This window comes from Babylonia areolata, chromosome 19 (genome assembly GCF_041734735.1).
Source record: "Babylonia areolata isolate BAREFJ2019XMU chromosome 19, ASM4173473v1, whole genome shotgun sequence".
In the NCBI taxonomy this organism is placed as follows: Eukaryota; Metazoa; Mollusca; class Gastropoda; order Neogastropoda; family Buccinidae; genus Babylonia; species Babylonia areolata.
Genome location: NC_134894.1, coordinates 29,156,307 through 29,300,485, shown reverse-complemented (window position 1 = coordinate 29,300,485; position 144,179 = coordinate 29,156,307). Strand labels below are relative to the sequence as shown.

The 144,179-nt window shown below is 38.5% G+C and overlaps 7 protein-coding genes across 17 annotated transcripts in view; 4 read left to right on the top strand and 3 right to left on the bottom strand.

Moving 5' to 3' along the window:
- The window catches only part of LOC143293600 (pituitary tumor-transforming gene 1 protein-interacting protein-like), a 10,118-nt gene extending 4,050 nt beyond the window's left edge, over positions 1-6,068 (top strand). The window contains exons 4-6 of the mRNA XM_076604674.1: positions 157-265; positions 1,980-2,092; positions 2,735-6,068. Coding sequence (XP_076460789.1) covers positions 157-265; positions 1,980-2,092; positions 2,735-2,775 — 263 coding nt within the window. The 3' untranslated portion in view covers positions 2,776-6,068. The remainder of the gene's footprint in view (positions 1-156; positions 266-1,979; positions 2,093-2,734) is intronic.
- Positions 6,069-11,587: 5,519 nt separating this feature from the next.
- Positions 11,588-30,342, top strand: LOC143293596 (uncharacterized). Its single transcript, XM_076604667.1, has 10 exons — positions 11,588-11,789; positions 13,223-13,329; positions 13,804-13,949; positions 14,422-14,583; positions 17,309-17,439; positions 17,806-17,908; positions 18,750-18,881; positions 20,061-20,146; positions 20,875-20,961; positions 21,872-30,342. Coding segments are annotated over exons 1-10 (1,047 nt in total). The 5' UTR covers positions 11,588-11,787; the 3' UTR covers positions 21,963-30,342.
- A 116-nt stretch (positions 30,343-30,458) lies between these two features.
- Positions 30,459-38,067, bottom strand: LOC143293597 (putative tRNA(His) guanylyltransferase). 2 transcript variants are annotated; one of them, XM_076604668.1, is made up of 7 exons: positions 37,981-38,067; positions 37,248-37,397; positions 35,947-36,123; positions 35,104-35,273; positions 34,513-34,601; positions 32,622-32,729; positions 30,459-31,830 (listed from the first exon to the last, which is right to left on the bottom strand). In XM_076604668.1, exons 1-7 carry the CDS (start codon positions 38,046-38,048, stop codon positions 31,666-31,668), a joined length of 927 nt encoding a protein of 308 aa, XP_076460783.1. In that variant the 5' UTR covers positions 38,049-38,067; the 3' UTR covers positions 30,459-31,665. The 2 variants fall into 2 exon arrangements, with proteins under 2 accessions (XP_076460783.1, XP_076460784.1); XM_076604669.1 differs by having other exon boundaries at positions 30,460-31,830; positions 37,884-38,015.
- LOC143293599 (ras-related protein Rab-24-like) lies at positions 38,064-52,274 on the top strand. Of its 3 annotated transcripts, none has more exons than XM_076604670.1 (8): positions 38,064-38,204; positions 39,149-39,294; positions 40,130-40,198; positions 42,449-42,595; positions 44,249-44,348; positions 47,764-47,814; positions 48,334-48,393; positions 49,954-52,274. In XM_076604670.1, exons 2-8 carry the CDS (start codon positions 39,172-39,174, stop codon positions 50,013-50,015), a joined length of 612 nt encoding a protein of 203 aa, XP_076460785.1. In that variant the 5' UTR covers positions 38,064-38,204; positions 39,149-39,171; the 3' UTR covers positions 50,016-52,274. The 3 variants fall into 3 exon arrangements, with proteins under 3 accessions (XP_076460785.1, XP_076460787.1, XP_076460786.1); XM_076604672.1 differs by having other exon boundaries at positions 38,069-38,204; positions 39,152-39,294; XM_076604671.1 differs by having other exon boundaries at positions 38,071-38,208.
- Positions 52,275-56,343: 4,069 nt separating this feature from the next.
- On the bottom strand, positions 56,344-90,437 carry LOC143293595 (protein hu-li tai shao-like). Of its 6 annotated transcripts, XM_076604661.1 has the most exons (19): positions 90,325-90,437; positions 82,581-82,689; positions 81,598-81,843; positions 80,618-80,766; positions 77,717-77,947; positions 76,449-76,592; positions 74,621-74,719; positions 73,935-74,105; positions 73,159-73,301; positions 72,013-72,142; positions 71,297-71,413; positions 70,678-70,770; positions 70,066-70,252; positions 68,884-68,979; positions 67,028-67,138; positions 66,004-66,069; positions 64,552-64,611; positions 62,426-62,523; positions 56,344-61,643 (listed from the first exon to the last, which is right to left on the bottom strand). In XM_076604661.1, the coding sequence occupies exons 2-19, from the start codon at positions 82,642-82,644 to the stop codon at positions 61,530-61,532; spliced, it is 2,319 nt and encodes a 772-aa protein (XP_076460776.1). In that variant the 5' UTR covers positions 82,645-82,689; positions 90,325-90,437; the 3' UTR covers positions 56,344-61,529. The 6 variants fall into 6 exon arrangements, with proteins under 6 accessions (XP_076460776.1, XP_076460777.1, XP_076460778.1 ...); XM_076604662.1 differs by lacking the exon at positions 64,552-64,611; XM_076604663.1 differs by lacking the exon at positions 67,028-67,138.
- A 3,408-nt stretch (positions 90,438-93,845) lies between these two features.
- LOC143293594 (mitochondrial proton/calcium exchanger protein-like) lies at positions 93,846-119,350 on the top strand. Of its 2 annotated transcripts, XM_076604658.1 has the most exons (15): positions 93,846-94,052; positions 95,510-95,573; positions 96,107-96,662; positions 97,711-97,854; positions 99,933-100,070; positions 100,303-100,506; positions 101,054-101,317; positions 102,554-102,706; positions 103,372-103,489; positions 104,297-104,505; positions 105,163-105,180; positions 108,386-108,547; positions 109,372-109,478; positions 110,297-110,438; positions 112,676-119,350. In XM_076604658.1, exons 1-15 carry the CDS (start codon positions 94,001-94,003, stop codon positions 112,799-112,801), a joined length of 2,457 nt encoding a protein of 818 aa, XP_076460773.1. In that variant the 5' UTR covers positions 93,846-94,000; the 3' UTR covers positions 112,802-119,350. The 2 variants fall into 2 exon arrangements, with proteins under 2 accessions (XP_076460773.1, XP_076460775.1); XM_076604660.1 differs by lacking the exon at positions 105,163-105,180.
- Positions 119,351-121,404: 2,054 nt separating this feature from the next.
- Positions 121,405-144,179, bottom strand: part of LOC143293593 (delta-1-pyrroline-5-carboxylate synthase-like) — a 24,394-nt gene continuing 1,619 nt past the window's right edge. Inside the window, exons 2-16 of one of the 2 annotated variants that reach the window (XM_076604656.1) lie at positions 141,559-141,859; positions 140,306-140,452; positions 139,748-139,765; positions 136,014-136,124; positions 135,161-135,313; positions 134,333-134,554; positions 132,632-132,794; positions 131,875-132,018; positions 129,884-130,101; positions 128,840-128,977; positions 127,422-127,617; positions 126,654-126,775; positions 125,305-125,491; positions 123,793-123,888; positions 121,405-122,262 (exon numbers count right to left, since the gene is read on the bottom strand). In XM_076604656.1, coding sequence (XP_076460771.1) covers positions 122,102-122,262; positions 123,793-123,888; positions 125,305-125,491; positions 126,654-126,775; positions 127,422-127,617; positions 128,840-128,977; positions 129,884-130,101; positions 131,875-132,018; positions 132,632-132,794; positions 134,333-134,554; positions 135,161-135,313; positions 136,014-136,124; positions 139,748-139,765; positions 140,306-140,452; positions 141,559-141,846 — 2,364 coding nt within the window. In that variant the 5' untranslated portion in view covers positions 141,847-141,859 and the 3' untranslated portion in view covers positions 121,405-122,101. The remainder of the gene's footprint in view (positions 122,263-123,792; positions 123,889-125,304; positions 125,492-126,653; positions 126,776-127,421; positions 127,618-128,839; positions 128,978-129,883; positions 130,102-131,874; positions 132,019-132,631; positions 132,795-134,332; positions 134,555-135,160; positions 135,314-136,013; positions 136,125-139,747; positions 139,766-140,305; positions 140,453-141,558; positions 141,860-144,179) is intronic. The other variant, XM_076604657.1, reaches the window with a different exon arrangement.

Below are 144,179 nucleotides of genomic sequence, written 5' to 3'. Positions count from 1 at the left end.
TTGATTTTTGTTTTTTAGTCTGTAAATGTAGGTGATGATTATTAGGCTTTAGACAAAGTAGAATACCATGATTTGCAGTTGTTTCTGTGATCATCAGAAAACAAAAATTCATGAAAATGATGAGACTTGAATAAAGCAGGGTATGTTGTTTTGCAGTGAACTTTGAGGCACTGATCATTGGTGTCAGCACAGTGGGCGGCATCATTATCCTCACCATCACCTGTTGCTGTGTGTACTGTTGCTGCTGCAGGAAAGGCCGCAGGAAGTGAGTAACAGCTGCATGATGTTAGTGGAGGACAGTGCTTGCACCTCCCGATATGACTGGTGAATGAAGTTGGAGTTGATCTGTTCACCTTTTGTAGCATTGATCGTTGATCATCCCTCCAACTATTTACGTTTCCAGGCAGTGTTTCTAGTTTTGTGATAAGACTACATATGAAGGAAGATAATTCAAGTCAGTGTGTCACTACTGTAACTGCATGGTATTTTTTGTAAAAGCCTTTGAGAGATTTGAAAGGACTATCTATATTAATGTATTTTATTATTATTATTATGGTGATGATGATCATCATCATCAGCATTAATACTTTTCTTCATTGTCTTGTTATTTATACTTCCCAATGTAGTTTATCTCAGACTGTACTAACATTTGACATTTCTGCTCCCATCCAGCTAATCAGCAAGTTTCACAGTTGAATCTTAAAACAGTTACATCTATCAAGCAAGGTTAAAAAACAGATAACAAGAACTTTTTGTTTTTAATCTGGCTTGCACAAATATTGAAACCAAAACAGATAAAGTGACCAACAAAATCATAACAGCTTGCACCTGTATGCATAAAACAATGATAATGAACAAAGAAGGGCATACAAACAACAAATTAATATAATACATTATCTTCATTTTGTGAACAGTCAAAAGGTATTTGAGGAAATGGACTGTGCTGCCTTTGTTTAGCTAAAGATAATGTGGAAAGGGAAAAGTACCATCAACCTGTGTCATACCTTTTTTCCTAGATTTGACGTGCTTTAATGTATTTTATAGTTTTATGCCATCATAAATATGAGTTATATGTGAAGAAAAGAAATGCCCATAGCTATAGAAAAAGACAAACATATTCAATAACATGACCAAGCTATATATTTGTATCAAAGAAAGGTAGGGTATGACACATTTCTGCTCTTGATTTCAGGGTTTTGATTTGTATTTGGAAACTGTAATGGATGTTGTTGGACAGTGCCTTCAAAATAAATAAAAGTAAGTACAACATAAGACAAGAAAAATGCAGTAACTCAATTTCAAACAAATGCTGTTAAGCGCAGTAGTCAGCCTGTACACAGGTAAACAAAGGCGCAGCACAAGAGAAAAAAACACTTTTATTTTGGAAACTGGTTGTGCATTCTTGTTTATCATGAGATAAAAGAAGTTTTTAAAAATTTAAAAGAACACAAATACAAAACACAGGTGTGTGCCATTGTGTAAGTTTTTATATCAACACTTCCAATGCATAATTCCTGTTCTTTGGTGGTGGTGGTGATGATATTCAGCCTTAAATTAAATATTCAGTTAAACGTTTTCCCTGTAAGCATCCTGTAGATTTTCTGAAATATGGAGGATAATTTTTCCCTGGGGAAAAAACAAAGTGGTGGAAGACATGCCATGATTTGATTTGATCTGGTCACAGACATGCATTAAAGGAGGCAGTACCACAGTATAGTTTTTTGCTGCCACCATAAGTTTCTTCTTGGTTGGAAAAACACAATATGTAAAGGTGTATGGTGTATTGCTATCTGTTATTGTTTTTAGATTTCTAAAAATAAAATGAAGATTATATTGTTTATAACTTGTCATCTGTTTCATGTGTTTATTTTTGCCAGAACATTGGTGAAAAGAGAAAAAGAGTGCCAAATGATTCATTCACCATCTTTGTGGAGCTCCCTCTTATCCTTATTATAACCAAAATTTATATCTGTCAACAGGTATGAGAAAGAAGATGCTCGTTACAATGCTCAGAAGATGGAACGCAAGGCCAAAAGTGATGAGCGTCGTTCTGAGAGAAAGGAGCGGCTGGATGAGATCAGGCGAAAATATGGTCAGTTAACAAATATACAGAGATGTATACAAATGAAATAAAAGCAAAATATAACAAAGTGTTCCAGAGGTGAAAAAAAATAGTGCTAGTAACTACGACAGGATCTGTCTGGGACATAATGTAAATCTCGGATGATATTGTGCCTGAGCTGGAAATGTCAAGATTGTGTAAGTCTTCTTACGTCATAGTCGGTGCTAAGTATCAATGATATTTCATTGTCATGTTTCAGGAAAGTTGCTCTAGCTAAAAGTCACTGAAGTCCTGATTCATACTAGAAGCTCTGTTTCTTTGTTCTGCAAGTTTTTGTGTGTGTGTGTCCACAGTTTATTGCTATATGTGTGGATTTCTGTGTGTGTGTGTATATATATATATATATATGTGTGTGTGTGTGTGTGTGTGTATGTAAGTTAAGACAGTATGTAATACCTAACAGTTATGCAACAACAACACAAATTTATAGATTGATCGATAGATAGACAGACGAACAGACAGACAGGTAGACAGATAGGCAGACAGACAGACAGACAAATACAATCTTGCAGAACTAGTAGTTGTTCATTTGAGATTTTTATTGAATTGAAAAGTTTTTGAATGTGCCCTTTCAAGGCATCTTACGGTGCTATACTTTCTCATTTGTTTCAGGTCTTATGAAGGATGAACCATACCAGCGATTTGATTCTTGAGAAGATGGCAGTCATTTGACCCCCCACTCATGTGGCTGCCCTCCTCTCCGCTGGCATGCTTTTTCTCTTGATTTTTTTCTGTCAGGAATCATGGACTTTTGTTTCTCAGTGTTTGTTGTCATTGGTGTCTTCAGTCATAGCCAAGTGGTTGGTTTGTTTTTTTGTTTTGAAATCAGGAGTTGTTGTTGTTGTGTGTTTTTTTGTTGTTGTTGTTTTTTCCTTTTCCTTATAAATTTGAAAACAAAGAAATTGTTTCCCTTTTTAGAAGTTGTTTTGGATTTGTTTGATTCTGTCATGTTTTATCTTTTGCTGTATGATTTTTTTTTTAACATTTTGATATTACTATTGCTGATGGTTGAGTGGTTGACACACAGTTGTCACAAACTTGTTCATATGCTTCATATCATTCTTATGGCTGAAATGATTTGAAAAAATCAAAATTAAACAAGTGACGATAAAACAAATCACCAGTTTCAAGTATTCATGTATTGTCATTCACATCCGTCATCAGTGTCTGTATGAAATGTTTTGACCTTGAAAGACGTCACGTTTGAATGCTATTGACTCGGCTAACTTGCTGATTGACAAACTCATAAACTGACCAACTGTAACTGAAAAAAGTTGTGCAATTTCTCCCAAAGATTATCGGTGGTCATTGATGAAGTTTGAGCAGTTTATCCCAAAAGTGATTGTCGCTGATAAAGGTTGTGCAATTTCTCTCAAAGATAAATGACTGTCACTGAGAAAGGAATGTGAAGAAATCTGTGGTTTTGTGCAGTATTGTTGGTTGTTTGGATTTGTTATTTTGCACATGAATATATACACACCAGTGTAAGTGACAGTGCACGAAGTGTTCAGATGCTTTATCTCTGATGCAGCTACAGTTTATGTAGTATGTAGCAGTTGAGGAGAATGGAAGTGTGCGCATTTGAATTTCTGGGTGTCTGCATGCTTGTAAACATGCATGTATGTGCGTGCGCATGCTTGTGCAAAAAGATTTTTATGCAACAGTTAACTATATTTTCTTATTTGATTATGAATGTGATTACTTATCGATATCAAAATAATGTTGATAGTATATGAATTATTTGCAATGTTTTTGCTATTTTTGATCATGTTGAAGAATGATGAATAATACTCATATATTCTTGCATTGTTAGAAATTGTTCAATAGCAATAAATATGGTAATGTAATCTTATTGAAGAACAGGGCAGTATTAACAGTTTACATACAAGATTTTTTTCATTTTTCTATTCTTATGTTTCCAGTGGAGACATTCCATATAAGAGTTTATGAGTGCATTAATTTTTATCTGATGATGTGATTTTTGCTCACATATGCATTGCAAATATACTTGCACTAACTGATTTCACCGTTCGAAATACATCCCCATAATTATGATCATTTTTTATTTTGAAATCATTGATGCACTGCTGATTCAGATGATTATCAGTGAATAGTGTAATTGCCTTTTTTTTCCTCCCAGATTGCCTTTAAATTCAAATACTTGAAAAGAAGTACGTACAATGTTAGTTAAAATATCTTTTCTACCATGTGAACATCAAGTTTTTTTGTACTTGGCTTTTCACTTTGCTTCTACAATGTTTTTTTTTTTACTCTTGCCAGTGTCTTGTAAAATTGACAATAAAAAATGTGATCAAAAAAGAGATCAGTGGAATGTGAACATTAGATAAACATGAGCACAGCCATACAGGAACTGAGATCATGCAACCAACAATCATAAGAAATTTGTTGTAAAGGAATATCTGCCAAGAGATCTCCATATGAATGACTTCAGGTTCCAGAGAGAGAAAAAATTGCACACAAAATATATTTTAGATCGGTATTCATAGTCATGAATGGTCTTACATAGACATGAACAACAAATTAGAAATGTCACACACATACATAAACAGTGTGAACATTTTTCTTTAATGCTGTCTTCATCTCTTTTTTTTATTACCTGAACTTTAATCTGTGTTCCAGTCCTTATGTCATGATCAGCAAATAATGCAATTGACTAAAATATCGTGTTTGGTCCTCCATCTTTCATAATTTGGTATCGGCTCTTTGATGGCAATGGAGATGCTTAATTTCATGACTAACTGTGCCTCAAGTGATTATTTGTTATTAGATGTCAATATCAGAATTGTGTGTGAAAAAGGTATGAATGTGCAAAGTGATTATTTGTTATTAGATGTCAATATCAAGAATTGTGCGTGAAAAAGATATGAATGTGCCTCTTTTTGATAAGATATTTAAGACATTAACATGTGCCTTTTCTGTTTTAACCACAAAATACACAGGGTAGTTTTGCTGCCAAGCAAATTTTGTAGTTATTGTTACAACTGTTTGGCAATCTTACACGCAAGATTTGCATTTAAACCTCAGACTCACATTCAACAGTTGGATGACCTAACAGACAAGATTCACATTTAACCGTCAGACACATAACTTTTTTTAAATTCTTATTCTCAAATCTCTACTGACAGTGATATTTGTCTGCAGTTTTCTCATTTGTCTCGATCTATATCATCAAAAGACAATGTTTTGATATTTCTTTCTTTGAACAGGAAATAAAGCAGTTGTTAACAATGGCAGGGCCAGTATATTGGTCATCTTTTTCATAAATATATTCACAAAATTGAAACATTTGCTGTTCGCCTGTTCCATAGACATCTGTCAGTCAGATTGATGTGGCATGCACTGCTGTTGGACTGTTCATCTTCCATTTTTTTCCCCCAATAGGTTAAGTATTATTCTGCTTGGCAGTAATCTTTTGATTTGTGTTTTGAATTGTGAGGTTTAGCTATGCTATAATGTGTGGTGTTGAATTACAATCTGTGTGTAAAAAATGTATGTATAATCGCAGAATCTTTTCATTTTATTTGATTCTTTATTTTATTGAATTTTGGGCGTAAATCATGACTGCTCTTGACAGTATCATCTTCAAGGGCAGATGCTCAGGTGCAAATCAAAATCTAGTGTATACATGTATGTATAAAGTTGTCTTCTATATGTTATGAACAGACTCGTATTTCAAGGAGGTTTCGGTGCAATGATTACTTAAAGTATCAAAATAATGTTTTCTTTTTTTCTTTTTTTAAAATAGATATGAAATTAGCCGTTGTTGATCATAAAAATGAAGAGATTTGATTTGTCTTTAGAATGTTATTTTTCTCAATATGGTTTTGGAAATAATATGTATTTATACATGGTTCTGGGTTTGCTTATTTCTTTGGGAATACAAATGAACTTTTACATCCTTGGATAAATAAGTGTCTGCATCATTGGCATGTGTGTTTTGTGATAACAGACCTATGTATGAAAGTAAAAAATAAATAAATAAATAATAAAAGAAGCTATTAATATAAGCATACTATCATAAAAGCATATAAAATTTCACTCAAATGTATAAAGAAATGGGAAGCACCTATTCTTGTTGTCATCTGTCTATATTCCAAGAGAGAAAATTTGCCAGCAAAGCTTGCAAGGAAATTTGCACAGCTATAATATTTATGTATAAAACCATGGGTAGATTAATCCCAATTCTGCACTTTCAGTGAAAATAGAGCCAGTCTCTATCTCTAACATCCTTTTTTTTTCTTTCTTTTTTTTTTCTTTTTTTGTGGTGGATACAGATAGACATGTGGACACATAGAGTGGCCGGTATTTTGCAGACCAGCATCACATAAACATACACTGGAATGTGCTTCAGCAGAAAGAAAATGTGGTCTGTGTACTACTCATATTTAAACACATTGAGCTATATTGCCTTCCCATAGCTGTTGTCACACCAGCTACCCCTCGCTCTCCTCCATCACTTACTTTTTTTGTCCATGAGCACAATGTAACTTTGATAATAATGGAACAACAACAACAGCTACACACACATGCACATGCATGCGCGCGCTCAAGTTCTCTTTCTTATTGCAGGGAGCTAAATTTATCCCACATCTGTGATAATGATGATAATGACCTTTGATCTAACTGCATTACTGCTGTGGCATTTTGCTGTGATTCTCTCATTAAATTTTGTGGGCAACTGTTGTAATTTCTGACTCGCTTGTGTAAACAAAGTGAGTATGTTCGGTTGTGTGTGTGTGTGTGTGTGTGTGTCCATGGTAAACTTTAACATTGACATTTTCTCTGCAAATACTTTGTCAGTTGACACCAAATTAGGCATAAAAATAGGAAAAATTCAGTTCTTTCCAGTCATCTTGTTTAAAACAATATTGCACCTTTGGAATGGGCACAATTTTTTTTTTTAAATGAAGCCTAATTATATGCAAACTGCATTTACTGTTATATTTATATTTTTTGTATTCTCTAAACTTGGCACTTTGATCTGATATTCTGACCCAACAACAAAAGCAGTCATTATTATCATTTTTTGTTCAAACAGGATCTTCTTTTGCTAAGCATGGAAGTTTTATTTATTTTGCAAACGTTTTTGTGCAGAGATGTGAGGAAGGGAAATTACTCTGTAATTAATGCTAGGGGACTTAATTTGCTTTAAACTGATCTTTCTCATCTTAAACATTACATTTTGAAATTATATTCAGTACATAAAAAGCTTGGATTTTTTTTTAAGTGAATCACAAGTGACTCTTGAAGGCCTTGCCTCTCTCTTTTTTTTTCTTCTTTTTTTTTTCAGAAGGGAATTCTGCAGACGATGCAGCTCAGCAAATATGCTGTTCTCTTCAAAGGCAGCAACAACAGTTCTGAAGCATGCAACTGCAGAAATGTGAATCTGAAGCACTCCACTTTGAGTGTTTCACTGACAAGTGCTGAACCAGTCATACACATACAAGATCCCTGTCCCTGGCCCTTTACACACACACACTGACTTAAACCATTTATTTTCAAATTAACTTTTTGTTGTACTGACAGTTCTGAAGAGTACATCTGCAGAAATCTGAATCTGAAGCACTCCACCTTGAGTGTTTCACTGCCAAGTGCTGAACCAGTCATACACATACAAGACACACACACACACACACACACACACACCACACACACATGAATTATTTTCAATCCACTTTTCAAATCCCATGCAAATACTGGATATCAGAAGAAAGAGGATTTCAAACAATTTGATTTGCTGTCAGACCAGACAAGTAAATCACTGATGAATCGAGTATTGTAACATACTGTTCACACACATGCACACGCGTGCCCCCCCACCCCCCTGCTCCCACACACACACACATTTGCTTCAAGTTGATCTAAAGTCTTGCGAAGGCGTAAAAACTTTTTTTTATCTTTAACATGAAATTTCATCATAATATCACACAAGAAACATTGCACAATCAATCAGAGGTCAATCGGAAACAAAATCATACAAATTTACCAAGGGGGATGGGGGGGGTCTGTGTTTTTCCATCACTTTATTTTCAGTCAGTGAAATAATGAAGGCTCTGCACTCGATATGTAAACAGTTGCCGATAGTTCCGTTTGTAGACAGTGTAAAGGTCTAGCGGATCGATCAGGAAATAAAGAAAACGGATGAAACACATGTAAATGTCCTTCATTTTGTTTCATGTTGACCTCCAATTGATTATGGAGCGTTTCTTTGATGATCAGGTTCAGGTTCAGGTTAGGGGCGATGCCAAGCGGCTTTGTATGCCCCATTGGTTTTCATTTTGTTTTTTGTTATTTTTTTTGGTCAGGAACTCCCAAGCCCAGGCTCACCTTTGACCATCAAAGTCAAACCTTGTTTTCTTTATGATATCATGGTCATCAATAAGCTTTTTAAGGGCATTCATGTTAGGTGCTCGTTTGATTTCTGGGGTTAGTCCATTCTAATTGTTAGTTACTCTGTAACTAAAAACATATTTTCTAATGTTGCTACTTTAATGTTGCTTCTGAATTTTGTCTGTACTGTTACAAGTGACAATGTTTGTGGATTAATAAAGAAACATGCTTTGTCAATGTCATCAAAATTATTATATTTTATACGCTTGTATCAAGTCCCCTCATACCCTTCTTGCTTTCAGGGAAGGGAGCTTAAGATATTTTAGCCTTTCTTGGACTAATTTTGTTGCTCGTCTTTGTACACCTTCGATTGACGCTTTGATTTTAGGAACCAAACCGTGTTTGCATATTCTAATATAGGTCTTACTAATGCTTTATATAGTCTTAGAAATGTACTGCTGTCCGGAAATGTGAAGGTACGCTTGATTATACCAATTCTCTGATTTGCCCTATTTATTATGCATGCAATATGCTTGTCAAAGAGTAGGTTTTTATCAAAAATTTTACCAAAGTCATTTTCTTCTTCACATTTTTCAACATTAAACTCTTTATCACCAATTTTCATTAAGTAGTCATGTTCAGGGTTTTTGCTGCCAATATGGAGCACTTTGCACTTTGTAGCATTAAAGTATAGGTTCCATGTGTCTGTCCATCCCACTAGTGAATCTATGTCCCTTTGCAGTATTTGGTATACTAAAGGGGACGTATATATTTTAGTGTCAGCAAATATTTTACACATGCTTTTTACTGATTGTGGAAGATCATTTATAAATACAGTAAAAAGAATAGGTCTCAGTATGCTGCCTTGGGGGATTCCACTCAGGACATGCGCACCACTTGATTGAGATCTATCAGCTTTTACTTTCTGTGATCTGTTCCTAAGAAAATCTTCTATCCAGTGATGTATTTTACCTGTGATTCCATAGGATTCTAATCTTATCTATGTGTCACAGAATCAAAAGCTTTTTTAAAATCAATGTATAATACATCAGTTTTATCACCATTATCAAGTAATCTTGTGAAATCTTCCATTACTTCAAGTAACTGAGTTACTCATGATCTACTCTTTCGAAAACCATGCAGACATTTAGCATATAAATTACTTGTCGTCATATGTTCACTGATAGCATCCCTTACAAAAATCTCAAGAATTTTGCAGGTAACACAAGTCATACTAACTGGTCTGTAGTTACCTGGGTCAGTTCTTGTACCTTTTTTAAATATTGGTGTCACTATGGCTGTTTTCCAGTCATTGGGTATAGTCGCATTTTGTATGGACTTTTTGAATAGGGTACAGAGGGGAACTGACAGTTGTAGGGGGATGAGGTGGTGAAGAGTTGTTGAGTCATGCACCCATGTAGACTCGTACCACACTCACGTCCAATTCTCCATTCAAATTTTTATTCAATTTCAAACCAAAACTTAAACAAAAACAAACAAAAAAAGCTCAGAAAAAAAAACCCTCAGGACTAAGATGTTCCCATAGGCACTTGTGCCCGCTGCCTGTCAGCTTTACACACTCATTCTGCTGGTGAACCCCAGTCTCTCCCCTTCCACAAAGCACCTGCTTGCTCTGTGATGTTGTCTCTCTGGTGGTTGGAGCCAAAGTGACCGAGAGCTCTAAGAAGATGTCCAAGGTACTATTTTCATCCTTCCTCAACACACTGTAGTACCCTCAGATTCAGTCCCAGCAATACTATTATTCACAAAATAATAAATTGTTTTGAAACTCTAACCTGAAGCAAAAAAAAAAAAAATTAATCTTGCCAACTAGGCCAAGTTAGGTTGGTATACAAGAAGAAAGAAAGATATTCCTACAGTTCTAATGGCGGGAAAATTAACAAAGGACGCTTACAACCTCTCATTAATTAGTTCTAGACATTCCGAAACATTATTCTACTTTGGTCGCCAAAAGCTCAGAGGTGGTCGAAGGGAGATAACCTAGCCCTTCCACTCAGTTCAGCATAGTCGGAAACAAACATCCTGCTGCATATGAGGGGCCAATTTATTGTCCTCTCACACTCGCTCAGCGCTTTAAGCACTCTTGACGGAACACTATCATGGCCTTGAGCCCTGTTTGGGTTCAATTTATAAAGTTTCACCTTAACTGATTTTGGCGTGATAGTTACTGTCTCAGTCAACACACTCTTAGATCTTGAAATATGGGCAACATCACGTAAATTGGTCACGTCTTCTTTAGTAAAGACATTGAAAAAAAAAAAAAAAAAAAGTTATTTAACACTTCTGTCTTATCTTTACCACTGACTGCCATATTTCCATCATCTCAGTAATCAATGGATAAATGCCAACTTTAGACTTGGTCTTAGACCACATAGTTCCAAAAACCTTTCGGATTTTTCTTACATTCCATGGATTTTTTTTCTTTTTTTTTTTCTATCAAATTCTCTTTTGTCCTTTCTGATTTTTCGGTAACCCATATTTCTTGATCATCTGTATTTTGGGTACTCTTCCATTTTTTGTTTCTAGAAACCCTTTGTATAAGTTATGTTTTTTCTTAATAACTTTAATTCTTTTGGATGTCATCCACATTGGTTTCTGTCTTTCATCTTTGTTTTTAATTTGGGAATGTTGCTTTCCATACCAGTACATATCATCTTCTTTATTAATTCCCAGCACTGTTCCACACTGATGATGATGTGATAAGTTTTGCGTTGAAAACACTGGGTGATTTTACGTCCAGATCAGACTTTACGATTAACATGAAGCAGATAGACTCCATTGTTAAACGTTTAATGGAGAACAGACTTATTTTTAACCTATGCACGCAGACATTACTCACACACACACACACATTCACCCACGTCGCTGGCTTTCGTTTATGTTAAAAATAAATTGTTTCGAATAAAAACATCGGATCATTAAATGAAGCAATGCTTTCTAAGTGGCTGAAGCACTTGGTACATGCACACTGTGAAATAAACGATCGCATCGACGGAAGAGGAACGCAAGATGCATGCACGTGCAAAGCTTATGTCCCTTTACTCGTTTCTGTTTCGTGACGTGTACTGGGGGGGGTAACTGATTATTTTTGGAGGACACGCACCGACTACGACTACCGGCTTGACGCAGCTGACAGCCGAAAGGGGCGGTTTTGGATTATATAACTTCCAAGATCACGCTGGCCGGACACAGATGCATGACGGTCAGTGCAGACTGGATTTGCAGTTGAAGAGCTCTGGCCAAAACATTGATTTGGCGCGAGTTTTCATTCAGCACAGGCGCACGTTTTCGTGATGTAAGTATACATATGGCAAGCACTCGTTTTTAATTAAAGTGCCTTCGTCAGTTGCACGGTTTTACAGTTGTTTTTGTTTGTTTGTTTTGATTTTTATTTCCCCTACACTCGCTCTTTCTCTATCTATCGCTCTCTCTCGCAACCCCCCTCACCCTCTCTCTCCTCCACGAAAATGATTTGTCATTGTGGTTGCTTTTTTTCCCGTCAAATATCACGTTAAATAAAAAGACGTAAAACTGAAACAGAGAGAGAGAGAGAGTATGGTACCCAAACTTGTCAGTTATTGAGTTTGTATTGCAGTGTTGTTGTTTTTGTGTTTGTTTGTTGTTGTTTTAATATATTGCTGAGTCATTCAGATAAACCCTTTGAACAGTATGTTGCAAATATCTGGTAAGAAACCTCTTTAATTTGAAAACTAACTAAATATTCTGGATCACTCTGAAAGTCTTTCACAAGCAGTTATTTTCTTGGTTTTTGTATTTGGTTGGTCATTAGAATTTTTACAAAATCTCACATTTTTCCATCTCTCATAAGGAAATACTGTAAGCTTGTCCCTATTCACTGTGTATAGCACACATACCACTATGGAATAATTTGATTTGCAAATGTTTTGAAAATGCATATTTATTAGTAATGCACCAACAAAAGTTGTTATTTAAAATATTGTTTTAATAACTGATTGATAACTTAGAAAATTAGTTTCTGTATTGTATGTATTAGGAAAACAATACATGGTGAGTACATTCCATCAGTTCATTTTGCCTTGATAAAATATTACTTACATTAAGTTAATCATTATGAGTTTAAAAAGTTGTTCTGCCAATGTTTCCACTGGACTCATGGGCATATTTTACTGCAGAAAAAATTATATGTTTGAAATGTATCTTTCCAAATGACATTGTCTGCATCTGCTCTGAGCAGATTGATCTAAATTTTATATGGCGCATGTGATTGTGTGTGTGTGTGTGTGTGTGTGTGTGTGTGTGTGTGTAATATTCCTGCACTTGATGTTTTTATGTGCATGCTCTGAGTCTGATACAATATTTAATATGTCTTTCTCTCTTGGCCTCTGTGTGTGTGTTTTTGTGCGGCCGCATGGGCACAATTTTGTGTATGTGTATATATATGTGTGTGTGTGTGTACATACATGGAGTTGGGTGTGTCCATATAAATAATGACAACTGAATTCAATCAGAAGTAGCACAGAACAAAGAATGATTATCACAGTTTTGTTCACAATGATTTATATATACATATGTATATGTATGTGTGTGTGTGTGTGTGTTTGGTCCTGCAAAAAAGCTATCAAAGTGCCCCATACTTCACAGTCCTCAGCCAGTTTGCTAGTGTCACCAGCAATCAGTCAATCATACACAAAACAAACAAAACCGCCAAATGCACTAGCTGTGATGTGTTCATTTTGTGTTGTGCAGGTTTCCTTCAACCTTCTCCGCTTCTTTCCATGATGAAGACAGAGTGCAGAAAATGCTGTACAGGCCTCTTGGTGGAACTGGCCTGAATGTGTCTGTTCTGAGCTTTGGTGAGAACTGATGTTTGTTTTCAGCAGCAACTGCATGTCTCTTGAGTGAAATGAACGCTGGTATTTTTTGGACATTTATTCACATAATTTTGAAACAATAAACACAACAGACTGTTGTTGCTATGAAAAAATTTGTTATTATCTTTGTTTATTATTTGTGTGTGTGTGTGTGCACACGTTTGTGTGTTTGTGTGTGCGTGAGTGTATATACGTGTGGGGGTGGGGGTGGGGTGGGGGGGGGTGTTTATGGGTGGGTGTGTAGTTTTCTGTATGTGTTTGTGTGTGTGTGTGTTGCAGTTTGTAGGGAAGTGGAGGGGATGTGAGAGTGGTTCAAGGAATTAAGAAATCTACACAAAAAAAATGTTATCATCAGCTTTTCTTTCTGTTACCTATTTACTGATATTAGCCTTGATTTTCCTTTTTCATTGAGACACTTTAGCTTTGCTCAGTGCTTTACTGTATTAAATGAAACAGGTGCATCTTCACTTGGGAGTGTCTTTCGGCAAACAGACGACAGTGAATGCCTGCAGGTTGTGAAAGAAGCATTGAAGAGTGGTATCAACTACATTGATACAGCTCCCTGGTATGGACATGGCAAATCTGAGACTGTTCTTGGCAAGGTGAGACTTTTTTTTTTTTTTTTTGTTTTTTGCTTGCTTGCCGTATTGAAATTTTTGAATGCCAACAGGAATTGTTGATTTCATATCATTTCTGTAGAGAGGTGATGTTGCATACATTATTTGAAACACATAAATTTGCATTTTATCATATATGTAACTTTGCATTTTCTTGTATATGTATTTTGATTGATGTCTGTTTTCATTCGTTTGTTTCAAAAAGTGTACCAGTTCTCCTGAGTTCCCAAACTGCAGAGATCCATAAATCCTCTATATGTCAAACTGAGGTACTTCAAACAAGAAAAAAAAAGTTGCCGAAAGAGTATAATGATTTATTTCATGATGTTTGCATTCATTCAGACCTTTTATGCTTCTGATTTGCAGGCTTTAAAGGTAGTCATTCATCTATTGAATAATTTATTAGATGAATTTTATGTTTGCATCCAGTCAAACCTTTGACTCTTGTGATTTGCAGGCTTTACAAGATATTCCCAGGTCATGCTACTATATTGCTACCAAGGTTGGTCGTTATCTTCCAGACATCGACAAAATGATTGACTTCTCAGCAGAACGCACACTCCGCAGCATTGACGAGAGTCTGGATAGGTTGGGACTGGACTGCATTGACATTATCCAGGCATGGAAATTGGAACAGTTTGCATTTTCTTTGTCAGTCTGTGTGTGTGCATGTGTGTGTGTGTGTGAATGATGTTTGAAATACGTGAATCAGTGTATAGCTTAAATTATTATTGCAAACCTTTTTATTTCTAATTTTTTTTTTTTTTTTGTTGTTGTTTTGTATTTTTCAGTTCATATTTTTGGTGGGTACTTGTGAAACCCCAACTCCCAGAAAAAGAGGGCGCTAGTCAGGGGGGCAAAGGGGAGGTTACCTACTTCCGGGAGGTTATCGGCCGTAGCTACTTTCGTTTTTTCCACATAGGTGGATAGTAGTTTGCATAGGACAGGAATGTCAGACCCCTGCTGGGGTCAGCACTAGTAAGTATGTTATTTAAACGTAATTTTAGATAGAAAATTTTCTCTATCATGCTTATGTATTTTTATTAGCAAGTGTTGTTTGATATTGATTTTTGTTGGATTTTTTGTTGTTGTTGTTGTTTTTCCAATTCAAAAAGGTCAGCATTTTACAAAGCAGTGAACGTGGAAAGCAATAGAAAAAAAATGTACAAAAACTGCTCCTTACTGGGATTAAGCTTGGTGCCAGTATACATGAATTCAAATGAGAAGCAAATACAATAAGCAAAGAAAGATAGAAAAGAAAACAGGAAAAAAACAACAACAAAAACACCCACGTACATAAGAACAAAGATAAACAAGAGACTAGCGGACAGTTAGACCAAACATAGGTTGGATATTATCATGAAATGTTGTCATTTATTCGTAAAGATCTTTGCAAAATATTAAGGACTCCATATGTTCACAATAAGTCAATATTCTATCCAATTCTTACTCAAGAACATTAATGAGAATGGAAAACCCTACAATTATATTTAACTTTGATTTTATATACTTTTTTTTAATATCAAGTAGTCACATCACCTGGAATATCAAGTAATCATGTCATTGATTGGTGGTTTAACTGAAGTAACACAAGCACACACAAACATGCTTATGTACACACACACACACACACACACATATGCCATGACACACATGCACACACCTCGTTACAGTTTCAGTCTTGCCTGAAGCAGAGTTGAATGACCTGCTGGCTAAAAGCGATTAAGGTCAGGTTATTCAGGTCTTCCTGCGGTGAAGGCTGCATTGTTCAAGCGTTTGAGTTTTTGTTAGTATTCATTATGTAACAAATCCATTGTTCTTCATCTTATCTTTTATCTGTTAACTGCTAACACACACTGTCCATATATTTCATAACTTTTTGCCGGGCCTGCTTCCTTATCGCAGGGAATGTGATGTAATGTTTGATAAACAGCAAGTGTGTCATCATGTTGTCTCAAGGACATTTTTTTGATAACTGTGAACAGTGGGTCTTTTAAACAAGTTAACTTAAGTTCGGAAGTTCTGGTGAAGAAGTTATGATAATATCATATAAGTTTTGTAGATTTTTTGTTTTACTCAGCTAGGTTGACATAAACTTGCAGTTTGGGCTATCAGCAAAGTGAGAGCTGTATGATCAATGGTTTCTCCACCACAGTGGGAAGTCATTTTCAACTTTTATCAGGGACCACGACTCGCAAATTAGGAGGCATGATTTCACTGGCTCTTTGTGCTGCAACCTTGGGAGCTAGCTGGCATTTGGAAACTATCCCAATGCCCAAAACCCTCTTGGCCAAGAGAGTGGGGATGTAACTTGGGCTAGACACTCTCCTTTATGATCAAATTCTAGCCCAGATAGGTGGGACAGTGCCGTCTCTGTTGTTCTGATGGTCATATTTGGACATGACTGACTAATACACAGTCAACAAAAAGAGTGTCCAACAGCATCAATAGCAACTATTTATCATCAGATTAAAGTAAATCACCCCCGCCCCCCGCCCCCAAACACACACATGAGTCTGCATACCTGCACACACGCATGCACACTTACACATCCACACACACACATACACACACACACACACACACACACACATGCAAGTGCACACAGCCTTAGTTTTGAGCCTAACCTCTGTCTTAACATCTATCAATTATAATTTCTTTGTCTCTCTCTCTCTCAGACATATACATGGGGTGTGAGCAACATGGAGAAATGCTATCAGAAACACAACATTGTGCCCACACACCCGCAAGGTCACTGAAATGGTGCCAGATCATCAGAGGTGCCCCAACAGTCTTGAGACCATGTGATGAAAGAAGCTGTATCTTCTTCTTTTCCTGCGTTCACTCGTATGCACACGAGTGGGCTTTTACGTGTATGACCGTTTTTACCCCCGCCATGTAGGCAGCCATACTCCGTTTTCGGGGGTGTGCATGCTGGGTATGTTCTTGTTTCCATAACCCACCGAACGCTGACATGGATTACAGGATCTTTAACGTGCGTATTTGATCTTCTGCTTGCATATACACATGAAGGGGGTTGAGGCACTAGCAGGCATGCACATATGTTGACCTGGGAGATTGTAAAAATCTCCACCCTTTACTCACCAGGCACCGTCACCGTGATTCGAACCCGGGACCCTCAGATTGACAGTCCAACCACTCGGCTATTAAGCCCGTCAGAAGCTGTATCAATAAAGTGGTGCTTGCAGACAACGAAAAACAAAAACAAAAATCTACCCACCCCCATTCTCCCCATCCTCAACTCTTGTTCTCGTAACAGTCAAGAAACAAAAACAAACCAGCAAACACTGGCCTCAGGATTCACAGAACATTGGTTGTGTCAGGTGCATGACATGGAGTTTGCTGACAATCTGGACATCATCATCAACGAAACGTTGCCCGCTCTGCAGAAAGCCAAGAACGCAGGAAAGGTGCGCTTCATTGGCATTACAGGTTACCCGCTGGAAAACTTCAGGTGAGTTTGGCGGGTTACTTTTGTGTCTGCACATGGACGGTGGTGGGCTTTGTGAGAAAGTGTGTGCGTGTGTGTGTGTGTTAATGAATTGTACTTGAATTTTTTTAAGTTTCTACACATATGTTCCAAGCTGCCCATTTAAAATCTTAAGATAGTGCTTAAAATTGATAATGATAATACTTGGCATTTGTAAAGTGTAATTCTTTCAGAAGAAGCTTATTGCGCATGTACTCACACACACACACACACATGCACACACACACACGCACACACACACTAACAACCACCTGCCACCATACAAATGCCCACATCAGCTCATAAACTTTGTGGCCTGAAACACAGTCAATAATCAATGTTGGATTTCAGGACTGTGTTGGAGAAAACAACAGTGAAAGTGGACACCATTCTAACGTACTGCCATGCTTCCATGAACGACAACTCTCTGACTGAGTACTTGCCATATTTCCAGGTCTGATCAATATGGCTTCATTTCACACACGTGTGCACACACATGCAGGCACATGCACATGCACACATACACACACACACATACACACACACACACACACACGTGACAACTCGCTGATTGAGCACCTGTTGGATTTTCTAGTCTGATCAATATGGCTTCATTTCACACATATGTGTGTGCACAGACAGACTCACTCTCTTTCTCTCTCACTCATGAATGACAGTTTACTGACAGTACTTGCAATATTTCCAGGTCTGTTCAGTATGGTTTCATTTCACACACACGCATGCACACACTTCTGCACACTAACACACACACACACAAATGTGCTCATGTACAGGCACCCATGCACGCACGCACGCACACATGCATACACACACACACACACGAGTGACAACTTGCTGACTGAGTACTTGCCATATTTCCAGGCTGATCAGTATGGCTTCAGTGCACAAACACACACATACACATGCATGCATGCCTGATTGTGCACGTGCGCGCACACACGCACACACACACACACCACATTCATAAACATGCATACACATTCTTTTGTGCATGTACAAACGCACATGTATGTAAATGCCTTCTCACATGCACACACACACACACACACACACACACACACTCACACTCACACTCACTCACTCACACTTTTTTTCTCCTTCCTGTCATATTTGTGAACATATACAGTTCGAGTGTTCTCATACATACACGCACAACACAGAAAAACACGCGTACAGTTTTTTGCCCTGTCTTAAACCACATTAGTCAAACAGACATTAAGTCGATGACCAATCAACACACACTGAAGCCTGAAGAGTTGTTTCAACCAAACCAGAGTAAAGGTGTGGGTGTGATCAACGCCTCCCCCATCAGCATGGGTCTGCTGTCGGACCGTGGCCCCCCTGCCTGGCACGTGGCCACGCCGGACATCAAACAGGTGTGCGCTGATGCCGCCAGCTACTGCAAGGTCAGTTCACATGGTTTTTGAGATTTTTAAAATATTTTTTATATTGATAATGGACATTTGTATGGACTGCAAGGTCAGTTCACATGGTTTTTGAGATTTAAAAAAATTTTTTTTTTTTTTATTGATAATGGACATTTATATAGACTGCAAGTTCAGTTCACATGGTTTTTGAGATTTTTAAAATATTTTTCATATTGATAATGGATATTTATATAGACAGCAAGGTCAGTTCACATGGTTTTTGAGATTTTTAAAATATTTTTTATATTGATAATGGACTGCAAGGTCAGTTCAAATGGTTTTTGAGATTTTTAAAATATTTTTTTATATTGATAATGATAGTGGACATTTATATAGCTTGTTTCTCAAAAAAATACTGCTCAAAGCGCTTTACATTTAGTTCCCCACTCCCTGCCTCCTCTGTCAACACTACCCCCTAGCCCCCCTGCCCCTCCCCGATACACACACGGAAGCACGTGCCAGAATAAACTCATGCAACTGAACATTGGAAACCACCCACCCATGACGTCCTCAAGAAAACAAGAAAACGTATCCCTGCACCATGCACTCAGGCACATACATACACATGAATGCACGGATACTTGCTGGCACCCTGCCACACACATAGCAAATGACTTCTTCACAATAAAGTATGCATTAAAAACCAGATGTAAGTATGATTATTATTGTTACTTATATGGTGCCTATCCTGGGTCAGAGACCAAGTTCTAAACGCTGTGTAATCCCTGCTATGTACTGCAGGGTCAGTTGACATATTTTTTGATATTTTTACATTAAAAAAAAAAAAAAAGGATTATTAGTGATACTTATATGGTGCCTATCGTGGGTCAGAGACCAAGCTCAGTTATGATAGTTGTAGTAGATCATCTACATATTGTCTTATCTGTCAGTGTTAACAATAATTGTTCTATATATTACTGTCAGGATAAAAAAAAATTGCATGCATCTCTGAACAGTTCATTATATAGTTTACTATTAGTGAAACATGACTTTTTTGTAATGATCATATACAAAATTTTGCAAAATAAGTGCTTGAAAATGCTCGTGCTCCGCCCAAACTTCAAGTAAGTTGGTTTGTGGCAAAAATTTGTTGTAAATTCCATTTTAATACACAGTGTGTGCGTGTGTGTATCTTTGTGTGTGTGTGTGTGTGTGCAGTCGAAAGGTGTGGACATTTCCCGTCTGGCCATGGAGTTCACACTGAGCCAGAAGGACATCCCCACCACTCTGGTCAGCACTGCCAGGTCAGTGTCCTTTTTATGTTTATTGCTATTTTGTTTTTTGGGGGTTTTTTTTGTTTTTGTTTTTTTAAGTTGCGTGGCAGAATGTGTTAGGCGTTGGACACCAGTGTTCATCAGTGATGAGGGTTGGAGACCACAGTTCAGCAAGGTGCTGGCACTTTACTATGATCTTCCTCTCTCCACCCTAGGGTGAATGGGTACCTGGCATCAGTTGGGGAGGCTTAAAATGGCTGAAGGAGATGATTTGGCTCTGCTTTCCTAAGCCAAGCCCAAGACACAGTGCATATGATTTCACTGACCCATTGGCTGTAAATGCAAAAGGACCTTCAACCTTTTAAGATGTCATCTGTATGCATTTTTTTTCCAGAAAATAGAGATGCCTTGTATCAGATACATCTTTCAGGCCCGCACACTGTGTCATATGAATGTACTAAACTTTTGTTTTATTGAGACATTGATATCCAGAATCAAATGAAACAATTGTTTTGTTGTTACTCAAATTCTGTTTACAATTCTTGTTAAAATTGAACACATTTCTACATGCAGACACACCCCATCCTCTATTCAGTGTTTGCAGTTGTGTACATTACAACAGGACTTAAGACTTTCTTCTTGTCCTGTCAGATTCGTTATATTTCTACGACAACATTTTCAAATAAAATACTGTTTTGAGCAAGTGAAACTTGTTGAATTGCATGATATTATTTGGCCATGGCTTTCTTCTTTTCCAGCCTGAAGAACCTGCAGAAAAACATTGATTCTGTGCACACACCCCTGACCAGTGAGGAAAAGGCTGTGCAGCAGGAGGTGATGGAAAAGTAAGGGAATTTGGTGTGCAGTGGTTGTCTTTTATGCTGCTGAGAAGAAGAAGAAGAAGAGGAAAGGTGTTTCAAAAGTGCTGAATCTTATCCTGAGACAAATCAAAGCACATACACGCCAGTCATTCCCTCAGATACTAAGCTCATGTTCAGAAGAACTAGAAATAAAACTTCTGAATACATGTCAATAGAAATCTAGAGAGAATGTGGACTGGGAAGAGGGAGGGGATGGAGGAGCTATTCTGGAAAGAGGTTTAACAAGGCTAAAGAGGGAGCTCATTGCAAGTGAGACAAACAAACAGCGGTGGCCAGCCCTGGAGTGTTTCATTCTGGGAAGGCATATTTTTTATGGTTGGAAAGAGGCAGCATAAAAGCAAATATAAAAAGAAAGAAAACACAATTTGAGTCCGTAAACTCTGTCAACAATCCTTTTTGTCAACTTTGTAAGGTTACTTTATATATAAGGAGTACATCGTTGTATTTGTGAATGTTGGTTTTAAAGAAACAGATGTCCTTCCTTGGCCAATTTGATTGTTTTGAAGAATCATATTTTTAAAATTGACTGCTTGCAAAATTCAGTTTTCTACATCCTGCTTTATGTGGTGTATGATGAAGTCATGTTAATTACTATTGTTCTCCTTCGCTGTGCTAGCATATGATGTCAAGTTAATTGTTATTTTGTTGGTGTTCTTTGTCTTGCTAGCATTGCATTATATCATATCAAGTCAATTCAAATTAAATCATATTGTGTTGCTTATAGCCCAGTCAACTTGCAAAGGGACCACTTCTGGACTGAATACTCATCAGCTCTTAATACCAGTCGCTGCTTCTGGTAATTGTTTTCTTCTAAATCAACCGTTGCTATTTTTTTCTACTTATGTGACTATTCTTTTGCATATTATTGTTGCAGATTCATGAAACCTCTGAACAATAAAAACTGGGAAGGCGTGGAGGTGGCTGAGTACAGACAAAAGCTGAAAGTACTGAAGGGAGACAATTGAGTGGAGAATAACCTCATGCATTGTTTTGGAAGCAGAGCAAAGTGGTATATGTATATCTGTATTACCAAGGGAGGTAATTCTTTTCATTTTACTGTGGGTATGCTTGATGGTAAATGGTGAAGGAATATTGTGACTTAAAAGAAATGTTTCTAAACATTGTATAGCTTATTTTACATGCAAATAAAAGAATTATTTTAGACTGATATTATTTGCTAGTTAAAGATAGAAAACCTTTTCATTTCACCATGGGCATGCTTGATGAAAACTAGTGAAGAAATATTGTGACTTTCAAGATATTGTTTCTTAACTTTGCACGGCATTTTTACGTGCAAACCTATTTTGGACTGAAACTGTTTGCTGGTTGAAGTTTGAAGACCATCCATCCTTGAGTGTTTCAAAATGGCACTCTCTTCTGTAGGGTATCTTTGTAATGGTGACTTGTGATATGCTGTGTTTGTCCATAGATCAGTATTGTGTGCCATACAGGTTTTTATCACATTACCCGAGTGAAAAGAGAAGAAACTTGTTTTTAAGAACAGGACTAGGTGTCGAACACAAGGTGCAATAACACTCAGAGACAGAGTACAGTTTGAACATGATAGTGGTAACAGACCTACGAGTACATATTGTTTTGAACTAGTGTAGTCTAACAAATGTTTGACAATCTGTATGTATGATGGTCAGTTGTTTCTATTTATTACCTTCAGAACAGCAGAGAAGGCAACTGCTGTCCTGACTATCTGGGCTAGAATTTGATTGTAGTGGAGAGTGTCTTGTCCAAGTTACAATCCCACTTTCTTGGCCAAGAGGGCACGAGGACATTGTGATAGTCCCCTAATGAGTTCCAATTGCAGTGGATAAATCATTGACCTTACAGCTCTCTTTTCGCTGTTGGCCCATTATATCAATCTCTAAGCTGAGCGAGCTGGGCCAGTTTGAATAGCCTAATCACATTGTTGATAATCTAATTAGTCATCAAATTTTATCGTTGACAATCTAAGTATTCTTGTTTTTGTTTTGTTTTTTTAGGGGCAGTATGTACATATGCAACTACCATCTTTAAACACCTGTACTTTAATGCTTTTAAAATATGAATCTGTATGTTCCTTACAGAATATAATTTAAAATCACTGATGTCATGATGATGTGTATGTATGTGTGAGCGTACATGGGCATAATGCATGTATGCTGGTGTGTGTTTCTTCATTTGATACAGAAATATGAAGCCAGTATTTGTTAATCCACATGAGAAGAACAGGGATATGAAGTGATGGGAAAAGAAGGAGAGCTAGAGCAAGAGAAAAAAACAAAACAAAAACAATTGCAATGCTTGATCTTTTGGTCAGAGAAGTGATAAGCTATTTTTCAGTTAGGACAATGGTTTCGTTAACCGTAGTATTACTGCCAGCCAGCAATTTTTGTGATGTTTGTCCTTCATTTCAGTTTCTCAGTTTGAGCCTGAAGAGACTCAGGCTTTGGTACACAACTGACAGACTTGAAGAAATCTGGTGAGCAGTCCTTCAGTGTGGCACACCAGTGACTGTTCACAGAATTAAGGGAGAAGAAATTCTTCAGTATCTGGTTTCCACACTTAACTGTATTAACCCCCACCCCCCCACCCCCACCCGCCTAGCCTCTCCACTATCCCCCGTGTTACCAGTTTCAACAACTTACTCTCTAGTCCTTGTTCCACTTTTAAGTACCTTCATTCTCACCAGTCTACCTTGTCTTTGTCTCCCAATTTGTTTATTTTTACTTTTCACCATTACAAAGGGTCATTATGACAGAAAATCAGTGATGTTATCAAGTCACAGACGTTAATGATTAGGGGAAATAGAGACAATGTATGATTTGTGTGTGTCATGATGTTCATTAACCAATACCCGGTGTCCAAGTAATGCTGACATTTTGATTTTCTTCTACTCGTTAGTATGAGGTTTTGGAGCAAGAACTGCTGTTTTTGTGAAAATGTTAGTCGTGCAAAGAACTCTGAATGTAGTTGTATTATGAATTGACTGTTTCATCAGTGGAGATAATCTGAATTTTAACAGTGCTGAACAGTGTTCAGTGTTGATGGTATCCTGTATCATTTGTTAATTGTGAGTGGGGTGATTTGTGACAGTAAGTGCTGGAGGAAGGAAGGGGGGGGGGGAGAAGAAAGGGGAAAGAAGAAGGAAGAAAAAGGAAAACGTTGATGATGAAAAAAAAAAGTTCCTGTTTCAACAGATTCAGATGATCATTTAACAGATGACAGGGAGGGATGGTTCAGGCTGTTTGCTGTCACTTGATCATCTGCATCTGTTGAAATGGGAACCTTTTTTTTTTCATAAACAAAAGTGTGTTTGTGCCAGAGGGACAAAAGGGGAGGTTACCTACTTCCGGGAGGTTATCGGCCGTAGTACTTTCATTTTCTCCGCATAGGCGGATAGTAGTTTGCACAGGACAGGAATGTCACCCCTGCCGGAGTCTGCACTAGTTGGGTCACGGTAAGTATGTTATTTAAACGTAATTTTAGATAGAAAATTTCCTTTTGTTCTTTATTTTCAGTATAGTTGGTGTTGGCAGAAAGTGATGTCTAAGTTTGAATTGTCTTCCACCTCTTCATCATCATCATCGTCATCATCATCATCACATCCCTCAACTTGAGAGTCATCGGGGAGACATGAGGGCTGAAAAAATAGATTACCTCCTTCACGCTGTTCTGTTGACAGCCTCTTAACTCACTCAGTACGGCCAGTCCTCTCTTCTCCTCTACACAGACCCCTTGGAAGTCCAGTGGGTGTCTGAATGACCCAACCTTTAGCTTCCGTCGCCAGAATTGTGGTATTCTTTGTCAACATTCACCTCTTCAGTATAAGAGCGTTCCGCTTGCAATATTTTGATGATGGTAACTGGGGTGAAACGCTGTTAACGTCGTCTCTTTCGCCGTTCGTATGGAGAGAGTTAACGTCAAAAAAAAAAGAGAGAGAGAGAACAACATTCTTGCTTCAGATAAACCAGTTACACCAGTCTTCCTAAAGCTATGGCACTTTTCTTTCCTTCTGTTTACAGTGCCACATTGATGTGATGTCACTGAAGGTCAATGGTCATAACTGATTATAAAACCAGCTTCAGTGTTACTGATGTTTTTTTTTTTGTCTTCCTCATCTGCCATGTCTTTGTACTATTACTAACAGGGTTTTTGATCATGTCTTCCACGGACACTGTCAAGGTGTTATATATATCACTCTTGGTGAAATTAGATCAGTGTGGCTTGAACACAAAGCCGTGTGCATTTCAGTGATGTAACTGATTTTGCTGAACAAAGGCAATGTGATTCCAGAAGGAAGAAGTGAAGATGAAGAATGGTGGCTGACATCCTGACCTGTGTAAGCTTGGTTTTAATTCATTGAGGTGGCAGCCCTTCAGTGATGAGCATACTTGTCTGCGGTAGTCATGGGATTAAGGGACTGATATTGCCTAGCTGATTTGTGTATTGTCATGTGTCATGACATAGGACTGATATTGCCTAGCTGATTTGTGTATTGTCATGTCATGGGACTGATATTGCTTAGCTGGTTTGTGTATTTTCATGTGTCATCATATGGGACTGATATTGCCCAGCTGGTTTGTGTATTATCATGTGTCATGACATAGGACTGATATTGCCCAGCTGGTTTGTGTATTGTCATGTGTCATGACATAGGACTGATATTGCCCAGCTGGTTTGTGTATTATCATGTGTCATGACATAGGACTGATATTGCCCAGCTGGTTTGTGTATTGTCATGTGTCATGACATAGGACTGATATTGCCCAGCTGGTTTGTGTATAATCATGTGTCATGACATATGACTGATATTACCCAGCTGGTTTGTGTATTATCATGTGTCATGACATAGGACTGATGTTGCCTAGCTGGTTTGTGTATTATCATGTGTCATGACATAGGACAGATGTTGTCTAGCTGGTTTGTGTATTATCATGTCATGACATAGGACTGATGTTGCCTAGCTGGTTTGTGTATTATTGTGTCTGTCACAGGATTGATATTGCCTAACTGCTTTGTGTATTGTTATGTGTCATGACATAGGACTGATATTGCCTAGCTGGTTTGTGTATTGTCATGTCATGGGACTGATATTGCTTAGCTGATTTGTGTATTGTCATGTGTCATGTCATAATGAATGGTTTATATGGCTTCTGTTGTAATTCTTTCTCTTGTTTTTTCTTTTTTTTTGTTTGTTTGTTTTGTTTTTTTGTTTGGTTGGTTCTTCTCATACGTATATTTGCAAATTTGTCAAAAGTGAAACGGATCCCAAAAAGCAAATCAAAACAGTTGTTATCAGCCTCCCCCTACCCTTCTTTCTTCAAGTGCTTTTTGACATCGAAACAGAAGTTACACAGTGGTTTTTGTTGGGTTTTTTTTTGTTTTTTGTTTTTTTTTACCTGCTTGCATCTGAAGGTTGTGACAAACTGCTGTGCCAAAAAAAAAAAAAAAAAAAAAAAAAACTGTGACTATTACTACCGTATTTTGTTATTTCTTTACTTTCTTTTGTTATTTTTTATTCTTTAAACCATTAACTTGAAGTCAGGGGGGAAAAAGTTCCTTTTTATTTTTTTCTTGTCTAGAGACATTTTAATATTTTCTCTTCTCTCATGTTCTTCCATCCCAGCTCCCCATCCCTCACAATTACTTTACTGCCGGCATTCTATTTTTGGTGTCATATACTGTACCATGTCAAACTGATGCAAACTAGGCCTATTGGTTTGCTCTGCTTGGCCAAATTTCGCGCGGCTAACAGTGAAAAGACGGCCCTGCTGGCATTCTATTTTTTGTTCATATTGTTTTCTTTGTACCTTTTATTGTCTTGTCTTCACAGCAAGGTCATGAAAAGTGCTGACCAACATCATCTTGAACTTGTTTCTTTAGCCCTCCCTCCCCCACCTCTCTCCGCACCCCCCCCCCCCCACCATTATCATCAACAGTTCTGTTTTACATATCTTGCACAGTTTTACTGTAGAATTCAAACCATTATCCATATGAGTAATCACAGTGCACTCTATGATTGAAGTTGTTTTTGTTTATGTGTTTTGGAGAATCTGAATGGGAAAAAATGTTGTTTTTGTTTTTTTTTTGGGGGGGGGTTCTAAACATGTACTGGAACTGAGGAGCCAGGAGTCTTGCAGACTGAATCATCACAATCAGTGGGCATTGTTGAAGTCTTCCTCATTGTTTTTATTTGACGCAAGCAAATTGGCAAGTCATCAATGATCAGCTTTACTGTAAGTATGCTTTTTTACCCTTCTTTTTAAAATATCTTTTCTCATGGATAGGAATATTCCTGTATTATACAGGTTTCTGTGTTGGCATTTTGGTGATTTTTTTGTGTTTTGTTGCTTAATTTACCTTGTTTCAGTATTTGGGCGTGCATTTTGGTGAAGTGGCTCCTGTGCCATGGCCGCAAATGTTTCAGTGTTTCAAAAATCAGTCACTCTCACCCAGGTTATCTGATTATGCTGTAATGAAAAATTATCAGCAGTTAAATCTATATATCTATCTCACTGTCTCTCACTCTCTCTCTCTCTTTATCTCTCTCTATATATATTTGTGTATGATGCAGCATACGAAAACCCAGCTAAAGTCGTAGCCAGCTATTCTTAGATATGTGCAAAAATATTGTCATTAAAATCAAATAATGAAAATCAAGATTTTTACAAATTTCGCATCTTTGAATGAAGTCTTATCTCTGCTGTCGGTAAGTATTTTACCATAAAACTGCCTGAAACTGTAGTATTTTTAATGTTTTCAGGTGCATGCGCTGTTGGCATTGCTGCACACATTTGTCACATAAATTGCAATGTTCAATGCATTTGACTCCAGGCTTTTCTGAAATTATGTCAGCAGATGATATGGCAATACGCTTTATGATGACAGCAGTTTGTAAACATTATTTTGATCTGGGATCTAAAGCGGAAGTTAACAAAAAATTCATCAGCATTACGGAAAATATTTTTTGTTCAAACACAAATGCAGCCTTTGTATCTCATTTGAACATTCACTGTCACCAATGACAGCTCTTTCATGGCATGACGTCACTCCTCCACTCGCCATTCTTGACTTTGTTTAATTACAGAAAGAAAATATGAAATTTCCCATGCTTTTTTCATATGGAAATTCTGAATCTTTTGAAACCACATACATATTCAAGTCAATTTTTTATTCTGAGGTTACAAGCCGGTAAATGTTTTTTTCATGAGCCGATTTCTCCATTTGTTCTGTTCGAACACACCAACATTGTAAAAATTATAGAATAAAACTATGACAGATAGTTCTGTTCGAGCACACCAACATTGTAAAAATTATAGAAAAAACTATGACAGATAGTTCTGTTCGAGCACACCAACACTGTAAAAATTATAGAAAAAAAACTGACAGATAGTTCTGTTTGAGCACACCAACACTGTAAAAATTATAGAAAAAAACTATGACAGATAGTTCTGTTCACGCACACCAACACTGTAAAAATTATAGAAAAAAATCTATGACAGATAGTTCTGTTCGAGCACACCAACACTGTAAAAAAACTATGACAGGTAGTTCTGTTTTTGTATGTTAATCTGTGATTTTTAAACCTTCTGAAATTAAATAAATGTCAAAGATGATAAATTCTGTGTGTATGTGTATGTTTAAATTTAGGTCCTGTAACCTTTTACTGCCATAGGGACAGTGAATTCATTTTCACCATGTGTAGGGCTGAGCATAGAAGGGCTAGGCCCAATCCTTTTCTTTAGTGTCACTTCATTGTAGTTTTCCTTCAAACTGCAAACACAAACATTATGATATTGTGTGCTTGGTTTATACCAGTGTGGTGTTTTCAGTTTTTTTTATACTGGCTCTGACAGAAAACCCTAACACAGAGATAAACAGTTTCCACAGAACATTCTCCACGTGATTTTCTGTGCATTATTTCCATCGTCTGTATTTGAGCTGTTTTCTGTTGATATTAATTCCATTGCCTTTTTTTGGGTTGTTTTATGTTGGTATCATTTTCTCTTTTGTCTTTTTATCTCCACCCTCAGTTGTTCATGTATTATCTATTGTCTTCCTTGGGTGTGTTTATGTTAGGAATGGTCCTGAGTGGTTGGATAGGCTGAAAGCAACAAATATACGATGCAGAGTTGGATTTCTGATGTCAGTATGTTGTTTATTATGGTGAATGAAATGAAAATCATGTCTGTTGTGACAACATGAACTTTACATCCTTGTACTCCAGCATTCTTTAAAATTGTTTCTGTTTATCATCATCTTTTTTTTTTTCTTTTTTTTTTCATTTTAACTTTTATTCAGACAATGGTTTGCAAGTGTATTTTTCATTTGAACATTGGGAAGTAAAAATAAAAAACTGCTTGGATATTGCCACATCATTTCAAAAAACATGAAGATGTGTGTCTGAGATAAATTGCGATATTCTCTAGCAATGAGCTTGAACTAGATCTTGTGATTCTGGAAGGTGGGTACTTTCGTTACATGTGAAATGCTGGGTATTTTACTTTGCTAAACTTTTTAAAATCAGTGACGAAACTGTTTTGTAAATATTATTTTCTTTTATCAACAGGGTAGAAAAGGTAGGATTAAAAAAAAGAAGACTTTATTCAGTATGTTAGGATGAGTTGATTTTTTTTTCACCAATCATTAAATGTGACATTTAAACACTGATTTGCAAGAGTACAGCATGCTCACATTCCTAGTTTACACGACGCGTTGTCATTTACACATTGTCCACTTTGTTTTGAGGACAGTATTTTCTGTTGATAAACTCTCCCGATTTAGAGGGGTATATACTGCTTGTATTTCAAACTAGTGTTTAGAATTAGTAGTCAAGAAGTTGTATGCTCTTAAACTGAAAGTGATCTTTTGAGATATACACTAGTGGTACATTTGTTCATGCTTTATTGGACTGTATCATGTCTTCGACCATTGGTATCTCAAAGTATGTCTTGTTTTGAGGTTTCTGAGTTTTTTTCCTGCTCACAATTAATATACTTTTCTGTTCAATCAAAGTACTACAGTATAGATTTGTCCATAAACGCTGATGTGATAAGCTGCATCTTGTTTTGAGCTTTTTGTTTGTTTTTTCTTACAACACTGAAGGTATTTTTCTTTTCAATCAAAAAACTGCTGTGTAAGTTCATACATAAATGCTGGCATGATAATATCTACTACACTTGTATTTCAGTTCTGATTTTGCTGAGACAGTATTCATTATACATAAGTTCTTTGTTTTCTTCTCTTTTGTAATTCCACATCTTAGTCTTTTTATTTTCAACATTTGAATTTTCATTTTCATTATGTTTGCTGTTTGGTTTTGGACATTAAATCAATTTACAATGTTTCCTGTTTTTTTGCAAATTTTACTGCAAAGAAGAAAGTTTTGTCTTTTACACACACAAATGAAAAGGCTCTCTCTCTTTCTCTCTCTCTCTCTCTCACACACACATTTTTTTCCCAGTGTCCTTGCATTGGAGGAGATATGCATAAAAATCATTCAACAATAACAGAGTTAAAATCATAGTGTCAGACTTTGTAAACGAATTCCACAAAAAAAGGGCAAACTTTTCTGTTTCAATATGTTCCTCAATGTCAAATCTGTGTGCCCCCTCTCACATTTGACTCGCATCAACTCAACAAATGTACATCACTATTATTATTATCATCATTAAAGTCAACATTTGACAACATACCTGATCACAATAAGTGCACACAATCACACTGAACAGCAACACATTCATCCTTCAAACTTATTACTTAAAAATTTTCAACGTTCAACTCAGCATTGTTAACTTTCGCATTTGTACCAAATCAAACTTAAATTGCAAATAACACCAACAATATCAATATTCACACTAAGGACGAAAAGAAGAGCTGGATCTGAGTTGGGGATAAATTTATGGAGTAGAAATAGAGAAGAATTTGTATGAAGGCGGCAATGCCTCCTTGAGAAACTGAAACTTTTGACACACTGAGACACTGGTCAGTGTTCTACTGACATATTTGTATTTTGTATTTGTATTTCTTTCTATCACAACAGATTTCTCTGTGGGAAATTCAGGCTGCTCTCCCCAGGGAGAGCGCGTCGCTACACTGCAGCACCACCCATTTTTTTGTATTTTTTCCTGCGTGCAGTTTTATTTGTTTCTCCTATCGAAGTGGATTTTTCTACAGAATTTTGCCAGGAACAACCCTTTTGTTGCCGTGGGTTCTTTTACGTGCACTAGGTACATGCAGCACACGGGACCTCGGTTTATTGTCTCATCCAGTATGTGTCAATGTTTGTCTTGAACTGATAACTTATGTCCTGGTAAACTTGTCCTGCTAAGTACCCAACCTTTCTCCTGTTTGGCAGTGCTTCTTTCACTCTGACATTATTTGTGTTGATTTTATTGTGTCCTACTTTCACTTTGACATTTACAATGTTAATTGATGCAATAATTCAGTATTTACAGGATGTTGGTTGCACTGTTTAACATACACGCTCGCACACACTCACTCACAAGCGTGCATGTACAACACACACACACACACACACACACACACACACACTCACATCTAATATCACTTAAAGTGAAAAGACGATATGCACTCCCAAATGAATAGCATCTAGTCAACTGAACATGTACACACATACTGTGGCCCCAAATACACACTTTCACATGACCTGTGTTATTTCTTGGGCCCAAGTATATGGGGGTAATTGTCCCAAAACTGCTGACCAATGAGATCGGTGTGGAGAATAACTGAGGAATGATCTGCTTTGGTGTTGGAAGTGGCACCCTCAGGTACTGTCTGTGATTCACAAGCTGTTCCTTCTGCTGGCGGAGAATTTGTCTGTGGAGAAAAGTTTACACATAAATTCTTCATTAAAGATTTCAACATAAAAGTTTACACATCAATTCATCATTTAAGATTTCAACATAAAAGTTTACACAACTCTAAGTCAAAGATTTCATCTCACAGCATTCTTTTTCTCTTTTTAGACAATCCTTTCCACACACGCACATACACACACACACACACAGAGTCTCAACTTTGTCTCTCTGCACTATCGGAACGTATACCTTATAAATATTCTTTTGTGTCACCTGCTACATATCAAATTCAGTTTTTTGTTGTTACTATTTTTCTTTGCAGGTGGGAGGTTATTATGTTATTTTATTTCTATCTGGAAACAAAAGCATACATCATACAGAAATATTGGTGCATTCTATCACCACAAAAAACAAACACACTACATTTGTAAGCAGAAAACTTATGATACACTGGTACGTTTAACCACCCCATGAAAAAACTCACACCATTTGTACACAGAAAAATGAAGATATACTGGCACATTTTATCGCAACCCCACCCCACCCACCCTCTCAAGAGAAGCACACTTATTTGTAAGCAGAAAACTGAAATCAAGAATCTGTTCTTAACATGACAAAATTTAGTTCTTTGTTGACTGCCAACATTGGGACTACAACATACAAACCGGACTACAGCAGACAAATATCCAGGTGTGGCTGTGTGTGGGGGACATGGTAGTAATGCCACTGAAATGGCGCAGATGACGGGGAAGCACACACACACACACACATGACAAAATAGGAAGAGGCTAGAGAGGAATCAGTGCTTACTGTGGGCCTGATGAGAATGGTGCCTTTGCGATACAGGGCTGGCAGGTTGTTGTAGTTGGTGTTGAACTCAGAGAAGAGTAGTTCATTCTTGTCACTGGATAATGTGCCCTGCAATAAGCCGGCAATCAATACTAAATCATCAGAGAAGTGTGAACAGAACACATGACATTATGAGCATCATCTTCAGCACTATTCCTGACTGTATTTATATCCAAGGATCATAGGGAATAAAATGCCAAATAGAGCATGATTAAATTAACATCATCAAAGTAAATACCTTCCATATTGTAGTTTTCTTACAGGCTCTGCTGCTGCTGCTGATGATGATGAAATGTATGTATGTGTGTGTGTGTGTGTGTGATATTCTATATCTATTATCTTTCTGTGCTTATTACATGTGTATGATATGACTCCACATAGGCGGATAGTAGTTTACACAGGACAGGAATGTCAGACCCCTGCCGGAGTCTGCACTAGTGGGTCACGGTTAAGTATGTGTAATTAAATGAGAAGTTTACATCAAATTAGCATCTGAGCATCTTATGTCTTACCTTTCCCGTACGTCGTGGGTGTGCTCAATCTTAAAGCCACTTCCATTAAATTTCATGACTTTGTTTATAATGTATCATACTACATATCAACTGAAAATTATTTTGTTTTATTAATAAACAAAGAAATAAACATACAGTAAACGTCCCAGTGTGTCGTGGGTGTGTGCACACCCAGACTCACAAAGAATAAATTTTGCATGCTGTACGTCATGGGTATGGAGCCACCCACACTTGCAAAAAATGCTTTGCACAACACACGTTGTTCATGTGATGTCACTCACACCTGCTAGAGATGGGGCAGATCAGGGGGTTGGGGGAAGGAGGGGGGGGGGGGGGGTCGTTGGTATGAAAGTGCTTCTTGCCCACCGTTCGGAATTGGTGCCACAAAGATCAGGCCAGATTCAGTTGTGCATGATATACTTGTTCAAGTCTGCAGTTTTACTCTGAAGTTTAACTCATTTCAAAAATGGATATTTATTGTACTCGATAAAAGAACTTATTTAAATACAATTTAGAATGAATTGTTTTTCTTGTAAAAAAAAAAAAGATCATCAGAACTGATTGGTACCGGCTATTTCTATCTAGTTAGAAAAACCTTTCATTATTATCAGTCATGGGGACAGACGTAAAGAGTGTGGCTTTTTTTCTTTCTTCGATTTTGTCGTCAAATGCATCATCATTAGCGTCACAACACTTGGTGTCCAGACGACATCATACCTAAGTTTCACACCCTTCCTCCTCCCCCATTTTCTTTCCGGATTTGCACATACCTCAGAATGGCCTCTGGCTGGGGGTTTTCTGCGGCAGTCACGACGACTAAAAGTTCAGTTTGAAATTTTTTTTATTGTTTATAATGAAATGGAAAAGCCCATTTACGTTAAATTCTCACATCCCCGCACTTGGTCAAGTGCTTGAGTAAATGCATGCATGCAACTGGAAACTGGACATGAAAGTTTGCTGAAGGAAACGTCAAATTTGTTTTACGGGCTGATGTGGGTTACTGACAGCACACCCATGACGTACGGCGAGGAGTCATTTCTTCATAGAAAGCATGGGTGTCTGTACACCTACGACATACGGCAACGGATCAGTTCCTATACAGAAACCATGGGTTGCTGCACACCCACGACATACAGCGAGGATTCTTTCCTTCATAGAAAGCATGGGTGTCTATACTCCCACGACGTACGGCTCGCAAAATTCTAGGCGACGTACCGGAAAGGTTCATGTATCCATACAGAATGACTGTGATTTCCGTACACTGTTTATGTATAGCATATAACCTCCAGTGATTTTCCCTTTATGGAGACAATAAAGTTGCGTATTCTCTATCATCCCACCTTGAGACGTTCCTGTGCCTGTGCTGGTGACATTCCTTTCTCCTGAACCAATTTCCAGAAACAGGTGTTGTACATGTTGTTGATGTGACCTGCAACATGTCAGTGTTCTGTAGCATATCAATAGTGTTTGCTTCTTGTTGCTTTTTTAAGTTGAAAATAAATAAATTAAAAAGAAAGAACAGCAGCTATATTTACATTTCTCTACAGTGTAAGCCTATCATTTTCAACTATCAGTATTCTAGTGAAATAACTTTCAGTTAGATTGATAAAACAGAATGTGTTGCCAATGTGTGTGTGTGGACTGATACATCACACAGAGAGAGAGATTGTATGTGGAAATGTGTGTGTGTGTGTGTGTGTACATGAGTGTATGCATGCATGTACATGGTGTGTGCATACTGGTGTGTGCATGTGTGTGTACATGCCACCTTGTGTGCATGTTTGTGTGTGTGTACAAGCATGTGTGTGTGTATAAGCATGTGTGTGCTTACCAATTTCTGTAAAGCCCCTAGAGCCCTGAGCCCTATGTACAGAACAAATTCACATTATTATCATCATTATCATTAGCATTAGCACTATTATTTATCTTACAGTCAGCCTGTCTCCAGCTGAGATAGTCCCTAAGGTTGAGGTCTGAGGGGTAGAGCACCACCCTGGCATCAAAGGACGGTGGGTACAACAGGTCCTGCGTACCAAAGTAGTGTGGCCACTGCATTGTGAAGGCCGAGGTGAACAGGCTCAACGCGTTGGTCATTATCTTGCTGGAGGAAAGCAACAAAAAAGCTGATGTGTTGACAAAATATAGCCATGAGGATAGCTGGAGACCCCCAAAGAAAAAAAAGACAGAAGCTCAAGAGGTTGTAGCATTTCAGAATCTTAAAATAGGCAAATTGTGCATAAGCTTGTATGAGGCCACCTGAAACTAAAAGGGTTCTTGCCTTTCAAAATCTCAAAATAGATCTATATGAAAATGAAGCTTTTGTGAGGCCCCCTAAGCTTGTGGAAATGTACATAAGCATGTATGTGTGTATGAGTGCTCACACACATGACATACACACGCACACACACACACTCACACACACACACACACAACTTAGACATAAACTCTGACTGCTGTACATGTTCTTTCCTCTCATTCATTTGAAGTACAGTACAATACATAAAACGACAAACGTTTCTTGTCAATTTTATCTATGATGTTTCTAATTTATTTGCATCCAAACTTTATCATTCCAAATGTCGCCAAACGATTTCAAGCCAAATCTCCAAATACTGTTTTGAACAGTTGAACATCCACTGCAAACCTGAAACCAGTGACAGGTTTTTCAAACAGTGGACTGCTTTATCTACACACACACACACACACACACACACAAACCTTTGCATGCACACATAATTAAGATGAAAGAAATAATGCTAACAAAGGTGCCTTACCTCCCTCTCCTATTGTAGATCTTTGTGTTCTTGTGGAAAACAAAACTGTACTCATCACTCTGCCCATAGGCTATGACAATGTCTTTGAAATCATCCATCACAATCTGTGCTGCCTTTGTCATCAGGTTCAGCCCTCTGTTGTCATTGGGCTTCTGGTAATTGTGGCGGTCAGAAAAGCTGTAAGAATGTAATACATGTAATATTAACAGTCATGTACTCAACCAAGCTTATTCTATTTACATCTTTGAAGAACTTTTTTTCATTGTAGTTTGTACATAATCTCCCTTATCATTCATTTTGAAAATGCACATGTCTGACCGTATCATTACAGAAATAATCAAATAACAACAGACACTAATACCAAATTTAACTAGCACATTTTCTGTAAGTATATACTATATAATACACACAATAAATATTATTTAAAGCTTCACAAAAAGTAATTGGTATGAAAGAAAAAAAAAGAAAGAATAAAAAGAAACTATTACTCTTCACAAAGAACTTAGTGTATTCGGTAGAATACTACTTTGAATACATTTAGATGTACTTACATATATTAATCGAAAACTGACATGTTATATAGAAGAAAAAAAAAAGCGAAAGAAAACAGAAGGAAAAAAAAGGTTTTTGGTTTTTTTGACCAATGAAGAAGGCGTGTGAAAGCACCAAAAACAAAAACAAAACAAAAAACACCACGTTCTGGTGCTCCATGACCTGCATGCAACTGAGGCCACACAAAAAAAAAAAGAAAGAAAAAAAAAAGATTGATTCTAAGTTTGGTACACATGATTGTATGATTTATGATATGATATGATATATTATCTATCAAATGATGTACGGATTCCTTCCATATTATTGTCTTTTTTCTCTTTTTTTCTTTTTTTTTTTAACAAGCCCAAAATCCGTAAATGAAAAGTTGTATTTATTCCATAAATGCTACTGATTACAATGACATATAGTTATTATGGAGTGCCAAGTATTGGTTTGATTATTTCCATGTTTAGTTGATTGTGTAATTTATATACAAAATAAAACGGTGGTTGACCCAAGAAAGTCCGGGTAAAAAAATAAAATAAAATAAAATAAAATAAAAACTATTACTCTTCAAGACTTGTATTAAAGAATTACTGTCTTCTGATATTTTTTGTGCCAACTTAAAACCTTTCTTGATAAAACAAAGTTCACCATAAACACACAAAAAGGGGGATAAATCACTGTGTTTAAGTTTAAACTTATATATTATCTATAATATTTTAATTAATAATGAAATTTGAGTACTGTTACACAGCTCACAACCTTACCGATGAAATGCTTTGCCATCAATGCGCACAACAACCCAGCAGTTGGGCATGAGACGATCTTCAGTCTCGAACTGACGAACATACTCAAACTTGCTCTTTGCCATCCCTCTTCTCACAGCAAACTGACGCTTTGGAATACAGAGGACTTTTCTGGCACAGAAGTACATAAAAATAAAATAGATAACATAAGAAATAAATGATTTATCAATGCTATTCTATGAATAAATAATTTCATTGGTCACAAAAAAGTCAGCAAACACTGCACATCTCTAAAGTCAAGAGGCTCTGTGCTACATATCTACAAGAATTATACAAAATATATTTGTCAGAATGATGACTTTTTCCCCCAACACTTTCTTTTAACAATGGTTTTGCTAATCAGTGAGTATTCCAAACCCTTTATCAGCTTGTGATTATCTTGTTGCATGAGATAATCTAAACAGTAAATGACATAGACTGATAAATTTCAAAGTCTGAAAAATGTGCCGAGCACAGAGACAGTGAGACTTTCAAGCTGACACAATGATATCCGTGCGCACACACACACACACACACACACACACAACTCAATCTGACACAGTACACACACACACACACACACACACACACACACACACACACACACCAAAGGCTTACCAAGACTCTGGACAGCAATAAATAAAACACACTCGCTCAAGAGAAAGGCAAAAACAGACAGACTAGAAAACAATATGAAAATAAGATGATTACACACTTCGCAATCTTCAGCAACATGTGTCTTCCTTCAACGTGCACTAGTACACATCCGGTAAGGGACGTCATTCTGAATACATTGTCCCACAAGCAGTTTCACTCAGGCTCGTAAAATGAGAACGTCGGTCTGAATCTCATAATTCGGTTCCTTCGACGCCTTGCACCGTTCTGAGAGAAGAACTGTTGGCTGTAAGACACGACAAAAGAATATTTATCACATTGAAGGTTGGTAAGTTTATTTAATAACTTGTATTAACGTGCGCATTATCTGGGACGTGATCTCACTTCCACGGTCTCAGTCTCACAAATGCTTCAAGGAAACTTCAATGAAGCCTTTGTTGAAGGACATAATTTCATGCTACAGTTACTTTCTTTAAAAAAAAAAAAAAAAAAAAAAAAAGAGAGGAAACAGTCTATTTAGACAATGTTATAAAAAGAATTTATTATTTAAAAAAAAAACAACAACCAAAAACAAACCCAAGCTCATCACATTTTTATGACGAATGTCGGCCAGCTGATGAATTTGTAGCCTTTGCCATTGTTCGTGTAGTTTTTATCTCTTGACACTGTTCTATATTTGATAAATGGTTGGGAATGTTCACTTCACTCCTCACTTTAGATTAGCAACACTGTGAAGGTGTGATGAAGTGGCAGCTTTGTCAGTTTGCGATGGAGTGTATTGTTGCAGTGAGTGTGACACATGCACGAGTGTCATCAGTAGCAGCAGCATGATTGCTGTTAATTTCTGAAACTAAGAAGCAGACAATTCATTAATTACCAACACCAGTCACCAGTCAGACATATATATCTATTATTCTATAGCTTTATTGTGTATGTATGTGCAGGTTGTGGCTGCTCAGTCTCATGTGGATGACTTCCTAGTCAAGGTTATTGAAACTGCACAAGTGTATACTGTCAAGTTTTTGTTCTGTCACTCACGCAGATCACACAGAGACTCTGTTCTGTTTAGTTTCATTCTCATATATAATTTCTGAAGTTGAGATAATGGGAGGAAGGAAGCAGTTGTAGAATCAGGGTGAGATGTTGCTGGCATGAAGGGGGTGGAAGATAAGAATCTGCATGTGTTTTGTGCACATCTCTGTTTGGCCACATACGTACACACAACATTCCTGAGACATTTTAAATATTTTGTTTCTCTCTTGTTTCAGAAGTATTCCAATCAAGCCCGAAAATGACCAGCAGCAGAGTTGATGCAAAAATAGTGTTGCTAGGGAAATCTTACGCTGGAAAGACTTGCCTTGTGGAGCGCTATCTTCAGAACCGATTCCTGGGAGAGGCTGTACCATATCAGAATGTATGTGACAGTATTAGGTTGTTCTCTCCTTCATTTGAGTTTTTAACACAATAATGGTGTTGCACCATTGGCTTGGGAATTAGATGCTTTTGTATGTGTGTGTCAACCTATTCTATTAAAGTCCTAAAATTGAAATATCAGCACACTGTTTTGTGGTTTTCCTCCCTTCGCAGGTTGCTTGGTTGACTAATTTTTATCAGAATTACAGTGCACACATATATGACTTATGTGTGGCATCTGTTTGTGTGACTCACTGTGTTTTTGTGCATCAGTGTGCTTTGTTACAGAGTGCCAGAGAGAGGAGGGAGGGAGAAACAATTTTAAAATCATAATCCAGATGTGAAATAAAAGTATCCTTTTTATGTGTGAATTACTGATGCAATTATACATCTCGCATCAAATCAAGTAATTAGGAATAAAACAAACCAACCAAAACACTCCATATGTGAAATTACTCAATTTACTGCCTTCATCAAATGTACAAGCTGTTGTAGACCTTTTCTAGCTTTGTAAAATGATCATGATACAAAATTTTCAAACTCTCTCCATGTCAATGTGTGTGTATACATGTGTGTTCAGTATTTGTGTTTTTGAGGTGTGTGTGTGTGCACGCACTTTTCCTGTAATCAGTTGCCTTTGAAGTGCTCTTTCTGTATGTATCAGATGTGTCAAACAAAGACTTTTCTTACATAAAACTAAATGCCAGGCCAAAGCATTCTGAAAATAGCTCTGATGATTGTATGTTGTGCATGCATGTTGTGTGAGTCACTCTGTGCGTGCGTGTATGTGTGTGTGTGTGACTGACTGATGATTTACATTTCTTCCTTGGATGCAGACCATTGGTGCTGCTTATGGTGCCAAGAATATCACTGTTGATGGACGCTCAATGGTGCTTGGTATCTGGGTAAGTAAAAAGCTCATACCATTCTTTCCTTGGATAATAGATGATTTAGAATTAAAACATATTTTTAAAAGGAATTATTGGTAGAAATATAGGATTTAATATAATTTCTGGCAAGTGAACAACAGCAACAACAATGATATTGATAAATGTTATGATATGTAAACTAAAAGCTAGTCATTGATTGTGAAATAAAAAAGATGTTACTGTTGTGTTTGAGAAATGCTGATGAATGGTTCTCATTGGGTTCTCTTTATAATAGTTTATTGGCTGGAAAATGATGTTACTACTGGTAAATGGATGTATATGTATATGATTGTTATATAGTAATGTTTAGCTGTTAGTATTACAAAAGGAAAAGATGATTGCTATGGTTCAGAATTGAGAGGACGGACATCAGTTCCGCTGTTCTAGGAAATTCACATAAAATCATAATCACATATTAAGCTGTTTGATGCAGTGGCTTGAGAGCAATTTTTTTATGAACAAATTCAACAAGTGAACCCGAGGCCTAAAGAGCATTAGCATTTGAACAAAATAACACACTGTTTTTGTATCACTGTACTCCTTGCAAATGTGCAAACTAATTTTTTATTGAAGAAAGGTTAAGAACTGCTACAGTTTTAAGGGAAAGTGCAGCTACATTATTTTTTTCTGGCATGTGTGTGTACATGCAATAGCAGATTTGTGTGTATGCATCATTGTGTGTGTGTGTGTGAGTATGTATGTGATGGGCGCAATAGCCGAGTGGTTAAAGTGTTGGACTTTCAGTAGGAGGGCCCTGGGTTCAAATCTCGGTAACATCAACTGGTGGGTAAAGGGTGGAGATTTTTCTGACCTCCCAGGTCAACATGTGCAGACCAGCTTGTTCCTGAATCCCCTTTGTGTGTACGCAAGCAGAAGATAAAATATGCACGTTAGAGATTCTGTAATCCATGTCAGCGTTTGATGGATCGTGGAAACAAGAACATACCCATCATGCACACTCCCAAAAATGGAGTATGGCTGCCTGCATGGTGGGTAAAAACGGTCAAACACGTAAAAGCCCACTTGTGTATATACAAGTGAACATGGGATTTGCAGCTCACGGACGAAAAATAAGAAGTATGTGTATGTGCATGTATGTTCCGTAAATTGTCTGTGACATGCGCTATGATACCCGGACTAACAGAAGACATGCTCTTTCACCAGCTAATAAACATGTTGTAGTTAAAACACAGAAATGAAACAAATAAATAAAAGAAAATATGAGAACTTCAAAATGGCAGATGAATAAAAAATGAAAAATAAATAAATGGTTAATTAAAATGATTTGATAAAGATGTAAAAAATAAAGTATTAGATGGCTACAGATGTGGAGAATGACTAACTGATATTGGCCCTTTTGAAATGTTTTTAGAAGAATTAGACAACAACTTGCCTTTTAATTGATTCATAACACCTGTAGTTTAAAATTCAAATTAAATTTGTACGACATTAAAACAAAGGTGACTGCTGAGTCTTTAAAACTTACAAATGGAAAAAAAATATATTGTAAAAAAAAAAACCAACACACAACTAAAACAACAACAGCAACAAAAGCAATACAGTTTCCAGCCACATCACATCTGTCAGCAGAGCCTGCATCCATGCTCTATTTTTGACATGATACACTGACTGTGTCAAACTGGTGCAAGTTAAAGCCAGTGGGGTCTGAAGCAGTTCTAAGACACCACCAGTCCTAACTGTGATATCTGACAGCTTCAGAAAATGTGACCCACCCACCTGTGCCCCTCCCCTTCCACACCCTTCTGGTCCATAGCCCCTACCCCTTCCTCACCCCAGCCCTCTTTTTTTTTTTCTTTTTTTTTTCTTTTTTTTTTTAAACTCAAGACCCCAGCCACATGCATTTTCAGAAATAGGACACCAGTAGGTAATTTATTGGTAGTGTTCACAAGCCACACAGATAGGTATATTTTGCAGTATGGCAGTTTTGTCTTCTTTTTTTTTTATTGGACATACAGCATGCTTTTAACAATAAATATATGCTTAGTTTTCCAAGCTTAGTTTTCCAATGTCCTTAGAGTGAATATACCTGTGTACAGGACAGTTACCAGCTGACTGGATGCCATGTAGGTTTATGCTCTGTCTTGCCTCAAGCCTGCTTTTGACTCTTTTAGGGTGGTTTCCGCTTTGCTTGGGTTTATTCTGTGGCTCACTCTTTCTCCCATTTTCCATTTTCGGAATTTCCTGTTTCTTGTTTTCCTCCCTCAGGACACAGCAGGCAGTGAACGCTATGAAGCGATGAGTCGCATTTACTATCGTGGGGCCAGGGCGGCTATTCTGTGCTTTGACCTGACTGACAAGTCCAGTTTTGATCGTGTGCGATTCTGGATCGGCGAACTGCGCCAGCATCAAGAGGTGAGTTGGATTCTTTGCAGTTTGGTTTGTTGCATGATTTTTTAAATTATTTTGTTATCTGTAGATCTTGTATCTGGTGGTTTATAGTTTGATTTCTAAATCAAATGATGAGTTGTGTATTGATATTGTTGCAAGTCCTGATACTGATCAAAGGACACTTTAACTCACTCGGGACGACAAGTTTTCTCCCTTGCTTTTCCCCACAGACAGCCCATTTGTAAGGGTTTGGAGAAAAATTACAAAAAATACAAAATACTGTGTAAGAAAATGAAACTTTCAGAACTGGTTTATTACGTGTTGAGCTATTACATATAAAAAAAAATCAAATTTCTCATCTTATTTTTACAGTTTTGCCATATGTAGAAAATACTGCCAATTTTTCACCCCGAATCACCATACCCATGCTCGCTTTCTGCATTAAATTCGCTTTCTTCTTCGTCATGATCCACCTCTTCAATGTCCGACCCTTCAGTTTGTAGCATTTCAAGTACTTCGGCAACCCTAAAACGTTGCCGTCACTGCCTTGTTCTCTTCACAACATTCTGAGAAGAGCCCGCTTTGCTAACAGGCTGGCACGCGAGCAGATGACCGGTCAGTGACTTTGTCAGCGTGTGTGCAAGACAGGCCACACATCCCAGGCTGACCAGTCATACTGTTCGATTGTGGAGTGACCCAGAATAGCGCACTCTGCTTGGCTAATCACAAAATCACGTGTACAGCACATGATGGAATTTTACTTTCGGAGAATGCTATTCCATTCCTTCGTCAGGATCCAAATACGTTTAGTGTAGGAATGCGTGAGCATTCCTTCGTCCGGAGAGAGTTAAAGGAGATGTGTTCAGAATATAAGTACCCCAGTGATGATTACCCTGAGGGTAAACTTGGATCAGTGAGGCTGAAATACTGTGCTGATTGAAGTCCAAAGTGGCATTAGATAATTGTCATTGATTACGCTGCAAAGTACAGTGCTCAGTGACAGTAGGGCAGTGACTGAATTAGTTCATCTGGGTTTAGAGTAAAACCTTGTTCGATAATATCATTCTGATTCAAGAAAACAAATAGCATTTGTACTGGAATCGTATGTACTACTATTGTAATGTAAAGTTAAATACAAATGTGCACCCTTGAAACAAGACTAAGAGCATTTATACTGTATCATATTTATGTACTGCTATTTTAATGTGAAGTTGAATATGAATGTGCTCCCTTGAAATGGATGAAAAAGGTGGATGGGTGGAAATTGAATGAAGAAAGGATTTTAAATAAATGAAAGATGGAGGAAATAAAGTTTCAGACATATTCCAGAACTCGACAAATGCTGACACAGAACATGCATATCCCCATTTGATCTGAATGTGTGTAGTTCTGTACACACAAAGGGAATTAAGGTACTAGCGGGTTTGTACACATGTTTGATCTGGAAGTATGAAAATCATTTTCCACCCTTAATCCTGTAACAAGAATTGAACCCAGGACCAAAGGTTGAAAGACAGATGCTATACCCATTTGGCTGTTGCACCTGTGATATACACAAAGATAACAATAAGAAGAGTGATAATGGTAATAGTAATAAGAAGAAGCATGATGATATAAATGAATGATATTAATGATGATATTGATAATAATAATTCATTATATGATATGGTTGGGCAGGACTGTAAGCTCTATTTGTGTGCCACCAAGTATGATCTGATTGAGGACCAGCCTGAACGGAGGGCAGTGCCTGCATCAGCGATAAGGTCATTAGCTCAGGGTATGTTGGTGTGTGTGTGTGTATGTGTGTCTGTGCAGGCATATGTGTTCAGGTTACTTCCCTGAAAGTTTAACCCTCTTGCATTCTTAACACCCCAGACTGCCCAGCAGAAAAAGAGCCCCTGCTGTCCACAAGGCCCCACACAGTCATATACATGGGTGGGAACTTTCCATCCCGCATTAACCCTGCCCCACTTAACTCTCACTGACACACTCAATGAGAGGCACATAAGGGTGTGCCTGAAACAGTATCTGGTGCTAAGAAATGAATGAATGGTACCACTGTGTAGTAAGAGACTTTGAGCTGGCTGTGTGCTGTTTCACTTACAGCTTGTTTGTGGGAAGATGGCAGCGTTGGGTGTAGTAGATCACTAGATTAATTTCTTGATTATTGTGAAGCAAGTTTGATGTAATTCTAAATGAAATTGAGCAGTTCGAAAATGAACAGGATGTGGAATCTGATATTAAAATAGAGGTTGATAATAATTAATACAGAATGTGGGGTGAAGTTAGAGATCCTGAAGATGATGTGCCATAAGCTACACTGCAGCAGTCATGGTGACTGGCGACATGTGGTCCTGAGGTGAAGAAATTTATACAGGATGTTGGCCCAAAACACAGAATGGCAGATGATTTAAAGTTGTAGATTAACTTACTCTGGATGATGGGCCCCAATCAAGGCGATTAACTTACTCTGGACGATGGGCCCCAATCAAGGCCATACTGTTTGCAACTGTTCAGGCGGAGTCCGATCAGGGCTTAAGATAGTTTTGAATATTTGGAGTGGCACCTAATTTGCATAGTGATTGTATTTAGCTAAGAATATCTTCACTGACCTTTCCACCCTTCACTGCAACCAGTAAGTGCAGAGTGCCTGGCTGTGCTCACGAACAGGAGAGTTATTTTTTAGGTGACTGGTTCATGTGAACAGTGCATGTCAACAATGGCGTCTGACCCAGTTTCTGCTTTGTCACAAGGCAGACAACAGAATTAGACAGAGTGGCTCTATTGCCCAGTATTGGGGCTATATGATGTTCTGATTTCAATCTGTTTCAAACTCTGTGTGCTTTCCTGGATTTCTTTTCAAGTCATCAGTGTGTGCAAATTTAGATTCACCTAAATATTGATTAAATATCGATTCATGTCATTGGATGATAGCATAAGAAGGGAGGAAGTTTTATATTTTTGTCCCCAACTAACTTGTTATGTTACTGATCAGTTCGGAAGTTTTCAGTTCATAAACTCTACCATTTGTTGTTGGTGGTGGTGATTTTATTTTTTATCCATACAAATGGTCCCTCTGTGGGGAAAGTAAGGGGTGCTAACTGGCTGTACAAAGTTAATCTGTGTAAAATATATACAATGCAAATACTGTACAAGTAAAATCAGACTGATGGAACACTTAGAACACTCTCACAGATTTACTGTCAAAAGATTTATTTTTTATGTTCTTTGTGAAAATTCAGTGGTTTTTGTCATTTCTGGTATGTGAAATTTGTTACATACCTGTGCTGTGGATGCTATGTGGATGATTGGGAATCACAGCAGGTAGGGCAATTCTTTTACATTACAACTAACAAAGTGTGATTTTTTACAGTAGAACATGTCAGCATGCTAACTTCATGTTGTCACCACAAAAAGACCTGATTACGTTGGACAGTCACATTGTTGAACACAAAACAGACAAACCACATACAAATCAGAGTACAATCACATATGCATGTGCATGCCAAAAATCTTTCTTCTTTTGCCTACATGAGCATGTTTATCAAATGAACTGTGTTTTGGTAAAATGCCTTAACCCTTTCGACAGTTCAGGCGCCAATTGGCAACTTCCTAGTTGAACGCTTCAGGCACCGGTCAGCAGCTTGTACGCTTAACACCTCAGGCGCTGATTGGCAACTTGTGAACTAGAGTTACCAACCTCGCTCGTTCTTCTTTTCGGGAAACCACACAAGTTCAAAATGTTCACCACATGTTTCTGGAACGTCTATTCTACGTTTGAGTTGCAAGTTGACGCACATAATCGAATATTTCTGATTTTATTTAGCAGCTTTCTCCGGTAGAAGCATGTCCAGCACTTCAGGAAACAAACGAAAGGGTGTTTACAACACCGTGGAGGCATTGCAACATTTAGACAATAATTCACCCACTGGAGTGCCGATTGCTGACAGTGACAGTGGAGAAGAATTCGCCAGACCGATCAAGAATGATTGACAAGTAACACAAAGACATTTAATAATGTACAAAGACAGTTGTGAAAGGAGTCATGAAACCTTCCAGTTTTGCAACATACAGTGTATGTGGTGTTGGTGTTTCCACATAGGATGTGGTGTTTTTTGTTGTTTTTTTTGCTATATCAAATTGACACAAATACATTATTTAGTAATGTACAAAACCATTTGTGAAAGGAATTATGAAACATTCGGTGTGTGTGGTGGTGGTGTTTTCCCTATTGGAATTGCTGATGATACTCTGTGTGTGTGTGTGTGTATTCTTCTCAACTCTGCACATAGGTGTGTACACATTTTATTACATTGTCTTATGTCTATGTTTCCAGTTGTATTTCTCAGTCTGTGTGTTCACTTTCCACTTGAAATGGTGTATCTTATGTTTAAAACAACTAGGAATATGTGAAAACCACTCAAAAGTATGTACTTTTTCGTTTTCATCAAATGATTTCAAAATTCAGTCAATGTGTTCTTACAAATAAATGCTTATCATAATTTGCATTTTTTGGCCTTTGAAATGAGCTATGAATAAAGAAGATTGAATGAGTAGAAGTGAAGTTATGGCAGGTTAAAGTGGGTTGGTGATGACAGTTTTCCCTCTCCTGCACAGCTGGTTTAGACAAGTGTACTGCTGCTCAGCTGGTTTGTACAGTGAGCTAGCTCTGCATTTCTGGCAATGAAAGGATTAATAAGAATATCACTAGGGTAATTTGCTGCCAGTGTTGCAAATGCAAAAGGGTTAAACACAGGTGTACAGCATGTTGCTTGCAGCAGGAAGCATATTTGATTTTCAGAAAATATGATTATTGTGCTTATATTTGCATATGTTAAGGTGTTATTAATGTTTTCTTTATTTAGTGGACATGCGTGTGTGTGTCTGTGTGTGTGCAGTGCACAAAGCAAAAGAATTTTACATGTGTTGTGGTGCCTGCTCATTTATGTATTACCATATGTATGCATGTGTATGTTTGTGTGTGTGTGTGTGTGTGAGAGAGAGAGATGATTTCTGTTGGTTTTATTTTCAAATTCTGTTTGGAAAAACTATTATCTTGTTTTGCATTTGTATGCAGTCTCATTTTGTGATTGCGCGCGTGCACGCTCGCGTGTGTGTGTGTGTGTATGTGTTTATAGTATAGAGAACAGTATGTTTGTATGTTAGTTTTTTAAAACAATTTATTTCCACAGATTGTATGGCTGAGGTTTTTGAAACGTCAAGTAAAACTGGAAAAGGCATAGGTAAGTAGAAATATACCTCACTTTTTTGCTTCTTTTTTATGTTATGAGAGGCAGTCAGTAATGGTAAATTGGTATATAAAAATGAATAAAGCTCAGAGGATGTGAAAATTTGATTTTATTGGACTTCAAGGCAGTTCTATTTTCATACTTTCATCATTTCTTTTCAATGCAGTCAAAATCCAAGATTCTAAAGCAGTTATGAGATACCACTGTTACTATTATTGATATGTTCACACAAGTGTGTGCACACACACACACACAACATTTATGAAGTTCACTGTGAAAGACAGCTCATGTAGACTTGCAGTCACATTGCCATTATTTACACATGTATGCATACGGAACAGCTAAGAATTCAGCAACTACAACATTAGTTTTGTATTGTGCAGATATGCTTTGATACTGTGAAATGTAAAAAAAAAAAAAAATTTAAATGTTGTTGATGTTTTTTTTTTGTTTGTTTTTTTAGTCTTGATAACTGACCTTGTTCAATATTTCTGACTTCTTTTTTGCTTTCAGATGAACTGTTCCAAAAAATTGCACTGGATTACCTGAAGGAAAAGGTTGCTGAGGAGGAGAGTGAGTAACAAGTTGTTTTTATTTTTTGTCATACTTTCATGTGTACTTTTCTTTGCCTGTGGTAAGCTTTCTCAGGAGCCACAAACAACTCGGGCATAAAACTTGCCACTAGAATGAATGTGATGAATATGTGATAAAAACTTATTTCTCTGCAACTAGTCAGATCATAAGATTTGCATGTACAACAACAAAACTGTTGCAAGATTGAAATAGTTGTATTGTATTACTTTTTGTCACAACATTTTTCCTTGTGTGAAATTCAGGCTGCTTTTTTTTTTTTTTTTTTTTGTCTGTCTGGAAGGGTATTTGTTTTTCTATTAAATTTGATTTGACTACAGAATTTGTGCCTAGGACATCCTTTTTCTTGCTGCTGGTTCTCCTCCGTGCATGCTGTTGAACCTTGGTTGATTGTCTTATCTGTAAGACTAGCACTCAGACCACCACTCAAGCTCTAGTGGAGGGGGGAGTAAAAATTCTGGTCTGCATATGGGAATCAAACCCATGGGCACTCACTTCCTACTATGGTGCATTATCGCTAGGCCACAGCTCCCCCAATACGAGCTGTAGATGAAGATTTGTCAGATCGGGCGTTCCCTCTACACCCATACCCATGCCAGTCCCTGCTCCAGAAGTTTTTTGAACAACACTGACACATGACAGACATCCCATCAGTCTGTCCCTATGTTTGAATAGTGCACCGTTTTTCAAAATGTGCAAGTCATGCACAGAACTGATGTAGGTTTAGTCTTGTGTCATAAACAGCAGTTAATCTTGTAAAAATCATAATAAAGATTTGAGGAATTAGTTGTTTTGCTTTAGGTTGACAATTCCTTAAAGACAACACTTTAAATCTGTGCAGATTGTTGTTGTTGTTTGCTTTTGTGATTGTGTTTCCAAGTTTTTGTTCTCTTGTGTGATGTAGATGTTTGACAGCCTATTGTGGGACACCTTTAGCTCACTAAGAAACCTCTGTAAGTTATAAGCTAAGTGTGATTTGGAAATTTTACAGGTGATTGTAGCATTTATCAGTTAGGTTGATAGTTTATTAAAGCTATAAGATTGTTTTATTAAACATGGACTTTTGTCATGTAGTCTTGTTGACCGAGCATTTATTGTGATTATTTTTTCAGTCAGTTTCAGTACTTGAATTTGGAAGTTTTGTGTATTGCAAAAACATTATCCAAATGCTTGACCAAAAAAACAAGAACGCCAGAGAATCAACAGACAGACAGAAAATACGAAAAAAAACTTAGCCGTATGGAGAGCACAGGAACAGGAGTCATAATGGTTGCCGGAAAAAGAGGGCGCTAGCCAGCTGGACAAAGGGGAGGTTACCTACTTCTGGGAGGTTATCGGCTGTAGTTTCGTTTTCTCCACATAGGCGGATAGTAGTTTGCACGGGACAGGAATGTCAGACCCCTGCTAGAGTCTGGGCAGGAATGTCAGACCCCTGCCGGAGTCTGCACTAGTTGGGTCACGGTAAGTATGTTATTTAAACGTAATTTTAGATAGAAAATTTCCTTTTCCTTACAATTTTGTGTGTGTATTGTTTTGTTTCAGGAGAAGCTGAAGCACTGAAGATTGCTGAGATTGGCAGAAAGGCGCACTGTCCGTGCAGTTAATGGCCTTTCCACAGGGCTGCGTGGGTACATGGTTGTGATAATCCAGAGAGAGAGAAAGAAGAGAGAAAGATGGATTATGATGCATTTGCAAGCCTGTTTGGTTGATCAGAAGAACTTCAAAGAAAGTGCAAATCATGTTCATGGTAATGAACTTGAGGTTATTTTTGATATGTGGTATGTTTGTGCGTGTGAAAGTAGAAGTATTGATTTTCTTCAATATTTGCATGTGTGTGGGTTTGTTTGTTTTTTCAATTTTTCTTTAATATTGTGTTAATGTGTATGTATGACTATGAGGAAGAGAGAGAAAAAGTAGAAGTATTATTTTACTGTAGTTTTCTGTGTCTGTGTGAAAGTAGTAGTATTTTTCTTTAATATTGTGTGTGTGACTGTGAGAGAGAGAGAAAGTGTGTGAAAGTAATATTATTTTTCTTTAATATTGTGGGTGTGACTGTGAGAGAGACAGAGAAAAAGGAGAAGTATTATTTTACTTTAGTGTTTGTATGTGTGTGTGAGCTGAAAGTAGTATTATTTTTCTTCAATATTTGTGTGTGTATGTTTGTGCATGTGTGTGTGTGTGTGAAAGAAATATTTTTCTTCAATATTTGTGTGTGTGAAAGTATTGTTATTTTTCTTTAATATTTGTGTGTGTGTATGACAGTGTAAGTATCTAATAATTTTGGAACAGGAAAGATACTGTTTGACTGATCCTTTTTTTGATGACCAAAGAAAGAGAGAGAGAGAGAAAGAAATAGTTTTACCAGTTAGCATCCATGAATTGAAGAAGGCTTGATCTGTAATTTACAGGCCAGCTGGGCATGTTTAGTCAGAACACCTAGCACAGTACTTATAGTTTGTGGTCTTCAAACTGTGCCTTTCTGTTCATGCTGCTCCTCAATCAGGTCATACTTGGTGGCACACGGCTAGAGATATCTCTGATATGTATAGCTTGCAGCATTTGGTGATGTGATGAATAAGGAGACAGAAACCACTGTGAGAAGTCATTGGTTTGAGCCATATCGAACACCTGACGTTTTCCACCCGAGGTGCTTGGCGAGAGACATACTGTGGGCGACTCTTTCTTCCTCAGTAGTTTTCAAGTCATACTTTATAATTTCCAACCTATAAGGCACAGCTTTTTATGTCTATTGTTTTAGCACTTATTTTATCCCTGTGGCTTATGAGATGTTTGAAATTTGATTTGACCGCTACTCCGTGCCAGCTTGTACTCTTGATATTTCATGCTGAGCACTTGACAACACCTTGATCACATTTGACTACACACCTCTGCTTTCACTCAGCATTAGTCTAGCATCACATCGAGGCAGTTTTGTGGTCATGTTAGGTGCAGCTTACTGAATGTATATGGCTTAAAACGTATTGTCATTGTTGTTTTTAGACAGAATCAGGGATGCGCCTTATGTATTATTGTGCCTTACAGGTTGGAAATTTTAGTAAAATTAATAGAAAAACCAAGCCAAAGTCAGTTTTGAATCATATGGAGTTGAGCTGGGGTAAAAATGGTCAACATATAAAAGCCCCCTCATTCTTATTTTCGCGTGAACATGAGAGTTGCAGCCGGTGAATGCAGAAGAAGAATCATAAGTGGTGCAACTGGCTTTTCACGTTCTGTCGCTGTGGTGGTTGATGCTCAGTTATTGTGTGTGTGTGTGTGTACTAATGTTTAATGTATGAATGCCATGGGTTTATTTTCACTTGCTTCTTTTTTTGACTGTTCTTTCTCAGTGAGTGGTTTTAAAGCAAGTTACACAACAATTGAAGAAAGCACATACTTATTACTGTATTATTGTGTAAATGTTCCTTATTCTTCTCATTGTCATTATTTTTTTATTTCCACTGTTTTCACAGTTAGCGAGGTTGTCTGGTAGAAACTGCTGTGACGTGGATTTCAAAGTTTTCACCTCATTGCTTACTGCGTTTCTTTAGAACTGTGTGTCCATGTTGAGCGTCTGAGAGAAAAAAAACCAACACTTTGGGGTTTAAACGATGAGAGAGTGAGCGGTAGAATGAATAATGGCAGAATTGTGTAGTGCTGAAGGCAGCAGATGGCAGATTGTCTGAGCACCTAGATCAGGCCTGAGGGCACCTTATACCATGCCAGACACAAAAATCAGGTCAGTAGAGCTAGCCCATACCTTGTTAGATTTTGGCCTGTTCAATATACTTCTCAAACAGGAAATACACAGAGGAACTCCCCATATCTGAAACTTGGGAGTCAATAGTGAAGGTAAAAAAAAAATATAATAAAATGGGGAAATTGTTGTTTTTGAGTTGTACCCAGCGTCTTTTAGGAATTCTGGTGTTTCCCAGCTGTTTGTACAGGCCTGTCTGTGAAGGAAACTTGTTTTGATTCTCACACCCAGTGCTCATGTCTCTCCTTGGGTGGATCTTGTCACACACATGGCAGATCATTCAACAGGCAACTGAATTCTTGTTGTCAGTGAACATTCAACAGGCAACTGAATTCTTTTTGTTAGCAGAACATTCAGTCGGTAACTGATTTTTTTTTTTTTTTTTTTTTTTTTTTTTTTTTTTTTTTTTTTGGTCTGACATTCAATAGGAAATCTGAATTCTTTATGTTCTCTAATGGGTTGGGTTTTTTGGGGGTTTTTTTGTTGTTGTTGTTTTCTATCTACTTGAATGGATTTGTGTAAGCTTGGTTACTGGGCTTGCAGATTTTTTTTGGGGGGTGGGGTGGGGGGGGTTGTGAAAAACTTTTGAAACTATTCTCCGAATTCTTTATGTTCTCTAATGGGTTGGGTTGTTTTTTTTGTTGTTGTTGTTGGTTTTTATCTACTTGAATGGATTTGTGTAAGCTTGGTTACTGGGCTTGCAGATTTTTTTTGGGGGGGGTGGGGGGGGGGGGGTTGTGAAAAACTTTTGAAACTATTCTCCTTTTCAGTATTTCTTCTTTTCAAAATGATTTCTTCACAGTACTGTGCCATCAGACTGGTTTTGGAGTTACTTTCATGCCATGCAGTGCTATTTCCAGGTGAGGGAATGGCAGAATGTCTGCTGAGTATAATCTGCATTGTATGCGCAGAGTGTTCATCTCAGTCTGGAAAATGATGTACTGTAGATTTGTAAAGTCATGGTGGCTTTTCTTCTGCCAGTTTCCATCATATTTTGCCTGCCTCATGTTCAGTTAACTAACATTACACCTGTGTAAATATTTATTGACTGCAACTGGTCAGCTATTATTTCATCCAATAGATCAGTTTAAGTTCCTGAGAGTTGATATATTTTAATTTTCTGTGCACTTAATCAAAGTAAAGACTACATTTGGTTTGTATTCAGCTTGACACAAGTAAGTGGACAAACAGAACAACAAGCTGTAGATGGGAACGATGAGAATAATCAAAGAAAAAGGGTATGTGTTGGTGTCTGTGAAAAGAAGCAAGCGCTTTGTAATTTTTTTTTATTCGTTGATGTATTTTACTTAATTTTTATTAGCCATTTTAAAGTTCAGAAATTCCTCTTTTTTTACCTTGGACCCGAAGTCAGATGAGCAGCTGTGTTCTGTCTCCCACCTCTTCCTCACCGACTTCTGTTCAGACTGAATCATGTGATTGAACATATCTGCAAGTGAGAGATTTATTGTGTACATTTTTGTGTGTGTGTTTGTGTGTGGAGGGACTGAGACTGAGAAGGGTGTGTGTGTTGGGGGGGTGGGGGGTGCAGGGAGGGCTTTGGAGTCATTTGTAGAAAAGTAATTTTATTTATTTATTTTTTAAGACGTGCTTTCAATTGAAAATTAGTCATGTATTTTCTTTTTTGTGTGTGTACGTGGGAGGGGGATGGGGGGGGGGTTGCAGACAGGGTGGTAATGAGCAGAAGGGGTGAGGGATGGGGCATTGATTTTGGAATTATAAACGTAAAGGTCGTTTCGTTTCAATTTTTGGTAAAGTCAGAGACAGCAGCATCACTCAGCAGATCCCCATAGCTGCAGTGCCGTCTTTCAACAAAGCATAATTACACACAGCTGTGTGGTTTTTGCAGGTTTTGTAATGTTTGAGTATATGTTTGCAGCATCATGAGTGTGTGTGTGTGAAGCATTTTCAACATAATTTTTTGTTTACATGTATTGAAATATGATGGCATGTTTGTAGCCAGAAAAAGATTCAGATATGTTTGAATAGATTGCTTGAAGTGCTTGCAGATATTTTTGTGTAATGCAACATGAACGCATGTTTGCTTCCTCAGACATACACGTTTTCTGTTTGTTTTGTGAAGCAGTTAGGTTGTAGGCGCTTGGAGTGAAGTACAGTATTGAACGCTGCTGTACGGTTAAATAAAATCAGAACTTGCTTTGCACATTTTTAAGCTCCAAATCATATTTTAGCATCTGATTTTAACTAAATGCATTCACAATATGGAAATGATTATTGTAACCGATTTCAGTGTTACCAGTTGTACTTGATCTGGTTTGTTTTTGTTTTTTTTGTACAACACTGCTTACAGTGTATATTACTGAGCATCTTTGTGCTATGTTATTTCATTGTGTATTTCTCACTGACGTTACTCAGAAATATGATTTGATGCTATCATTTGCGTACTTAAGCAATGGTCTCTGAAATTCTGCAAGTGATAATGGTTACACCATTCCACAATAGTTTTTTTCTGAACAGTAAAATTGTCATATTTGAGGATGTCATTAAAAAATTTGCCTCCCCCCACCCCCTTAATCGAAGTACTGTATCTGTCTTAAATTGTGTTCAGTGTATGTGTCAACAGAAGGATCTGACAAATAACTCAGTAATTTGATTGAACTTATATCTGAGTTTGAGTCTATGGCCTTGCCAGTTCATCTGTGTGAATGCTCAGCACTAAGGATTGCAGCTTGTGCAGATTTCCTCACCTTGCTCAATGTTAGTGCTGTCGGACGGGGGGTTTTTGTTTGTAAGATTTGACTGGTATATAATCTACTTTTTTTTTTTTAATCGGTAAGTAATAGAAAGGAAAATTTTGTTGACCACTGATGAATTACTGCATCTCCAAATCTTCAAGGTTATTTATTTAAGGTATCAGTTCTAAAATCACGGTCTCCAGTCATGGAAAAGTGTTTAATGCTAGTCCAGAAGTGAAACATCTTTTTAGCCCATACCTGAAAACACTTGAACTTAGTAGACGATTTCACATTTTTAGTCCAAGAATTGTGTATGTTTGTAATTCTTTTTAACTCACTTCCCATGCTTGATATCTGGTCAAGCCTACAAATGGCTTGCAAATGCATTTAAAAAATATATTTATTTAAAAAAACCTAAAAAAGTCTTGACCTGGTGACCATTGCAGATGTTAATGATGAATGTGCCATGCTCCGACATTTTTTTTTTTTTTTAAGAATGTCACATGAAGGATATAAGAACTGAGCAGACGTACCCGGAGGACAGGGTTGGATCATGTTGCAGTGATTGATGAGTATTACAGGACGGTTCAAATGCAGAATTAGTGGCCGTGATGCAGTTTTTAAATAATGTATGTTACTAGGCCATTACCAATGCAGAATTAGTGGCTGTGACACAAGTCATTCATACTGCATGTTACAGGGCCGTTACCAATGGCACATTATCTTAATGGCAGGGCTTGGCTCAATATGTCACATTACCACTTTCATTTCTCTTGTGTATACATTGTCCTGGTCTGTGATGTTCTCGTGTCAAATTGTGTACTCGTGACTGTCGCAGTTAACTTATATAGCCTATGTTTACATATATCCTTTAGTTTTGTTTTAATGGAGTGACTTGTTCTGTCAGTGTATGAAAATGTACATCACAACAGAAGTTGGTTAAAGATGAGAGTGTATAATATTTGCAGTAATGTACTCCTTGTCCTAAACAAAAAAAGGGGGGGAGAGAGCGGTTTGTGTGGGGTTATTGCACTGACTAGGATGGCTATATATTTGTTGACGCACTCTTTGAAATTCATGTTTAACAAATTAAATGTTTAATCTTCCCTTCTCGAGTTTTGATTGAGTATTGTCATGGGTATGAAAAAATAAAATGTCTGGTGCTCTGTGCTTCCAATGCTGATACATTCTAGTGACATGCAGTGCCACTTCATTTAATGTCAACAGTCACTGGCTAAATAATCTCACAAGGACAGCATTTTAAACACATTTCAGACAACAAATCGTAAAATACTTTGACTTCAAATTATGTTGTGAGCAGAATATACTGCAGTGGTGAAACAAGACAAGTTGGCAGATGAATCGAATCAAATCAATTCAAATCTTAAGCCAACAGCCCAGCTGACGGCAACGGGCCATTTCTGGGCTGGTTGGCAGACGAGCATACGCAAGAGGCAACACACATTCATGTCATTTTCTTTATTGACACAGCTTTACAGACTGGACTAAAAGCTAAAACAGAACTCAAATCGAATGTATCAAAATTTTCAAGCACATCTGATTTGAAATAATAATTATATTAATAATCAATTTGATAAAAACGGTAACAGTAACCATGTGCTCTGTAATACTTTAAAAAAATAGTATAGTCTACTCCAAGCAGTCCTGCCATAACAGTGCTAACAACCACTGATGTAAAACAATAAATCATTGCACAAAAACCAGAATCATGTCTGTCTAAGTAACATTCGCGTAGTCACAACCATCCACACTGGCACTCTTGATGCGTCTGGGCGAAAACCAAGACACTTGGAAAGCAATCCTTCACCACCCCAGCATTTTACAACATGCTAAAGATTGAATCCTCAACATGAAAACTGCCATTCTTTTTCAAAACCAACAGCTCAAAAGTAGCCATACTTTTTCCTTTTTTTTTTTTCTTTTTTTTTTTTAATATAAGATTTGTTCTGCTACTATTTCACAATAATTACCAAAGTTGAATCCATCAGTCTTACAAATCTATCTCTTCAGCCTTTTTTTCTGCTCTGCTTCTCACTCAAAGTATCACCACTACTATTTTAGCTCCCAATCTTCATGACAGACTAGATGTGGCCCATAAATATACAGTGCTACATGGTGGGGGTGCACTGTTACCAATACTTCTAGATCTCCATCTTTTCCATGACATTTCACAGAAAGAAAGAAAGAACACAATCACTGACTTTAAGGAGGCTATGAAGCCTGTTAATACTTTACACACCTGCCCTGGCACAAAAAAGACATACACATCTACAGGACAGAAATGTGGTTTGGGGTTGGTTTTTTTGTTTGTTTTTTGTTTGTTTGTTTGTTTGTTTTTAACATTTAGAGGCCACACCTAGAAAACGTATACTGAACTGTAAAATTGTTTAGCTAAAGCAATGCAATAAATCAACAGAGCAAAATAAATTATTTACAGCAAACATACAAACATCAACTCAAAAATTTGACTTCAATAAAATGTATCAACACATCCAACATTCATACACAACATGCAGTCTCACATGATCACACTATCATGGCATTAACAAACAAACAAAAAAATAACGCTTGTTGACCATTTCATGTAAAATGTAGCAAATAAAACCAAGATAGGTTTCAAGCTAGACAGCCAGATTAAAAGCAACACAATTCTTGACAGACACAAGTTTCAGAGAACAAATGGATTCAAACCCTCACTCTCCCTTGTTGCAATGAAATGAGGCAATGCTACGGTCAACTTCACCCTCCATCAAAAAAAACGTGACCTTTCTTTCAGAATGGCAGTCATTTCATGAAAACAGGAATGTTTGGAAGCCACCGTCTCCAGAAAGCCCATGCTGAAACTGTTGACCCTGAGGATCTGAAATTTTGGCTCAGCTCACTTAATTAATCAATCCACTACTTTTCGCTGGACAAAAAAACATATGGGCTGAAGTTCACCTGAAGGGCTGTCCCATTTTTAGCATCTGCCAGATCCTCTTTTTATGTGGCATTTACATGAAAACTGCTGCAAAGCACAACTATCATCTCTTTCACAGTACCTATTGGTTTAGTCTCCTATTGCAATGCCTTTGAAGGAATACAAATGTATCAATATCCTCTTCTAACACCACCATGTATGTTTAAAAACAGCAGGGCAATACTGCTCACAACAAATAAACCTACAGGACAATCTTTTTTTCAGGTCCACTCACGCAACCCATGAGGAAAAGCTGCAAGAGGCCTGCAGAAATTGGAGCAAATATACACACATACACTGGACTTGTAGTTTATCACATGTCAGCCAACATGATCGCACAGGCTGTGAATGTCCATGATAGTCATGAGAACAGCAATAAGGTCTGATCTGGACTTCACAAGGATTCAATTCTTTCTGAAGAACTCAAGTTCCAGAGTAAAAAAAAAAAAAAAGAAAAAAGACCTGAAGGCAAACAAGAGGGAACACAAAAAATCTCCCAGTACAAAACCACCAGAACTCTCTCAGAACTGGAGACACTTTCTTTTCTTTCAAGTTTAGCATCACTGTACAAAGGAATTGCAGGCAACTAAACAACAAACAAAAGTTTTCAACAAAACAGCCTGCCCTTCAAACAGGATGGAAATGGTGATTAGTATTTACAAGGAAGGAGGTTAAGACCCATTAACAGTAACAAAAAGAGAACCAACACTCAAGTGAAACACACTGCACCTCAAGGTTGAAGCAACTCTCACAGACAAAATATGAGCAAATTCTGACTTGATCACTACAGGCAAAAGAGAGGAGGAGCAGAAAACAACAAGCATAAAATGTGTAAAGATTTGAGCTGCTAGTAACCTATTTTAAGCTGGTGAACCAAAAACCAAAATATTCAGCATAAAATAAACAACAACAACAAACGTAATACTGACAAACATTTTTCCCTTAAAAAAAACAAAAAACAACAACATGAAAACTAAAATTAGGTGTTAAAAAAACCGGGACAACAAAGTTGTTACAGCAATCGAGTGTTTAACTCCTTTGTGGTCCACTTGGGTCGAGTTCATCAACCATTAGTAATACAAACACAAGTTCATAGCTTCTATCTTGATCATTAAAAAAACACTTAGTAAAAAATAAATAAATAAATATAAAAAATATGAGTAAACCCTTCAAAATGATATGCTTACTTTCACTAGCTGGCAGTGTTGCAACAGGCTGACACCTTCTGTGACTTTTACAGCAAAATGGAATAGAGTGTGTGGAAAATCGTGACTTTATAAATGACGTGCGTGCTAAATAGAAATAGAAAAAGGTGTTGGGATTACAAGAAATCACAAGTTCATTCATGCAATTGAAAAAACAGTGTGTTCAATGCATATGTGGAGTGAGAGACTAATAAAAACCATCCAGTCAACAGATTGAATAATTAAGTCAAAAAATCAAAAACTTACACAGGATAACAAAACCACAAATCGCCTCACTCAAAACAAAACAAGGAACAAAACAACCAAAGCTTTCGGACTACCGGGTACAAACAATATCGTGAGCATTGTCTGTAGCACTGATGAGCTATGAATGGCAACACCACTGTGGCAGGAACAAAACAAAGCATGTCTTGCCACAAAAACACAACAAAATACTTATGGCAATGTCAGCTATCAGATTCACAGGAACAACTGTTTCAGTCCCAAGCAGAATAAAAGATATGATCAAAAGAAAGAAAAAAAAAATGTATATGTGTATGTAACTTGAAAATGATACAGGTTGGGCTTCTGTGCTACATTAAGCAAAAAATATCCTGCTGCCATTAAAAAAAAAAGGGGGGGGGGGAAGAAGAAGAGAGGAAAAGTGACAGAATAACCAAAGTTTACACCATAGCCGGGTGACAGCATATGCAATCACAACATGGACACAGGCACAATATTCACAACACCATGTGACACAAGTTATCACTCTCTCCACTTTTTTCATCATATGCAAACATCAACAGTGAAACAAAGCAGGAACAAAAATTACAACTATTATACATTTCCTTTCTGCTTAATATATATATCCATTGCACAAGTGTATTTTCCAAATGTCATCACTCCCAGTCCTTGTGTAAATAGTTAATATTTTAAGAGGGGAGGGGGACTAGCTCTTCCGCTTAACACCATCACTGAAAATCCTTTAAAAAAAAAACAAAAAAACATCTTGCCACTTCCATATTAAACGTGTCACAACTACTTTTCAACTGCCAGACAACCATCTATGTTTTACAGTAACTACACAGCATACAAAATCTTACCTTCAAGTACAGTCAAGGCAGGTATATATTCAAGCTTTTATTTTCAGAAAAAGGGGAAATATAAACTAAACCTGAATTCACAACTATGCTCTTTTTAAAAAGCTTGACAAAGAATAGCATTCGATAATGTCATCAATATGAATTTGTGTGTGATAAAATGAATGGTCACCTATTTTCAGCTGAAGCAAAAAAAAATATATATATAAAAAATCTTCACAGTCCAAAATTGGTTCTTCCAACACAAAACTCCATGGTGAAAATCACACAAACAGTAGATCCTTTCACCTGCATGAATGAACTAGCATCCATCACTGTGCACAAGAACAGAGACTGGACTTGCCTCCACAGGATGCCAAACACAACTGGACTACACAAAGCAGCAAGATCAACCCAAAGATAATCTGGAAGCACCAAAAAAGCAAATGGCAGAAGATTGGAGTAGTGCACAACAACAACAAAAAAAAAAAAGCACCACCCATCACAGGGGATGGTGTGATGATGGTGACTGCAGTATTCACAGATTCCAGCTGCACCGTAACAAGCACACATACATCAAAATACATGCCAATGAAGCGATGATTCCCCTGGTCCATTCACAGTCATATAGGACAACATGGCGAACAAGAAAACACAAAATGCTCTGTTTCTTTTTTCTTTAAACATAAAAACAGGACGGGGGGGCAGATGCAATACTGAAAATGAACACACACAAAAAAGGTGTACAAGCTCATAAACAGACCAGATTTTTCATGAAGAATTTCATTTCAAAGTGCCCATGCATCTCGAGCCATGGGTCTCTCTGCCTTTGCCAGGTCAGCTGTTCTCTTGCCCACACAGCCAGATCAGCTGTCTTCCAGCACACAGGTTCACTGGGATCCACTCGGGATATGAGCACAAACAAATCCCCAGCCTCCTTTCTCCCGCTCTCTTTCTCCTTTAATTTTTTTCCATTTAAAAGAAAGAAAGGAGCAGTTTAAAAATTCAATACAGCAAACATGTCTTGCAGACAATCTGAAAAATCATCCGATAAGTCCCTTGCACAAAAACACACACTCATCTCTCCCTTGGTTATTCCGTGTGCTTTTGTGTAAGTGGTGAACATAAACACCAAGGCATTCTTGATTAACACAGCAGAACATAGCATAGATTCCAGGAGGAAAAAAGTCTTCTCTTTTTTTTTTAAGCTGACAACAGGACAGAGGTCCTCTGATAAACATGAAGCCAAGTGATTAGGAAAAATGACATAGCAGGATAGCGATACACAGAGACGTACATCTGAGGAAAAAAAGAAGTAAAATGTACTATGTGACCGTCTCTCCTAAGACAGTTCCAGCACAGGGTGTCAGCAAGAACTGGGTGTTGGGGGGTAAGGGAGAGGGGCGACTAAATGGTGCTGTCTTTGCTGTCCTTCTTCTTCTTGGAGAACGAGGGCATGCGGAACTTCTTTTTCTTCTTCTTCTCCTTGACAGGTGATGGGGCCTCCTTGGTTGGTGAGCCCTGCACATTGGGACAACATAATGTATCATATGTGATGTGGTTTTGGGGGCAAAGATTTATTCCCCCAATGTTTAAAAGAAATTTTAAAAAAAGGCGTATATGATTTTTGCACACTGAAGGCTAAGAGACAGATTGTGAGAGCGAGCGAGAGAGAGTTAGCATGCATGTGTGCGTGCAATTATGTGTGTGTGTGCACGTGCGTGTGTGCATGAAAGTCCATGTCTAAGTGAGTGAGTAAAAATATTGACTGCATGCTTGACAAGCTCCGGATTTTGGTAAATTTCTTTTTTTTTCTTGGGACCAGTGCAATTTCTTGCACAGTATGCTTCACTGAGGCACTTTTTCACAATCATGAAATAGAAAAACTTGTAGTTGTAAAGAGCCAAGTGAGCAGTTAGACAACAATGAAATTTACCAGTGAAATTTATCAAGATAACTGCTGATGGTGTAAATTTGTCAGCTGGCCAAGTGGGAGGTCATACATAATCATTCTCTCTCTCTCTACTGAACAATAGCTTCTCATTTTTGTTTTGTTCCGTTAAAATTTAATTTTGTTCAAAAAGATTTTGTGGTGGTATTTATTTGCTTACTCCATAAAGGGCCATGGCCCAATGAATAATTCATGTGCGTTCACTCTGCCCTGCTCTGTTGAAATATGCATGCAATGTAAGTGGGTGAACTGCATGTGATGAAAGATGTTTATCATAAATTAACCCCTTCAAACAAATCTGTGGACTTCTGTTGAACTGATAATTGTTGTCAACTGTCTTTCCCTCTCTCACCTCCTTGCTGCTATGTTCCTCCAGTGTTTCTCCACCACTGGCACTGTCCATGGGGTCCGACTTGGTAGGGGAACCAGGCTTGTCCCCATCACCCTCACCTGAAAACACATTTGGCTTTCGTAAGAAAAAGCTGATTTGGTTTTATTTTGTTTTTTTAAAGAAAAAAAAGAAAAGAAAAGGCTGCACATATACTCACCCAGGTTTCCTTTCACAAACACAAACATACACACATGCACACAAACTTAATGGATATCATCTGACTTGTAATCATCCACTAAGACGAAACTAAGAAATAAAGAAAACTTTAAAATCTGTCTGGACGGGTGCAGATTCACTGTAAACATTGAGCTTACAAACATGGCTAAAAATACTAAAATATTTTTGTGTGTATCGAGAACATATAGAGAAATGATTTTATTTTGCTAAGAACTAAAATCATAGATATGTCGAGAACATATAGAGATCACTGTTATTTTAATATACAAATTATAAGAACCTTTTTCATATGGACACCATGCACAAAAACCATCAATGATTTGTTTGTCAATGGAGTGCACAAATTTCTTTTGGTCAATTATGAATTTATACTTTTCACGGCAGTTCTAAAGTAATAACCACTCGCACAGAGACAGAGAGAGACAGAGACAGAGACACAGACAGAGAGAGAGAGAGAGAGAGAGAGAGAGAGAGTGTGTGCGCATAATCCACATGTACCACAAAGACTATACCACGCAGACTTGCATACGTAGTGCAGGCATGCGTATGTGTGTGTGTGTGTGTGTGAGAGAGAGAGAGAAAGAGAGAGAGAAAGAGAAAGAGAGAGGGAGAGAGAGATGGTGTACTAACTAATGCCAACATAATGCCAATATAATTCATGATAAATAAACAATTTGATCAGACATGCACTGATGCAGAAAGTTTTGTAGAGCAATACCCCTCTTCCTTTCAGTAACCCATCCCTCATGTGCCCTCTAACACTGTATGAAACACTGCCTGGACAGACTCAAGTCCAGCCACTCCAGAGTAAATATATAAAACAAGACAGGTTGTCCCACACTCAAACACGGAATTACTGCAGGTCACTGCCCTTGTTCCATCAATGCTTGAATAACCAACTTAATCTGATCCAAAACACACAGTAATCATTCTCAACAAATAATCAGTCTTGCAAGATTTGATCCCCAGAGAAATCAAGTCAGAAACTTTTATAAAATACAAGAAAAAGAAAAGAAAAAAGAAAACTTGCCCTGAAAAGAATGCAAAACCTGCCATGAAAAAGATAGAAAATCTGCCCATGTCCAGATTCAATCCTGTAATATCCCCAAAATATCAGCTTTTAAACTCCCTCAGGTTCCTGAGCATCAATGACACACTCCACAAAATAACTCTACAAACCTTAGTTCATACTCAAGACTTAAAAAATTCATTACACTCCAACTTCAGTCATGACAAAGAGAAGTGTTTTGAAGGTTTGTGAATTTGATAAACAAACCCAAAAAAAGTATCAGCTTGTTTTATGTTCAGTTTACAATTTACTGTGTTCACAGCGACTGTGTAGACATATTAAACCAAACCAACTAACTAATGATGATGACAGCAACAACAAAATGATAAAGAAACTAGAATAAATAAATAAACAAAATAAACAGTATTTATCAAGCTGAATTCTCTAACAAGAAACTCACTGCATGCACGCACGCACACACACACACACACACACACACACACACACACAAACACACACACTCTCATACATACACACATACCACAACTATTGCAATATAGTGGCAATCATTTTTTAATGTACAGAAACATATCCACAAAATTTTCAATAGAAAAACAATAAAGATTAAAACAATACATAAAAATCATATATTTTCTAAAAGTAATACGAAAATAAAACAAAAAATACCTTAGCGGATGGGAGAGGAAAACACTGGATGGGACAGGTGTGAGGATGGGGAGCTTGGGGGGTGGGGGTAGGGGGGTTGAAGACAGACAGAGGGATGCCCCCTCCCCAACACACACACACACACACACACACACACAAATGAAACCTTTCTTTTAAAGAAGTATCTCCTCTGTAGACCTCACTTATCTTCTGCAAAACCTTTGGTGACACTCACCTCTCGATCGTCTGTCCGACTGAGATCGCACCACACCTTTTCTCTCCATCTCTCTTATGACTAGAGACAGGCAGAAAGAGCAGAGCATGCAACAACACCACATCTCTACAAGCAACTCACACAATGCTAAAAGATCAACATGCCAGTTATATGACTAACATTCAGCTACCTAGTACTTCACTACACACACACACATACACTCAAACATGCAAGTGCAAGGGTAGAATTCCTGGCCCCATTTACAATCAACTATCAGAAACTTGTTCTTTGTGCTGAAATACTGTTCTTAAACATTTCACAAGAAAAGAAAAAATGAATCACCCCTCACCCCCACAACGCTCAAATATTATCCTTCAACTGTCAACCAAAGAAAAGTCTTTGGCATCTGATACCATTTCTTTGTGAAAATTTTTTTTCTTCTCTTTTTTTTTCTTTTTTATGTGCTGCAGCACTGACGTAAAAAGGCCAAGAACTCTCGTCACAACATTCAGAAGGTGATTACGTAACAAAAGAAAGTGCACTTATATAAAAAAAAAACAAATATTTCTTACCAACGCAAATCAGTAAACACCCTCAAGCCAGCTTTGAAATGGTTAAAATAATGTCAGCTCTCTGAAGATGTATCAAACGCATGACATTCTCACATTTTTTCCCCTTTAAGATCCAAACACTGGGCTGTGATGTGTGATGACGTTTAGAATGTTCAATTAGGCTGACAATGAAAACAATGCTGAAAATCAACCAGACCTAGATGATGATCAAAATTTTCAATGAGAGCAGGATAGTCACAGAGCATCTGAAGTGCCCATCACCAGTCAATGGCAGAATACATGGTGATTATGATTTTTAATGCAAAATGCATGCTAAGTATCAGTTGACAGGTGCATGCAGACATGGTATAGGTGCTATTAAAGTCAACGGTTGGCTAGAAGCATTACAGTTATATTCAGAAAAATGAAAGTCAACTTCCATTTTTCATAAGTGTTTCACACTTGACATAAGAATGGTTTTGTTAAGGTCTGTTTCAAAGGTTTCTGCAAAAGCAGGTGATCTCTTATTATGAAATCAGTCACAATTTTGGTGAACACAATTTTCTAAAATACATTAACAGAGCATCTAACTCTTGTGCTGTTGAGCAGAGAGCAGCAGTGAAAAAGTTTTCTTCTGTCAGAGCAAATGAAGAAGTTAATAGGCCAACATCTCCCACCTCAACAAATTTACTATGACAGGCTTGCTCCAGTGAATCTAAAACCCAACACCTTGCAAAATCTACATACATTTTTTTCCAAAGAATTATTCTGCTTCCATATTTCTATCAGTCTGGCAGACTATTCATTCCAGTTTTATGAAAAAAAAAATCAAACATTTAACCCACAAAAAAAGCACACGCTTTGATTTTGTTGCACATTTGTTATACAGTGCCTAGTACATTGGCAGTCGGTGATCACTTACGCTCTCTATTTTTTTGTGGATATCTTTCAGATTCTGATCGACGGACGGGTGCAGATGGGGCAGGCTCTGTGAACATGACAACATGAACAGCATGCCACAAACATTTCACAACACCCATATATCACAGCAATAAAGTACATTTTTCACACACAGTAAACATCACAAAAAGTGCCATGCACACAAAAAACAACCTACAAATACTCCACATGTTCATGGTAACAGCAAGCAACTGTCACAAGAAAGCAAGGCACATGCACAAATAGATATACAATTTTAAAAAGGAGCGCTTCAAAATAAAAGTACATAACTTCTAAAAGGAGCACTTCAAAATAAATGGAAAAACAGAGCCAAATGAATTTTTTCTACACAGCACATGAACATAACACAACCTGCAAGTTTTCTTGTGCTTTTCAAGCAATATCTGGTGAGATACACTTGTATTCGCTTTTTATGAAAATAATGAAAAAAACTCTGACCACCAACAACTCAACACAATATTAACATCGGGCAAAATAAAGATGTATAAAGATGTATTGAACTTGAAAATAACAGAACATTTCATTCTAAAACAGAAAAAAAAAGTTTTAAACTTTTTTACCCCTTTAATACAGTTTTCCAGGTTTCAAATTTAAAACAAGCTATTGTAGAGTCACTATATTCTAAAATGCTAATCAGCAGACTTTCATTCACAAAACTCATGTCCCTCCCACAATCAGGAATGACACCGGATCTCTCTCTCATCCACTTCCATACCCTCCCCACTGCGCTTAAAACCCCATCCCCTTCCAAAGTGTTTGAGGCTGATGTACAATATACTCTCTCTCTCTCTCTCGAACACACGCAGTCACACATACACACAGTCACACACACAGTCACACATACACACTCTCTCACAAATACTGTTATCTATCGATCCATTTCTACTTAATGCATAAATTTATCCTGTTTACAAATAGTGTGTTAGCATATAATACATAAGAGGAGAGGAAACAAAAATGCTGTGTGTTTCATCAGCCCTGATTACCTTTGGGTGAGGTGGGTGGTGGCAGACTTTTGTCAAGTTCCGACTCACCCCCACCATTCACAACAGATTCTGTGTTAGTCGTATCCTGGGTAGTGTTTGCTGTAGTGTTTTCTACAACATACAACGTGCACAAAGCTCTTACAAAAAAAGAAAACATGCATACAGACACCATTTTATACACAAAAGGATAACAATTATCTCAGTTCCTGAAGGATCCACCTGTCTGTACACGCCTGTTAAGTACACAAAATATGGATACAAAACAATTAGACCCATGGCTGAATACCTGTCTTTTTTTTAAAGTATATGTAGTTAAACATTCTTTTTTAAAAGAACTACACATTCCAACTGTAAAAAGCATCACATTCCAGCTCGGAAAAGTAAGAAGAAAAAGCCTCCCTGTTAAGTGTTACAGAAAGAAAAGAAAGAAAGAAAGTGTTCCAGATGACAAAGCTTGATTCTCAACTCCACTTCCCTATCAAAAGCTATCAAAGAAAAAGTTATGATAAACTGTGTGTTCAACTTTGTAAAAACTGCACTGTAAGTGGTTTTGAGTCATCAATAATTTTTTTTCCTGCCAACTTACAGCCACCAAATCTGTGCCCAATTATGAATCCCAAATTGCTTGCACACTGTTTAATCAGTGAACTTCCATGTTATCAGACAGAAATTATTTCTGAAACTTATATGTAATGAAGCTGACCAGCGCTTAAACAGCATTACCAACTCATTCCCACTGCTTTTTTTTCTCCATTTTTTGCTTCATACCAATCATAGCTATTTTTTGTTGTGGTTGAATTTAAACTGATAAGTAGAAATTAGTTAAATCAGCAGATGAATACAATGATTCGGAATGAATATAGTCCTTGTATGAACTATTTTTCCCGATAGGATTTCATGATTCTTGTTTTATTATTTACTTGTTTTATCATTTACAGAGTAGTTTAAAAAAACAATTATCTATGACAAAGCAAACAAATTCATGTGTATCCATGACAAAGCAAACAAATTCATGTGTATAACCTAAAAAATATCTTGCAAAAATGTGCTTGCATAATAAGTGGTTGTCAAAAATGTACCTTAGAAGTTTAGATCTCATTGGTAGTCTGAATCCTTCTTTACAACAGTTTTGTTTCCGTATCAATTTACCAAAGACAAAAATACAGACTATTCAATATTAGTTAAAATGCTGGTCATCTGGAATTGTTAGTGTTTCAGACTGGTTAACAAATACATGACCCATGTTCATCTTCATCCATAAGATACACAAGGATAAACATAGTGAACATTCAAACTACCAAACAAAAATTCCTCTCCGTAATAACATTTATTCCCCTTCTGATGTATAAATTCCCCTTCTGATGTATAAACCCCAACACTGTGCGGACAGATTTCCTAAACCATATCGATAATTATTACTCTCCAAAGCATCACAACATCGTCATGGAAACAACATCTGTGAGAGAGGCATGCCATATCCAAATACGATTAATTAAGAACATGTGTGCAAACAACATCCAGATAAGATTACATCAAAAGGGAAGGAAACACAACAGTCACAAAAAACATCAATAAGCAAGAAAGAGACAAGCCAAGCTTACACAGACTGTACTTAACAACATACATGAATTTAGTCACAACATCCAGAATCAAAGTGACCAGCAGAAAGAGGAAAAACTCACAACACAAAAACAAAAATCAACTGGAGAGAAAGAGAGACATTCCAAGCTTACACAGACTGTTGACAACACACGTAAACACACAAACAACATCCAGATCACAAAGTGACCAGCAGAAAGGGAGGAGGGGTGTCCTTCTAGAAGCCAGTAGAGAGAGAGGGCCAGCCCTGGGCCTACCTTCAGTGTCCTCCTGCACGTCTTCCCGGGACAGCTGGATGTTCTGCATGCGCTCCTCTGTGGATATCAGCCGACCCTCCGGCCCAGGCACATCTTCTGCAATTGCACATTCACACCACAAAGTCACAAACTTTAAGTGGTACAGTAATGCCCCTGACAAGGAAGCAAGTGTCCACTGCCTTGAATCCCATTCAGACCAGGATTTTTACTCACTCCCTCCACTAAATTCTTAGTGGTGGTCTGGGTGCCAGGTTTCAGATGAGATGAAAAACAGACATCCCATGTGCAACATGCTCTTAGCCCACATAAAAGAACCCATGGCAACAAAAGGCTTGTCCCTGGCAAAAAAAAATCTATAGAAAAATCCACTGTGACAGTAAAACAGACACACATGAGGACAGAAAAGGGGAAAAAGTATGGGTAGAACTGCACTGAGGTGCTGCTCTTTCCCAGGAGAGAGCAACCTGAATTTCACAAAGAAAAATCTGCTGCGACAAAAAGTAACACAATATGCAAGAGCAGTTTCATCGATTATTTTTGTTTTAAATCATTAATAGAAGAGCAAACATTTCAACTGCAACCAGCTCAAAATGAGCAGACTGTGGCCACACCTTGGAACAGGCTGACACAGTACAGCGTATGATACAAAAAAAAATTTTATATGGAAATCTTCATGAAATAATTGCATGGTCATGCTGCTCATCCGCCAAGATAGAGCATTGGACCTGAATTTGTCTTTGTACTGTGTTAGCCACAAAAAACAGGCTGGAGCAAACACTTAAGCCATTATTTGCCATGGATTGACACAGTACAGTAATTTTCACCATGCTATAAATATCTGCAAATCTCTCTCCCCTTCTTCAGTCAGAAACATTTTTTCACACATGAGGGCTTGCTCAACTTCAAAATGGTCACATTTTGATATAGTTTCAGATTTTACGATGATCGAAAGTGTGATAACTCATCTATATACAATACTCCACATCTACTCAAAAAACAAAAATTTAAAAAGAAAAGAGCAGGCGCTTGATTTTTGCATCATCCTAATGCAATGGTCTGGCCTGATACAAATAGTCCGCATGGTTAACAGAACATTCATTGCGTCAGAATCATTTCTCAGCTACAGAAAAAAAAACCGAAAAAAAAAACCCCACCACCATCAGTCAGTCTGTATCTCCTTACCAGCCTCTTCCTCCCCCTTCTCTCGTTGCTCAACCTCCTGCTTGTAGGCCTTGACCTCGTCCTCGCTCATGTTGTCAAAGGGGTTGGCAGAGTAGTAGGAGCGGTACACCACAGCATTGTGCTGATGATCCCGCTGGATGATGCCCTTGGACGCAGCTCCCACCACAATGGTCTGGTCACCCGCCTCCTGAACATGTCCAACTCATACTGTAGTTATCATACAGCCTGACTTGAGAAAGCCTCCATATTGACAAAGTTAGAAGGAAAAAAACCAAAACAAAACAAAAAAACATTGTTTTCTGTTGTTTTCTTTACACGTTCCTTGTAACAGCATTTGTTAGCTTTATTTTCTGTGCTTGTACAGAAAACAATGACATCAATTCAGACTTCCCTCTCACCAATCAACAGTTTTTCTTCCCCCCAGCAATCATTTCCCATTCAATTTCATTGTTCTCCCTGACAGAAGGACAGTTACCAAGATCTATTAAAGACTAGTTTTCCACAAAAGTAGCCCTCACCAACCATTCCTTGTTTTGTTTTTTCCCCCCCAATACTGAAGCTAGCCTTACATAAAATAAAACCTGATATGAAAATTCACAAAGTCAGACTTGCCTTCTTCTTGGCTGCTTCATCCCACGAAATTCCTTCCAGGATCTTGGATGTGGGGCCAGCGGTAACCTTCTCCTCATAGTAATCTTTGCGAATCTGAAGCACCAATCCATCACAATTACAGTCTTCTTCTCACTGGTTTACTGTCTATTCACTGCAATGTGATTTAGACATGTGAGCAGTGTTTCATTTCAGCACACCCACACCTACACTGTGTGTGGAGAATGGAATGGGTGAGGGACTGGACATGTTGAGGGGTGGGGGGTGGGGGTACTGACAATCATATCTTTCCATACATATCGTTCAATTCAGTTCGAGCCACAGATGAATACTACATATTATGCGTGTCCATGGAGGGTAAAGTGTAAACTTGACAAAAATGGAACGAAAACAGAGACCTAGTATTGTTCAGAAAAGAAGAAAACAATATTCCTTTACAAGCCAAACATTTTGCTTTTTTTTTTTTTAAATGGGCACAATTAATCTAAATATCCTGACACACCACATAAAGAATGACAATGAACAGAGTGAGATCAAGAAAAATAGGGAAGCATGAAGCAAGAAAAGACCAAGACTGCTGGTAATATAAACCCACTGTCATGAGAATGCCTTGCTTACTTACACTCTTCTGTTTTTCCTTGAATTCCTTTGGGTTAATACCCTGTGGAGCAAACTGGTTTGGGTTTTCTACTTTGATGGCCGTGGACTTGGTCATAGATGAATCCCCATCTTGTACCCACTGCAACAGGGTGAAAATGTGATCTTCATCTAACGAGTAAAAGGAATATTGTGGTTTTTTAAATCAGATTTAAACTGTGCTCTTTATGGAAGTAATACAAATATTGTATTTCTAACTTCAGAGTGCAACTGTGCTCTTTTATTCAGATGAACATTTGGGTACTGTATTTCTAACTTCTATCACAAAAAAAATTGTGTCCAAATAATCCCCAACAAGCATTACAAAAAATAAATAAATAAATAAAAAATAAATCACTGTTACTGCACAAAGAAACTTATGCTCTTTATCTATCATCTCTCCAGTAACATACCACCCACCCCCTCTTCTTATAAAAGACAGAAAACCATTAAAGTTCATAAAAATAAATGTCTTTTCAATTTGATTTTCAATTGTTCGTATCTTGTTATGTATTATCCCCCCCCCCCCCCAAATATTCCTTGTGACCCAGGTGCAATTGGTAATAAAGACATATTCTATTCTATCAGTAACAATAGCAATCAAATTAAAAATGGTGTCAAAGAATGATAATCAAAATCATAAGCCCCAAAACAAAAACCATATCAAGCCTGTGTGACTCTCCTTTACCAAGTGCCACAAACCTTGGTGATTTTCTTGGGAGTGGTGGTTCCAATCTCCTCAATCTCCTGTTTCTTGTACGTGTTGGGGGAGGTTAACCACCCTGCCTTATACGCCTGCTTCTGTCTCTCCAGGGCCGTCTTGATCGGAGAACTGAAACACCCCTTTGTCTGTCAATAATTCTGAAAGGAACACGCAAAGTGAAATAAAATACAGCTTGGTGTACATACTCTCAGTGAAACAACAACAAAAAGAACAAAAATCAACATTTGTGACAACAATGAAACCAACCGCCCACCAACCCACCCTACCCCAAGAATGAAGAAAAGGAAATGAACACAGTTGCTTTCTGTGAATTCAAGTATCAAGAATGTCAGCATTGCATTTTCATTTTTGCATCCATTTTCTGCAGCTCACAAAATAAAACATCATTCTCGAAACTCATCATCAGTGAAACAGATACATTTAATAATTTCAGCATTTTATTTTCAGGCCCCGACCTGACCTATCTTACATCTCTTCCTCAAATTAATTAAATCTTTAAATGTTTTGTTCGCTCTGTGTGTTTGTGTCTTGCGGATGTGTGTGGTGCCAAAATACATTCATGTGTCTGTGCTAACTGATGTAATGAGTACTCCTAACTATGCTACCTCCAACACATTCTTAACTAGCTCAAAAGGGGAATGTTTTTTGTTTTTTAACAAGGTTTTAAACACTTCTATCCATAAACATCACTTAAAACTGAAGGGTGAGGCCAACACAGCAAAAAATGACTCACTCTGACACAGTATCAACAATGAACAATAATAGAACACAGCAGGAAAGCTATTTCAGTTTTCAGATATTTAGGCAGCACCATGGCCGAATCAGGTGCCAGACTTCTGATCCAGTTTCTACCAGTGATCAGGGTTCAAGGCCTCATTTCCTCATGGTGATGTGTCCTTAGGAAAGCACTTTACTCTGATTTTTTCACTTCACCTAGGTTCAATAGGTACCATAACATTGGGCAGGGAAGGTTAAAAACCGCGTCAGGAAAGGGTAAGGACTAACCTTCCTATGCTAAACCCTAGAAATTGTTAATCTGAATTCAATGTCCTGATGGCCATAAAAAGGCTATGGGACATGTTACCTAACACAAAGGAAGCAAGTGGGAGTGAGTTATTCCTTACACATATTTAGAGTGCTCATAGTCGCCGTCAAAGATGTAGGTGAAAGAGCTGGATGCAGGGGGCACCTCTACGTCACTGTTGGTCTTCTCCTTCTTCTCCTGCTTCATCAGCGGCTGTTTGTATATGTGGCCTGTTCTGTAACCCTGCAGTGCAACAATCATAACTATCAGAAGATGTAAAAGCATGACACAAATGTACACACACAAATTCAGGAACAAACTCAAGACACCCATGCTTTGTTACCATGCTTGCATATAAAGCAGTACCTCCTCATTAACTCTCAACCAGTGATTAAACCTTTTCTTCACAAAATCACCATAACAAGTTAGATGAAAATTGGATGTAAGATACAAAATCAATCAAGTTTTTTTTTCAATTTTGACAAATAATGACCTTGACCCTTCTTATCTACACCAACCACCCTGCCAACCAAGTTCAGATCCTATGCCTCATGCAGTTTCTAGGAAAAGAATATTTGTTAGATACACAAATGCGCACATACTCACAAACCAAGTTGGTTGATAATGTGGACTCACAATGTTTTCACACACAGTCAAAATCTCACTGCTTTGTAAAATGATGACCTATTAAAATCAAATAAAAATGTTTTTAAAAAAAACATAAGTAAATAAATAAAATAAACGACAAACCGACAGCCTGCAGTATCATGTTTGCTTCTCATATGAACTTCTGCATACTGGAACCAGGCTCAATCCTAATAAGAATCTCACCCTCTCCCCACCCCCTTCCCCCTCCCAGGACAATCAGGTACTCACGGAGTTGTCCAGTGTGCGCATGAGGGCCTCCCACTCCAGCTCGCCACACTTGTACTTGCGGCCTGAGGTGTCCGTGCCCCCGCCACCCTGGCTCCCCACCTTGAACGTCTTCTCCTGGGTCTCCTCGTCCACCAGGATCAGGTTGTCCAACCCCACCGGCATTGCTTTCATCTGATACAGTCAGTCACTCCACTGGGTCTTTTATACAGTGAAATGTGGAGCACTTCAGACCTTTACTGTTTAAAACTCTTTGCTGCCATAGGCAACTTTCGTTATCTAGACAATACACCGTTCTAAGTGTGATTGTGTCGCTATGAATAGGTTGAGTGGAACTTAAGTGGACTCTGTGTGTGTGTGAGGGGGGGAGCAGGTTGTGTCTGTGTGTGTGTGTGTGTGTGCGTGCGTGAGTGGTGGGGGGAGGGGGGCAGGTGGGGGTGTGTGTGGATTTGTGTGTGTGTAACTGTGTTTATGTGTGTGTGTGTGGATGGGGATAAAGGTGTGTGAGATATTTGATGTCAGAGCACAATTTGCACTTGTATAAACAGAATCCCAATTTCACATTCTGACTAATAATTCCTTTAAATTCCATTTCAGTCAAATCCCATGCATCTGTAAGCCATAAATTACTAAGTTATTGAGCAGCAAACATAAAAATTAATTAAGGATAAGCATGCATTCCATCATACCTGTGTCTCCACTGCAGCCATGACATTGAAACTGTAGTGGAAGGCTTCCTCTATTGTCTCACCACAAGCCACCACACCATGATTGCGGAGAAACATGACCTGAACAAAACCAGTTGACAACTGCATAAGTAACTGTCATGTCACAAAAATAAATATTGTCAAATCAAACTTATGACCAGCAAATAATGTGACATGTCTGTTTTTCTGAAAAATAATTTCTCAGTTATCAACAGCCCTGTATTAACCCTTTCGCTGCCAGGAAAATAAGATTTAGTGAAATCTATTTGCCAGGGTTTTTTCACAAAAAAACGGGTATAATATTTTTTTAAATTCTGTGCTCTTTGTTATTTGAGAAAGACCCATAAAAGTATATATTTTCTGAAAGGTAAATGAATAAAGAATGCGAAGCACATAATGTTTTCTCATTTTATATAATTTAGTGACATCAGTGTTTTGTTTTTTGTCACATTTTCAACTTGTTCATTACAAACATTAGGTAATTTTCACTAAAATATCATATTTTCTGGACAAATGGATATCTGCACACACAAAATCATACTACAACAACCACAATTTTTTTTTTTTTTTTAAAGAGATACACAATGCATTGTGACTTCTCCAAGTGATAATATGGATGTGAGGCCACGCCCCCTCAGTCTCCACCCCCCTCCTCTTCACCCCTCTCACATGATCACTTTATCCAGTGCTCATCAGACCGTGTTGGCTGAGTGCCAAGAAAATCGCTCACACTGTGTCCTGCTAGTTTTGTCCCGGTTAGTTTCTGCCGTCTGCTATGCCTGTATAGCCTGCATCACTCACTGATAGTCATATCTTGGCCACTCTCTTGACTGTTCCCTTTATTTTCTATCAAATCGTCCTACAAATGTTCATCACTGTCTTCTTCGAATTTACGCTCAAATTCTTTCTGAGCATCAGTTAAAGAAAGCAATCTTGGTTGATAAAGTTCGCCACTATCGCATGTCTCAAGCACGGCGTCAGTCCGACATTTTGTTGAGTGAGCGAGGAAAGGAGCCAGGCAAAACACTGCGACAGTGACCCAACCAAAACGTTCAAATAAAGGACCGCCTCATGACACAGACGGTGTTTCTGGCTATAAATAGAATCTAGAAAGATTCCCCAAGGTAAAGCGACCAGAATTTTTGTCAACGAACTGAATGCAAACCAGGGAAAAGTCAGAATATTTTGATGACGAGTTATCTCGTCATTGTGGCAGCGAAGCGTACATGCTTGTGATGATGAGTTATCTCATCATATAGGCAGCCAAGGGGTTAAGCAGTCAAGATATGCTTTTCACTGTTACTAGCACTGGCGTTAAACACAATGCTTTCCAGTAACAGTAAATGCTCTTTTTTTTCACAAGGTGGGTGAGAGACATAAGAGAAAGAAAGAAAAAAAACCCCAATGCACACAAACAAAATATTAATAAACCAAGTAGAAATGAAGATGAGAAAAAGAAAAACTATGAGTATACACTACTTCTGACTGTGTATACATATATCTATGCAGATATAATAAAATATTACTTTGTAGCAACTTTTCTACTTCTTTTAATATGTCTCTTAAGCAAGATAAAATCTTCAAAGAAAACCAGTCAAACACATCTTAAGATGACCAACACAGACATCAAAAGTTAAAAAATCAATAAAACCAGATCACATTGATTCAAAACCAACCAACCTTTAAAAGCAGTATCAAAGACAGTGCAAAATCTAATACAACCTTCTCTGTACTTTCATAAAAAATACATCACAAAGTTAACGTTTTATAATGATCACGACATCGGGTTACACTTCACTCACTCACTCACTTTGTTCATGGGTCCAAGATTTCTAGCAAGCTGGTCTCTCTCTTCCTGGTCCACCAGAATGCCGCGATAGTCATGGTAACTGATTTTACCGCAGATTAAAGCTTCTTGAGACATGGGCAGCAAACCACACTTGGAAGCTGACACCTGACAAGTAAACAGATGACAGCTATTACATGATCACAATTACCATTCCGTCCACGTGATATAAAACAAAAAAAGTACAAAAGATCAGATGATTTATGACATAAAAGAAGAAGTGATGAGAGAAGCAAAGCTTTAATGACCGGGAGTGATTCTTGCCGATTTATAAAAAGATAAAACAGGAAAAATACACTGATGTGCCTTGTTATTCATTTGTAACATAGAAGTGCCAATTAAAATTTAAAAAAAGGGTAGGTTTTTGTTCTTTTTGGCCAGGAAAACATTCAATGGCAATTTTCATACTTGGAAATATGAGTCATAAAGATAAACATAATGGCAGCTCTTAACAATTTTCCAACAGCCTGTTTACTGCATGACAAGTACTTGAAGACCACTACCATTGAAGAGTGACACACACTGCAGAGTGCTTGAGTGTAGTAGTCCTTGAATCAAAAGACAAGGGGCAGTTGAGAAGGAGCACTTGTCACATCAGAGATTGGTGGGGAAGTAAGCAATGGGAGAAGTAATGAGGTCAGTGGAGCATTTCAGTCCTGATTTCATAGTCCTATTCGTGATGCAAGTCAAAAACCAAAGCCCTCTCAGTAGTTCTTACTGACATAGAGTGTCCTTAAAGCTAAATACACTGTCACAAGCATAAATAACAAAAAAATTTAAATCACACACACACACACACACACACACACAAGCTATGACTTTATCATATTTCGAACAAAACACAGACATGTGGTTGAATGTACAAAAACAGCACTGCAGAACACAGCTTTCCAACCAAACACACACACACACACAACAGCTCTGTTGGAAATTTCCAACCATATACACACACATTCAAAACAACCCTGTAGAAAGGAACTTTCCAACCACACACATGCACAAAACAGCCCAGTAGGACACAACTTTCCACAAACAAAACATGTTAGCCGAACTCTGAAAGATGAGTGTAACGTAGTCCTGTAAGGAAATTCCTTTCTAAACAAAAACACACACACACTCTCTCTCTCTCACAGTAAAAAAAAAAAAAAAGAAAAAAAAAGAGCTACGTACACAAGACAACTCCCTCAAAGAACAAAACAGAACAGCTCCAAAAAGACCAACAGTGTACACACAGCGACAGCAGCAGGCGTGTGCAGGTGGATGATGCAGCGGATGTCGGGGCGGGCCTGGTGGATGGCCGAGTGCAGGGTGAAGCCTGCCTTGCTAATGCCCAGCCCTGTGGACCCAGTGTCAACCACCTCCCCCCGCACGTCCACCTTGGCCAGGGTGCTGGCTGTGATCTCAGAGTACAGCATGCCAAAAGGGTTCAACAGGAACTGCTCCTGCTCCTGGCTCAAACGAACCTGAAACACACACACACACGCACACACAGCTACGGTTAAGGTTTTAAGGGTCCCATTACCTTTTGCAGGCATCATGGCGGTGAATTCTGATCCACTGTGTCCAGGGCTCAGCATGATGAGGGTGGTGGACAACACACACACAGTTAAGGTAAAGGGTCCCATTGCCTATTACATGCATCAGGGCAGTGAATTCTAATCCACAGTGTCTAGTAGGCTTGGCATGGTAGAAGGTGTAGGGGGGGCCAATCCTCTCCTTTCACCATTAGAACCTTCCCCTTCTGAAGTCAGGTTCCATTCACACCTGGGTGGACTGAGAAAAATCTGGGTAAAGTGCCTTTCACAAGGACCTAACACCATGCTGAATTCGAGCTTAAAACCCTGATCACTGTTGAACACTGAATCAGAAGTCCAGTGCCTTACCAATTCTGCCACAGCACTTCCACACACACAAAGTCAGCTCATAATATCAGAGATGAGACTGAGGACTTTGGTTTCTGCATGAAATCACTACACTACCTCCATAACAACATGTAAAATTATAAGAGTAGAGCTACTTTCCAAATCTTCCCTCCATCTCATTTCAGGCTGTAGTCTGATGAATCAGAAGCCTAAAAATAAGTGTGCTTATTTCAACAAAATAAACAAACAATAAAAGAAAAAGAAATTATAATTTTTTGAAGGAAACATCCGGGGATTGCAATCCTTTATTCAGAATTATTCGTCAGAAAAGACTGACAGTGTTTTGGGGACCAGATGAAATGAAACACCAAACTGAGCCCCTCCACTGCATTAATACAGGTGCAAGGATTATCGAAGTAAGTCCTGTCACCCCCATACTATTTTGCACAAGACAGAATCAAACCCAGCTGAAGTATGTACCAGCCAGTCAAGGAAGAGTACATGTAATTAAAATATTTTTTTTGGAACAAATGTTTTAAAACGAGTCACACAGCACATGCGCACGTGCGCACACACATACACACACACACACACACCACATGCATGCACACAAACAAGACAATGGTTTTTCCATACATCATCAATGGGTCATGGTGCTTTCAGTTCCTGGGTTTCAGAAGTAAAAAAACCATAAGCCATTCAAAATTTTCTGTCAACAATTTGTTGCTTACTGACCAGTCAGAAATATGTTATTTCAGTCTGACCAATGACTTTTTGTTGTACAGGAAATGTCAATGGCAGGTAGTTTCGAGTTAAGGACACACACACACACACACACAATGACACAGTGATATACTCACTCTCACATGTCTTTTACTCAAAAGCAGGTGACAATTTCTTTTGAGTAAGTTTAAAAAAGAACACATGCTTTGAAAACATTAAAGAATGAACCAATGATGCTCCTAATTTATGAGTTTTTCTTCAAGTTAAAAAAAAAAAGAAAAAGAAATTTATCCACTCATTATTATTAGCATTCACTTGTACTAGTTTATCATGTATAAACTGTATTCAAATTAGAGAAAAACAAAGAAAAGAAAAGCAAACAAACTGAAAAAAGGCACATACAGTAAACACACATGGAAAATAAACACAAAGAGAGTAACACCCCAAAGTAAAACCACAAACACACACTGAGTACAACCATACACAAATACGAAAACCAAATGTACACACAGACTACAACCATTCACACACACACACACACACACACACACACACACACACAGGTAGAGAAAAACCACACACACACACACACACACACAGAATAAAGCTACACACATCAAACACACACACACCACACACAGAATAAAGCAGCACACAAAACCACACACAAACAGAATAAAGCCACACACAGACACAGAAAAAAAAAACATGTGCAGACTAAAACCACACACATACAAAAGCTAAAACAAAAACAACTAAAAAAAACTTCCTGGGAATCAAGCTGGAAATTTTTCTTTTTAATACAAAACAAAAAGAAAGAAAAGATCAAGACTGAACAAGTGCTGTGCTTTTTAATGATGGGTCTCAGCAACAGGGCGTGCGAAACAGATTGCACTTGACACAAAGGTCATGGTAATTTAACATTTAAGTGCATCGTTATCTTGCATGGCAAAAAGCGGAACAGTTTCTAAGTGGCTTTCATTTCACGCTTATAGCATTCACAATTGCCGTAGCCATGATAACTTTTTTTCTTTTTTCTTTTTGTACCTCATAACAGCTGCTGAGCTTCTGTCTGTATCTGGCATACACATGCATATGTAAGAATACAAGTACATAGTTTCAACAATTCATTTTCTGGATGATTAGAAATGACTGAAACAACAAAACAGGCACTCCTTCAATCACAATAACAATAAATGGGCATTTTTAAAGCGTCAACCCAAACACTCAAACTGTATAAATTACGTTCTCTTGGTATTTACCATCCAGACAAGTACTTTTACACTATTCTTACACCTCTATCAAAAAAAAAAAAAATTGTTTTCTAACAACAAGGAAAGCCATCTTTCACTCAGAAATTTTAGCTCACCATATCAATGCTTACACAGTGGCCAGAAGTCCTTATTAGATAAGAAATCTAGGTTTCTGAGGGGGAAAATCAAGACAGAAGAAAACAGAAAGATAATTTGAATTCAACACTCCCACTTTACATTGTCACCAGTAGACACACAGTCCTTTCTTCAGATTAGCTCTAACTGATTCACTTACACTGATGTGGTTGTAGATTCCGTGTGTCCATCCAAAGAGGTCAACAGCCCGATAGCAAGCAGCCAGTTTGCATCTCAGCACCTTCTCCTGCTTGCTGTAGCCGAAAGTTTCAACTCCTCTGATATCATTAATTGGAATGACTGGTGATGCTGCAACAGGCAAATAAATAAATAAATAAGAAAATACATAAACATTAAAAATGAAATAATAATAAGCCCAATGATTTCTCTTCAAAAATGTAGTGAGGGTTGGGGGTCTGAGTGGAGGTCTTAAATGGGCTTTTCTTCAACAATGACAGCTCAAAATACTGTCACATATACTGACTAGCCAGTACTGCAGAAACCAAACTTTTTTGTTATATCGCTAGTGAAATGCATAACCAAGCCAGGATTCTATGTACAGTCTATTAGCTTCTAATTCTGAACCCAAAATGTATACACTAATCTCAAAAACATCTTTTGCATTATGTAAAAAAAAATTTTTTTTAATCAAACAATTTATGACATATTTCACTTTTTTCAGGGGATGGGGGAGGGATGTATTATCTGGAAAAGACTGGACAAGCAGAGAGATCCAAGTAAAATCTTTTAACATGCAAATCACAAAGCAACACTTATTGAATCAATATATCAGAATCCAACACTACACAAACTTCTAAAATGACAAAAGTCTTTCATGCTCTGTAGTCACCCAAATATTTCACATTCACTGAGACTGGTTTTGTTATTGTCATTCTGATTTGTTTTTCTTTCTCTTATATATATATATATATATATATATAATATATTATATATATATATATATATATATATATATATATATATATATATATATATATCTTTTCTTTTTCTTTTTGATGGATTCATATTTCTCAAATCCGATAGAAAGCTGAATAGCAACACACATTAATATGCGAACAGTTTTTTAAAGAATACAGAATACCCATAAAGCAATATTACACTCCAAACTTCCCCTCTTACATCTGCTGAATGAAGACTGCCCTCCTCTAGAGGGGGGCAACAGGAGGTCCGAGATCTGTTGCAGAGCGAAGATGGAGGCAGGTCCTCCCTGACGCATCTGCTCGTGGATGACAGCCTCCAGCTCATCCTTGAAGGCCTGGGAGTTGAGCACGACAGACACCCTCGAGCGACCTTCCATCTGTTTCATGTCCTCCTTCACCTCTGCTGGGCGCTGCAGATTTCTGATGTACTCCGGGTCATCCGGGTCTGGAAAAGGAATTTTGTACGAGGTTTAGGGTCATCACATGATTAAAATAATTCTATACAATATCTAGAGTCATCATCACTTGATCATGGTCTGAAGATACAAGGTCTGGGGTAATCTGTCTGAAAAGAATTCGGTACAAGGTCTATTGTCATTGATGTCTGAAATGTGTTTTGTACAATGTCTAGGGTCATAAGAGTTTGAAATTAGTTTTGTACATCTCAGTCACATCCAGAAGGCACAGTTATGTTAAAATTACTATTTCATATGGTACTTGTTACCTTTCACAACAGATCAATTCCCAGACAACAGCTGTTGACCTGACATACTGGAACCAGGCTCAATCCTAATAAAGGAAACACAAACATTTACACTGACACACATTACTTTTTCTCACACATGCTCAAAGACACACAAGAGCACACATACAAACAATGAACACAATTTCAAACAGACAGAAGCAGTAGACTAGTACAAGCACAGTAGTGTTAAATATGCACACATACTGTGTGTGTGTGTGTGTGTGTGTGTGTGTGTGTGTGTTTGCTTTCATGTGTAATGATGAAAAGGAAAGCCAATGGGCAGGTTACAGACTTTCTTTTGACACTTTTGTTGAATCTGTCAATTTTATGTGTATGCTGCTTAAGCCTTAATCAATATGGGTAAAGAACACATGCTGGAGTAATCATGTAGCCATATAACCTGAACAACCATGTAGCCATATCACCTGAATACCCACCTACTGTATCAATAAATCTTCCAGTCTGGCTGGCAGGCCCATTAAGCTGGGCTCCCTCACTCATTGTGCTGACTGGTGTTCACACACCTCCACACTGGTCTTCCAATCCCTGCTCACATAAAAAAAACAGAACACCAATTTACACACTGTCAATGTGTCAGCAATCTAATTTAATATAATAAAAAAAATAATAATCATCAATTAAAAAATCAGGTCTGCTGATATTTTTCACACCTGACAAAGCGTTTAAAGAGCTTTCAATCTGAGAGTTATCAAAAATTAAACTGGGGATTGGAAAAGGGAAAGTGTTGATCTTTGCAGAACAACCAATTGTTGCAATGGAATAATCTATGAACATGTACAGAATTCTTCCTGTAGTGCACTCAAGATGGTATCTCTTCCTTTATCACTTCTAAACACTGAGGCTTTGACCAGGTAAACTTGTAACTGGAATTTTACAAAATTATGGACAACATCACAAATTAACAACAAAACATGCTGACACTGATGACAAAATTTGACACTGTGTGTGTGTGTGTGTGTGTGTGTGTGTGTGTGTGTGTGTGTGTGTGTGTGTGTGGAGGGGGGGCGGTATCTGGATTAGTAAGTTCTTAAATCCATTTGTATACTGTATACATACACACCAACAGAAAAGCATGAAAGAAGGCAAATGTAATTCTGAATTTACGGGTCAACAGCATCTGCTTTCTCAAATGAGGAATCACCCCTATCCTACCAGCTGTGTGGATCAACATTATCCCAAGAAAGTGATGATACCCACGGTTAAATACATTTTTATCAACATCAACGCATTATAATTTGTGCACACTTTTTTCTCCTCCCTCCCTTGTCAAAAATATACTCATCACATTCACAGTTTCTGCTCAGTCTTCTTCACTGCTGTCAGCTCAAGCATTTAAACAGTGGCAACACACTTCAGTTCTTCTGTCCAGAAAAATAAAAGCACAAAAAACCTTGCTTGACTCTGATGTTCCTCTTTTTGTACCTAAAGAGTTTACAAACTCAACCACTCTCCTGGCACCACAGAAGCAAATGAGCTAGAGCCCAGCCACAGATGCAGGATAAATGAAGTGAAAGAGAGGCGAGCCACTTAAGTGGCCAGCCAACAGCCACTGATGTGAAGAGGACTGGGGGAGGGCATACCACACCACAGGGCCAGGCACTGGCATTCCACTGCAACACTAAAATATCTGACACTCAGACCTGATAGCACAGCTGGGCATGGGGGGCCTGGCAAAAGTGGACTGCTGACCCAGACACCTCCTGGGTTCTACTGGACTCATAGGTTGAGTCTCAGCAACTCTCAAGTTCTATTCTGAACCAGTGTATTCATACAGTGAAGGATCAGTTCCCATGCTCTGCTTGTATGCAGTCCACAAGAGCACAACTGTGCAGCCGCTTTCCTCAAGGTCTTCCATACAAAAGCCCAACCCCTAAACCTCTGCCATGAATATTTTTCATGGGCATTTAGCCTGCAGGGCAGGCATGGTGTACCGTTAAGCTCCAATAATAGCAAGATTTCCCCCCTGACCTCTCATAAATGCAAAAGCCCTTAAAATGGTTCCCTTTCCTGTATCAAGAAAGGAACACAGGTAAACTACATGAGCAATACCATTACCAGGCTTCAGCCTCACCTCTCATGAAAGCAAAGCTGTTAATGAAAAGTGCTGTAGATGAACACTTAATTACATGCTTCAGTTCTCTCTCATCATGCACACAAAGTGGATGTGGCATGCCCGTTCATGAAATTTGAACACAAACCACTTCATTTCACTCTCTGTGCAAAGACTGGCAACAGAAACCGAGATGCAGGCACAATGCTCTCTCTCACACATATGCTGATATAGTATATACACAAACACATTTCCATGCAGACACACAGAAATCAATAAGTAGAGGAAAACAAAAGCTACACAATGATGTCACTATGGTGAGCCTTATTGTAATTTATTTGCGGTGAGCCTTACTGAACTTCTCAAGTCAATAAAATTATCTGATCACAAAGACAGCTGCAGTCTGGGAGGAGTGGAGAGAAAATGGCATACAGCACAGGCACAGCATAGATAAGTTTTTAAACTACAGATTCAAATCCACAAAATATTTTTAAAAGTGAACTGCATACATGTAAAATTAATAGAGGGAAATTTTGGAGTTCTGAAGCGCACAGAGATGTGCCCTTTTTTTCTTTCTTTTTTTTTAAAGTATCATGAGTCTGTGCCAATTACAAAAGTTTAAGTTATTAGGAACAGGAGTCCAGGGTCAATGGAACTGGGGGAGAGCTGTGTGTGGATGTGTTGAGCAGAGGGGAGAGAGAGAGAGAGAAAGGGAAAGAGAGAGGGGGGGGAGAAACCAGTGATATATCTCAAAATTATTTCAAATCTGTCCTTCAGCTTGACATTCAAACTGAAGTTTTAAATCCCCGCCCCCCCCCCCCCCCCCTCCTTTCCTAAACCGTTGACCGTTAGTTAACACTACCATTTTGTATCATATTCAACCCAACAACTGACAAAGCCCTTTCATACACACATATCAACTCCAAACTGGGTCAAATCTGAGAACAATGAAACTTAAGAAATATCCCAAGATCTCTGATATCAGAAATGCAACACAGATTTTGACAATAATACACTGTTTAATAGTAAATGGCAAGACTGAACAGAAATGTTGTACCATAAGTATTTCTATAAATATCATTGTATATGCACACACTTGCACACAAGCATGCATGCACACACACACAGATACTCCCACCACCAGTCAGTCTTCAAAGTTCAATTCATCTGCAATCAAGTTTGAGTTTGTGTTAATAATGCGTTGGAAAAACCCAGTTTAAATCAAAGCAATCATTTCTTTGCCATCCACCAGTTACTACCCTATTGTCTTTAGAAAGGTCATTCAATATAGTTTTGCCTTATTTAGTTATTACTGTATCATGCATCGTGTTGATTACATTTTAACCAGAAACAACTATGTGAAGCATGACTCGACTGGGTTTTTTTTTCTGAGAAACAGTAAAACTGTTTACCCTGTGTATACAAAGGCATAGTGACATGAATAGTCCAGACTCAGTCAGTGATTCATTTGAAATATGATATGAAAGTCACTAATGACACTGTGACCAACTTCTTAACGCACAAACACACTTGCAGTTGCACCCTCCCTCACTCTCTCTTTCTCTATCTCTCTCTTACACTAAGTTACAGTTACAACACACACACACACACACACACACATTCTCTCTGTCTTTCTCTCTCCTTGAAATTTTGCTGGCTGAACAACAATCAGTGATAACCAAAACATCCCCTTCGACTTTTATCAGCTTGTCTGATTCTGTTGAGATCTGCCAGCACGCGAGTTCATATTATAACCATGTTCTTACTATTGATATGTTTAACCAGATTGTTCCCCTCTGATCACCCCCCACACACACACACACACAGCCCCCCCCCCCCCTCCCCTGCCACACCAGACTCTGCTCCCCAGCACCCCCCCTTCCCATGTGTTTCGAAACTGGCCTGAGGCCAGTGTACAATAAACCATTTGCCTTGTCAGTGAGTGAGTGAGTTGTCTTGTCTCTCTCTCTACTGGTCATCTGAAACTTTTTCCTTAACAACTTAAATTCTGCATGTCTTGTCTGTATCAATATATATATGTATTTCTCTCTCTTTTTTTTTTTTTTTTTTTTTTAAATGAGATTACTGTTACAGAGATTCTGATACCGTATGCACTCCACAAACAGGCCAAGCGAAACAGTCAGCTCTCCCAAGAGAGGCAGGAGAGAGAGAGAAAAAAAAGGAAACAGATCAATAAATCAATGGCACCACTAACAGATGCATGACTCAGAACAGCAGAGCTTTCACTGTTCGTCTCACATGAACAGAGGACATTTGGATAGAGGGCATTCACACTGAACAGTCTAACTGCTTCTAGCAGAAAGGTGAGGTAGGGGAAAGGAGAGGGCCAATGGGGGTGGTTGGTGTGGGCAAATGGGGAGGGGAATAAGTGCAGAGGATTTAAGATGAAACAATCACTTAAATCTTTTCACCTGATTAATTCTCAATGCCTGTTTATGCAGGCTTTAGCAAATTAATTGGGCAATGTACTTATCTGAGAGCCAGACAGATGAAGATGAATCAATAGTTACATCAGTCTGTGTCCTGGTGCTTCCTGTGTGAGTCATTCACAATATCCCAGCATTAAAAATCATGGCATGTTGGTGGTTTATTTGTGAGGACAAACCTCTCACTGTCATTTGTTGTCTGCCCCCCCCCCCCCCCCCCATTTTCTCACAACAGAGAGAAAGTGTGGCATGGGAACGGCCACTTTCTTGCAATCCAACACTTTCTCGCTAAGTGAGAGAGAGCAAGGGGGCACCCCCCACACTTTCTCTCAATGTGTGAGGAAGCATGGAACTGCACATTCATTGGCAAAGAGGGGCTGACAGAACAAGCAGGTTTGCATATATGCCGACATAGGAAATCAGAAACAAACTTACCTCTACTTTTAATCCACCAGACACAAATACCAGGATCAAACCCAGGACACTCAGACTGACAGTCCACCATCTAACCACTTAGCTGTTGTGCCTATTTTCCAAATGATCTGAAATTGGACTATATGTATTCTTCTATTTTCTACAGATGTATTCTGTTCATTGACAAAAGCCTTGCAAAACTGGACCATTCATAAAAACATGGCTCTGGATAATTCAAATCAAAGTATGGTTCCCATCAACTGCACAATGAATACATCCACACATTTTTTCTAATCATTGCTGCAGTGAAGTTTGCCAGAACTGACGATCCCAGCTGTGCAGTGTCAACACATGAGATCAGTAAAAGACAAATAATTCTTTGTTGCATGATTATATCTATATCCAAAATTCATGTTACTTCAGAAATGGAATTTATGGAATGCAACCTACCAACAGCCTTTCCTTGGGTGATTGTGGATTCATTTACAGCTGATGCTGTGAAATTAGAGTATATAAATAACAGTATAAACTAGCAGTAGCATACACTTCTAACAAATAATTAATCAGATTATCTATACAGCACCTAATCAAATGATGTTGCTCCAAGCACTTCAGTACAATAGCGCAAATTTAAAAAAAGAAAAGAAAAGATGGCTATTCCACAATGCTCTAGAGTTTATGTAGCCTTTTTTTTTAATCTGCCATATTTTATATATTCCTATTGTTTAATTTTTGTTAATTCTTTTTTCTTTTCTTTTTTTAATAAAATGCTTCTTTTATCTGGTATCTATTATTTTTCAATGCTTAAGACCACTTTATCTAAACATCAGAACATCAATAAATGTGTTGAAAATAATTCCTTGGGTTCCTTTCTTTTTTTTCCTTTTTTTTTTTTTTTTTTTTTGTCATTTTACTATTCATTCCATTTCCAAGTCTACCTTGGTATTCAATTTATTTGTACAAAACTATATCAACTAAAGCTCTGGATCTGATCACATTATCAATTTCCTCAAACTTTTCCCCTGTAGTTAAGAAAAAAAGCTGACAATGAGGAAGCCTTGTCACACATGCAAAAACCTGAAGATGTGTGTATATCATATGCAAGACAGAGTTTGTGTGTGTGTATGTGTGCTGGGGATGGGGGTGGATAGGTTACTTGTCTGTTTTAAGTCTTTTTCTGGACAGGAATTTCTTAAAATACCAAGGAATTATTCAGTGGCACTTGCATAAATGGACATTAGTTCAGCATACATCGAAAATTACTGATTATTTAGGCTTCACATCTGCGAGGTCAAGGATACATAATTCAAAATGTGCTTATTTCTCCACAAACTCAATAAAATTATTGTGAAACTTATGTCTAATAAATTTATCTTGGAGAGTGATTATGGGTAAAATAACCTTGAATAAAGCTAAGCACACACACCTGCATAGATCTGCTGGGCTTTTTTAGCTTTTGTTGTTTTCCATTAACTAAAAACAAAAACTTTCTAAAGTTATATACAATTAATTATCTTTGGTGGTGGTTGTTTTTTGTTGTTGTTTTTAAACACTTATTTTCACACTTTGGTGATGGTAGATCACTAGATGTGCTTTTCACACTTAGGATTCTTCAAACATTCTATTTCTGGTCACCTCAAAAATCAAGCATGCTTTGCCAAACATCACTGGCATGATGCAGTGTTTGCTGACACACAGTGTTGACCCATAAAGATATTCAAGTGTTATTCACTTGAAACTAATGTTATGTCTGCTGTGTCTGTTATCCAGACTCGGGAATAATTTACTTGTCATTTTATTTGTCCATTTCCATATCTTGGAATATACCCCCTACCCCATCCCCCCCCCCCAAAAAAAAAACTCAAATGCGTTAAAACTACATGCACTCAGATGTCCACAGACAGATCCATCCATTTCTATCAAACCTTGGACACTGTGGCCTACATTTCTGGGCAACTGAAGTGGATGCATTAAATGATTCTGCCATACCCTTTCTTTCCTGACTTTTTTGTGGGTTTTGGGGTGGAGGAAGGGGCACTATAAAATTCTGCATGGCATGACTGCCTTCATTAAATATAACGAGACATGCTTGACGTTTCAACTAGTTTGATTTTTTACTACTTGAACAGCAGACATAATAATCCATTAAGAAAAAAATGAAATAAGCAATGTTCATCTGTAATATCATATACATGTATGTACTTGCTGCTACACCTAATAGATGCTTGAGAACATGAATACTACCACTTGTGTATGCCAATTAATAACTGAACTGCAGATTTTGAGATACAAAACTGAAAGTAACCAGTAACATTCCATGTATGGGACTAAGAATCACTGACAGCAGGCAAATACTGAGTATATGTGTTTACACTGCTCTATCATATGTGTCACAGTGTATGTATGAGTGTGTGCTTGTGTGTGCATGCATGCGTGTGTGTGTGTGTGTGTGTGTGTGCACGCACGCGTGTGTGTGTCCACGCACGCGCGCGTGTGTGCGGGGTTACAGAGCTGAGTGTGTGATCAGTATCTCATCATCTGGTGTGTTGTATTTGAGTCTGAGAGTGCACACTTTTTCTTTTCAAATATGTGATTTTAACAGTCGCTCATGTCATATTATTATGCGCAACAAGGGGATGAGTAAATTTAATATTCAAATCCCAGCCCCCATCCCATTCAGTCAGTCCGTCAACAGTGTCACCATTCCTCTGCCGAACCCTCGATCCCTTTATCCATGTGCATGGTTATGTCTCAGCTACATTGAAACACGAAAAGTTAAAACTTCAATGAGTAATCGTAAGTAATGAGTTTTGATCGCTACATTCAAGTGCTCCACAGCGTGTGCCCTACACTGCCCTCGAGAGTGCAAACCCCAGACCCAGCCTACCTGCGGCGTAAAGAGCAATTCTGTTTAAAGATGGCGGCTTCCGCGCCGCAAGGCATATATAAATTCATCTTGAAATATATTTCAGTGTGCCACAAATAAATCAGTCAAAAAATACAAAGCATGAAAGATGTCTAAAAGCGTCCGATGCATAATTACGTGTGCACTCGTCATGCTTCAGGAAAGAAACAGCAGCATAATCTATGATGACTGGATCAAAGAAGTAGCAGACAGCAGCAGTCAGCAGCCACAAATTTCATTTCCGCATTATAACGGACGCCAAAATGTACTCAATATAAACTTATTTCACAAGCGAAGATGGCTAATCGCACAATAATACAATCATACCTAAAGTGTGCGCTTACCCTGAATCTTCTACGAAACACAACCTCCGTTGAAACAGTCTTCTGGGTGTCTTCTGCCTGACCCCGATCCTCGTCGGGCTTCCTAATATGCAAATGACATGGGGAAAATTGCTGTTCTCATGAATGACTGTACTCCTGCAAAAAAAAAGTTCATTATAGTTTTCATCTGTAATACATATGTCTTAAGTGCTTATTTGTTCAGTCCATTCAGTTGAGAAATATAATACACTATCATTATTTGAGTCAGTTGTGGGTTTTTGAAAAACGTGCTGTATGTTTTTAGGTATTCAATACAAAAAGCTTGTGGAGGAAAACCACAGGAAATGGCGCCACTGTAACATGACGTCATCCACTGTCCGCGGATTCCAGATTCAGGCCGGCAAATGCCTGTTTCATATATGATGTTAATCAGCAGGCAAAAACCGTTATAGCTTGCAAATTAACCCAATTAAATAACTCACGAAGAAATTGATTGTTTATGTACAAAACAAAATAATTTTCTAGTACTAATCCCGTCTAGAATACTGACGACACCAGTAACTACAGAAGGATAAGTGATGGTGGGTGGGGGAATTGATCGATGAATGTAGCAAACTTGTCGATCATTTTAGCCGGCTTGATTACAAGTGCCCTCTGTACACAGTAGTTCCATTTTCTAGTTAAATCTATCCTTTTTCTTGTTGTGGCAGGTTTCAAATTTCATTAGAGTCGAAGAAAATAAAAGGTGGAAATGTGTCGGTCACAAAACGAATATATCCTTTTATTGCACATGTATAACTTTCAAGTGTCAATTTCAAAGCTATAGTTGTTTACAAAACAAATAATGTCAATTAACATTTTCATGGTGGATCAATGCAGACCAATATACGCTCGATCATAACTTGATCTCAGTTTCACTTTTGACTGTTAAACCACGGACTTGTATAATCAGTATATAATATTAGTCCACCGTGTTGGCTAACCCGTCTAGAGCCTGAAAATATAATTGTCCCATCTTTAAGAAAATTACTTCGTGTAAAAAACAACAACATTTGGTGGAGTAAAGAAGCGCTTTTTGAGAGGGTTTGTTGTTGTTGTTGTTGCATTGCAGTGCTGCTGCTGCTGCTGCTGTTTTGTTTTTGTTTGTTCTTGTTTTTTGTTGTTGTTTTTATCTAAAAAGAAAAACAGACAAATTTCCAAAAATTCCCATAAATGATAAGAGAAGCTTTTGTGGTATGAATGAACTTCTGATTTTATCATGCTTGATAAGTTATTGTCTCAGGAACAGCAGTTAATTCAGAGTATATTCAGCCGACTGTTTTCAAATTACTGTTTATATGCAGTCCATTTCTGTTCAGCTTCTCGGTCAGCTTTTCACTGAGACCTCAGTGCTTTCAGACAATTAAGTCCATGCTCGCCGGCTCGGTCATCGCATCCGGCTGCCGGGCAGACTTAAACGGGGCACCCTCAGTGACCACAGAGTGGACAGCTTAACGAAGTTCAAATTTTTGCCTTTTTTTTCTGGAGTGGATTATTCACGACTGCTTTAGCCGCGGCAAATGGACCTTTCTGTCCTAGTCAGTTCAAGCAGGTATTCACTTTGCACTTTGGACAGATCGAACACTGAGGCGTAATCGTATGAGGGCTATTTGCAAGTTAATGATATGGTGCTCCGTGTGTGTGTGTGTGTGTGTGTGTGTGTGTGTGTGCCCGTATGTGCGGCGTTTCGTTTGTGTGTGAGGGTGGGGTGGGAAAATTGAATGCGTACTTCTACCGGCCCCGTCCTCTTTTATTTCTCCTTATCCCCATCCTTATTCTCTCGATCCTCTCACTCTCTCTCTCCCTCTGAATCCTTCTTCGTTGTCGTTTTCTTCAGTTGCTCTCTGTAGTCAAGGCTGGCTTTAGTGCATGCATTCTGAGCACAGTTCATGATGATGTAGACTCTTCGGTTGCACCTTTCGAGTTACGGAGTTGGTTGACAGCCGATAGCTGGCAATCAGAGTAACCGGACGAATGCTGTGCGCGCCCGAGTGATTGGGAAAAAAAAAAAGAAGAAAAAAAAAGATCTTGATGTGAAGTGACAACAGCCGTAAAAGTTGTACTGCAGGGTCATAATGGTATGTATAAATGGCAATGGTTGTCGTACAGCAGTAATGCAGGACTGACTGTAGGTGTCAGTGCAGTTGTAGAAGATGAGTGCGTGAGTGGATAAATGAGCGTGTGTCAATGTGAATGACTTAACTCAGTGAAGTATCAGTATCAGTAGCTCAAGGAGGCGTCACTGCGTTCGGACAAATCCATATACGCTACACCACATCTGCAGCCAAGCACATGCCTGACCAGCAGCGTAACCCAACGCGCTTAGTCATGGGCCTTGAGAAAAAAAAATGATTTTTTTAAAAAATAGTGTGACAAAAAAAAAAAAAAAAGAGTATGAAAAAAAGAGATGAGCGTCAGTGTGAGTGGATGTGTGTCGGTGGTGTCAGCTTTGAGAACTGAGAAGTGTGACGACGGAATTACAAACGGCACGCAGCTCCGTCTGCGGTGTCAGTAGCTGCATGGTACGGCACATCATCAGTGGCGTTCAGTTCATATCTGTACTGTATGCCGTTGGCTACCTGGCAGGATCGAAGTATCAGTAATCACTACGATTTGCACTGCCGGTAACCATGACATCAGTGCAGGCGCGGCTTCAGTCACTCAGTCCAAGTCAAGTTGGAGTTTTCATACATGTATAGTCACGGGTGCCGCCGGGCCGGCGCTACCCGGTATGAGCCGGCCGGCGGGGCGCGACTAATTAATTTTTATGATGGATTCAAGTTTGTAGACGGTCAGATATATAAAATGTATTCTATATGTCAGCCCATCATGTGCAATCAGATCGAGATCATGAAAAAACAAACAATCAAACACTGAACAAATAAACATTGAGTTGGAGAGGCACCGCAGAGTATGAAGTGACAGAAGGAACTGAACAAAAGGAATTACTTGAACCAGTTCGTCTAAAACAAACGAACAACCCCCTTGGTGTTAAACTACCCATAGTTCAACTGTAACATCAGTGATACATGCATGCAACCATGGCCATACCGGCGTGTTCATCATTGAGTTCATTGGCATTTCGTGGCATGCAGCTCGTCCGTCACACGGCAAACTCACGCACAGACACAGACACAGACAGACAGGCAGATGACAAACGAACCACACGTGCAAACACAAGCCACTAGCAGACACGTAAAGTTCAAATAGTTGCTGTTGTGTTTGAGAATTGAATTTCATAGATGATACAAATTACTAACAATCATTGGCTTGTGTGGAAAAGAAACAAAAAGAGGAAGTGAACAGTTCACAGACACTTATTTATTCACCGTCATCTTTAAGAGGATAAATATAGACGTAAGGTTAACAGATTCACTCTCTTGTTTAAGTTTTATCTTATTTGACGTCGAGAAAAATTAATAAACACATTGTTCAATACGATTCGTCTGTTTTCCATTCCAAGTTTTTTGTTGTTGCAAACTTGACCTCACATGTGTGACTTCCGTTCAAGTTGCTGCTGACCTTAGAATCACACAGTTTACATCACCCGGCGAGTTCATGGCAAACGTGAAAGACATTTTTATTGTTGCTTTTATCAACACAGTGCAGAAGTGTTAATCACAGCAGCGTTGATTGTGACGGACATTATCAAAGCATAATGTCACGGATTATTTTGGGACCCTCATGCATAGCGAAGTTTCTTGCGAAAGGTGAGGCACTGAGTGATTGAGTCAGTGAGTGTGTTCATAGAACTTTACACTGATGAAATAGAAAATGAAGCACTGAATAAACTTTATGAGATTAAAGTGATCAGTTTGTTCAGGATCAGGATTTGTACATTGTAAGGGCCAGTTTGCTATCGTAGCACCGGACTTTGGAGAGCGCGTGTTAACTAAAAAAGAAAAGAAAAAAACAAAACAACCCCCCCAAAAAACAAACAAACAAACAAACTGTCTGGGGATATTACGTTCTCGGCCCAACACTCGGCTTATATCACAGATTGACATAAGTTTACATTTGGGCCAACAGCAAAGTGAGAGCTGTATTATCAATGGTTTCTCCAGTCAAAGGGAAATCGTTTACAGCATACTGCATAGTCTTTTGTGAAGGATTATGACTCTCAAACTAGGAGGCAAAATTGCACTGGCTCTTAGTGCTGCAGCCTTGGGGGCTAGTTGGCCTTTGGGAATAAACCCAACACTGACTGTCCTAAAACCCTCTTGGCCAAGAGAGTGGGGATATAACTTGGGCAAGACACTCTCCACTATAATCAAATTCTAGCCCAAATAGTCGGAACAGCAGGTGCCTCCTCTGCTGTTCTGATGGTCACAGTCGGACACGACTATCATATATATATATATATATATATATATATATATATTAGTAATACTGGTAGTACTAGTAGTGTAGGAACTGGCAGATCATCTGCCGAGACCTCTCGGCCTTTTTTTTTTATGTCCCCAACGAATCATCATCTTCAAGTTCACTTCTTTCTTTTTATTATATTTATTTATTTTCTTTTGTTTGTTGATCAAGTCTGCTCTTGTAAAGTAAAAGTTCTAGCTAATAAGTCTTGGTCCCTTGACCTGTAGCTTGGCATCAGACTCTCTCAAGCCTTTCAAAAAGTTTCATTGTCTTTTGAGGTAGGGTTCCCATACCACAGCAAACTGGAGCAAACGAGAGAGAGAAACTAAAACCAGCCATTCACTCCAAGGAGCAGTTTCTCAGGTTTTGTCTCAGGAAGCCGAGAGTGTAGTTGGCCCTTTTACAGAAATTGATGTAATGTGGCTGGTTCATTTTAGGTCATTTGAAATTTGTAATTCTAGATAGGGGATCTACTGGATTTGTCTTAATGCTACCCGATTCAGTCGATAGAAGTAGGGTAGTTTATTCTTGCTGGATTAGGATGAAACATTTCTGCACATTGAATTACATTCCCCAGTCTAGACTGTCCAGGTTGTTCTACAGGGTGAAGCGATCTTTGAAGGAGTGAAAACACTGTTTCCTCTGATTTTTCTCCCTCAAGAAGAACTCTCGTTTTCTGTTGGGACAGATAGTTCTTGATCCATTTGTGAATGGGTTTTCTGATACTTTGGTGGTTCAGCTTGAGGAGCAGCTTATCCGTCGCAAGCTTTCTGCATGTTTATTTCTCATGTTCTGTTTGCAGGACGCTTGCTGCAGGTAAACGGTGTCCAGTGCGGCTGTAAATGTCATATGAAATACAGGATCAGGTAGGTACTTTGTGTTTCTTGTTTGAAATATAATTCTTTCTCACTTACTTTATTTGTACAGAAGTCATAATGGATATATTATATTTTTGTATCACCTACACACACACACACATATATACAAAACATTACTCACTTATTTTATTTGTACAAAATAATCTGATTATGGATATTTTAGTACCACATTATATATATTGCCTATATATGTATAGAAAACATTACACTTTTTACAGGTTTTCCATTTATCATATCTTTGCAATGGGCTGAATGGGCACATTTAAAAAAAAAAATGGTTTGGAAAGTATCAGAAGCTGAGTAGTGTTAGAAGACATATAGAGATTTTTGCACTTTAAACACTTCATAATTTTATATTATTATGTGGTTTTATTTGTTGCCTTGTTGAAAATGTGTATCATTTGAATTTGCCAAAGAATGGTTTTGTATAACTTGATAATGAGTTCCCTTTTTCCTTAATTGTTTGCTCTTTTTATAGAATATTTTATGGTATTTGATTTTAAATGTTTAATCTTTTTCAGAACATTATCAACACAAAGTAATGCTTCGTCTGAATGTGAAATTGATGCACAAGCTTCAAGACAACGCATACGGCAAGTGGATCTTCATGGCTTTAGTGTGCACAGAAGATTCATCGATTCATACAATTTTCTGCAGCCTGGAGCATCATCATTTATTAGACATAGGAACTGTGAAGGCGTTGTACTTAGACCCCTTCACTTTTCCAGCACCTGTGATTTGACTTATGCTTTTAGCAATTATAATGTTGCAAGCAGTTTTCACACATCTGTTAGAGCTTTCAAGGAAGAATCAAAAGTAGAAAAATCTGTGAAAGCTTTGAAGGAAAAAGTGGAACAGTTAGAGAAGCAAGAAGAGGAGAAAGGAAAAGTCACTGTGGCCCATGAGGAGCCGATTGTTGTTGTTCCAGTAAAGAAACCACTGTGGCAACGTTTTGTAGCAGAGCTGAAACATTACTACCATGGCTTTCGTTTGCTGTTCATAGATGTAAGGATTTGCTCTCGTCTGTTGTGGAAAGTGTTGCATGGAAGTTCACTTACACGCAGAGAAAGGCAACAGGTGAGTTTACTGATACAAATTAAACCTGGTTAGCCAATATAAAACTTCAAAAGTTACAGTCTGTACTAAGATGGTGCAAAATTTATTAATGAAGGTGTAAACTGTAATAAATGGTGATCTCAGTGCAGTTAAATCAAAGTGAGAAACTGTGAAATTAAACATATGTTTCATAACAAAATATTTTATCTTGGAGATAATTTGCGCAATCAGAATTAGTTTGAATACATGACTTAGATAATTTATGAGTCATAACAATAAACAGATTCAAGAACTATGTTGTAACTTGTAGTTGTAAGATTGAGAATTTAGAGTCTGTTATTGTCCATGCAAATTGATTATTATTGTTAACTTTGTTGTACCAATAAAAATAATTTCTTGTTAATCATTAATTTATACTGTATTTGTATTGCATAATATATATTTTTATACTGTAGATGGTTTGTAAATAACGACAGTGCTGGCCAGTATTGAACACCTCTTGAAAACAGGAGGGAAGTGGTCACATGTCATCATTTTTGAAAGTGACAGAAAACCCAGGGAATAGGAATGAATGTTATAACTTTTATACAATGTTAAAAGTTCTGTCATAACAAACCGAAATTAATGAGCCAATAGGTAAAAGATGACTGGAAACAGGTAAACCAGTTAGGTATTATAAGTAGATATGAGGTGGAAAAGGCAATCAGTTGATGACAAGAACAGATGGAAATGACATGCAAAGTATAAACATGTGCACACACACACACACACACACACACACACACACACACAGAATTAAGATGCAGGCATGTTCAGCATACATTTACACATGCACATACTGACTTATAGATCTATGTATACACACAGACAGATACACGGACATACATCAGATATTAATCTTCTCTTTTTTGTTTCTTATTTTTAAGAGACACAAACATCGGTCATGTGCAACCGTGTTCATCAGTCCTGATATGGCGTAGTGTGGTCAGCTGGACTATAGTATAACTATAACTGTATTAGCAACAATGCGTAACCATGTTCATAGCAAAACATATTACCTGTATTGCAGTTGGTACGCACGACTGCAGACATGTTCCGCCTGGTTCCGTTCTTGGTGTTTTTGCTGGTGCCCTTCATGGAGCTGTTGCTGCCTGTTGCCATCAAGCTGTTCCCCAACATGCTACCTAGCACCTTCGCTGAAAAGAATAAAGTGGTGAGTGCTGTGGCAATATCAGCCTGCAACAACCAGCAACCTGCCAACACTGCTATGGGCTTAAATTTGAAGATTGGGACCACACAGTCAAGTATCATCCATTTCATGGATGCGTTTTTGGGGGTGTTGCTCTAGTTTCCTGACCAACACTGCAAGTTTCTGTATCTCTTGGGCCTGGTTAATGCTGGGATATCACAATGACAGGAAGCATAGAGTACAGCCTTACCACAAGGTCCCAAACCTAAATGGACCTCCAGAGCAGCATCTCCATCTCCATCATCCTCCTCCTCCTTCTTCATCATCAATAATAGAAAAAGCAGAGTCCCAAATTATGTGGCCTTTTAAGCTCTGCTCTCAATGTACCCTCAGTTTTGATACCCCTTCACTTCAGTGCTTCAGATGAGTCCTGTCAAGAAAAAAAAAAAAAAAATCAGAGCACTTGCAAACATGTAAGTAAATAACTGTTGCAACAATGGCAAATTAGGGTTCTCGTTCTGTCAAGATAAAAAGTCAGTCATGTTCTCAGAAACTGACCAATCAAACTTATTTTATTTTATTTTATTTTTATTTTTATACACCTTAGAGCATTCCCCCTTTAGAATCATTAATGATTATGATGATTCCTACTCCCTTCTGGTTACAGTTGTGCTGATATAGTGTCTGTTGTGCATCCAGCTGTGCAAAGGTGTATGTCAGCTGAACAGTGACAAAAAGAATGAAAAAATGAAAACACAAGATTCTTGTCAATTGTCAACCATCAGTTTTGTAAAATCATGGATTATTCTTTTTGGCTGTTGTCCAGTACCTGCTAGATAAACACTATGAAAGACAGTTCACTGAAGTCATGGCCACACCCCTTTCCCACACCCTCTTGTCTGGTCTCCAACCTATCGTCTTGCACCACTCCTCTCTTGCACTCCTCCCCCTCTTCTCAAATTACATGAAAATACTGCATCCTTACTGTCAGACATTGTCTTCTGTTCAAAATTGATCTATGATGGACTGGACAAAGTGTCAAACATTGCGCTGTCAGTTTCGTCACTTTCGTCATCATCATTGAGTTCAACCAACCACCAGCCAAAATGAATGCATCTCTCATCACTGTTAGTATTACCATACATAATGATCTGTACAGCATGCAAAGTTATGCAGATCTGTTGACTGGGACCACTGTCTTAGCTGGACAAAGTTTCCTATGCTCTTTTGCATATGACACCAACCCAAAAAATTGGAATAGATTCAGGACATCAGTAGACACCTTATAGGCACTTTGGCAACATTTTGTGTAGGATGTCAGCAGATGTCTTATAGGCTCAGAACAGGTTAAACGAGCAGCAAAGTATCTGACTGCAATAAGATATTTTACATTCAAAGAAACTGGTTAGTGCTGTGGCAAGAATTCGCTGCAACCAGCTGACAGGTTGTCAAATGACCTTCAAAGTCAAACACAAATGACTTCAATTAAGTAGCAAAGTTACTGACAGCACTAAGAGATGTTACATTCAAATAAACTAGTGAGTGCTGATATGGCAAGAACAACTCACAACCAACTGACAAGCAGGTGAAACAACCTTTAAACAAGCAGCAAAGCTATTGACAACTATCACGTATTTCACATTGAAATGGAATCAAAGGTGCAACTGAAAACAAGAAAAGAATATATGTGATATGCATTTGTAGATATCTTGTACAGAATATTTTGCCTTTTAGTTTTAATCAATGTGACCGTTGCATGTTTTGGATAACCTATGGTACTAGCAACAAATAATGAAGGAAAGGTGGTTTGTGATAGATCTTGTCCTGTAAATTTCTTGAACATTAACGTTAAGAGATTGCACTGAATGAAATGGCAGGCATGAGAATATTTCATAAAACTAAATAATTGTTGCCATTATTGTATTTATAACTTTCATTTTGAATTGTGAATAAGTGCACTTGTTTAAGAAAGAAGCACATTGCAATGATAGGGTAAAACAAAACATAGTTGAAAGTGACATTCTCCTTCTCTTGCACCTTTTTCCTCCATCTGTCATTGTGTATGAGGAATGCTCAAAGTTACACATGTTCTCTTTTTACAGTTGGAAAATCGGAAGAAGAATCTTAAGCTGAAGTTGGAAATGGCCAAGTTTCTCCAGGACACCATTCGCGAATCTGCCCTTCAGAAGAAGAAAAAGAAAGGCAGTGCAGCAGAGGAATTCTCACAGTTTGTGGAAAAGGTGGGTCAGTGTTTGAATTGGCAACTTAAAACTGATGAAACAGAAAGTGTGTTTTGAAGTGTTCGGATCATTTTTGAATTTGTGAATAAACTACTGAGTGGAATAGGTGTCATTTTTGCTGTTGTAGTATCTGATCCTTAGTGTATCTTAGATGTAAATATTATTCTTGCTGATCCATACTGAAATATTAGTTAAAAAAAGAAATAAAAGTAATGTGTAAAACTGTCTTCAGATTCGCAGTCAAGGAATCCGGCCCACTACTCAGGAGATCCTCAAGTTTGCCAAGCTGTTTGAGGACGAGATCACCCTGGACAACTTGTCGCGCCAGCAGCTGCAAGCTGTGTGTCGCGTGCTCAACATACAACCCATTGGCATCGACGCCTTCCTTAGATTCCAGCTGGAGATCAAGCTCCGACAGCTGAAGGCTGATGACCAGGTGTGGTGCTGTGGGAGATAGAAACCATGTCTGTACTTGATTTTTTTTTGTTCACAGCATATATAAATAAATATGCATGGATCAGTTTGCACACTTGACACCTTAAAACTGAAACTGAAACTGTCACAAAACATGGACATTGTTCTTGGTAAAAGTTAAAAACAACAAAAAACAACTTATGATTAATGCTGATGTAGAATTTTATTTGATTTAAAAAAAAAAAAATCTTTTTTGTTATTGATGGATGCTGGATTGTGAAATTACGTTTGGTTCTGGTTTGCTAATTCAGTGCCATTGTGCTGGTTTTGAGACTGGTTATTGCAAAGAAGAAGCTGTGAGAAGCAGTCTTTTTATAGCCTTGTGCTTACTGGGCTTGTGTTTTCATAATCATATGCACATGAACACTGAAACAATTATTTAAAGTGTCTTTATGGTTCATGATCCACCATCTTGTCTTCATCTGGGCATCTGTATGTAGTGTTTGCTGCCTTTTTAGAGTCTAGATGAGTTGAATTTTTATTAATGTGATTGTACATTTGCTGCGCAGATGATAGTGAAGGAGGGGGGTGTGGACAGGCTCTCGGTGCCAGAGCTTCAGGCGGCGAACAGAGCACGGGGCATGCGAGCGATGGGTGTGGACAACGAGCGGCTGAAGGCGCAGCTGCAGCAGTGGCTGACGCTCCACCTGGAGGAGAAGATTCCAACTTCGCTGCTGCTGCTGTCCCGCGCCCTCTACCTGCCGGAAACCCTGTCTACAGAGGAGCAGCTGCAGGCTACCATCTCAGAACTGACCCAGACTGCTCCCACTGCGGTATGTTTTGGCTGCGCAGAGTGGACGTTCAGTTAAAAAAAAAGTAATAGGTCCCACAGTCTTTAATGGCCACAGGGCTGTGAATGTACTCTCCAGTGTCTAGGGCTCACCAAAGGAAGGCAGGGCCCAGTGCTCTCTTTCCGCCATTGTAACCTTCCCCAACCAAGTCAGGTGCCCAATCACTTTGGGTTGAGTGAGGGAAAGTGGAGTATAGTGCCTTTCCCAAGGACACAGCACCAGGCCGAAAAGGGGGATCGAACCCTGACTACTGGATCAGAAATCCAATGCCTTGCTGATTCCGCCATGATGCCTTCCGTGCAGTAACCTTTTTGTTTTGTTTAGTATTGTTTGTTTTTCAGTGATGCACCTAATTTAAAAATTTTTATTTTCACAATAATTGAAATATTAAGATGTAGTTAGATTGATGGATAGGTCGATACTGTGATAGATAGAACAGAAAATATTTGATTATTGATATAATTTTTTACAATACTGCCTTCATGTTTTTTGACTGAAAATTCATTTAATTTCATGTTAAGACAATCTTTATTAAAAAGCCCCCAAATTGCAGCATAGTCAGTTGTTAGGTTGTGGCATTGTACCTGATACATACAAGTTTTGAGAATGTATACATTAGGATTTAGCAAAAAGAAAAAAAAAGATTGCAGAGTAGTCAAACAAGATGATAAGCCATTGCAGGATGGTTGTACTGTAATGTATGTTGTCCTCAGATGGAGGAAATGCGCAGCATGTCATGGAGTGATGGCCTAGTGATAACATGTCTGTCTGGGAATCGAGAGAATCTGAGCACATGGGATGGTACCCACACTCATCAGTATTTTCTCCACCTCCATTAGACCTTGAGTGGTGTTCTTGACACCAGTCATTCGTGTGAGATGATAAATATGGGGTCCGTTTCGTAGCATGCACTTAATGTATGCAAAAAAACCAACAAAATCCATGGGAATAAAAGGGGCAAAGTTATGTTGAAAAATCCTCTTTGATAAGAAAATGAACAAACTTGCAGGCAGAATAAAGATTATAAAAAAAAAAAAAAAAATGAGGGGGGTGGGGTGGGTGGGGGAGGGGTGGGGGGCACTGTACTGTAGCAACACGCTTCTTCTGGGGAGAACAGTTCTGAATATCACATTGTTGTGTCAAAGAGTAATGCAGTAGAATATTATACTGAAAACTGACAGGTTGCCTTTCATGTGTGTGTTTCTGCATTGTCCTCAGACTGATGAAGTGAAGCTGAAGGTGGCCGAACTGGCCGGAGAGGAGGTTGACAACAAGACTCGCCTGGAGGTGATCAAGAAGGAGGAAGACATCATTGCTGCCGAGAGAGAGGCACGCAAAGAGGAGGAGGCCAGACTGGAGGAGGAAGCCAGGGTTCGTTTCACTTGTCGGGCATTTGGTTATATTGGTTGTATTGTGGGTGGGACTTTTTTGTTGACATTTTAAGAATTAATTTTTAAATGATGTATGGAGTTGGGAAGGGTGTATGTTGACCAGTTTGTTCATGGATTGATGGCTGGTCAGCCAGTGTGTGTACGCGTGTGTGTTTATGTGTGTGTATGTGTGTGTGAAGGTATGGTGAACATGTTTGGATATGTTTCTGCATATGTTCAAGACTGGATGTGTGTGTGAGTGTGTGTGTGTGTGTGTCGATGTGTGTGTGTGTGGATGTGTGTGTGTGAGAGAGAGAGAGAGAGAGAGATGTTGGTGGATGGGCATGTGTGTGGGTGTATGCGGGTGCATGCATGAGCAAGTACATGTCCATACCAGTGCTGGTGTAAGACCAATGAGACTAGAATGCTCAAGTAAGCAGTATGTTTAATCATGTTATAAACCATATAAACTTGAATTTAAGAAATCAGAGCAAATTCATAGGTATGCAACTGCATTGGAATGATGTAGTATAAAGACTTTGCTTATGTGTGACAAACTGAACTTTAAAAGTTGAAAAAAAAGGTATGCATGATTTGTTTTCTATGGGTGTGGAAAACCAGTCAAGTGGTGTATGCAAACTGGATTTTGTTCATGTTGGAGAGCAGATTCAGCAGGAGCGTGCGGCAGCAGCATCAGCAGAATCCTTGGTAGAACCGGCAGCTGTGGACAGCAAGGAGGCAGTGAAAGATGTGGCCCCTGTTGTGGAGCCTGCTAAGTCTGAAGGTAATTTTCCCATATCTTTAGAGCCATCTCTTACAGCTGGGGGGCGCCGTGGCAGAATTGGTTAGGTATTGGACTTCAGATCGGGTGTTCACCAGTGATCAGAGTTTGAGGCCTCTTTCGGCATGGTGTTGTGTCCTGGGGAAAGGTACTTTATATTTCCATTCTCCTTGAAAGACCACAGTGTAATTGTGGTTTTAATCTCTCCTCTGGTTCATTTTTGAAAATTAGGATTCGTTCTTGAAAAAAAAAAGTAAATCATATTTGCAGTGCTGATTATGTAGCAAAACAACAACAACAGCACATTAGCAACTTTTGTGTTTGCAGATATGGTTGTGTTAAAAAAACAAAACAAAAAGAATAGCAACTTGTATTTGCAGAACTGGTTGCATGGTTTAAAAAGAATTAGCAACTTGTGTTTTCAGCGCAGGTTGTTTTGGAAAAAAAATAGCAACTTGTGTTTAAAAAAAAAAAAGGGGGGGGGGGACACCAACATTAGCAACTTGTTTGCAGAGCTGGTTGTGTAATTTAAAAAAAATCCTGACTTGATTGCAGTGCTGGCTGTGTGGTAAAAGAAAAAAACAACAACCAATAACAAACATTAGCAACCTGTTTGTAGAGGTGGTTGTGTTGTGTCAATTAGCTAATGTTTGCAGATCTAGTTGTGTGTTAACAGACAAGAAGAAGAAAAAAACATAGCAACTTTTTTGCAGAGCTGGTTGTGTGGTTAAAAAAAGAAGAAGAAAATTGTTGTGTAATTAAAAAAACAACAACAAACAGCTAAAGCAATAGCAACTTACTGTGTTTCAGAGCTGGTTGACAAGGCCCCAGAACTGACAGGCATAGCGGGGGAGGAGCTGGTGACTCCTAAGGAAGAGGAGGCAGAGGATGAAAGCATCACTGTCAAGGAGCTGGAGGAGATTGAATCTGCATTAGAGGAAATTGCCCAGCAGAAGCGGCTTGACATTGAGAAGGAGGAGCTGGAAGACCTGAAAGAGGAAGTGGACGAATACAAAGAGGTTTGCCATCAGATCTTCTTTGAATCAATGAAATAATAAATGTAGATTTATACTTCAATTTCTGTAGAGCCTGAGTGGAGTAATATCCTACATTGAACAGGGAATCGAACCTCTGTCAGTCTAGCGGGTTATGGTTGGTATGTTGGATTTAAACCTGATTTTGGGTGAAAAAATTTCTTTTAAATATCCATGCCAGAAGGTTGTATGTAAGAGTGGTGTGAATCTGTCGCTCAGCATTTTGTCCAGATGATTGTTTTGATTGTTGCTTGCTTGAAATTGACAACACATAATATTTATTATTTAGACAAATGTGTGCAGTTGTAATTCACGGATAACAATGAAGGTATCTCTTTACAGAGAAAAAAAAAAAATAATGAAGAAGAGGAAAAAGAAGGAAAACAGAAAAAGTGAAGAATGATTGAGAAGTGAAAAAGAAAAAGTGAACAATAATTGTTGAATATGTGTATATGTGTAAACAGTAGCAGGTGGGAAGTAGGTGTTTATCAGCCTCAAATATTGCACATGTAGACATGGTATCAGGAAAATCATGGCAGCTGCATCAGCAACCCAAATCCAGTTATTAATGATATATTTGATAGCAGGTGATAATTTATATGGTAAACCTGTGTATGGACACTTGTTCATCTGGAATTGCAGGCGGTTGGTGTCCTCCGGGTGTGTATATTTTTCTCTCTCCTAGTTGAAATTTAGTTCCACAAGAAATGCTTGTACATTAGGTTGCACTTTGCTTGTCTCGATTTGTGCAGAAGAAATATTTCCAAGTAGAATATTAAATCAGTTTTATTGTCTTTTTTGTGCTTTCTGTTGTGCCAAAGAGTAGTGTATCAATATCAAAGGGCATTCCAGGGCAGTTTCTGAATTTCTCAAGTACAAATCTGGAAAGAGGCTGCAATATTGATAGTTGATATGCTTTCAACTTTATGCATTTTGAGAAATGAGAGAGGAAGTAGGGTCACATTACTGTCAGAGCATGCATTAGTTGTATATTGTATTCGCCACATGAGTGTTGTTGACACAGACTAGTTATTAGTTGTTTTTCGGGTTATTATGTTCTTTTCCTCATTTGTTTCTGACCCTCCTTACCCAAAAGGGGTGAAAAGCAAAGTAAATCTTGAATCTTGTCCATAGTGGACTTAACAAATTCATTAACACTTGAAATACATTGTCAACAGCAAACTTGTCTCAAACACAGAAAAAACAAATGAGTTCTTTCCACACATTCTGTTCGTATTGACAGTGCATTTCAGGGAAGTGCACAGGAAGCATTGAATGTTTCCACTGTCATTTTATTGTTAATTTTTTCTTGTTCACAAAACTTTCATTTGACAAAGTGACACATTGCTTGATAGCAGTCATTTATTATTTTTAATTGAAATAGTAACTTCTGCTTAGCATGTGTTGCATTGACGCTTACATCTGCAAGGAGCAGTGTAATGCTGTAATGTGATGAGGCACCAGTCCCAAAAAACTGAATCTAAAAGAACTGTATTTTTTAGGATGGGTCACTGTTTCTAAGAACACACCGGATGTCACTTATTAGAAAAAGACTCAAGGCATAACAACGCTGTTGTGGTGGTTTTGTTTTATCTATTTTTTGTTTGTTTTGTTTGGAATCAAACAAGTGTGTAGAGTGGAATTTTTTGTTTAAGAGAAAATGACGGGCGCAATAGCCGAGTGGTTAGAGCGTTGGACTGTCAATCTGAGGGTCCCGGGTTCGAATCACGGTGACGGCGCCTGGTGGGTAAAGGGTGGAGATTTTTACGATCTCCCAGGTCAACATATGTGCAGACCTGCTAGTGCCTGAACCCCTTTCGTGTGTATATGCAAGCAGAAGATCAAATACGCACGTTAAAGATCTCGTAATCCATGTCAGCGTTCGGTGGGTTATGGAAACAAGAACATACCCTGCATGCACACCCCCGAAACCGGAGTATGGCTACCTACATGGCGGGGTAAAAACGGTCATACACGTAAAAGCCCACTCGTGTGCATACGAGTGAACGTGGGAGTTGCAGCCTACGAACGAAGAAGAAGAAGAAGAAGAAGTTTAAGAGAAAATAATAACTGATGCAGGCAGAGAGAAACAACAATAAAAAAAAAAAATAAATAACTAGTCTGTTTTATTCTGTTTGCAAGTAACACATGCTTCAGTAATCACTTCCCAACATGCTTACCAAACTTAACAATCCATTCAGAAACGTGGCTTTACTATTTTCAGGGCTTAACCCTCCTTCAGCCCATTTATGCCCATTTTTTATTGTAGAATTTTTTTGCAATCAGTCTTGAAATTTTCATTTTAAGATGTATTATGACTGAAAATGAACAGGATATCTTAACAGAAATACCACAGAACTGCCCTTAAAATGAAGTATTTAATGTAGATTTGAAACTGATCATGAATGTTTTGGATGAAATACTGGATAAATGATGACTGATATGTTTTAGTGGGTATCAGTTCTAAAAGGTGTGTGTGTCTGTGTGTGTTGTGTGTTGTGTGTGTGTGTGAAAAGAGGTGAAACCATGAGTATGAAGCATATTCATGAGAAAGCATGCATTTTTGCATCGGGGGTGGAGGGTTAGAAGTCTGTTGTGGAGATGCACAGGCCTCTTTTGGTTATAAACACTATCCCCACCTTTTGGAAATTCCCTTATCTCTGTCACTGTCTTTCAGGATTTTGCCTTTTCATTCTTTCTAATTTTTTGCTTTTGTGGTTAATTCACTTGTACTTTTATTTCATCAGAAAGTTGAATATAGCTTTTTTTCGTCTTTTTCTTTACTTGATAATGAGGCAGTCTAGTTGAGTTTGTACATTTTGGTATGTGATTTTTTTGGTTTTGTTGTTTTTTGTGGGTCCTCCATTCTCCTCATTTTTTCAGCTTTTTTCCCCCCAGTTTTATTATTATTTTTTTGGTGTGTGTGGGTTTTATGGCTTTGTATGTCTGCTCTGTGTGCCTTTGAAGTATTATATAGAACAGTTTTGCTTAACTTAAAGTTTAAGTATTTAAGTCTCCCTTTTTTCAACCATTGGTGAAATGTTGACAGAATGGTAGAATGATTTTGTGTTATGGCTCCCTTATCTTTTACTCCTCTGGTGAAATGTTGACAGAATGATGAACGTGAGATGCTACCCAAGGTTTACTTGTAATGGTAATGTCTGTGCATGGTTTTCTTTTCCAGGTTTTATTCTTTTCTGGGATCAGTGTTGATCAGTTTTTTGACTAGAGAATGCTTTCAGCCCTATATATGGCCTTGTGCAGTTGGCTGAGATATAAGCAAACAGTACCACCAGTACTACAGGGTTAATAAAGAATCATGGAAGCCTGAATTGGAAAAGTCTGAGAAAAACAAGAGCTCTATTTTCAGGGCTGGAAAAGTCCTGGAATTTTGATGAAAATGAAACACTTAATCAGTACGAGTATCATTCAACAAAGAGTTTTATGCATTTAGAACAAACAGTCAAAAAAATGAAATGTGATGAAAATTAAGCATCATTACTGGGATAGTTGCAATCTGCTGATCTCTTTTGTCAGTTATGTATTAGACAGAATTTATTTTATATTTAGTTTGGCTTTGTGTTTGGAATGGAAAATTCTGGACCGGAAAAGGTCTGGAAAAAGTATTGAATTTTGTTTGGTCCCATCTGTGGGGGGGAACCTACCTGCCAGTAAACAGGAATTGAGAGTAAACAGAAAGAGATTGTCAAGAGATAGAAGAAGCGAGAGGTGGTAGGAATGAAAATCAAGAGTGTTCTGCACAGATTGTTGGACCCTGAAAAGAGAAAGTATGTTAACTGAAGGATTTTGTCCTGACAGATGGAGCACAGAGATTGTCAGTACAATTGTTTTTCCCTTGTCTTAGGACCTGGAGGACCTCAAGGAGGTGATGATGCTGACCGGCAAGGAGCCAGACGCCCTTCGGGAGTCCAAGGCAGCCAAGCGCCTCATCAAGCGAGTGGACCGCATTATCCAACAAGCAGACTCTGTCATGCAGGAGCTGGAGGTTGAGAAAGATCAACATAAGGTCAGTTGGTCTGTTGGCAGATAGGAGGATTTTTTGTTTTTGTTTTTTTTGTTGTTTTGTTTTTGTTTTTGTAGATGGTTGGGTTCTTCTGGTTCTTCTGTGTGTTGGAGTGTTTGTGTTCGAGCGAGTGGTTTGGAGGGGTGGGGGGATGGGGAGAGTGTGTGTGTGTGTGTGTGTGTGTGTGTGTGTGTGTGTGTGTGTGTGTGTGATTGTCACAAGGTCAGCAGATAGTCTGATTTGATTGTAGATATTTTGGTACTTTTTTGATGACACAGTCTGATTTGATTGTAGATATTTTGGTACTTTTTTGATGACAGAGAGAGAGAGAGAGAGAGAGAGAGAGAGAGAAAGAGAGAGAGAGAGAGTTTGTGTATATATATGTATATGTGTGAATGTTTGTGTCATATTTATATTGTGAATGTCAGAGATGTTGTTCTGATTGTTTTTTGTTCTTTATTTACATAACTAACTGAACTTTTCTTGATTTATGCAAAACATTTCTTGATTGATTTTATACTGTGAAGAATTTTAAGCAATGAGTATTACTCCAGACCACATATAAGGTTTAAAAAAGATTTAAGGTCCCAAAGCCTTTTACGGCCATTGCAATTTTGAATTTATATCCACTGTGTCTCTGTTTGTTGAAGATGTTGGAGAGGGGTAGAGGTGAGTTGTTGGGGTCTGTGTATCAAAAAAGAGTGGGGAATATAGCATAAGGGAATTATTTGGTCTTGTCATATCACTACGACGGCAAGTCTTTTGAATAATCTTGCAAGAATTAAGATGGTGTCTTAAGACTTGTGCGTGCTGTGTTTGCTTTTTAGGTAGACATAGAGGCCATCGAAGACCAGTTGAAGCAGAGTGCTGACCTGAAGGAAGAGGATAGAAAAGTGGCTGTTGAAGAAGTCATGAGGAAGATAAAGGAGAGCAGGTATGCTGGCATTTTAAAGATTATTAAAAAAAGAAAAAGAAAAAAAGGAAACATAAGAAAGGGAAAAAAGATCATAAAAAACCAGCATCTGAACAACAAGAAAATAACACCTGAATTGTATGTCTAGAAACACCATCAGAAAGTTACTTTTCCATTCCACAAGTCTGACTGAATGACATAGAAAATGAATGATGAGCGACTACAGGCAGCTTTCACTCGGATCCACTCAGGTGGGCAGCCTGTTGTGCAAATAAATCTGTGTTTATAAAGCATCTACAGCTTGGTCTCTGACCAAGGATAGGTGCTATATTAGTATCCATATCAGTCAATCAATCAAACCATAATTTTCCTGCTGTTGGATCTTTATTCTTGAATGTAACATGCTCAGTGGATGTGGCTATTGTTTTTTTCTGTGTCTGGTGATAAAAGTTTTGCTGACAAAGGAAGAGATGATGTGATGTTAGATGTTTTGCCATCTGAGGTGGTGATGTTAGATGCTTTACCATCAGAGACAGTGATGTAAAACATTTAACCATTTTGGCAACAGTGATGTTAGATGTTTTGCCAATGAGACAGTGATGTAAGATGCTTTGCCATCAGAGACAGTAATGTTAGATGCTTGCCAGAGACAGTAATGTTAGATGCTTTGCCATCAGAGACAGTGATGTTAGATGTTTTGCTGAAAGAAAAGAGATGATATGATGTTTTGCTGACAGAGACAGGATCATTGGCATTTAAGAGATGGTGTAATGTTAGATGTTTTTGTCGATAGTGACAGGATTGAAGAGTTGATGTGACATATGATGTTCTGCTGACAGAGACAAGATCGTGGGCATCGAGGAGATGATGGCAGCCATGAAGGATCTGCAGAAGGTGCCCAATGAAACCAAGCTGCAGCACATTTTGGAGGTCCTGGACGAGGATCATGATGGGAACATTGACATCAACTTAGCCCTCAAGGTCTGTCAGTTCCATTGCACTTACGTTAGGTGTTTTTTTTTCTATTGTTTGTGTCTGCAAAGCGTCCACAGAGAGAGGGTGAGAATGTTTGTTAGAGAGAGAGAGAGAGAATGTGTATGAGAACGTGAGAGAGAGAGAAAGAGAGAGAGGTCCTGTATGAGGATCACGATAGGAACATCAACATCAACCTGGCCCTCATTGTCTGTCATTCCTACTACAGTCATGTTTGTTTGGCTTTTTTGTTGACTCACTTGTGTAAACAAAGTGAGTCTATGTTTTAACCCGGTGTTCGGTTGTCTGTGTGTGTGTGTCTGTGTCTGTCTGTGTGTCTGTGTGTCCGTGGTAAACTTTAACATTGACATTTTCTCTGCACATACTTTGTCAGTTGACACCAAATTAGGCATAAAAATAGGAAAAATTCACTTCTTTCCAGTCATCTTGTTTAAAACAATATTGCACCTCTGGGATGGGCACAAAAAATAATAAATGAAGCCTAATTATATGCAAACTGCATTTACTGTTATATTTATATTTTTTGTATTCTCTAAACTTGGCACTTTGATCTGATATTCTGACCCAACAACAAGAGCAGTCATTATTATCATTTTTTGTTCAAACAGGAACTTCTTTTGCTAAGCATGGAAGTTTTATTTATTTTGCAAACGTTTTGGTGCAGATAGTAAAAAAGGGAAATTACTTTGTAATTAATGCTAGGGGACTTAATTCGCTTTAAACTGATCTTTCTCATCTTAAACATTACATTTTGAAATTATACTCAATACATAAAAAGCTTGGATTTAAAAAAAAAAGTGTATCACAAGTGAGTCTTGAAGGCCGTACCTCTCTTGTTTGTTTGCGTCTGCAAAGTGTCCAGAGAGAGTGGGTGAGAGAGAGTTAGAGAGAGATTGTTTGACTTGGTGTACAAATCTGCCTGTAATTCATTCCTCAGAATGTCTAGATGTGCAGGTGCAGTCCTTGACATTGGTACTGAATGGCGATCCAGAATAGCAACAGTGTACTGTTGGGTTGCTTTTAGCGAATACACACAGGAGTCACTTTAGTAAAATGGTTTCACCTTTCAGGTTGGGAAGGTTATTGTAGATTACTAAAGGAATGAGGGATGTGTGGCTACCAAATTCATCCTTTATGGGGATACAGCACGAGAAACAGTGTATCTATCGACTGGCACAGGGACTGTGACAGAACAAACCGTGGTGTGGCTTTGTAGAGGGGATTCAGGATGTTCAGTGTGAGGGTAATAACACTGAATGGCATGGATGGTGGAGCAACTACCATAGAATTCAGATTATTAGCTGCAACTTTTTCCCTCAACTATAACCCCTGCAGCTAAAATAACAACACAGTTTGTCTGTGGATTTTTCCAATGTTGTGGATTTTCCCGATGACATGTTCAGGTCAAATCAAGTGCTGCCATCAGTCTCCAGTCTGTTTTTAAATTAGCATTAGGTTTCAAAACTGGTTTTGACTCTTCTTGAATTAAAAATTCAGTGTTACTGTTCACGTTTTTTCCCTCCAGATCATCATATGGCTATATTTCAGTTGATTGCCCTTGCTCAGACAACTTCCATCATGCTGAAAGCATGACGCAATGCTTATGATGAAGCTTTCAAACTGAAAGCAATCGGTTGAGTTTCTCACTTAATGTGGCTAATTTAGAGATGTTTTTGCACTTTTTTGGGTTTCTTTTTGGTGTAACATTCGAGGCTAATAAACCACTGTGGCTAATGTGTGAATACATTTCCAATGGGTGTTGTCGGCTTGCAGGGCTGGCTGGTTGACTGGCATCCTGGCATGTCAGGTGACTAAACCACTTCATGCATTGGTGCGCTGTGTACTGGTTGATAGGTCTTGCACCATCCATCTTTCTTACGTTGTTGTTTCTGACCCTGTTCGTTCTGGTTTTGTCAGCTGCTCACTGGAGACATCTCAATCTCATGTCTTGTGAACTTAAGCTTGTTTGGCACTGATAGGTGAGGGTGGGAACGAAGACTGCACTTAGTAGACTGGCTTTTCACCCCAACAGTAGAAGAAATACATGACACGGTGACCTGGAGTTAGACATGAAGAGGACCGGCCACACTTGGGGACAACTGGAGTGACTGGCACTGGACCAGAATGGCAACAGGTGTAGCTGAGGTGAGGTGATTTCCACCCCTGTCAGTAGGGGGGGGAAATGCAGTAGTGTAATCTAAATTTGTGTGTGTGCATGTGTGCAGGTGTTAGAGGCTCTGGGCCAGGAGAAAATCAAACTGAACAAGGACCAGGTGACAGAGATGATCAATCTCCTCAAGGCCGAGATGCAGCTGGAGAAGGACTCCAAGGAGCAGAAGAAAGTTGTCTGAAATCAAAAAGCTCTGGAGATGTAAATGGATAGCAATCATGTCATTTGTAAATTGAAACTATATAAGAAAAGGAAGGAAGTGGTCCTTTGAAGGTTAACTTTAATAGCAGGGGTGAAGTGCAACTGATATCCCAGATTTATACCATTTCCAAATGTCTGTCATTGTTAGATAGTTGAAATTGCATTTGGGTGTTTTCTGGTTGTAAATTTCAGTTTTGTTACATCACAGTCTTAGACAGCATGATACAGCATTTTTCATGAGAATAGATGAAGAAAAGAAAGAAATGTTTTTGATGAACTACCCTGTCCATGCAAGTTGTTGTATGTTCAGTGTTGAAATGAGAGGTTCAGATTCACTGGAATGCAAGCAAAGAGAATAGATTTATAGCTTTATATCTACCATCTTGTCACCATGTTGGTTTCTGAAATGTTCATCAAGAGTGACACTTGTAAGTTCTGGTGATGAAGTATCCAAGTCTCAAATATTGACTGATATGGCATCTGTGCCAGAAAGTCATACAAGTCAGTGCAATATTGAATGTTGGGGGGGCTGCCTTGTTCTCTGGAAAGGTGGAAACATCTATATCACACTGAAGTAAGTTTGAGAAAGACATCTTTTAAAAAGAGACTTGGAAAGACTGATGCAATGTTCACCAATCTGGGTAAGTAACAGTTGCATTCTTTACACATATAAATCTGTTATCTGGATTTCAGCCACCTTGTCACTTGCACCCTTGTCATTTGATAGAAAGTCATTAAGATCAGCACTGAAAACAAAATCTGCAAAAAAAAAGAAGAGAAAAAAAAAAAGAAGAAAAAAAAAGAAACAGATTGCAATGATTACCATTTTGCAGCAGTGTATGTAAATATACATATGTGATACATGATTATATCTAATGTGTGTATGAAGATGTGATAAACTTGAAAACTCCACAAAGAGCATATGTTACATGTTTTCAAGATATTCTTTTAGTTTTTCACTATCTGGTTGAAGGGCTGTAGAAGTCTTCCTTTCAAATGTTTTTGATATTCAGCATTTGTTATGATTACAGTTGCTGCTATGTGTGGTGTCTTTTGATGAGGACAGGGAACTGGAGAGAAACTTTGTTAAATGTTTTGGTTGTGATCTGTGGTCTCGTTGGCAAATTTTTGTTTTCCTTTGTTTTGAGGAAGTTCTTGTTTTTTTGTTGTTGTTAGCTTATGTGAGAAAGTGAGTCTATGACCCTGTTTCGGTTAGTCATTTTGTGTGTGTGTGTGTGTGTGTGTGTGTGTGTGTGTGTGTGTGTTCCGATGATGAATTCAGTTTCTCTGGAAATTCTTTGTTGACATCAAATTTGGCTTAAAGATATAAAAAAATCAGTACTTTCCACACATTCCTGTCTCGTCCACAAAATATCAGACACTATTCTTCTGTTATATCATCCAAGGCTACCCTTAAAACATATTTGTTTAAGCAGTAATTTCAGCTATTGAGCTTTCTCCCCCTCAGGCTGTCTTTGTGAATGTGGTTGCATAAATTGTGTGTGTACATGCATGCATGTGTATGTGTGTATGTGAGGTGGAAGAGATATGTGGTGTGTGTAGTTACACTTTTTTTAAAACCGTATTTTTTAGTGAGTTTGTATCTTTGATAGTTTAATATACCTTTTCCTTTTCATGCCACTTGTATTGTTGAATGTGTATAGAATCTCGACAAGTGCTGAATACACATTATTGATATTATTATAATTAATGCTTTAATAGACTGTTGTGTTTAACACTCAGCATGAAGGCCTTGCACTATTTACATTTGTCGGGTCCTATTGTTGGTAAAAGCGATGTGATAGTGAAAGTGTTTTGTTTGCACAATCTTTTATCACATCATACTTCCATCCCAACATATTTGATTTCAATGACAGTGCGACAGAACTCATACATACTGTGTGGTTTTGGGTTAATAACTGTTACACTCAGCATTAACTGTGCATGTGCGGTTGGTGTGGAATTTTTGCATTTGGGCCAGTGATTTGTTGAAAAGAAAAAAAAAAGAATTTTACTGAAATTAAGTCATTCCAAGAAAAGGTTTAAAGAAATGACTTACAAAAGAAGAACAGAAGTAGTCAGTTGCTGAGCGTGGTGCTCGAAAACGCCCGTTCATGGCATGAGGCAAAACATGTCTATCAGTCTGCAATCTTCATAGTGTCCATGTGACGTGTGGAAATTTCTGCACATATCGATGGAATATTATGAAGAATAAAAGTCACGAGATTTTTAGGTCCCCATCTTGCCAGCTTGTTGGTTACTGTGTGGTGTGTTCAACAAGTGTTTCGAAATTTTCTTTCGAAATTTCCAAGCAGGTTTAAGTTACATAGACTGATAAGATTTGGTTCTGAAATTTGTATGCATAGTATAACAATGAAATGATGAATAATATTGACAGAACTTTTGGGGATATGTTACATTTTAGCACAGTTGTGGTTTAGAAATTCTGATGGTAAGCAAACAGGTTCAGAACTGATATTTTTCGCCTTTCTTTGAATCTGTTTTATCTTTTACACATCAGTCTGAACTGCATGTGAGCTGCTGGTTTGCATCTAGCACTCCTCGCCTTATAAAAAAAAAAAAAGAAAAAAAGAAAAACGTCTTAAGGGATGGAAGGAGGGTGTATATATATGCTATATATCCTTTATTATTTTATTGAAAATCTGTAGGAAACACAAGTGAACTACGGAGGCTTTGCTTCTCTTGTTTAGGTAATTTGTAAGTTGATATTTTGATGAAAACAGAAGAGTCGGCAGGGATGAAGGGAAATGGGGTGGCAATCTGGAGGCAAGAGATTGAATGTGAAGTTTTTGTTTAACTTGCATTTACTTAATGTGATGTTTAACTTGCATTCACTATTTTTGTTCTGTTTTTGTTGTTGATTGTAATAGTTTGTTAACCACAAGATCCTAGTGACATTGATCTGGTTTCTGATTTTAAGATGATTTTTATTGAAAAGGTAAATAATAGCCAGTGAAAATGTAATATGTTTGCGTTCCTGTACAGGTATTGTATTTTGGTGGTGGCTTTACTTCCTCCCCTCTTCCATCTATAATACATATTATATTCTGATGTGCATGTGTTTTGTGGCATGCAGCAAAGTAATGAAAGATGATGCAAGTTTCCAGAAAATAAAATGACAGGCTGCAGTCTGTACATCAAGTGGGGGAATGTAGTTATTGTTGCTGAATTGATAATACATTGCCAAATACAAGCATTTTTTAGCAAAAAGTTAAGTTTATTGAATGCAGCCGGCTAAAGCATATTGTAATATATATATCATTGTTTACCTTCTTGAATGTAGTTGAAAAATTACGTATGAAGTTCTTGTGCAAAATGTGTTTTTATTGGGTTTTTTTCTGGTAAGCTAGATTTTTGGCAGGTGGTGAGAGAGTATTGCGGAGTTACTCATTGAATCATCTATCAAGCTTTGCAAGGTTAGAAGCTGTGTGTTTGTAGTACCCAGAGAGAGAGAGAGAGAGTTGGTAAGCACTGGTTTTGTCTTAACAAAATGAGTGTGTAATAGCCATTATTTCGGTTGGTGTGGATGTGTGTATGTGCACACTTGCGAGTGTGCATGTGCACGTCTCCATGTTAAATTTTTAGAAACTCATTGTATATGTGTTCGCGAGGGCATTCTCATGTGTGCATGTGTCTATGGTAAATTTTTACAAACTTTTGAGTGTGTGTGTTTGTGTGTCTATAGTAAAATTTTATATACTCTGTGTTTGCGTGTGTGTGTGTCTGTGGTAAACATTTACAAATGTTTTCTCTGGAGTCCTTTGACCTGTAAAAATGTCAGCAGATTTACCACCAGATTTCCAGCATATTTCAAAGAAAGCACATAAACCATATATCAAGGCAAGAGCAATTCTTGCATAAACATTATTTGCCACAATCAGAGGAGAATAATTCTTTCTTGATGTATGGTCTCTCTTCAATTGAGATGTACAGATCCAGTTGAAGAGAATCCTCAACTCAGGGACATTGCATTGTTATGTGTCAAGAGTGCCTGCCATTAGGAATGTCAGGGTGATGGTACATTTCAGTTCTATCTGTTTCAACCCCTTGACTGCTAACCTTGGTGAAATGAGATCAGTGTGGCATGAGTGTTGAAGTGCATTTACAACTTTTCGTGCACTTATCAAGTCTCATTATCATGTCATGAACAGTGTCATTGATTTTTACTGAACGAACATACCCGTAAATGAAGTCCTTTGAGGAAGAACTTTCAACTCATAATGGTGACTGACATCCTGACCTGTGACCACTGTCCTCTATTTCAGTGAGGTGACAGCCCCCGACTGATGGGCTTACTTGGTTGGCAGCAGTCAAGGGGTTAATAGTAACAGCTTCTCATCTAAGTTGTCGTTTAGGTCGTTATTGAAAGTGCTGATTGTTGTGCTTCTGTCCAGGAAGACTAAAAATCTGTTGTGATTGCTGTTTGTAGACTTTAGCTGTTGAGCTGTTTGTGATTTTCTTGTTGTGAAGTGTTAGAAGTAATCTGTTTTGTTTTGTAATGTGCTTCTTCACCTGTTTTCTATGACATTTCAGTATCTATGGGCTTCTGGTTATTTCTGGCAGTCGTGCCTGTGGTATGGTTTGTGCTGTATGTGTTGGAATGTTGATAATTGTTGATTGCTATCTGTTATCAATGAAAAAATGACTCCAATAGTTAATATACAATTTCACCTTTGTTCATGGATAAATTATTTTTGGGGAAGGGGGTGTTGGGGGTTAGGAGAGAGGAGACGGGATTAAATTGGGTAGGGGAGGAGGAAGAGGAGTTCCTGCATAATTTAGTTTCCTTTTCATAACATTTTGCTATTTGCTTTGATGGCATTTGCTTTTTGCTATTGATGTGGTGTTGAGAGGGAGGTCCGGATGAATGGTTTTTGATGGTTCCTTGGCAGCAGGCTATTGTGCCGTGTATCTTGCTGTAGTGTATATGTATCATTTATATGTGGTCTGTTAAATCGTATGTCCTGAAATATCAGTTTTCTCAGTTACAATGTATTCTCCAGCCTGTTGTTCTTTACTTCACACATCACAAAAAAAAAAAAAAAAAAAAAAAAAGCACCTGTACTGTTGAAATATATAAAAAAGCAAAATAACATTTTAGACTATACAGATCTGTAGGTTTACATACAAACACACCAATGCTAACAAGACAAAGCAGATCTGTTGGTTAACATCCAAACACAGTACCACAAAACAGTTTAAATTTCATGTAAAGAAGAACACATGTCCTTTATCCAAATATAACAACTTTGTTGAGCTTTCCATGCCAATGATTATGTTATCTTCTTGTTTGTTGGGGAAGAAAATTGTTTTAATTGGTTAGTCAGTTCATTTTTAAAATGTGAACTTATACATCAGAGAAATGTTTTGAGCTTGAGCATGCCAAGGAAAGTATGTAGTCATTAACTACTTTCAGTAGACCGGTGTTATTACATATTTATATTGTTTGTAGAGTGACAGTACTAACAATGAAATAATTCCGCTGTTGGGAAGTTATGTTTTATAAAGTAATACTAACACGAGATAACTAGACTATTGTGCAGTTGTTCATATTATCTATAAATAGGCTTGTTTGTTACATTTTTGCCATAGGTTACTGAGGTATCCTCTTGTCGGATGAGGAGGAGAGCATTGGGCCCCCTCCTTCCTATGCTGAGCACAAGCACAAGACATGAATATGAACTCACTGCCCATTTGGCCGTAAAAGGCTATGGAACCTTTAACATTTATTTACGTACTGAAACTGATACGTGCACAGTCCAAGGAAAACTTAGCACCACAGAGGAGAGTTTCAGGGTTTACCTTATTTAAAAATACATTTGGTGGATTACATTCCTGGCGCACAACAGGCAGACACGATGGAGGATTCTGATGAACAGAGAGAGTAACTAAAATGTAGAAGAGAGGAGCATCTCTGCTTTAAGTTATGAATTGTTTATAGTTTTAAAACACACTAATTGTTAGACGTTTGTAATCAGTGTTGCTTCTTCCTTCCCCTTTTCCTTTCCATTTCTGGATCATCCCTTTTCCCCCAGGAAGTCTGGTCGGTTTTCTACATACGTGTACTGGTGATCTGTATGCCTGCTGATCTATTGATGATTAGGGATTGAATTTGTAAGAGCTAGAATGGGCAGTAGTTGAAGTTAGTCTTGTTGTGTTTTTGCCAGCATGACCTCTATTTCTTCAGCTGATCTACTCGCATTTATTTTTAAACTGAGCAGAATGGCTCATGCCTTCAGCACTGAGGACTTGTGTAGCTTAATGGTGCAGTGCATGGCTTGTTGAAGGGACTATGGTTTGAGGCCTGCTTTTAACTCATTTTCAGTCCAGGTGTGATCAGTCGGACCACAAGCAATATTAGTAATTAATGCATAGCTGTAGAGGTTAGATGGCATCAGTGTGTTGGATATAAACAGAATGTTGAACAAAATGGTTTTGCTTAACATTTGTTTTGCAAAACTGAGGATTGTTTGTTTGTGGTGTATCATAGTAAAGTCTTTTTATTGGACCTGGAAGAATTTGCTTTTTCATGAGAGATGTGGTTTGCCAGATAATTTTTTGTTGTTGCACATTTCAACCCCAGTCATTTTATGCATTTCTTTGTATACCAGCCAGACACACACAACCAATTCAAGATAAGTAATGGAAAAAAGCATCTTATTTCTTTGTATATACCATAAACACACATATACACACACTCACACCAGTTCTTAACAGAACACACACCTCGCCCCCCCACACCCCCCACAAAAAAATCCATTCAAAGGCATGACCAAATTTGCAAACATGATCCCTTTTTTCATGCATCAGTTCAGTGCCAGCACTTCCACTGGATACCAGAACTGAGAAGAGCTGTGCGCATACATACTGGTCCAATCCGTCTATCAGTTCAAACACAGCCTCTCACCACCACTGGAGTGAAAAGTGCACATTTTTTCACCCTGGTCAGTGAGCAGACCTGAACCTCACTGAAAAAAACGAACAAAAAAAACCCAACAAACAATCCACCAACCAAAGTAACCCCGGACCTGAAGAAATAGGGCAAGAATATAAAGAGAGAAAAGTGGGAGGGAAGATAAGTGAGTGTGTGTATGTATGTGTGTGTGATAGAATGGAGTGACAAAAGTAAAAAAGCAGAGAAAGAACTAAAGAAAAAAAATGAATTAAGTAACACTGACTGTTCAACCTGATTTTAACACAGAGCAGAGGAGCATCTATGTAAAGCATTGAGCTAAAATAACACATGTCCAACAAACAAAGCATTGCAATGAATAATATAACTGCAGTCATGCAATAACATTTTATTTTCTACCCACATATTTGAGAAGGCACACTCCCTACCTAGATCAGTTTCCCTAGATGCTCAGGCTTGTGAGCCTGTCAAATACACATGCACAAACACACACACATCTGTACATTAAGACTGTTGACCATTCTCATCACTGACCTGTGATTCGGTCATACAGTCCCTCAATAATCATGAAACTTATCATCCACCTCCTGTTTGGCACCACACATCTAGTACAATAAACTGAACACTTTTGTTTCGACAGGTCACACGTATCCATACCCATCCCACATAGTTTACATGAGATATACACACATGGATATTCGAAAGCTCTGAGCAATGCTATGGACAAGGTGATGAAAGATCAAATCTGGGTCAGTCATGATCATCTATCCAAAAAAATGTATCATGCAACCTTTTCTTCAGATTCACACTCATTTATGTAGTTGCTTGCCTAGCTGAACCTGTTGATCTATGCAAGGAAATGTACATTGCAACCTTTTCTTCAGATTCATACTCATTCATGTACTTGGTTGTTGCTTACTTATAATCTTTTCCTCATGCTCTAAACAAAATGGTGCATGTTTTCAACAGTAAATGATGCAGCACAGATTCAACAGTACATGATACAACACAGATTCAACCGTAAACGATACAGCACAGATTATCCTTGTCATGAAAAACAACATCCAAACAGTGAACACCACGCATAGCAGCTGTGTGCTGCTGATACAACCAGCGATTCACCAGGACAGCACGGCGGCTGCCAATTTCAACCAAAAGTAAACATTCACAGAGCTGTCAACGATGACCGACTGTAGTCAAACATTCACAGAGCTATCAACGACAACTAACTGAAGAGCAGCTTTCTGTCCCCGAGTATTTTACAGATACACCAATTTCTGAGTAACACACACTCAACTTTCAGCATGTAAACACAGCCAAATTTGTTCTTTTTACAGGCTCCCATGGCAACTGAGAGTAAAGGTGGTCAACTAATGTATGTCAAGCCTCTCTGCCACTTCGTTAAGTATAACAGCAAATCTTAGCATTACTTCCCTTCTGTAAACAAGTCATGTTGAATCATAAATGTCATTATTATTTCTCTAAAATAAATATTAGCAGCACTTGTGATTCGTGAACAAGACAAGATGCAGTTGACATTTTTATCAAACAGAAAATGCTCAACCTGTGAGGATTTCTTAGTGCTGATACAATCTCTTGTACAATAATGCAAAAAAAAAAAAAACCCACACAAAAAACAAAAAAACCCCCAAAAAACCCACCACCAAAAGAAAAAAAACCAAAACACACACACACACACACAAAAGAAGAAGAAGAAAAAAAAAAATGAAGGAAAAAAAAAAAGCATCTTCCTAACCCCCCAAACCATAAATGTAATATCAGTTTCATGCCAGTTCATGCTTAAATAAAGCCTATCCACAGAAAAAATCTGCAATTTTTTTTGTCAAATACACATATTTCAAAACCAACGAGGCACATACTGCAATTGAAAAATACTTCTTTTTTTTTTGCATCAGTGTGGTAGAGACCTACTTTGTCACTGAGGAAAAGTAAAAAAAAAAAAAAAATCAGCGACAACAGTGATAAAAAAAACAGGGCACTTCTTGTTCACCATATTAGTGGTAACAGCATCTGTTGAGTAGAAAACTGATCGAATCAACACACTATTGCAGTGGGGTTAAAAAAAAAAAAATGCATTGTCAGAATCAGTCAAAACAACAATAACAAAACTTGTAAGCAAACAAGCACATGCACACCGCACACATCACATACACAAACCAAATCTATTCAGGTGCACAAAAATGGCATCAACATCCAAGCATCCATCACACACTTCCATAACATCAGACATGGCATACTGTTAAAAAAAAAATCAACAAAACAAACTGAAAAAGAAAAAAAAAAGCACAGTCAAGGCTCTCGATTCCAATCTTGTCAAATCTGTCGTCACACGGGCAGATTTTCATGCAGGTACTGACAGGTGCCGTCGTTGAAGTCGCGGATGGTCTGACCACTGGCCTTCAACACCCACTTGGTGGTCAGCAGTCCCTCCATGCCCACTGGGCCTCGGGCGTGGATACGTGATGTGCTGATGCCGACCTCTGCTCCTGTCAACATAATCAACATTCAGTGAGTGAATGCGAACGTGAATATTTATTCATAATGGGCCATCGCCCCTCATGAAGGGGTGGGGTGTGTGAAAACATTAAATCAATAGTACATCACATTTAACACTGAATTCAACAAACAAAATTACAACAATATGAGTTACGCACAAAAGAATGAATCTGCACCGCCTTATATAAAATATAATTCAGTGAGTGAGTGAGTATGTGTGTGTGTGTGTGTGTGAAAAGCCTCAGACATGGCCTTGACATAAGTTTATATATGTGTGTGTGTGTGTGTGTGTGTGTGTGTGTGTGAAAAGCCTCAGACATGGCCTTGACATAAGTTTATCCAGCAGTAATTGCAGTTGTGGCTCAAGAAACAGCATACAGAGTGTCAAATAGAGTGTGGCAAAGTGGTTTGCGTCATGGACTGCCAACCTGGAAGACACAGGTTCAAGCCCAATCAGAGGTGGGTTTTTTTTTTTTATTGGCCTGTGGCTGGCTCCTACCCAGAGTTGAATGAACTATCAGCTCAAATGGGAATGCTAAGGCCATACAGTCAAGGATCATCCACTTCACAGGTGCGTTTTTTGAGACTGTTGCTCGAATCTGACCAACGCTGCAGGTGTTTGTATCTCTCAGCCTGGTTGACGCCAAGATGTTTCATGTGAACATTACCTTTTCAAGCAGTCCCAAACCTAAATGGAGCATTGATACCACCCAATCAGCACTGATCATTGTATTGTAATTCTTTTTATCACAACAGATTTCTCTGTGTGAAATTCGGGCTGCTCTCCCCAGGGAGAGCGCGTCGCTACACTACAGCAAGCACCATCCTTTTTTTTTTTTAAATTCCTGTGTGCAGTTTTATTTGTTTTTCCTATCAAAGTGGATTTTTCTACAGAATTTTGCCAGGAACAACACTTTTGTTGCTGTGGGTTCTTTTACATGTGCTAAGTGCATGCTGCACATGGGACCTCGGCATATTGTCTCATCCAAATGACTAGCGTCCAGACCACCACTCAAGGTCAAGTGGAGGGGGAAAAAAGATTCGAACCAGTGCGCTCAGATTCTCTTGCTTCCTACGCGGACGCGTTAGCTCTAGGCCATCACTCCACATCATTGAAATGTAGAAAAAATGTCCAAAAATTCTGGGACAACAAAAACCCTAGTGTCTGAAGATGATGCTATGATTTTCTGGAATGGTCTGTGAACTGAAGTATACCTGTAACTGCTCCCCTGTTTTACTCCTGTTCAGTGTAAACTTTACACTTGTGTCATAAATACTTAAACGTTGCCTCTTCTACTCTTGTTCCATGTAAACTTTATACTCATGTCTTAAACTTTCAAGTGATGCCTCTTCTACTCTTTGTTCAATGTAAACTTTACATGTGCAATTTGCATCATAAACTCTTAATGAATAACAGTATATTTATATAACACTTTTTGAAACCCAAAAGCATTTACTGGAAACAAAAAAGTAATATACCCCCACACACAAAGACCTATTTATAGCCTGGTCTGCCTTACCTAAGCCAAAGCGGTATCCGTCTGCAAACCTGGTGCTAGCGTTCTTGAAGACACAGGCACTGTCCACTAATTTCAGGAACTTTTCAGCATTGTCATCTGAAAAGAAAAGCAAAATAACAACCCACATGCACGTCAAGATTCAGTGACAGATCAGACTGTCATACAGCTGATTCAGTCGAAGACAAAACCTGTGTCTCCTTGACACAAATCTGACTCAAACAAAGTGTTGTGCGCAGTGTGAAGTTGCTTCCACTGTGATAGCCACTTTTAAGGCATCTGTTTGATAAAATGTGTGTGTGAGCTTTACAGATCTCCATGTTGTTTGTACTGAACGTATGCATCAACATCCAGTCCTTTTCATGCTGTTTTGCCTAAAATCAAATTAAGACATTTATCAATTCAATATATACTGTCTTCCTAAGCTGCTATGGCGCCCCTTTCCCTAAAAAATAGGTTAACTGAAGGGAAACACGTTCATAGTCCTTTTTAATCTTTTTGAAAATTATATCTTAATTGCAAAGTTTAATCCAGTGTCCTTTACATATAAATGGCAACTCTTTTACGCACAAGGGTGCCCAGAGACATGCAAGTGCACGAACAAAGCACTCCATATCTAACATTATTTAGTTTTAATGCAAACACTTATATGCATAGAAAACACCCCATATCCAATTACACTTAAACTTTCAAAGATTTCATTCAGATCCTTTAATCACATTGCATCGCATGCTTAACCCATTCAACCCTGCCTTTTCGATGCAGTAAAAAATAGAAAATACACTGAAATCAAATGGTTTTCTCTTCAAACTGACATGCGTTGACATAGCTGGAAATACTGTAGGTAGGAGTCAGTTCCCTTGGCTTGCCGTTTATGCAGATGTAGAAACTTGGAAACTGTTTTAACTCATTATACCCCACAGCTACATGCCTGCTACAACTCCCCTGGACCAGCACTACATGAGACCAATGCAGAAAAAAACAGGGTGGTTCACTAAAACCTTGAAAAACAATGAAGAATTGCTGATTTCATTGGTCGAACAAAAGCTTTGTTTTCATGCTTCCAGAATCTGAAAACAGTTCAGTTCAGAATGCCAAGTGTACCAAGCAAGAATAGATGAAATTAGAATAGTTGTTGGTACCAAAATACACATCCCTGGTCCACAGGGGAAGTAATCATGGTACGAGTTAACTCTCTCCATACGAACGGCGAAAGAGACGACGTTAACAGCGTTTCACCCCAATTACCATCATCAAAATATTGCAAGCGGAAGGCTCTTATACTGAAGAGGTGAATGTTGACAAAGAATACCACAATTCTGACGGCGGAAGCTAAAGGTTGGGTCATTGAGACACCCACTGGACATCCGAGGGGTCTGTGTAGAGGAGAAGAGAGGACTAGCCGTACTGAGTGAGTTAACTTGTACCTGGAGTAGAATGAGTTAATGAAACAGTTTTGATGCCCTAGCAACGCTTGGGCACAGGGATGAACGGGTTAAAGCACCACTGACTGACCGCTGTTGGTGATGATGCTGTCAGTGTGAGAACTGCCGTATTTGTTGATGTGGTCGATGGCTTCATCCAAACTCTCCACCACTTCAATGGCACACTCCATTGCTCCGTACTCTGTCTTCATGGACGCCGACAGGGAAGGACCGAACTTCAACAGCTTGGACAGCTTGGGGCCCGGGTGGAAATCCACCTGTTGGTACAATACAATACAGTGCAATAGAATACAATACAATACAACACAATACATCTTTATTCATCCATTTGGAAATTAAATTGTGCATCCACAGGCAGACCAAAGAAAATGGACCTGTATTTAATGATAGTGCTTAAAGTGTTCATGTGGTGCAGAATCTTGTGCAGAGACAAATCAAAGCACTTACACGCCAGTCATTCACATGCATGTATACCTCTTAATTCAGAAGACAAAGATAAAATTCATAAGAAAAAATGAAGAGAAAACGAGAGAAACTGTACAAGCCAAGCAGGAAGATGGAGGGGAGAGGGCATATACTCTGGAAATAGGTAGACCATGAATGATTATCAAAATTCTCTACCTTTATCAATACTTTGTGTAACTCCCCCCCTCACCCCCCCCCCCCACACACACACACACAAACATTTTATGTGAAAACACCTTTTTTTTTTTTTTTTGCATCGTGCACACAATGGCATAGAACATTCCACCGTTTGAAAATGCAAGAAAGGAGGCAAAGCTAAAACACACACAGCCCTCTCCCCTCATATTCCTCCGCTCCTCCTATAACAGATGTGTGTTGATGGTGAGTGAGAGAATGGTTGGAGTGGGTTTAAACAAATGAACATTCACATGCTACACTTCTTCTTTTGTTCGTGGGCTGCAACTCCCATGTTCACTCATATGTACACGAGTGGGCTTTTACGTGCATGACTGTTTTTACCCCACCATGAAGGCAACCATACTCTGCTTTCGGGGGTGTGCATGCTGGGTATGTTCTTGTTTCCATAACCCACCGAACGCTGACATAGATCACAGGATCTTTAACGTGTGTATTTGATCTTCTGCTTGCGTATACACACTAAGGGGGTTCAGGTACTAGCAGGTCTGCACATATGCTGACCTGGGAGATCGGAAAAATCTCCAACCTTTACCCACCAGGCGCTGTCACCGAGATTTGAACCTGGGACCCTCAGACTGAAACTCCAACGCTTTAACCACTTGGTTGTGGCGCCCGTCACATACTACACAAATTCAACAGCAGATAACCAAAATCAGGGTGCAGACATTCGGGTGGATGGTCTTTCAACAAAGCCAACTCGACTCTTTATATAGGTTAGCAGTAAATGTTATAATCACCAAAGACAGCCATGCTCACCCCTTCGTTGCGAAGTTTTTCACAGATCTGGTCAAACAGCGGGCCTTGCCGGTGTTTGTTGTGAATCAGCAATGTCTCCATGGAATTACAGGCAGCAGGGTAAGAACATTTGGAATCCACAACTGGAAAGACACAACACTTCATTTTAAGTTTGTGTGCATGTGCACATACGTGCAAGTGTGTGTGCACATGACTGAAGCCTGACTGAATGACACAGGAAATGAATGATGAAGGTCTAAAGGCAAGCTTTAGTCAGTTCTACCCTGGTGGGTAGTCTATTGTGCAAATGACTTTGTGACTGTCAATACTGCATGCGTGGTTTAAGCTGACATTTAAACATTTCATGTCTTTTACGTAGACATATCGAATGATTGTGATTCTCATGTACTGTTTATGAGTTTATAACCACAAACTGATTTCTCTATTTGGAGATAATAAAGTATTGTGTATTCTATGACATGCAATGTTAGTTTCAGGATACAGGGAATATGTGTGGCATGCAAAGGGCAAATTGTCCACAATATTAACCTAACAAATGATTTTCAATTGGTTGTCCTTTTTTTCCTTCAGAAATTAAGAGTTCAAAATCAACATAACTAATGATTTTCAACTGGTTGTTGTCCTTTTTTTCCCCTTCCTTCAGAAATTAAAGTTTAAAACAGCACCCAAATCCAGCTTTTCAACTCCCCCCCCCCCCCCGGGGGAAGGCACTACATAAGTAAGCACATCATATGTTATCACTGGATTTTCAAATTTGCAATAACTAACCAATGCGAATAGCCATCTCCGGGTCCACATCTTCATCAATATACACATGGCAGATGCCCTCGCTGTGACCCAACACAGGAATGTGCTGACTCTCGTTCTGGATCTGACGGATGAGTTGAGCCGATCCTCGTGGAATGATCAGGTCAATGTACTCGTGCATGTGCACCAAGTCTGTGATGTCCTCTCGTCGACTGACCTGAACACACAACACACACCATGCACTTTTACACATGTGGAATGATGAGGTTGATGTATTCGTGCATGTGCACCAAGTCTGTGATGTCCTCTAGTCGACTGACCTGATCACACACACACCATGCACTGTTACACAATATGAACACAGTTTCAGTATCATGGAGGTGCCAAAGCATGCAGACTGATCCATATGTGCTACACCACATCTGCTTTCTGAAATCAAAGAAATGGAGCACATGCCTAACCTTCAAAGCTGATGCACTAGTCAGACCCTGAGGCCTGTTTGTGAACACAGACATGTAACAGTGACATTAACTGACACACTTTATTAATTAAATACACTTTAGGTCATTGGAATATGGTATTCAGGTGCAACACCTGTGTGTATGTGCATGCAAGGTTTACTATAAATGTGCTGGATCACTGTTCACAGCACCATCCATATCGAAGTGACCTGCAAACTACAGACAGACCTGCAGTAAGAAAGGGAAAAGCTGAAAAAAACACCCCCATCATTATTAAAACACAGTCTGTTACATAACTGAAAACCCCTGGTACACCAGATTCAGAGAACAATTAGTTCTTTCAAATCTAATCTTAGAACATTTGTTCAACCAATATTTCAAACCACAGATCTGTCCCCCTACACCCCCCCCACCCCGACCATCTTTGTGGGTAAGGTGGGAGAGACATGAAACTTGAGTGATGTTACACTGTTTTTAAAGTAATATTTTGTTTTAGTGAGTTTGTATCTTGACATTTGCTTTATCCAATTCAAGTGTCTTATTCATTCCACATGTATTGTTTAATGCACTTAGAGTCATAAGAGGTTGGGCTCTCTCGCTGGCATGACAAATGAGTAGACAAAGCTGATCTTTTACTCTAGTGGGTCCTCAGGTGTGAATGAAGACACATCCTGGATGTACCCAGCCGTCCACATACACTGCAGGTAAAGGAGTTCAGGGCCATAGTCCCTTTCTTTTGCACCTTTCCCATTTATTTCAAAGACCTGTTCACCTGTTTTCCTTGATGATGTTCAACCCCATTGCACAGACCAGTCTCCACTGGTCGCAATGTACGGCTGCCACTTGCCAGGTTGAGGTATCAATGTTACGGCCACCATGGCAGTGAATTCACATCCACTTTGGAACAGCAGAGTAAGCTTTGTAAAAACACACATCATTATCATCATTATCGTTATCATCAAGATGTGCACAATTTACCAGTCCTATGGTCTCTGGCAGCGCGAATGGCTTCAGAGCCTCCTGTACAAGGGAGTGGAGAATCTTGTTGCTGTGGAATGCCTCACGTCCCCCCTTCAGCAGCAGGCCGTTACCACTGCAGATGGAGAGGGCTGCCACCTGCACACAATAACGCCACTTTCTAAACAACCGTGTTCATTATTTGTGTTCTTTTGGTATACGTTGCTCTTTTTCTTTTCTTTATTTTCTTCATTGTTCATCATTGTTGTCATTTATTTATTTATTAATTATTATTATTATTTTATTATTATTATTACTACTACCCTTTTTTTTTTTTTACATTATAATTATTATTTATTTATTTATGTAAGCTTATCTATTATTTACTGACTTTATTTTATTTTTATTTATTTATTTATTTATTTATTCATTTATTTTTTTATTTTATTTTTTTATTTATTTTTTATTTTTATTATTATTATTATTTTTTTCTCAAGGCCTGACTAAGCGCGTTGTGTTACGCTACTGGTCAGGCATCTGCTTGGCAGATGTGGTGTAGCGTATATGGATTTGTCAGAACGCAGTGACGCCTCCTTGAGCTACTGAAACTGAATCTTTATTTTCTACTTATTCTTTTTTTCATGCACACACCAGATGAAGAAAAAATATACAGACAACACACACACACAAGGTAATTCATATGGCAGGAGCAATGTAAATCTCAGTGCACATAAGAGAGTAAACACTGTTGGCATTAGGTCAAAGTCACATATTCTTCTTCTTTGTTTGTGGGCTGCAACTCCCATGCTCATTAGTATGTACACGAGTGGGTTTTTATGTGTATGACTGTTTTCATCCCATAATGTAGGCAGCCATACTCCGCTTTCAGGGGTAAGGTCACAAATAAAAGAACAGAGCACAGATATAAGATTTTTTAATCATTTAAATATATATATATTTTTAACATTTCCTCTGGGTAACTTAAAACGAGTAACGCACAAAACAGGAATGTCCAACCAACCAACATAAAAAAATGCAAACATTTAAACATTCTTAACCAATGACCTGCGGCAGAGCGTCGGGGCGAGACTCGAAGATGACCAGGAGCACCCCGATGGGCACAGTGATCTGCTGCAGCTCCATGCTGTCCGACACCTTGGTGCGCTTCACCACGCGCCCCAGGGCATTGTGGGAACTGTTGGCAATCTGTCGCAGGCCAGCTGCCAACGTGTCCAGCTTCTCGTCGTTCAGCAGCAGCCTGGCCATCAGGGGCTGGCTCATGCCTGCAACATTGTATTTATTGTATTACTCTTTTTTGTCACAACACATTTCTCTGTGCGAAATTCGGGCTGCTCTTCACAGGGACAGCGCGTAGCTGCCTTGCCACCCATTTTTTGTATTGTATTGTATTACTCTTTTTTTGTCACAACAGACTGGACAGCTGAAGCCCATTTCAGACTGTGGACAAGTGAGAAAACTGTATCAAGGCTTGCTGGAAAAAAAAGGGAAAATGGACTAAGAAGGCAGAAAAAGCTGACAGTGTAAGAAGAAAAAAAAGGGCAGAAACAAAGAGAGCAATAGAAAAGAGGAAAATTCATGCACAGAATTTCCACAAGGCAGGGATGCCATTTATTCTGAAAGACCCCTGGCACCCCCATGGGGGCAGGATGGCAGGGGCACACATCCCTACAACTTGATGACTAAAGAAGCAGGCAACAACAGGAAGCAAGGGAAATAAGGAAGGTGGCAGAATGGCTAAGACATTCATAAGCCTTCTTTTTCTTCTGCGTTCGTGGGCTTCAACTCCCACGTTCACTCGTATATACACGAGTGGGCTTTTTACGTGTATGACCATTTTTACCCCGCCATGTAGCAACCATACTCCGTTTTCGGGGGTGTGCATGCTGGGTATGTTCTTGTTTCCATAACCCACCGAACGCTGACATGGATTACAGGATCTTTAACGTGCGTATTTGATCTTATGCTTGCGCATACACACGAAGGGGGTTCAGGCACTGGCAGGTCTGCACATATGTTGACCTGGGAGAGAGTAAAAATCTCCACCCTTTACCCTCCAGGCGCCGTCACCGTGATTCGAACCCGAGACCCTCAGATCGAAAGTCCAACGCTTTAACCATTCGGCTATGGCGCCCGTCACTCATCTGCCAATACAGAGTTTGTGAGGGTCTGGGTTTGAACCCTGGTCCTGCCCTTTCTCCGAAGTTTGATGGGAAAATCAAACGGAGTGCCCAGTTATTCAGATGAGATGAAAAACACAACTCCCATGAACAGCACGCACTTGGCGCACTAAAAAAAAAAATCCCACCAAACCCATGGAAATAATAGTGTCTTCTGACAAAAATTCTGTAGAAGAAATTCAATCTGATAGGTAGTCAAATATATATACATATATATGCATGCAGTCAAGGCCTGACAAAGTATGGTAGATTATACTGCTGGTCAGGCATCTGCCTAGTAGATGTGATGCAGCATAATACAGACTTGTTCAAACCCAGTGAATCCTCCTTAAGAAACTGAAACTTGACGACTGAGGCTCTTTGCTGTCAGCACCTCAGCACCTCAGTGCTACTATTGTTGCTCTCACCTTCACTGTAAGCACTTCAGTGCTACTACTGTTGCTCTCACCTTCACTGTGAGCACTTCAGTGCTACTATTGTTGCTCTCACCTTCACTGTAAGCACTTCAGTGCTACTACTGTTGCTCTGACCTTCACTGTGAGCACTTCAGTGCTACTATTGTTGCTCTCACCTTCACTGTAAGCACTTCAGTGCTACTACTGTTGCTCTCACCTTCACTGTACGCACTTCAGTGCTACTACTGTTGCTCTCACCTTCACTGTACGCACTTCAGTGCTACTACTGTTGCTCTCACCTTCACTGTAAGCACTTCAGTGCTACTACTGTTGCTCTCACCTACACTGTGAGCACTTCAGTGCTACTACTGTTGCTCTCACCTTCACTGTAAGCACTTCAGTGCTACTACTGTTGCTCTCACCTTCACTGTGAGCACTTCAGTGCTACTATTGTTGCTCTCACCTTCACTGTAAGCGTTGCTAACGTCCAACTGGTTGGCGTCCAGGATGTCGTTTTTACGTTCCAGCAGCAGGTCAGCCAGTCGGTTGACAATGGCCGATCGATGCTCCCCGGACAGTGCCTGCAGCTGTAAGCCTCCGTCTCGTGCTGTGTGTCACATGCACACACACACACACACACACACGAATGTAAACACACAAATGCACACACACACGTGTACACACACACATTTTATACTGCAAATGGTATTTAAGCTTTCCAACACACACCAATGCTCTATCCAACAGAAATTGTTCATTAAATTTCAGCTATAACTTATTCTAGTTCTATTCAAGACTGCATACTGGCTATATAATGGTTCAGTGAGTGGCACTTCTTTTTCAGGAATCATTGTTATCCAAAGCAATGTTATGCAATGCCCTGTAATGTGTGTGTGTGTGTGTGTGTGTGTGTGTGTGTGTGTGTGTGTGTGTGCCTACACATGTGTGTTGACAGGTAGATATCTATGTATGGATGGGTTAAAGAATTATCTATGTATTTATGAAATAGCTAACATTTATCTGTTTATTAGTTATTCATTGTTTGTTTCTCTATCTATCTATTCACGTAATCATTGTGCATTTGTTCGTTCATCTATCATTCATTCATTCATATATCATTTATTCATTTATGTGTTTGTTTAATGGATTCATATATGTGTTGTGCTCCGTTTTATAAACTGTCAAGCGTATCAAACAAAACAAAACAAATAAAACCTCACCCTGGCGTGCCTGCACCTCCACAGGGGTGCCCTCGGAGGGTGTCTTGGTGAAGAAGGTGCCCACCTTCTTGCCCTTCACGGTGTTGATGATGGCCTTCTCCTCACAGCCGTTACAGATCACCACTGACACGCCGTTCTTCAGCGCCCATGAGGCCGCTTTCACCTGTCGGCCACAAGTCACATATACACCGTTGTTGTTACAGGAACAGCACGAAAATTCATTAAAAAAAAAGAAGAAGAAGAAGAAAAAAAAAAAATCACTGTAACAGGAACTGCTTGAAAATTTATCTAAAAAAACCCCACCAAAACCAAAACCAAAAAAAACCCCAAAAAGAAACAAACAAAAAAAAACAACAACAAAAAAACACCACCACCACCAACAACAACAAAAAAAAACAACCCAACTTTTTTTCACTGTCACAGGAATGGCTTTAAAAGTTATTTGCAACAACAACAAAAACTTTTCACTGTATGTGTTTTTGTTGTTGTTTTTTAACTAAAGAAAGTAATGTAATAATTAATAACAATAATAATAACAATAAATATAATAATAATAATAATAATAACATATTGTACTTATATGGCGCATACTCCCCATGTAAAGGGCTCTAAGCGCCTCACATGAGACAATACATATGCAATAGTGCATTATACTACACAAGAGCACATGAGGACATAGAAGTGGAAAAAAAAAGAAGAAATATACCAATACAACAATAGTACAAATTGCCAATTTAATGCCAATTTGATTAACCACAGGAAAAAGGCACAAAATACACCCCCCACACACACATACACACAGCAAACACTGACCCACAAGCCCACACACCACAGGGAGACCCCAATGGAGGGGGGACACAAGGGGAGTGTAGAGGGGACAGACAAAGGATTATGCTTGGCCACATCCAAAGGCCATTTTGAACAGGTGAGTTTTAAGTTTTATTTTGATGATGCATGTGCTGGTGCCCTGTACGTATTTTTGATAATGACTTAAGTATGTCTTTGGGTGATGTGAAACAGTGAAACTGATCTATCCAGCTGAGCCCCCAGCCTGGTTGTGGTAGAGTTTGGGGGATTCAGGGTGAGCAGTGTGAGGATATGCCACTAACATGGCATGGAAAACTGGACAACAATAACAACAAAATAAATAAATACAAAAAACCAAAAAAAGAACTATAACAAATACTTCATATAGCAATATTATAAAGTATGTGTAGTGAAATATTAATTTAACGGTTGTTGGAATACCGGCCAGGTATTTTTCACATTGTTATCAATCACACCATACAGCCACGCACAATGTGGGTACTTCACATAATAAATAATGAATGAAGGGTTATCAGAAGATGATCAGACATTTTCCATGGTCCTAATGTTACCCATTCCAGCCCACATAATTTGACTTGCAGTTTATAACTTGACTTACATACTACTCTGCAGAACCTTAGTGAAATGAGATAAGTATGAAATGAATCATAAGCACTACTACTACTTTTTGTGCACTTTTATGTGGAGTAATTGATTTTGGTGAACAAAAGGAATGTAATCACAAGAGAAGAAGTTCAAATAAGTAACAGTGACTGACAGCCTGACCTGTAAGCTCTGTTTTATCACGGTCAGATGACAGCCCTTAACTGACGAAAACAGCAACAGTCAAGGGTTTAATGGTCATCACAGACCAACCAGGCAACCAGCTCTCACCTTGTTGTCCATGCCACCCACTCCCACACGCGACTTGTCTCCAATGATGATCTTGGTTCCGTCAGGGCTGAGTGGGCAGAAGGTGTTGAGCAGGCGTGAGTCAGGCAGACCTGGGGGTGCAGTGTAGAGCCCGTTGACGTCACTCATGATGATCAGAAGCTCCGCCCCAACATCTACGGCCAGTCGGGCTGCCAGGCTGTCGTTGTCCTTCACACTGATCACCTGTTTCGACATTAGAGTGAAACTATTTCTGTTCAATGCAATGTCACAAATAAAACGCATATGATGGCCCTGTGCTAATGCGCCCAACTAGAACGCGAGCGTCCATACAGGGACTGGTATTTTTACTTCCTGATCTACTAGACCTTGAGTGGATGCTAGTATTCTGGGGGATGGTAAACTGAGGTACCATGTTGGACTTTTGATCCAATGGTCAGGGTTTGATCCCCCATTTCAGCTTGGTATTGTTTCCTTGAGAAAAGCACTTTACTCCGATTTTCCTCATTCCACGCAAGTGTGAATGGGAACCTGACTTGGTTTGGGAAGGTTAAAACAGTGGGAGGAGAGGAATGGGCCCACATTCCTGTGCTGAGCCCTGGACACAGTCGATATGAATTCACTCTTACAATGTCATGATGGCCGTAAAAGGCTATGGGACCATTAACCTTTGACAGAACTCTTTTAGGCTGTAAACCCATTATGTTTATTCCTATCATATTGCACCCACATGATGCATACAATTCACACAGAATGTTATTCATCAACACATTACTGTAATATCTAAATATTATACAACCCTATGACACAGAACAGAAAACAACATCTCACCCCCGCCAAATCTTTGTCGGGTTCTGGCGGTGGGGCCACTGCGTCGTTGGCGTTGATGATGGGAACGATCTTCAGGGCCACCAGTTCGGACAACGTGCTGCGCAGGTTCTGCCGACTGTACTCGTTCTGGAAGTCAGGCTTTGTCACCAGCACCTGTGGACCCAGCAAGTCACTGTGTCACAGATAATGGGATCTGGCAGTGTGTGAAAAGTCAAACAAACCAACAACGGCCAAAAACTGGAAAGCAGTTTCCAAAACAAGTGATGGTACCTGACAATTCAAACAAAGATCTTAGCAATATAGTATACAGCCTACACACACACACACACACACATGCACACACACACATGAACACATACACATACAAACAGGACCCTCCAAAATTCCTCCATTGTTTTAAACCCGTACTGAGAGAACAAAGAATCATACACACACATGAATGCACACATGCACACACACATGCCCCTCCCCCCCACCCCCCCTACCCACACATACATCAACAGGACCTTCTGAAATACCTGTGCCATTTTCAGCCCATATTGAGAGAACGTGGATTCATACATGTACACACATAAATGTAAACGCACCTCATATGTGACCACCTACACACACATGCAAATACACACACACACTCGCATGACCCCCCCCCCTCCCCCCAAAAAAAACTCACAAAAAACAACAACACAAACAGGACCCTTTGAAATACCTTTGCTGCTTTCAGCCCATACTTCGAGAACATGGAGTCATACATGTACACACATGAATGCATGCACACACACACACACACACACAAACACACATGAAAACACACAGACAGACACAAATTCACACTCAAACGAACTCTCCAAAATACCTGTGCTGTCTTCAGTCCGTACTGAGAGAACATGGAGTCATACATGTACATGAGACCACTCTGGCCGGCAGCAGCACACGCTCTGGGCTCCAGAGAGGGCGGCCTCACTTGCTGCACAATGACAACCTTCCACAGTCCAGGTGAGCACACACACCCAAAACACCTCCCAGCATTCACACCGTGTAAAAGCTTAAAACTACCCCCACCCTTCCCCCTGCTGGTTCTTTTACCACAGGGTCATTCTGAGCTAGCCTGAACTGACACCTGGGGTCATTTGTGGTTGGTCAAAATTGACCCCCCCCCCCTTCCCTCGCTTTCCTCTCCCCAAGTTACAAAGTAACCCTCTTTCTAAGAGTTTGATCCAGCTATTGAAAAAGGAGATGGGGTTGTTCTGGGGTAGCCTTTACTGACCTCCTTTCTATTATGATTTGATCAACGGAAGGAAATGTGGGGGAGATCTACTTTATTGGCTTTTAAGGATTCTAACTAGGCCAAATTTGCCCCCTGGAGAACATTTCAAGCTGGCCTAAAGCTAACCCACATATCTATTACGCTGGGATGGAGGACGAGGGTAAAATCTGATTAAGGAGTTTCTGACTAGCTGAACATTATCCTCGGAGATTATTCCTGGCCAGCATGAGCTTATGTCACAGGGCGTCTGATAACAAATAAACATGCCACTCTGACAATTTGAAATTGGATAGGATGTACTGCACATTCACTGAGTGGGTCTCTGGCATGTTCCAAAAATTTCCAGGATGAACACATTAAAAGAGTAAAAATCCTGTATCTGAGGTTTAGTTTGACATGAAGATTGAGTTCAGTGAAGAAGAGTTGTTTCTCTTCCCTTGGCCCATAAACCTAACTGATTAACACTGCGAGGAATACCTGCTTTTCTATGTGTGCAGCAATGCATATTTGATCAGTATTTTGTAGTCTGGGACCCATCCCCCCCCCCTCCTAAAATTATGGTAAAAGAGTCTCCAGGACCCTTAATATTTTTAAAAACTTATCAAAAGCCCTGTGTCAGACATATGCATGCACACACACACACACACACATACTAAAAACAACAACAACATACAAATTAAAGAAAAAAAAAAAAGAAAAAAAAGAGAGAAAAAATCAAAGAAAGAGGTGGACGTGTATCATTCTGCATGAAAGCATCGTTCAAAAAACACAATACAAGCATTCTGGACCTGAAACATTTTGCAAGCTCACATACATTTGCAGTGACTGAATCAGGTGCCAGCATCCAGAGATAAAAAGAAGGAAACTGTGCTCTTTAACATTCAGCACAGTAACAAGGAACACCAAAAACAAAAGCAATAAATGGGTGCTGATGCCCATACAGTAAGCCCTCAACCAAAGCTCAGATGAATACTTGGGTAAAACCACTTGTCAACACTGCACACAAAAAGTATATATACACACAAAAAGTATGTGTATACATGCACAGAACTGCACACTTTGGCGTAAAAGGAATACAAAATCATGACAACCAAAGCTAAATCGAAATTTGAATCAACAGCACGATACCATTCTGGACTGGAAGAAAAACAACAACAACTGTAATTAAGATTTTCTTTGTAGCACTCACTAGCTGCTAATGTCAATTAAATTCTATCAAAAAGGAAAAAAGAAAATGAGATGCATCACTCATCAATCCACCCAGTCTCAGTTATTCTGATACACACTAGAAATTGAAATCAATAAAATGTGGTATCTGCAGATTCAATTGCAGCTGAGCAATATATTTATTGCCAGTACTGATCCCCATCCAAACAAAGAACAAGTGCACACACAAGATGATCAGCTTGTAAACAAAAGCGTGCGCACTCACACACACACGTACATATACACACACACAGTTATACTGGTACCTAGACAGCCACACAAAATATGGTGGAAGATGGGGAATGGGGTAGTGTGGGGATTAAGAAAACAGCTGGTGGAAGAAGGGGAATGAGGCAGAGGGGGGATTACAAAAGAGATGTGTCTCATGCATGACTCTGAACACAGACAAGGAATATTTTTGCTGGAATACCCATTAGCTGACAGTAAAATAATTCCATTAACAGTTAGGTTTGAACTGAAATATGACACTACAGAAATAAAGAAAAGCATGCATCAAATCTTTAAAAATATAAAAACTTGCACTAATTACAATCAGAGCACACTCATAAACACACACACACACACACACAAACACACACACACTGTTAATGTGAATATTCATGAACAATGAATTTTTTTCTATTTTGCACCAAACCTTCTGATATGTCACAACTACTATGTCACTGAGGGTTGACCCCCCTGCCCACCGAACCACTCCAATGATTTAATGACTACCTCTTGACATTGAGTATAATCTGTTCTTGAGATAGCAATCCAGCATGATATTTACCGAACAGGATGGTCGTAAAAAAGATGTAAAATACAACCACACATACAGACGTGCACATGTACACACTCACACATCAAACTGCATATACTTAAGCATGTATTCACAGACACAAACACTATCTGCAGCCAGTTCAGCAAGTTTTAAGCAAAATGGAAAATTTCCAGCCTTAAGACAGCGTCTGTACAAAAATCTTTCTACATCTGGTCTGAACAACACTTCACAACTTTGTCATGATATCATGCTGTAACACATTTCATTCCTTGTGATATCAGTATGTACTTGCAAAGACTGTGGAAGAGGAACTCGTGCCTTGAATCCTACTTTCTGCTATAATGCTCAGAAACTAAACAGTCTTCCAGTAAAGCAATGTAAGTCTGCCAGCATTGCTGGTGACCCTTGATACAAGAGTACTGTCCCTTGACAAGGAGTGTGCACTTGCAGGGCCCACGGAATGAGGGATTCATGTTTTAACCTTATTTTCAGTTCTGTTTTCGTTTTTTTTTTTCTCTCTTGTTTTGTTTGCTGTGCTACAAACTAACTAGTCTGAACTGTGTAGAATAGCACTTTATGGTGGTGATGATACTGAAGAAAAAATAGTAATCTCTCATGTAAGGGAAAAAACCCCAAAAAAACCAACAAAATACATCCTAACCAGTTTCATTCATTTCACAAATCAAACATGTCTCAGTTATCACTTCCCAACATGCACCAAATCTTAAAACAACCCATTCAGAAACAAAATTCACTGATTATTTTTCTGAATTAATCCCTCTTTCAGTCTTGACAGCTTGAAAATTACTTGGTCTGGCGAATAATATAACTTGGGATAAAATGGGTTAAAGATAACATTGAAACAGTAAACCTGAAATATCAGTTACTCTGTGATTGTGAAAATTCCTTTTTTTTTTATTCACAGGCACATTGTTATCAAGCAACAACATATTAACTGTAATGGGGGAAAAAAGCGTCCAATGAACAGCAAACAGCGCATAGAAAATAAAAGAAGAATGAAAAAAACGCAAAGTTACTTGAAAAAAAGCAAAGCCTTGAAGTGTAACTGTGCCACTATATCTTCTCCTTTCATTCAGCTAAATTCTATACAACTGACAATTTTTTTTTCATATTCAACTTTCATTCACAGAACCTTTCTGATGGTTAAACATGTTTCTTAACACAAATAGCATCCTTTCTATAAGCAAATATGTGCATCAGGGTACAAGACTCTTGTTACACAAAAACTTCATAAACACTCTGCCACTTTGTCAAAGGCAAATTGATAATCAAAATCAAAATCCAATCTGTAATGACCAGAAAATGCCAAACAAACCTGCTGCTTGGCACCTTCCTGGAAAAGGAATGTTTGAAAATAAAAGAGAGAAAATGAAAAATACTGTATTCAAGTATGATTAGTCCAATCTAACTTTCATATAAAAGTAATTCAACTTGAAAAAGAAATTCATGTTTAACATTTTGTAACTGTCATTTTATTTTTATTTTATTGACACCCTTTCTTGAACAGTTTGTCTGAAATGTTATCTTAGGGAATGCATGCAGGAATTTTTGAATTATTCTTCAATACCATTTCATGTGGTGTGTGTGCATGTGTGTGCATGCGTGCGTGTGTGTGTTTACATATGTCCAAAATTCTTTGTTACATTTATCACTTTCTTCCCACTTCTGAATATATCAAAAACACTAGATTCTAAATAATACTTTTTGAAATAGAACAGCAGCTGTATCAAACATTCATTCCACCCTCTTCTTACTTTCACATTAAGGAAACAAACTGATGGATTTCAAAATCATAAAACACATTGCCTGAAAAAAACAGAAGATTTTAGAGCAGTCAGTCAGCAACTAGTACTGGGGTGACAGGTTGCCTTACCCCGTTTTTGTGTGGGTTGAGGTTGCTCAGATTCTGACGCATGCTCATGGACATGGCCGCCTCCTGTCTCAGCTTCTGTTTGCCGAAAGCCACGGCGCCACTGGTCACCATCACCATTTCTCTCCCCTGGGCCTGAAGTTCTGCCACCTGGTGGAAGGATGCAATAGAATAGGTTTTATGTTTTGAGTCTTTGGACTGATTTTGTTTTCTGTGTGTATTTTGCTAGAAAATGAAACCATGTCAGTGTCACACATTAAAAAACAAACAAAAACAAAACAAAAAAACAAAAACAAAAAACCCTCACAATGATGTTTCATTCATTCAAGAATTCATCCTCTTTTGTCACTTTTTCTTCAAGTAAGTTATTTTGTATAAGTGTTTATTACGCATCAAAATGATCTATGCTTAACTGAATCTGATATGCTATTACATACCATTTATTATTGACTTGACATGTGATGTTTGAGGCCCCTCCAAAGGGCCTGTTTGTTGGTCTGATAAAGAAACTATGTACTTCGCAACCACCCCAAAATAATAAAGACAAATATGCTATTACATATCCATTTATTATTGATCTGACATTTGATGTTTGAGGCCTCTCCAAAGGGCCTGTTAGTTGTTCTGATGAATAAATTATGTACAAAACTACCACCCCAAAATAATTAATTAAGATACCCATTTATTATTGACTTAACATTATCAGTTGTTTCGCTTGTCAGTTTAACGACTTCTCTTTTACGAAGTCCTTTAAGTAATTTCCTGTAACTGTATTTAGAGTTGTTTTGTTGTTGTTGTTTTTTTTTTCTTCCAAATTTCACCCACATTTTTACCCTTATTTGCCCAGTTTCTTCCAACCCTCCATTCATCCACATCTCCCACCCCTTCTAACCGATAATACTCAGATGTATCCATAAATACTTTAACAAAATGTCTTCAATCACTGATATGTGTGACGGGACATTAAACAAAATTCCTCCTCCTTATTATTGACTTGACAGGTGACGTTTGAGGCCTCTGTAGAGGGCATGGCCTGCTCATTGTTTTGCAAAATAAACTATGGGCCTGCTCATTGTTCTGCAAAATAAACTATGTACTTAGCAGCCACCCTAAAATGAATAAGATTACAACCCCCCCCCCCCCCCCCAAAAAAAAACAAAAAAAAAACACACCAAGAAAAAAAAACCCCCCCCCCCCCCCCCGAAAAAAAACCCCAAGAAAAAACAACAACAAAAAAACCATATACAAAAGCCAACCTGCTCCACAATGGAGGCCAGACGACCCAGGGCCAGCCCACACTCATCCTCCCGGGTGATGACCGCGCTGCCCAGCTTCACCACCACACGCTTCACCTTGGTCAGGTCGCTGCGCACTTCTGGAACCTTTGGCTTCGGTCCCTCTGAGTAGCCCCGCTGGCTGGCCACTGTCCACGCCTCAGTGCGGGTGCCGTGCGGGAGGCAGCGGAGCACAGAAGCAGATGTTGTGCGTGTGGCAGCATAGCATTTCACCAGCTGATGGTGGCACAAAGTCCTTGCGCTGATCATCTTGGTTCTGTATCTGACAGGGGCAGAAAATGTTTGTGAACATTTATTCACACTAGTCTAATCCTATACCCCTCACATTCATGCTCTCATACACACACAAACACACACACACACACAAACACACACACTCTTTTCTACTGCCTGACTTTTCACAGCTGTGTTAATGAAAAAGATATGATTAATCTTGCAATGGGACAGGTGCAAAAGCTGAACAGTTAAGTGTTAGACTTTAAACCTAATGATCCTGAATTCAATCCCTTTGATAGCAACCTGGTGGATAAAGGGCAGAAATTTTTCTGATCTCCCAGGACAACATACGTGCTGAACCATTACTAACTTGATCCTCTTCATGTGTATGCATATATATATCTATGCAAAAGATTTACATGCACATCATGTGTGTGTGTGTGAGTGTGTGTGTGTGTGTGTGTGTGTGTGTGTGTGTGTGTGTGTGTGTGTGTAAGAGTATAATGTTAAAGAATCTGAGAAAGCACTGTAAATCAGTGCAGCATTTCATCATAATACAGGCATTGTTTGTTTATATCTATACGTATGTATGTATGTATATATATATATATATATATATATGTGTGTGTGTGTGTGTGTGTGTGTGTGTGTATATATATATATATATATATATATATATATAGAGAGAGAGAGAGAGAGAGAGAGAGAGAGAGAGAGAGATGGACACACACACACATACACACAATGCCTGTATTATGATGTAATGCTGCACTGATTTACAGTGCTTTCTCAGATTCTTTAACATTATACTCTTACACACACACACACACGCACACACACACACACATGATGTGCATATAAATCCTTTGCATACACACACACACATATATATTATTTATTATATATATACATCTATCTTCATATATATATATACAATCAATCCCTGTATTTGTGGCTGGGGATGGGGATGGGAACTGGGAGGATAGAAGAGAGAGAGAGGGGGAGATTAGGGAGAGGAGGGAGGGAGAGGGCAGTGTCCTCAAGTGTCCTCAGCTGTCATCACTTTTGCCCTCTAAGGTAATGTACCCACAAACTTGAAACCTTCATCATGGTAAATCTATGGATGACTAAAAATCACCATTTTATAACATATTTCTTTCATTATACAAAGGACAGGAACAATCCTGCCATTTGCTCCCTCTCTCTCTCAATTTCTCTTTGCCTCTCTCCGTCGCGTGTGCCTTTGTGTGATTGCGACAGAGGAGGAATTTTGTTAATGTCTCATCACATGTACTGGTGCATGCATGTACAATTGCTTGTATATAATATTATGTGTGTGTGCATGAGTGTCTACATGTATGTGTGTGTGTATCTCCTGTCTCACTTTCACACCCATTCTTATGTCTGACAACAAATCATGGAAGTGATATCCCCAATGGGCCTTGAGTACTTCATGCCCTTCATGTACTTTGTCATTAACCTTCAACTGACTGACTAAAGCATGTTATCCCTTTTTAACCTGTACCATTGTCTGCAGACACATGTGACACAGCTGTACATTTAAGATGATTATTTTTTAACATTAACTTCCAGAATATGGTGACTTCATTGCAGACACTGCCACTGGGAGATAATATCAACTTTTGCTGTCACAAAACACAAACACATAGAACTATACAAGCATGTGGTTAGAGAAAGAACACTAGCACAAAACACAAACATATAGAACTATACTAGCATGTGGAGAGAGGAAGAATAAAAGAGAATGGTGGGTCTGACAGAACAATAATCAGACAGTGTGGGAGGGAAGGAGGTGAATGAAGGAAGGGTGGATATCAATGGGATGTGTGTGTGTGTGTGTGTGTGTGTGTGTGTGTGTGTGTGTGTGTGTGTGTGTGTGTGTGTGTGTGAGAGAGAGAGAGAGAGAGAGAAGGCAAGACAAATTTATAAAAGACACTAATCACTTTTATTTGCAAGTTTTATCAAAAGTCAAAGTACATAGCAGCTGATGTAATTACTGATCACATCTGGATTTTTTGCTCATGTTAGCATTCCCTCAGCCTGATAACACTGTGCTATTGCTTGTTGCCTGAAAGGCCTTTTTTCTTTTATTGAATGCATACATGATACATATGGCTTAATACTAAACTTTCTATCTCCAGTATCATATAACAGGTCACTGGTTTCTGAAAACTTTGATTGCGGGTCTTGTTTTCACTGATAATAGTAGCAGTAATATAAGTGAGGTCCTGTCATAGTTAAAAATGACTGATGCACATTCAGCACATCAAGCACATGTGGTTTTGTGTGTGGATTATTATGGAAGAAATACCCACTGAATGAATTATAATATATAGATACTTATA

What these genes read in the sequence shown, in the direction of transcription:
- LOC143293597 (XM_076604668.1), bottom strand. Translation starts at nt 38,048, where the DNA reads ATGACGTCCCTTACCGGATGTGTACTAGTGCACGTTGAAGGAAGACAC. An exon ending in ATCTACAATAGGAGAGGGAG is followed by an intron (nt 35,274 to 35,946) that starts GTAAGGCACCTT and finishes GCTTTCCTCCAG; the next exon opens with CAAGATAATGACCAACGCGT. An exon ending in CAGCTGGAGACAGGCTGACT is followed by an intron (nt 34,602 to 35,103) that starts GTAAGATAAATA and finishes GACATGTTGCAG; the next exon opens with GTCACATCAACAACATGTAC.
- LOC143293594 (XM_076604658.1), top strand. Translation starts at nt 94,001, where the DNA reads ATGTCACGGATTATTTTGGGACCCTCATGCATAGCGAAGTTTCTTGCG. An exon ending in GACTGGAGGAGGAAGCCAGG is followed by an intron (nt 102,707 to 103,371) that starts GTTCGTTTCACT and finishes GTTGGAGAGCAG; the next exon opens with ATTCAGCAGGAGCGTGCGGC. An exon ending in ACATCAACTTAGCCCTCAAG is followed by an intron (nt 110,439 to 112,675) that starts GTCTGTCAGTTC and finishes GCATGTGTGCAG; the next exon opens with GTGTTAGAGGCTCTGGGCCA.
- LOC143293595 (XM_076604661.1), bottom strand. Translation starts at nt 82,644, where the DNA reads ATGAGTGAGGGAGCCCAGCTTAATGGGCCTGCCAGCCAGACTGGAAGA. An exon ending in GCAGTCTTCATTCAGCAGAT is followed by an intron (nt 80,767 to 81,597) that starts GTAAGAGGGGAA and finishes TGCCTGTTGCAG; the next exon opens with CATCACCAGTCATTCCAATT. An exon ending in GAATCTACAACCACATCAGT is followed by an intron (nt 77,948 to 80,617) that starts GTAAGTGAATCA and finishes TGTGTGTTTCAG; the next exon opens with GTTCGTTTGAGCCAGGAGCA.
- LOC143293596 (XM_076604667.1), top strand. An exon ending in TACCCGCTGGAAAACTTCAG is followed by an intron (nt 17,440 to 17,805) that starts GTGAGTTTGGCG and finishes GTTGGATTTCAG; the next exon opens with GACTGTGTTGGAGAAAACAA. An exon ending in ACTCTGGTCAGCACTGCCAG is followed by an intron (nt 20,147 to 20,874) that starts GTCAGTGTCCTT and finishes CTTCTTTTCCAG; the next exon opens with CCTGAAGAACCTGCAGAAAA.
- LOC143293599 (XM_076604670.1), top strand. Translation starts at nt 39,172, where the DNA reads ATGACCAGCAGCAGAGTTGATGCAAAAATAGTGTTGCTAGGGAAATCT. An exon ending in CAATGGTGCTTGGTATCTGG is followed by an intron (nt 40,199 to 42,448) that starts GTAAGTAAAAAG and finishes TTCCTCCCTCAG; the next exon opens with GACACAGCAGGCAGTGAACG. An exon ending in GATAAGGTCATTAGCTCAGG is followed by an intron (nt 44,349 to 47,763) that starts GTATGTTGGTGT and finishes TTATTTCCACAG; the next exon opens with ATTGTATGGCTGAGGTTTTT.